The sequence below is a fragment of the Coffea arabica genome, chromosome 3c (assembly GCF_036785885.1).
Source record: "Coffea arabica cultivar ET-39 chromosome 3c, Coffea Arabica ET-39 HiFi, whole genome shotgun sequence".
Classification (NCBI taxonomy): domain Eukaryota; kingdom Viridiplantae; phylum Streptophyta; class Magnoliopsida; order Gentianales; family Rubiaceae; genus Coffea; species Coffea arabica.
This window is the reverse complement of record NC_092314.1, coordinates 7407709-7551887: the sequence shown is the minus strand read 5'-3', so window position 1 is coordinate 7551887 and position 144179 is coordinate 7407709. Positions and strand designations below refer to the sequence as shown.

The window sequence follows — 144179 nt, the reverse complement described above, 5'->3', positions numbered from 1 at the left end:
ATTAAGTTGTAAAACTAATTTAACATTCACATGACTACAACATTGAAACTAAATATGAACGAGTAATAGCTCTTAAAAGGTATATAAACCAAGAATTTTTTCAACAATATTTATATCTAATTCGTTTAAAGTATATAGAAAATAGTAATAAAATATGTGATCGTAAACCAATATATTTTCAAATATTGGAACTTCTTCTTAGCCTTGTGACTTGAATCCAAACATGCCAACACAAAAAGAAATCAATCAATATTATGTCAACGTAAAAATTTACTCAGCGAATAAAAAAAAATTTCTCAGCAAAAATATTATATAATTGGATATAGAATTGGATATTGATTTGATTAATTGTATATAATATAATACCAAAACATAAATATTATATATAATACCTATATATATAATTATAAAACCAAAATATAAATATTATAAATATTACCTATATTATATTATATTAATATATTATATATATAGGGCCAGGCCTGTATTGAAGTTGAGTCTAGTTAAACCCAAGTTCGGCTTATATTTAATGTGAGCCTAGTTTTGAGGCCCAATCTCAGCCCGACTCATTGATATTGTAGCCTAGGCTCATCGGGTTTTTTATTAGATCGAACAGGTCGAATAGATCGGGCTCGGATTGGTCCGATCCTATTGACAGTCTTAATTTCAAGTTGGTGAGGTTTATGTAGAGTTCAGTTTCGGCAGAAGTCTACACTCATCCATTTCGACTAATTTCATTTAACAAATTAATAGATTAACCAATACACTGTCACTTCTAATTGCAAGGGTATAGTTTGCATTCTTTTATTCTCGGTAAACAAATTGTAGTTTATCTTTATTGGTGGCAGGGCACACTAATTTGACATAATTATTTGGGTTAATTGCAAAATGTGCCCTAAACTATGCTTAATTACGACTTGCCTAATATTAATGATTATTGCAATCTATTACCTCACTGTATGCACTTGTGCCAGATTGTTCCAATTAGATTTGTTTAATAACTTTACACTAATTAGAAAAAAGAGATACCCAAATTTCTCAATTGTGTCATCTTTCCTTCTCAAACCCCACCCCTTTCTCTACTGTCTATCTCACTCCATTCATAGTTTCTCAAATTGTCCGATTTAACTCAGACTATTTACAACCAGATCAGGTCATATCAATATGAAACCAAACCGAATGATCTAATTCATTCATCACATCAGAAACTCGTCCAAATTCCATTGATATTGCTCGAGTTGACTCAAAAAATGTAAAAAAAAAAAAAAAAAAAAATTAGTAAACCTTGCTCGAGTCTAACTAAATCGACTAAGAAATCAATTGGAAGAAAGTAGTAGAGACCATAAGTACCCAACCAACTAAATACAAAAAAGTGGATTGATTTTTTCACCAAAATCATCTTCTTAATCTATCTGATATAGAGATAGCAACAAGACGATTTTGGAGCTGGGAAAGGTCTCGTTCTACAAAAACTCCCTCGCCCCCTATCCCTCACTCACTTAACCTCCCATCTCTGCTCCGCCCCACTATCACATATAAAAACTTACATATATATATTAATGGGGGTGGGGCGAATTTTTCTCCTTTCCCATGTTACGTTTGATGAGGGGGAGAAAAATTCCCCCCACCCCACCCCCCTGAGGTGGGTACCAAAAACCCTCTCAATGGCTTCCAAACTTCCCATTCTTTTTTTTTTTCTAAATTTTTGTATTTATTTTAATACATAAAATATAATTAAAAACTCTAAAATAATGGGTTATAACTAATCTTATCACTAGTCAAATTTAAAATTTAAAACTTTCCCATTATCTCCATCATAAACTGTTTATAGTTTGTTATTCATACTTTAAGTCCTTTTTACTCCTTAATTAAATAAAATACATTTGTCAAGCCAAAATTCTCAAGGATAATTGATTAGTCTCATTTTAAAATTATTCACCCTATTATATCTTTATTACTTTAGCCCATTTTATTCCTTCATTAAAGGGGATTAATTTATCTAGCCACATCCTCGAGATAGTGTGATTAGTCCTATTTTTTAGTTGTTCACCCAATTATTTCTTTATCATTTTCCTTCTTGATAAGTGACTAATTTACGTAATAATTGTATGACATTTTATATTATTTTTAGTCACTTTGGTTATATTATTGGAAGAAAATAAATCATTTTAGCTATAATTGGTGTAAAATGCTTTTGCTCAATTAAATGAGGTTTTTATCACTTTTTACTTGAATTTTGTATATTTTGACAGTTTTGATACATTTTTGTATTTCGACTATAACTTGAGCTACGGTGATCAGATTAAGATGATTCTTGAACCAATTTGAAGATAAGAGATAGATCTGTGAAGACATCTGAATTCAGTTTGAAGGTTTTCAAAGTAAAAAAGCCGAAACAGTAGCCAATTTCTATTGGTCAAAACTAAAATAGGGCAATAAGTAGTCAAGAGTATTTTGGTCATTTCTCAACCTACACAGATCCAAATGAGGTGATTCTTGATTTATTGGAAAGCTAACACAAAAGGCTACAAGTTTCATGCTTTGGTCAAGAGCTAAATCAGCTTTTATCATTACGAAAAGTTCAGTTGAAGTTGACGCAAAATAGGACCAGAGCTGGAAATTGAACAAAAGTGCACCATAATGTCACTGTAGCAATCCGGCCAGAACTTGGCCGGATTGTGGTCAGAGAAGGCTGCTCTTTACGCAGAAAACTCAATTTCACCTCCACTAAGTCACATGTAATGCTAGACATGTGCGAAACATTACCAGCTGTAAGGAAAAAAGTGTAGGCCTCATTTCTTGACCATTTTCATTTTTATATAGCCAAAACTTGCAAGAGACTAGAGAGACATACGGGAGAAGTTTGGAGTGCAGAAATGTTGTTCTTACAACTTCTGAGTGTTAGATTAGTTTCAGTGTAGACTAGTATAGTTCATCCATTCTTATATTGGTTAGATTAGGATGAAGATGGAGATGAAGAAGGAGGAGTTGAAGCTCAAGTGATATGGGTTATCTCTTCTCCAACTCTTTATCTTTCGTATCAGATTCTTAAGTATAGTTAATATGCAAGTTCTGGATTTTGTGTTCCTTATGTATCTTTAAAGTTTATGCCTTGGGTTTGGTTGAACTTCCTATAATTGTTAATGTTTATTATTTGGCTATTTGATTGCTATGTTTTGAGCAAGTTATTTAGCACTTTAGCTCTTTAAATCATGATTAATCTGGTACCATTGATTGTGATTATCCAAGGTGTTGTTTCTGCAATAAAAATTGAGATTTAACACTAGTTCAAGAAGTGCTAAACATAGGGAGTACACTCATGAGAGTAGAGGTGCACCTATGTGGTTTTAAGTGATTCATTTCATGTAATTTCATTGAAGAAATGAACTTGTAGCTAATTTCATAACCATGAGAACATGTATGGATTAGTTATGAGTAGATTCACTACGAAAGTAGGATTCATATGCATAAGAAAATTACACCATAACTAGCCTAGATGGTAGTATTCAATGATCCAAAAATGGCATTTGCATGAGTAGTTAGGGATACCACAACCTAAGGAGCTTTCATTTGCCATTTTGCATAAGTTCAGTAGGTTTCATTTCTTATAATTCATTGATAGTCTAAATAATAGAGAAAATTCAGTAGTACCGGTAATTGTTCACTCTTTCTCGTGGGATCGACCCGATATATACCATAAACTACTAGTTGACCTGTATACTTGCAGTACAACAGGTGTATTTCAAATTTTTTAACTTGTACATATAGCAGAAACCCGTCACTTCTCGGTACAATAATCATTTGTCAAAATCTTCTATTGATATACTCGATTACTCTTATTTTTTAATAATTTATGTTACAATTACTAAATCAATTTTCTAGCCGTCTTAAACTTATCCTTTTTTTGTATTCAGCAAGCTTAGGGCACTGTAATACGTTTGCTTTTTATAATTTTTATGTTGAATTTTATTCAGTAGGTTTGTTTTTTTAAAGTTTTAAAATTTGAATGTTGAAATTATACTCTTAACATTAAATTGGAGTATCTAAATAACAATTATGACATTTTATTTGCACTTAGAATAAACTCAATATTAATATCGTGCAAGCATCTAGATGACTTTTCATTTAACACATGTACACCAAAAAGTGCATGTAAAGAAAAATTTATGTATGAATTTTAAATTAATAAAAGTGTATTTAGAAGGTTGTTTTTTGTGGTATTTTAGCAAAATTTTGATAAAAAAGGTTGTATTTCACCAAATTTACATCCGACAGTTTACTTTTTCTTGATGATTGCAATTCTAGCTTTTTATTTGATTAAAAACACTTAAAAATGAGGTAGCAACTTGGAAAAATAATTCTAACTTTTTATATGTCCAAAAACACTTAAAAAGAGAGATAATGAACCCTAAATAGTGAAAGAATTAGAAAGATAGGATTGCAGGGTTAGGGAAGGTAAAAATTAGGGGAGAGTTATCAAATTAGATGATTCATGTGAGTTTGGCCAATTTATAATTAGGTTAACCTATATATTCCTACTTGGTTAATGGTTCAAAATAGACAAGTCGTCAATAAATTGTAGTTTGTCTTTATTGGTGAGTTCACTAATTTGATATAATTAATTGGGTTAATTGCAAAATGCGCCCTAAACTATGCTTAATTGCGGCTTGCCTAACATTAAAGATTATTACAATCTATTACCTTACCGTATGCACTTGTGCTAGATTGTTCCAATTAGATTTATTTGATAACTTTACCCTAACTAGAAAAAAGAGATACCAAAAATTTCGAATTTTGTCATCTGTCCTTCTCGAACCACACTCCTTTTTCTGTTGCCTATCCCACTCCATTCATAGTTTATCAAATCGTCCGAGTTTGAGTTAACTCAAATAATTTACAATCGGATCAGGTCCTATCAATATGAAACTAAACTGAATAATGTAATTCATTCATCACGTTAGAAACTTGTCCAAATTCGATTGATATTGCTCGAGTTGGCTAAAAAAAAAAAATCAGTGAAACTCGCTTGAGTCATACGAAATCGACTCAGAAATGAATCGGAAGAAAGTAGTAGAGACCATAAGTATCAAGCCAACTAAATACAAAAAATTGGATTGATTTTTTCACCAAAATCATCTTCTTCATCTATCTAATATAGAGATAGCAACGAGGCGTTTTTGGCGTAGGGAAGAGTCCCATTCTACTAAACTCTTCCGTCTCCCGTCTCCTGCTCTCTTAACCCCCTACCCACTCCGCCTCACTATAACCATGGGTGTATCCACCCTACCCCACTATCATTATTATTTGTTATTTGATTTAACTTTTTAATTTACATAGATATAATAAAAGTTTTATTAATCATTCTTTTGAAATTTTAGCAAAAAATTACATCGTTGTATCATAACAATATAACATATTATTTATTTCATAGAATATATTTATATAATAACAATAACATAGCATTTATTTCATATTATACATATAAAAACATACATATGTATTAACGGGGATGGGGGTAATTTTTCTCCCTCCCCTCGCTACATTTGATGAGGGGGGAGAAAAATTCCACCCACCCGCCCCCTGAGACAGGCACTAGGCAACCCCTCCTGTTACCATCGCTAATCTTATATTCGGTGAAAGTTGTTGTAAAAAAAAGAATATTTGTTCAAAATATTTTCCGTTCCCTTGTAGATTTAGTGGTGGAACATTTCAATAGACAGTAGTATGCAAAAATGTGAGTTGGATGTAGATAGACAAAGCCATGTAAGAAGATAAACATGTTAATAGATAAAGTCCTATACGACAGATGATAGAATTTGAATATGATTCATTAACGTGGGTGCCTTGAGGTCGTTTCTAGTGCATTATCTGTGGAGAAAGTCGTGCATTGATAGACCTGAAGCCTCTACATGTGAATTTTGTCCTGTTGACATAATTTTTGCATTATCTAGTATAAATTCATACAAATTTGGTATCATAGTGTAACAAAACTGTATAAGCTCACCCATATTGAGTGATAAAACTAGACATAACTTAACTAGGAAGGCCCTTGACGAGATTATGAGGGCCTTAGGTTTTCAATAGTTACTTTTAGAGTTTCAAAATGAAACGAAATGTAAATCAAAATTATGTACATGATATATGCATTCTAAATCATTCATCTAACAGAATCACCAAGAAATACCGCATTCTAGCACAAGACTATCCTTTAGCCTAAAGATTAGTATTTACAATTGAATAATAATAAACGGTTTATATTTCAAAAACTTCTAAAAGAAGATGAGAATTTTAATTCTATTATATCTTTATTCAACAACTATGATACAAAAATTTAAACAACGTCTACATATAGTGCAAACCAACCAATGTTCTTGGACAGTTTGCAACTTGTTTCTTGACGGAAAAGAAACTACAAAAATTAAAATGAGTTTGCTTTACTGGGGGCAACAATGCAAATGAGAAAAACGCATCAAATGCAGTGTAAATGATCATTAAGATGCGGGTTATATTGTTCTTTTAGTTGTGCCACATAAGATCAAATGACTTTATCTGAAAAATTCAGTTAGAGGAAAAACAATTTCACTAAAATAAAATTTGATTTGTTTTTCAAGATCTAAAAAAGGCAAAGTTTGGTATATGTTAATATTGATATTTTGTAGTACCAATATCTGGGGCAGCAAAACTTGTAAATAGAGGTGACATCAATACAAGCTTTATATGGATATCTTAAAGTAACCTTTTTAAAATATTATTACCTAATTTCAGCAGCAAACAGCTGACAATAGTGTGATGATCGTAACTTATGTTTCATATTTTTACATTATCTTGTCATATTTTCTTTTCTTTAATGATCATCATAAAAAAACTAAAACTAAAATTGAAAATGAATTTGAATGAAGGATAAACTACACAAAAAATTTAATATGCATAATCTTGGTTATTATTGTATAATGAGATGATATAAAATACATTCATTTCACCACTTATTGATCAGATGCAAATCACTTGGTTGTGGATTATCTGTAGCAGAAAGATAGAAACCATCTTCTTTCACCAACCAGTAGCATATGTTTAAAACCTCAATGCTTGAACCACAATACCTATCTGCCAAATTTGCATTGAAGACATCACAGGATCTAATTTTTTGTCCCCATGTAAAGCTACAATAGAATCTAGTGGTTGCAAAAGCGTTCATGCCAAACTCCCAATTGAAAGATTGATCTGGATTGAGGGTATGATGTCCAATATCATCATCCTTAGATTGACAATGAGCTGTCAATGGAGGGGAGCCACTAGGAAGACCATTAGCTATGATAGTTCTATATTCTTCTTTAGCATGCACTTGGGTGGCTTGCAGAAGGCAAAATAATAGAATAGCTAACGAGAAAAAGGTTTTTATGAAACTGCTAGTTATCTTGTTTGTCTAGTGATCCGTTTTAAGTTCTTGATGCTGCATTTATATAGTAGTTACCAAGAGGAGTCACTTGAAATATTATTCTAGGATATTGCTCCATATATATAGCATCAAAGGAAAGTAATTATTAAGGTATAAATTTTTCTTCTAAGGAAAGAAATTATTCAGGTAGAAGACCTGGGGAGCTCTTAAACTATTGTTGTTGTCTACTTTTAGTCCCTCATCTAAATTTTGTTTCCTATTGGCCCTAAAACAATTAAATCTACACACTTTATGGATTTCAGTGACTTTAGACAAAAATTTGGCCTGATCTAAAGGGCATTTTTGTCCAATCATAACTAAAGCATCGAGACCAATATCAAAAACCTGAAAAAAAAGGTAACCCTTCAATTTCATAAGCACACCGTTAGATTTTTTTTCACAAATCCTCTAAAAATCGAGTTTTACCCATAAGAAAAAAGCTTTGCACCATGCGTCCCATGTGGTGTTTTTCTAGTCATTTAAAAGCTTCAGCTTTGCACCATGTTAGGGTTTTTGATACTGGTTCCGAAACTTCAATTAAGAACGGACAAATATGCCCTTTAAATCTAGTCAAACTTATGCCTAAAGTTACCGGAAGTCCTTAAAGTATACAATTTTAATTGTTCAAGGGCCAATCGGAAACCAAGTTTAGATTAGGGACCAAAAGTAAACAACGGCAATAGTTCAAGGGCTCCTCAAGTTTTTTACTCTAATTATTGAGGTATAAATGCTTCTTCAAAGGAAAGTAATAATTAAGGTATATATTCCATACTAATATGGTAGATATTCAAATAAAAATCTACTCAAATTCAAAATAATAAGATAGCTATTCAAGTTCTATATCTTTATCTTTTAATTACACTGGCAATATAATTTTGCAAGTAAGAGTGGGCAAAAATTTTGGTTAAAATCAAGGGTTATTATCACTTTGCCTCCATAAATTATATCACTACTATCAATTTACCTTCAACGTTATCTTTTAGTTACTTCACCCTCATAGATAATTCAATTCAACATGTTAACAAATTTTGGACAAAAATACCCTTTTATTTTATAACATTACCACATTATTATTATCACTTTGTCCCTTTCAATTATAGTGATACAATTGCTTTACTCTTTAATATTATTTTCTAGGCATTTTAGACCATTGTTAACCTAACTAGTATATTCAAAAAAATTTTAATATTTTTACCCTTTTTATATATAATTAAAAATAAAAAAGTTGGAATGGTTATTCTTCCTTTTTTTTCACTCTAAAGAGTTCCAAAAACATAAAAATAAAAGGATATTTTCAAATTTCTTTTTTTCACACTTATAAATATTAGGAAAAGAAAAAGAAATAGAAGAGAAGGCAAAGGAAAATTAAATTTTCCAAGAAAGAAAACAAGAAAGAATCTAATATTATTGTATTACTTTAATGTCTTCTAGATTAAGATTGAATTTGGGTGGTAAAATGAAAAGTAAAATAATTTTAAAATGGTAAAAATATTGAATTCTGTCTTATTTATATTTAAAAAAAAAGAATTGAGTCCTCTCTCTCCCTCTCCCCCCCTCTCATTCCCTACCTTTTTTAATATTAATAAGATTGCCAAAAAGAAAAAGATTAATGTTCTGATTTTTTCCATGATACTAAAAAAGAGAAGAGTCATTTTAAATTTTTTATTGTTTTTATTATACAAAGAGGATGGTATTTCTTTCTAAAATTTTTTAACTTGCTAAGTTGGTTTAATGGTGGGATAAATTTTCTAAAAAATAACTCTAGCAATAAATTGATAATAAAGCTATAATTTATGGGGATAAAGTGATAATAATTTTAAGCATTAAACATGTCTTTTCACTTGAATTAACAAACTTCATTTACTTTGACCGTTAGTTTTAGGGAAAAATGACAAAAAGTAACGTTAATGGGAAATTTGATAGTGGTACCAAACATGAAGAGGGAAAAATGATAATAACCCTAAAATCAAAATTCTAATTGGTAATTCAATTCAGTGACGGTTTCATATTTTCTATTTTGGTGTTACTCGACAAACAATTGCTTTTTTTTTTGGTTGAAAAAATTCTCATTCTTTTTCTTATATCTGTGTCACAATTTATTCTTTTAGCTTAGCAATTCAGCTATAAAGTGCTAACAAATGATTAATGTATTGTGAGGACTCGCAAAATTTACTTATTTAATCTCCTATTTCTAGCTTATTTAATTATTTATTTGGCATTTTATTCCGAATATTATTTTCTAAACTCTTGAGACCTAATTACATGGAAATATAGTTTCATTATATTTTTAAAGTGACTTGTTTCAAAAATTAATTTTCGGAAGCTCGTTTAGTGAAAATAGTGAACACGTCTTTAGAAATCTTGACCGATTGAGAGTACAATAAGTTTGGAATATTGGAGACATGTACAATGGATCTAAATTAGGTATTTTAATGTTTAAATACTCAAGTGATAGTTATTACTACTGTCGTTATAAGAATTTCTCGGAAGTTTCGCGTTATCGCGCCTAAATTGGAAATACGCATTTTCACACGCGCGATTTAATTTAGGAACTTTAGACCCTTATTTTGGGACAATTGAGAATGAATAATATTTATATGAATATAAGTGTATTAGAGGTTTAGTGCATTAGTGAAACAAATTCGAGAGGAATCGAACATGAAACGCGCGGGAAAAAGAGTTCCTTGGATTTTTTTTTTCACAAATAAACCAGATTTGGGTTGGTTGCTTTGGACAAAATATTTAAAAAGGAAAGAAGAGCTAAAAGACAGTTTTACCTTGGAAAAATTTCTTGAATTTTGATGGTTTAGTTAACTACCTTCCGTGTGAATTTTCAAATGAAATTTGATAGAAGAGTAATCCTCATATGGAGGTTTAATTGTACAAAATTTGGTAATATTCTAAGACCATTTTGATATGCAAATGATGTCACAAAATTCGCTCATCGAATCTGGAAAACTTTTGTTTTCTCTTAGCCAAATGGCCAAATCTGATTTGGGGAGTTTTATTTCGAAAATTTGGATGTCAATGGTTTTTAAATTGCTAAGTGGATGTTTATGAACTCTTGGTTTCAATAATGGAGAGATTTGGAACTGATTTCATGGTACAAAAAGTTTGTAAACAAAAGAAAAGTGAGAAGGTAGTTTAGCCTTGAAACTCTTCATAAACTTTGGTTGTTTTAATGACTGCCTTACCGTGAGAGTTTTTGTATGAAACTTGGTAGAAATGTTGTTCACACATGGAAGATTTAGTGTACCAAGTTTGATGTATTTCCAATGCCAACTCGATGACCAAATGATACTTCAAATCTAGTCTTCAAACCTGGAAAATAGCCCAACAGTCTTAACTTTTTCAGCAACTTGAGGCTACTATATCTTGGTGCTCGAAACTCCGTTTCTCGTTCCGCTTGTTTTGTTATACTCTTGGATTGCAACACTAATTGATTTCCAAATTTCAAAGGTTAGTTCAAAACAAGTGAATTTTACCGAATTTCTAAAGTTGGCCAAAAACCAACTTAAATCTGTCTTGGTAATTTAAGTTACCAACTTTGAGCCAAAATTTGAGTGCCTTTCATTTACATTCGTGGAAAAGTATCTTCTAAGAACTTTTAGTACTTTCAAAGAGGTTTTCAATGGTACTAAGCTTTCCAATTTTTGACATGTAGAATGTGAGATACGATTTTTCAAATTATCGTATCAAATCTGAAAATTTTCCGAATTCCAAGGGGAGGGAGTTTTCAAATACTCCTTATTCCTTCGATATTACTTGAACATTTTATACTTGATTTTCAAAATGAAAACTCGATTGCTCATGTACTTTAAGAAACTCCTCTTGAACCTCGATTTACAAGTAATTGAGATTCATTTTCATAAGATTTCCTTAGATTGTAGTAGCTTACCATCTTCCTCGATAATTAGAGATGTGTAGTGATATTGAGTGGTAGTTGATTATTGTTTGCTCAGGCACTCGAGAAAATCTCCAAGAGGAACTCGGAGCGGACGCCTAAATTCTTTTTGAGAACCACTCGCTTGTTTTGACTAGGTGAGTGTTCCATATAGGAATACGTAATTGAATAAGTCTAGGACATACTTATTTCATGATTATTCAGTGTTAGGTGCTATGTGTTAAGTATTTACCATACTCATGCCTATTTAAGAAATGTATACTTGCATTGTATATCTACATGAATTGGTTAAACGATTAACCATATCAAATGACCATATGAATTCGATACATGCTTAACTTGCTAGATTGCTTGCTTAGCCTACTCGGTTTTGAAAAATGGAGTCGAGTGCGTATTTTATCGCACTCGTTTTCTTTTGAGATTAATAACTCATGCTTGGAAATGTTCGAATAACATGACTTGGTATGCTATGGTTGCATACGTCGTTGGAGTGAATCTCCCCGACTCTCACATGGTAAAAATGGGATAACGGCCAATGATGGCCTATTCATATGACAAATGCCTGTCAATTAACCGTCACTACTCAACCGTCAACCGTCAACCGTTAACCGTTAACCGTGAACCGTTTACCAACCCACATGACTACCTGATTACTTGATTATTTGCTCACATGATTTTCAATATGCATGACTATTTGATATCCGTGAATTACATGCTCCCATGAAATCAACTTGTATTGCTTACGTGCTTACGTGCTAAGTATCCACTTGATTATTTGATTATCATGAATCACATGTTATATGAAGCTGTCCATCATTGTTAGGCGAGTGTGTACTTTACCTCACTCGACCTATTCAAATGATGAATTTTACCTTTTGTCGAATTACTTGGTTACCTGTGCATGTTGTAAGCTCTAAGCTGAACTTGAGCCCTACCCTTGGTTACTGACCTACTCGAGCCAGGACTGGGCTCGGTCGGGTAGGTTGGAACCCTGGGCCACCGTTTCGGTATACTCGAGTATTACCACTGGAGGGATAAGGTGATGGCCAGTCAAATCGAGGGGATCCGGAAGTCATAAGATGCAGATGACCGACAGAGTTCCACTGAAACACCGTATCCTACAGTATATGTTTACCTTGTGTCATGATAATTGTTTCATGCTAAAATGCCAACATGAAATCCTGAGCCATGCCTGTGTTATGCTCCATACCTGTTACCTATATAATGTACTCATATCATGATACCTGTTTCATGTTAATGCTCCATACCTGTAACATGCTTAATTACTCACACCTATAATAAGCTCCAATCACTCGTGAACTATACATGTCAATGTCTTGAACTATGATAACTGTCTCATGATAAATGTCTCATATCATGATACATGTCTCAAATTACCCGTACAATGATTATCACCTCATGATAACACACCATTGTGTAACATTGAACCATGCATATGATATGCCCAACTTACTTGATTTATTTGAACTGTTAGAGTGTTTTGGAACCTCACTGGGCTGTGTAGCTCATCCCACGTTGTGGTTTTCTTTTACAGGGTTCGAGACCAAGGGTGCTCGTGAGTAGTACTAGAATGTTTTCTTTTGAAGACTTTAAGTTATATTATAACGGATGGCTATTGTACTCTTTTCCGTTGGGTTGTATTTAAGCTTGAAAGTTACATAATTGTAAATGTGAGATATTTGAAGTACTTTAATTATGTATTGAAATTACTTAAAGTATTTCGAGCTTTTGAATGATGGATTATAGTGAGTCCTGGCGAGAATTGGGCAGGCGTCCCGCGGATACCCTTTGGTTCGCCTTAGGGAGAAGTGGGGGCGTCACATGTATAGGCTTCAAGCAAGTTCAAAGTTAGTCATCACGCTGCTTCTTCAAAGGATTTCCGCGTGCAAGATTAGTTGGAGTGAAAGTTGAGGGTGCATCGGTGGATAGTGAGGTAGGTGTATTAGCTTCCGAAGAATTCGAACCAATTTCAGGAGTCACAGTTCCAAACACCAAGGCTCTCTTTGCTGTGGTCATTGGAGGTGGCATTTTGGTTGCAGTAGCTGAAGATTCAGCAATGGTATCAAGCAGTTTTTGGTTGATGGACTGAAAAATTCATTCTTCTTAGCAGACAGCTGGACAGTATCATGAAGGTTTAGGATTTTTTCATTCGTTTCTGCAGTTGCGATTGCCATTGGAACATGAGCTAATTCCTCTGTAGTGTATGCCTTGACAATACTATACTTGCCTTTCTTCTGGCCTTGATAATCTGCCTCATAGTAGTATATGAAACACACAATCGAATGTTTTTCAATTGCAGATGCTAGTTTAGGAGAAAAGTTAAGCTCCTACAATTTTTTATTTTAAAGTATAAATAATTATTAAGCATATCCGGAAATAGTAGCTATTTGTTTGGAAGTAGAAGTTCTTGTTGTATATTCTAATTGGGAAAAGACTTGGACAATGATATGCAAATTGTGAATAATTTCATATTGTGCAAAAATAATTGGATCCCAATCATAAGTTATGGAGGGAAAAAAAGTGCAATGGTCCAATGTTGAGCATTCATTCTATTTGTCCTGGTCCCAAAAAAAATAGTATAAGACAAATGACACAACTCTAAAACAAAGATAAACCCAAATAGATATATTGTTTGATTAAAGTTGGGGAATAAACTAGGTCATAAAGATCAGCGAAGAACTTTCTTTTTTTGAAAAAAAAAATCTTCAACTAAACACACAATATACTACTAATTTCAAGCACAAACAAATCATTAATATTTTTTGTACTTGACCCTTTTTTATTTTATACATAGTCATTCTCATGATTATAGTCACTATACTTTTACATAGTGAGAGCAGTATTTATACCCAAGTAAAGGTGCATAAAAACCAGAATATTAGTTAGTTGTTACTTGGTCTAATACTCAAACAATGATATAAGAATAGATACTCATAGTTTATTGATAAAGTTAGTCCCGGCCTAGCTTTTAGTTTGTTACTTGGTCATTATTAGCTAAATGCAATAAACCTATTAGTTGTGGTTATTTCTTGTTTAACAATATTCATGAAGACTGGAGTTCGGCAACACAAGTATTTCAAACAAGAATGGATGAAGTCTATGAAGCAAAAAAAAAAAAAAGAATCGATGAGATTAAGCAAGACGTATTAAACTGGTAGTTCTATCATCATGCAAGAGCTAAACTTGTAGTAGTAATTTTCGTTGGCATGATTGTTAGCTTACCTCATTACGAGCTTCCCAGAATTGAAGAGCTGTAAATGGTATAACGCTCTCAGCATCAAGCCCAAAGATTATAGTTTTTATGGAGCTTGTACCATCATCCACAGCAATTCCAATTTGGGTCCTAATACACATTGAGAATAAAACATTATATTCTAATTTTTTATTATAGGAGAGTGAAACTTAATTCGGTAATTACCTTGCTACAACTTTGCTCTCTTCTTTGCAAGATGGGCATCTCACAACCCATCCCACATCAATATTGCTAGCCTTTTGGTAGCTCTCACATGCATTAAACCAGAATTTTTGCAGCTCAGGGTCAACTTGGTTTTCCCTGTTATCCAAGCTGTTTTGACCTAATAGATTTTTTTGAACAGAAAGAAGAATGCCTAAGTTTTGCATTGTTTTGGATAGCTAAAATATATAAATAGGTGGATTTTGGTGGTCAAAAGCAAACGGCCAAAGGTGTGTGCTTAGGACAAAGTAGAAATTATCAAAGCAACATAACAATCAGCAAAAAGATGGCAAAAAAACCTAGAAAATGGGAAATAATTAACAAACCCCTAATATCCTAACATGATCTAGGACTCTTAAGCTTTTAGCAAAGAAGAAGCAAGTATAGAGCTTCTATGTGACATGTAATTTGTGACTGAGCTCTTTTTCTTAAAAAAAATGAGTTTGGTACAAACTTCCCATTATCTTTTTCCTTTCCTTTTTTTTATAGATGGACTACAATTAACTGTTATTTGGTGCTTGATGACCATCTAAACCCATTAACTTGTAGTAGTGGATGGTGAAGTTTTGGGGATCTGGTCTCATACTTTACATTAAAGTGTTACAAAGTGTTTTCGATGAGTGGCAATACTGATAATGTACTGGTGTTGCTCCTAGAGTACTCTACTTTTAATCACTTACATGTTAGTTTACCTGTTCCATGGTATTAAATGCTAGATGTTTTCTTGAAGAAGACTTTTACTACAACATGTGATACCAAGTCTACTTAGGGTGATTTCTGAGTTGGTGATATTTCGTTTACTTTCTGTATATGCTTTTGGTTATCCCGAAACAAGTTTCTGCACCCTTTCTTAGTCCCCCATAAGATGGTTTTATAGAATTAGGAAAGGACATATGCTATAGAAGGTTTAGACTAGGGGTGCAATCAAGTCAAGCCGCTTGCGAGTAGCTTGCGAGCGGCTTGGTCAAAAGCAAACCGAGTTTGAGCTCGAGTTCGAGCTACTCGTTACATTCAACGAGTCGAGTTCGGGCTCCAAAAATAAATACTCAAGTGCTCGACGAGTTTAATCGAGTTTTCATATTATATTTATATTATATATTTTGAAAAAATATTTATAGGTTTAGTTCAAAACTCGAGCTCGAGTAAATCGGGCTTGATATTTACTTGAGTTCAAACGAGTCGAACTCGAGTTTAATTTTATTTTATTGAGTCGAGCTTGAGTCCAAATTTATATACTCGTTCGAGCTCGAGTAACACTGATTGTGATCGAGTTCGAGCTCGAATATGGTGCTACTCGAGCTCGACTCAGCTCAATAGCACCCCTACTTTAGACCATTGAAAATTGCCAAGGATCTTCTATTTGATGTTTTGTTTAGGACATCAAAACTTTGCACTTTGTATTATCAATCTATTTTTCGTTGTTTAGCAGAAACATTAATATTCAATTTAGCACAACCACTGAAGACCCACGATTAGCTGCTCAAATGGACATTAATTTGTTTCACAAAGGATCACACAAAACAAATAGCAGCAGTAAACTTAAATGGATTTGTATGAGTAATAAACTAAAGTTGTGAAATAGAATATACTAAAATGAAAATTGTCAAAATTTTAGAACTATTAATAAATAATCAAACCAAGACAAATAATGGAAATAAGTGAATGTAATTGGAGTTGAGAACATGATTTTTGAGAATTAAAAAAGGAAAGCTATTAGTTGATTGATAAAAAAAAATGTACTTTGAGTAAAAAAGTGAAAAAAGACTATAATTAATTGTTACCAAAAAAAGAATAAATCGACCAAGAAACATAAGCAAATAATTTTTTTGTAAAAACGTGACAAAGATAGAGTATCCACTTGGTAGAATATAGAAATAGCTAATTCAAGAACCTACCATAACAAAAACAGTATAACAAACTATGCACACACATATATAGATATATTAAATTATATTAGATTCCATAAGTTAGTTGGGCGAATGGGGTTGTAAACGAAGTAAGATAGTCATTGACCTTTTTTCTTTCAAAATCAATTTTTTGTAACAGATTGAGAGGCTAATGAAGTGGATTTGGTTCCTCTCCCATGGATTCTCTCTCCATTTTCCAAAGTGCACATGTGAATGGATGTATGACACGTCACTTTATTTATCAATTAAGATTAGGATCAATTGAACTTAAAATGATCATACTCCTATACCATAATGCATATCTAGATACATGACACGTGTCTTTATTTTTATTATCAATAAGAATTAGAATTAATCAAATTTAAAATGATCATACTCCTATACATCTCATGCATCCAAATGCACACCGTAAGAAACGAAGAGGAGGTCCACCAAAGAGAAGTCAAATCCTAATGAAGTTAGATAGTTCTTGCAATTTTCTTTTCAGAATTAAGACTTTTCAAATGCTTGTCTAATAGGCATTCGTTGTTACATTTAATATATTTGCACCATTTTTATTATTTAAATGCACAATTTTGCATTTATAAACTTTACTTTATTTTTTCCAAAAATATAACACTTGAGACCCACTTTTCCCCCCTCTTGAGACCCACTTAATGAGGCAAACCTTCAAAATCGACATATTACCTTGATTTTCTTATATACCGCAATTGTGCAATTATATATTAATCATTACGCAATGCCTAGGTCTTTTTGGCATTATAAGTTGTAAGATGATTAAGTATAACTATGGCATCAATCCAAACTTGTGCGTACAAATGAATTTCATCATCATTCCAGGCTCCAAAAAAAAAAGGATCATTACTTCTGGTAATCATTTTTCTGTAGCATTGGATTTGAAAAAAATGCAGAGTAACAGGTATTGCATCCCTAAACATTAGGTGGAGCATTGCTGGCCCTCTTCATGCATCAAGATCAACAGTTGTTGGATGCCTAAACATCAGGTGCCGCATTTCTGGTGTTCGTCATGCATCAAGATTCAAGTCCAGATGCTTCCAGCTTCGTGCGGGCAATTTGATCAAGGCGCTCCTCCATCTCTGCTGTTAGATAATTCTTTGAATCCCCAGTGACACCAAGCCTGAAATAGCCACTATTAGCCAACCAATTCCATGTATTTACCCCATGCTTGTTAACCGCCAAGTTATTGAGTCTCTCCAGGCAACAACACCTCCACAGAATTTTGTCCACTTTTTCCGTTGCCCCTTTGGGTCCTTCTTTAGCTCAACATTTTTCATGAACAATATCTTCTGAGGCATCTTTGAGCTTTCTTTATGATACTCCAAGGCATGATCAAAAATAGGTCCATAAAGGTAAGTTCCATTGCAGAAGGACTCAAATGCTTTCTCCAAAGAAATTTGTTGTTTGATACCAATCACTAGTGGTCTTTCTGTACCACATGTGTCAACTTTGGTGCTATTGAAATAGTGCCAAAATGAGATAAAAGTGTCTTTAGGATTTCGAGTAAGGTAAACAATTTTGCAACCTGAGTTCCTAATTGAATTAGGAAGAAGAATATAAGGCAAATGTGTGTGAAGGAGTCTAGGAGAAGCCATACCAGAAAGCACAGAAGCTGAGTTAGGAACAAAGACCATAGACTCAATAGTTGGAACAAATAGATGTGGACTGCCCTTCGTGAGAATATCTTCATTTTCTTGATCCACACCATTATTGATGCTCAAACAAAGGGCCTTAAGCCATGTAGTCCCAACTTTGAGAGATGAAGCTAATATGATATCATCGTTACGCGGGATTCAGTTGATAAAGCTATGGTGGATTGAAGAATGAAAGGATGAAACCGAATACCTTTCCATTGATAGATTTCAAAGCTCTCCCAGAAGTTTTCTTTGGGAAGAGATTCAAGAAAAGCTTGAAAGGAATTACATTCAATTGATTTAGAATTCATGTTGAGCAATGAGGCTGCAGATATATTGCATATACGAAAAAGCGGGCTGGGCAATAAACTGAGCTGGTGGAGTTTATATATGTAAAGAAAAATGGCAAAGTGGTAGACTGAAGTATTTGGGTTGCCCACGCCACATTTTTTGACTAAGTATTGTGAGGCTTTGTACCATGTATTTATGGCTAGTTAGAAGTAGCAAACTCAGCCTGCTTAACCAGAGGAAACGTTTTCCTGATTCGAGAGTGGACCTTACCATAATTTCAGGCAATGGAGCATTAAATCAAGCAGGAGCCGTCCTGTTACCAAAGGAAGAGGATAGCAGCGAATTATCTTACTAATAAACGGGGGGAGGGGGTGGGGGCGAAGAAGGTAACAGGAGGAAAAAAAATTGTGCAACCTCCAACCTCCAACATGCTTCTCAGACACAAAACAGAAGAAAGAAAAGACGAGCTCGGAGTATATACTGTTGGAGCAAGTAAATAACAAGGTCAAGCATGGTGCTTTTAGAGGGATTTGGAGCCTCACAATGTTCAAAACCCACTATGTATCTCTAATAATATTGGGTAGGTGTAATCAAGTTATAAACACAAGTTTTACATCAAAATTGTACCAATTTATATTAATTGTTATAAAAATTATACAGTCTATTAAAACTCCACGACAACTCAACTTATGAGATTCCGGATCTACATTTTAGAGTGGCTACAAGGCAACTTAGATACATCCACATGCACTGCAACCTTTCAAAGGTTGGTAGAAACCTTCCGGTTGTAAAAATTGAGAGATACTTCAAAAGAAAAAGTCTGATAAGGCTACAAAGCCACCGTTTGGGTACAACTTTTTCCTAGAAGGGAGAAAAATTATTTGCAAGTGTTCCTAAAAAGTTGATGGCCATGATTTAGCTCGAAAAAAAAAATGTAAGGTTCAAATCTCATCTTGTATATCAATTTCAACATTATGTGTAAGACTCACAAAATTCTGTTCTATAATTACAAGTTGTTAAAATTGAATTACATTTTGAACAAATGAGATTTTATCCTATTGAATTGGACAAAAATTGTTCCGAACGGCTTTTTTGATGGCTGCTCGGCCCTCTCGATACTCCAAGGAAACTGTGCATGTACTTCTTTTTTCCTTTTCGTTTTGGTGGTGCGAAACTATGCAAGTACACGGCCTAGCTCCTCTTTGTGGACAAAGAGCTCTGGGGGTTTGTGTATGTGTGTGTGTGTGGTGCGCGGGGGCGGGGGGGGGGGGGGTTACTGTGAGTCTATGACCGGCATTGAGGTTCGCTTGTTCAATAGTGAACTTCTTGAATTTGGGTAGGTGCACTATGGCTGGCATGTATTTGGATGGTGGATTTTTGGAAATACTGGGAGTATTTGGATACAAAGTTTATCTCAAATAATATTTCGCTTGCATCATAAACATATTTTTCAATCCATCTTTTTATATTTCCAACCATCTTTTTATCTCACATACATCACATCATAAAAAGTGCTACAGTAATTATTTCAAATAATATCCTATGTTTTTTTTTAAAAAAAATTATTGTAATATCTTTTTTATGTAATGCACGCAGGATAAAAGATGATTAAAAATTGTGAATTTGCCTATTTAATGGCGAATTTTTGAATTTTGGTAATGTTCATTGAAACTAAAAAAGAAAAAAAAAATTGGTGTTGACATTAGCGCCGGCACCTTGTGAAATTGGCAGCTCCCAATAGGCGAAGCCCTCTTTTATATTTATAATAAAAGGTGTTGACTAGCGCCGAACATTTTAGAAATTGGCACCCAGGCACCGGCGCCGCGCGAGATGCTAATCTAGGGATGGCAACGGGGCGGGATTGGGGCGGGGGACGCCCCTTTGCCTATTAATTTCCCCCCGACCCTCACCTCCCATTCCCCCCGCCCCGTCCCGCTTTCCCTGCGGGGTTAATAAAATTTTTTTCATGGGATTAATAAAATTTTATTATAGCTAAATTTTAATAAATAATCAAGTACTAAAATATCAACACATCATCAAGTTATTATTCATTGTAATTTTACAATTGAAACTCATAAAAACAATTAAACAAAAGTTATTTGAATACAATTCAACATGATGAAATAAATACAACTAAAATAGTTAAGTTTTCACTTTTGGTACAAATACAATTACTAATTCATTATTGTGTTTGCGCTTTTTTTTGAGAAAAAAGTGTTATTCTATTAAGTGTAATTAGAAATTTAGTATAACTAATTAATAAATTCTATTAGTAGACATGTCTAATTATTCGTATAATTGATAATATCAATTATATTACATACACTAATATACATTAAATAATACATCTAACTAATAATATCATTATCATAAGTTTTTAACTAATTAAATTACATATTATATATAATTATATATATATTTTTTGCGGGTAGCGGGGCGGGGGTATACTCCCCCACCCCCCTCTCCGTTTCTAAACGGGGGGTCCCCCCCATCCCTATACTAATCTGCGAAGCCCTCTGGCCTGGCGTTGTCTAGCGCCGAATTTTTCTGCACTCAGCGCCGCCTAATGAAAATAGGAGCTAAGCTCTCTTCCGTTCATGGAACGGCGCCGAATTTTTTTTTTTTTTAAATTTGAGCCGCCAAATGATAATAGGAGCTAAGCTCTCTTCCATTTATGGATTTTTTTTAAGCCTGCTCAACGGGTGCCTATTGGATATTCGCGCTAAAATATACTTCAAGTGCTGAAATTTTTAAAAAGGTAAGATTAATTAGATAAAGTGTAATAAATGCAAGGAGGACTGAATTTTTAAAAAGGTAGAATTAATTAAAAAATATGTATAAATATAAAAAATAATTATTATTATTAGCATGTGTATATATATAACAGATCAGGTGAAATTTATGCGTGTTTATACTTAATAGGTACCCATTAGAAAAATCTATTTTTTTTAACCTGTATTCTTGGGATATTTGTTATAACTAGAACACTCTTAACTTATTATATAAATACACTTGAAATCTTGACACGTCAGTTTGTTAAAACCCTTTACTTGACTAGCACGGCAGTTTGCAAGAATGTTAAATTTTTATAGATTCTTGACCGATCAAATAGTGAAATCAAGCAATCCTTGTAAAACCAAACTAGCTAGTATTCCTAGCAATTTCACAATTAGATTTTGATTCAATTTATTTGATAATAAGGATTGCATAGAATTGCCTATCACATTTCGTAATTGTTGTACCTGATGATTTGCAATTTCTTTAAGGGATAACTTCAGAACCTCCCACGAAACTTTCAACAATTTCACTTCAAGCTCCTCTAATTTTAAATATCACACCTACCTCTCTTCTTGACTTAGAATTTATACAATAACCTTCCCAAAAGAATGACAATCATCCTCTGCAAAAATAGTGGCCAATTTATTTTTTCAAAACGGAAAAATTGTAGTAAAAAAATCAAATGGCTATCCAAACTTAAAAAACTCACTACCAAGCATTTCCCTTCACTAAATAGTTTTATCATCACCACTACCATTTATTCTCCAAATTAATCCATTTCTTTTGTATATCCAAGTTTTTTATCCTTTACCATAATCACAATCTTCATATCAGACATATTTCAGTTTCTGTCATGCCCCTAAATTTTCCCATCTTTCATTCTTCTAATTTATTCTCTTTTTCTCTCCCACCAAAGTTCAATAAAACAATTGCAAATTCAAGCATGCAATAGTAAATTTGGCTAAATGAATAAGGAGAAAATGATTTAGACCTTAGACAACGCCAAATATTTGGGACTTGGAGGAAAAAAAATTAATGATATTGATTAAAGAATTTGATTAGAACCAAAATAGAAATCCTTAAGAGCAATTTGAGATATGTATAAGGTTTTTCTTACACATATCAAAGCGACTATTGAAGTGAGGGATGTATAATTTTTAAACATCAAGGGTGCTAACTCTAATTTTCATAAATATCAGGGGAGGTTTGTGTAATTATCTCTTGCTTTAAATAGATTTTACACACTTAAAAGAAGTTATTCAGCTAAGGAATATTACAATTTACATTTTTACGAGATTTTGAAAATCATAATCACTTCTAAAATTGTATTACTTTAGTCATTAAGAGAGAGCTTATATTTTTGTTTAGTAAATTCTTTTAATTTAGATGCTTCGTTTTGAACTATGATTCGCTACTGCCTGTTTACGAATAGTTTGATAATTTTTCTTTCATTTTTGCTCAATAAGAACCATCAGCTAACAGCAAGCTTTCAAAACATGATAGAATATGGACTGAGGAAATAATGAAGCGAAATGGTTCTTGATATTTTCTTTTCAAAATTAACCTAAAACCTCGATTTTTCTTATGTAATGAAATTGTGCATGTTAGTAACTTGAAAGAGTACGAGTTTTATTACAACAATGGCATTATTCCGGGCCAGTTTGCACAAATAAACTTCACTTGTACTGTGTAAAAGATCTACTTTTGTGACACATTCCAGTATTTTTCTGTCGTATGGAATTGTACAGAAGAGAAGGAACATATATTGCATGCCTAAACATCAGGTGCCGCATTTCTGCTGTTTGTCATGCATCAAGATCAAGTCCAGATGCTTCCAGCTTCGTTCGGGCAATTTGATCAAGACGCTCCTCCATCTCTGCTGTTAGATAATTCTTTGAATCCCCAGTGACACCAAGCCTGAAATAGCTACTATTAGCCAACCAATTCCATGGATTTACCCCATTCTTGTTAACCTCCAAGTTCTTGAGTCTCTCCAGGCTACACCTCCACAGAATTTTGTCCACTTTTTCCTCCTCAGTAAATGGTTTCCCGAGGAATGAAGCAAGTTTTTTCAGTTGCCCTTTTGGGTCCTTCTTTAGCTCTTCATACTTCATGAACAATATCTTCTGAGGCATCTTTGAGCTTTCTTTATGATACTCCAAGGCATGATCAAAAATAGGTCCATAAAGGTAAGTTCCATTGCAGAAGGACTCAAATGCTTTCTCCAAAGAAATTTGTTGTTTGATACCAATTACTAGTGGTCTTTCTGTACCACATGTGTCAACTTTGGTGCTATTGAAATAGTGCCAAAATGAGATAAAAGTGTCTTTAGGATTTCGAGTAAGGTAAACAATTTTGCAGCCTGAGTTCTTAATTGAATCAGGAAGAAGACTATAAGGCAAATGTGTGTGAAGAAGTCTAGGAGAAGCCATACCAGAAAGCACAGAATCTGAGTTAGGAACAAAGACCATAGACTCAATAGTTGGAACAAATAAATGTGGACTGCCCTTCGTGAGAATATCTTCATTTTCTTGATCCGCACCATTGTTGATGCTCAAACAAAGGGCCTTAAGCCATGTAGTCCCAACTTTGAGAGATGAAGCTAATATGATATCATCGTCACGCGGGACAAATTTAGTTGATAAAGCTATGGTGGATTGAAGAATGGAAGGATGAAACCAAAAACCTTTCCATTGATAGATATCAAAGCTCTCCCAAAAAATCTCTTTGGGAAGAGATTCAAGAAAATCTTGAAAGCAGTTAGATTCAAATGACTTAGAAGTCATGTTGAGCATGCGAATGGAGAAATAGTACTAAATAACCAAAAAGAGAGCCGGGCAATGAACTTATCTCGTAAAGTGTATATAAATAAGCCTGAAATGTTAGCCCTTTAGGTTAGTTTTTTTTTTTTTTTTTTCCTCTAGCGGCAACAGCTAGCCTAGCCTAGCCTACTCCTACTCCTAGGAGGGGACTTACTTTTTTAAGGGAAGCGACTCTAGGGAGTGGGCCAATTGAGTCAGGGGAACCAGACGGGAACTTAACCACCATTTGGTCGCACCACTCACCCGCATGGATTTAGAACACTCCTCATATTGAGGCACATTGATGGGAGACAAGATTTGAACCTTTGACCTTCCACCCCACTATATTTAGTGGTGGCCAACTCCTCTATTGGGAGTTGGTTAGCCCTTTAGGTTAGTTCAAGTTCCTAAATACCGAAAAGAAGTTTACTTACTTGGCCTGACCATAATTCTAGTCTTCTTCCAAAGCTGAGAAACTCAGACTTTTACGTAAATAAACCTTAAATCCCCGAACAACCTTCAAAAGCCGGTAACTTTTGAAGGCGTCCAGGGGACTTATCTACCCACACTGACCATAATTCTAGTCAGTGTGGAGATATCATGGCTAAATCAGCAGGTAACGTATCCCATACGTTAGGCAATCAAGCTGCAATAAATGAATAAAATATTTACATACCAATGGTCAAAGCCATTGGGTAAAAATTAGGATAAATTATCTTTTACTCCCTTGTGGTTTGGTACTTTATCACATGACCCTCTATTATTTAAAAACTCATATATCACTCTCTTATGATTTGGTTTAAAGTGTTAATGTTAGTTTTAGCATTCGTTAAAACTTACGATCAATAGTAAAAAGTCAAAATTAAACTAATAAATTGATAAATTTACTCTTTCATTAATTTTTTTCCCTCCAAACATAAAAAAGAAGAAATTGAATAAAAAATAGATAAATAAGAACTACAAAATATCATTAAAGATTTAGTATAAAAACTATAATGATATTTGTAGTAAAAAAGATTTAGTATTTTTTATTTCTTAGTTATTTGTTCTATATTTCCCTTCCATCTTTTTTGTTTCTTATTTATTTAATTTTTAATTTCCTTCCATCTCTTTTATATTTGAAGAAAATTGAGATTTGTAAGCCAATGTATAGGTTTTTAAAATCATCTCTTCTCTTTCCAAAAAAAAAAGAGAGAAAGATAAGGAAAAAAAAAAAGAATAGTGAAAGTGTGAATTTGTCAATTTATTAGGTTGACTTTGATATTTTAATATTGATTGTTAATTTTAATAGAAAGACTAATCGTGACACTTTAATTCAAACTATGAAAGAGTTATATATATATATAAACCATAAGGGTTTATATAGTAAAGCACCAAACTAAAGGGGGCTAAAGATAATTTATCTAACATTATATATCTTTAGGTAGAGATCAAGTAATCAATACAACCGAAATCAATTTATATGAATATGTGTTTGGTGGGAGATAATATTGTTATTTTTTGGTGTCACACCCTCAATTTTAGATTCACAATTGGATTTTTTGTTTTGACTTTTGGATTTTAATATATTCAATCATTTATAATGTAAACAACTATCACACCTCGAATAATGTAGCAATCACTGAATAAATAAAAATTGAAGGAATGGTTTCTTAAAGGGACTATAGAATTTTTCATTGTGTTGCTATAGAATCTAAACACACATAATATTTAGGTTTCTGAATTTAGCTGCAAAATACAGGTCTATTATAAAAGTCGAATTTTCTTGTATGCCTGATCCACCAAGAAAGTATGGATAGTGTCGTTGTATGATATAAGATACTGTTACAACTACGAACACTTATTTTTATGTGATGTGCACTTAAATATGACCCTAAGTGTTTGGAGTGTAGTCATGACTCTAAATTGCGCAGAAAGTAACGTTAAGCACATAACATTATGATTAAAAGGGCAATGAGTAAATCTTATATACTGACAGGTTGTCGAAGCCTGTGCAATAATAAAACCTGCTCAAACTAAAAGTGATTTCTGTAGATAGCAGTAAGCAGGGTCGAATCCACAGGGACTGGGAGTACTTATTTCTTCTCAAGTTCACAGTGACAAGGGGGTGTTTTTATGCAGAAGATGACAAACAAAGAAAATCTAAGAAGCTACTAAAAATTAAATAACAATCTACTAAAATCAAATGAGTGATAATTAAGGATCTAGCCAAGAAATAATTTCAGCAATGGTTCACCTAATTGATCATCGATAAGCAAAGGCAATTCCAATTATTTACTAATAAATAGGTTATAACTGCCAAACAAGCGATGACAGTCAACCCCTCCTTACTGTGTCGATGATTAAGGTACGCCCGTTAATCACTGCTCTAATTGAGAAATAATCCTAGGTACGCCCATAGAATTTAATTCCCCAATTGCCTTACGTATTAGAGGAGCCCTATTCTAATCAAATAACGCACTACCAGGGTTATTTTAGATTAGCCCGCGTATTCACCTGACACAAACCTAATCATGCCAGTTGCCACTATTTTAGAGCAATTAAACAATTACGGATTTAATGCCCTAATTGACAATAGATTATCCAATCAACTAATTATCTGGATCCAAGACAATCAATTAATTAAATAACCATAAGCATAGCAACCAAGAAATATGCGGATACCAATAAATAAAAGGAAAAGATTAAATTAAAACAATCTCACAATTTTTAGGCGAACCAAAACCTTCGTTGCTCCTTGACCAGAGAAAATGGCTTTAGCTCATTGTTGATGGGAAAACCCCATACAAAATTGCAAAGGAAATCGTGGCCATCGTCCGGCTAAATTTGGAAAGTCCAATTCGTCCGAATACTGAATACATAGAAAAGCTACAAAAGGCCATTCACGGCTTCCACTCCGTTCCACGCACAAAGGAAAAGAAAAACTACTAAAAGTAACTAAAGAAGGAAAAAGTCAAAGCCAAGGATGGCTAAGCTACTGACATTCGTATGTTTCTTAAGCCAAAGAGAATAAATCCAAGGGAAAAGTCAACAATTGCGGCTAAGAAAAACTAGAGACCAAAAGCTCTTTCTGTTGTGCGGCGGCTCCCCTTCCGGAGAGGAAGAAGAAGCTCTCTTTTTTCCTGCGCAATTTTCCTTTATAAAGTAGTGCCCCTTGCGACGGCTCCTGTGCGGAAAAATGAAGACTTCGGCCCAATTTGCCCAACAAGGGCTCATGTTTTGTTGTTCCAAAAATGCCCCTAGGACAAGCTCTATCATCTGGACTCTTTTTCTGCCAAATTAGCACCTGTTATTATATTTTCGTTCTACTCCCTGAAATATATGTAAAATACTAAAGGTGAGTAGAATCCCACAATTAATCCAGATTGGGTCAGGTAATAGGAGAAATTAATAATAAAATAAATGATAAAATCGCAAACTATCAATTTCCCCCACACCTAAACCATGCTTGTCCTCAAGCATGAGAAAAGTACACAGACACCAAAATTTGATAATGGCCATTGCTCTATCCAACAAATTGCCAAGGTACCAAGAAAAATAATAATCAAGCATCAATGGTCAAGTCCAAGAAACATCACTCCGGTTAGTTTCTAAACCACAAACTCCTCTAATTTTAAGTTAACTAATCTAAGAAAAAGGAATAACGCATAACATTTATCAGCAAATGGTCCAACTATTAACCAAAATCTCAACATTAAATCCATAATTGGGCAAGCTGACTTTTATTACACACTAACACAACCTTCACTTTTTTCACAATTTTTTTCCACTTTTCTCTCTTTTTTTTTTTTTTTTTTTTGATACTTTTTTTTTCAATAGTAACAAGAGACTTAGTCGCTAGCCATTTGAGCCTTTTGACGCGAACTCCAACATTGGCCAGATGAAGGAGCCCGGTTACTCAGCTTCTATCGCCACGTGACCACGTACTCATAAGAATTACTACCTTTTGACGCGAGAATCAACACTTTTAGGTGCAGATCCCCGGTTACTCAGTAATAACTAATAGCGGAATACAGTCAAGTTTATGCATAGCTAAAAATCATAAAAACTCAATATAACACAAGAACCAAAAGAAAACTTGCATCAGCTAGCCTCATTTTCAAACATGGAGAACTAAAGTTAATAACCGGATCAATTCACATGAAAATGCCAATAATCATTCCCTATGCCTAGGAAAGTTAACCAAAAATTATAAGAGTAAAACAATCATTGATATTCACCAAAGAGATGTTTTTGGATTCAACCACATTAACTTGATACCCTTTTATTAGTAAAATTGGCAATAGTAGAAATAGAGACAATATTCCAACATCAAACCGTGGCATGCACTTACGAGTCAATCACTAAAAAGAAAAAAAAATGAATGAAAAGACACTAGCACCATAACTGCTCCCCCCACACCTAAATCCTACATTGTCCTCAATGTAGTAGATAAACATCAAAAGTAAGAGAGAGAGCAACAAAACTCCCCTGAGATCGGATCAAAGTAGTGGGCGAGATGGGACTTGGGGTGAAAAACCTCGCTTACTGAATAAATGCCGCCAAACTCCGTGCCATGGCAGCCACGTCGGGGCAAAGTGAGATTGAGATGCCCTAGACCTAGAAGCTGATTTCGGTCTCACCATGTCCGCTAACAGCCAACCCAATCAACCAGAGATAGAGACTCCAACAATTATAGAGACTAGCAGATGCTATTAGCAAAAGAAACCCAGCAAAAACCAAATCACAGGCAAAATCGCAATTGAGTTGATCATTAATTTAAATCAGTAACCAGAGTGTTCTCAACAAATCAATCGAATGCTACAAATCTCAACAAGTAATTCAAACAGAATAGTGCCCAGCAATTCACAACGAGTCAACCAATTTCCACAAGCAACGTGAGGTTCAAAGTCTCCTCCGAAGTTAACAAACAATCACTGCAATTCAGCTCACTCAAAATCTCAATAAACGGCTCCAGTTGGCCAAGAAAAGTCGCAACTCAAAATCAGCAATTTGAAAGATAACAAAATAACCATTGAGCCAACCAAATAGAAATACCCAATCGAAGTCCAATTATCCCACCAGTACCACTGGTGGAGTAGACAATGGAAGAGAACACACTGCCAACACCAACTAGAGCTAAACCAGATGGCTCCAATCACAACTGAAAAATCTGGGAGTAAGAGTGAAATACCTCCTCCGCCAATACCTTCGCAGTCGGCGGACAGGGTAGAGCTACGGACAGCAAGAGGAAAATGAGAGCTCGCACGAGGATGAGGGGTCTCGGCTGGCAGCAACTCGCGGCGCACAAATGGAGGTCGGCAGCGGCGCGCTGGCGAAGCGGGCGGCGCGCGCGAGGAACATGCTGCGGCAGGGGAAAGGAGGGAGAGCTCGCGCGAGATGGAGGTCTGCGCTAGGTAGAGGTCTGCGGCTTCGGTGGCGGTTGGAGTGGTGGTGCAGCGGTGCCGGTGGTGGAGCAAAGAGAGAGAGAGAGAGCAGGGGGGCTGGTGGCGGCGCGCTGGCTGCCAGTTTCGGGCGGCCGCGATGTGCGCGAGGTGGACGGCGGAGGTCGTGGGTGAGATGGGCGGCAGTGGCGTTTGGATTTCAGACAACAGAGAGGGCGCAGGGGAGAAGGAGGGCAGCGGGGGAGCAAGAAAGAACAGAGGAAGAAAGAAGAAGAAGAAAGAAAGAAAAAGAAAGAAAAGAGAAGAAATAAAAAAAAATATTTTTTTTTGTTTGTTTTTTTTTTGTTTTTTTTTTGAATTTCGAATTTTGGAAACTAAAGCTACAGTGATAAGAAAATTTTTTTTTTATTTTCTTTTTCATTTTGAATCCTTACCTTTCCCGCGAACTTGACGCGGGCACGTCAAGAGGTCAAGAGAGCTCCCAGAAATTTCAGAAATTTCTGATCGTGAGCATCCTGCACGTCACCACGCGGGCACGTCATGAGGCCAAGAGAGCTCCCAGAAGTTTCAGAATTTCTGATCGTGAGCATCCTGCACGTCACCACGCGGGCGCGTCATAACTGAAGGGCACCTATAAATCAGCAAAAACGAAAACTGAAACCCAAAATCAGTCGAATTCAAGGAAAAACATATTTAAACTAACAAATAAAATCAAACAAACAGCTAAAAGAAATTGGGTTGGCTCCCAATGAGCGCCTTTCTTTAATGTCTTTGGCTAGACATTATCACGTTTTGCTCATGGCGGATAAAATCTTGTAGCTCGTCTTAATGCTTCATCCTCTATATAGTCCTGATAACCCTCGTAGATGGAGTAATTCTTGGGCACACGAGTTACGGGCTTCCATGGACTAATAAATGGCGCTAAACAAGTCAACAATGATCTGCATTCTCCACTCACTCCTCCATCACACGCATTCATTGGTTCAAGATATTTTGCCATCTCCACTCTTAACTTATTCCTGTCATGAAATATTAAATTTTCTGGTATAATAAAATCAATTTCAGTAACAGGAGTTGAAGAGTAAGAGTCAGGAGAATATTGATGAAGGAGTGGAGGAGATGTCACCGCATTTGGAGATTGTTCACTGGATTCTTTCACGTGAATGAGTTGCGGTTGGGGTTCCATTTCTTCCTTTTTGGCTTCTTTTTCAACTGCATCTGTAGATTTCTCATTTTGACACTCTTGCATCTCCTCATCACTAGTCAAGCAAATTGCACTCTCATTTTCTTCTAGATCAACAATGGTTTCCGAGGGCAATTCTTCCATTTGAGAAGCCAATCGATTCATTCTGGATGTCAATAGACATAGTTGATCTGCCAGATAACTCATTGGATCCTTCATCATCTCATTCTCCATTAGTGTCTCCTGTTGGAATTGATATGTGTTAGTAGCTATTGGTTCAATTATTTCTTCAAGAGACATACCTGACATAGATGCCGATTCTTGAGACTCATACTGCTGAAAATTCATTGGCCCCGTTGGATAATTATAATTGGAGTTATCCCACCCTCCTTGATCATACCCATATGGATTAGGGTCATACCACGTTTGAGACCAGGGTGAAAAATCTCCGTAATTATTGAATGGGACACTCTGATTATCTTGATATTCGGGGCACATACCTGTTGAATGATCCCTGGCATAACAAATTTTACAGGTTGCAGCAGCCATTCTTTTTCTAATAGAATTTACTGCCTCTGCATATGCAGACTCAGCAATAAAACTAGTCACATCGCATTTTCCGGAAAGAAAATCCAGTATTTCACCAAAATACGAAGTGTTAGAAGCCATAAAAAAAATAAGAGAAAAAAAAAAGAAAAAAAAAATAAATTAAAAATGAAAACAAGGTGAACTCAAAAAGAAACAAACTAATCTGACACCAGTCCCCGGCAACGGCGCCAAAAATTGACAGGTTGTCGAAGCCTGTGCAATAATAAAACCTGCTCAAACTAAAAGTGATTTCTGTAGATAGCAGTAAGCAGGGTCGAATCCACAGGGACTGGGAGTACTTATTTCTTCTCAAGTTCACAGTGACAAGGGGGTGTTTTTATGCAGAAGATGGCAAACAAAGAAAATCTAAGAAGCTACTAAAAATTAAATAACAATCTACTAAAATCAAATGAGTGATAATTAAGGATCTAGCCAAGAAATAATTTCAGCAATGGTTCACCTAATTGATCATCGATAAGCAAAGGCAATTCCAATTATTTACTAATAAATAGGTTATAACTGCCAAACAAGCGATGACAGTCAACCCCTCCTTACTGTGTCAATGATTAAGGTACGCCCGTTAATCACTGCTCTAATTGAGAAATAATCCTAGGTACGCCCATAGAATTTAATTCCCCAATTGTCTTACGTATTAGAGGAGCCCTATTCTAATCAAATAACGCACTACCAGGGTTATTTTAGATTAGCCCGCGTATTCCCCTGACACAAACCTAATCATGCCAGTTGCCACTATTTTAGAGCAATTAAACAATTACGGATTTAATGCCCTAATTGACAATAGATTATCCAATCAACTAATTATCTGGATCCAAGACAATCAATTAATTAAATAACCATAAGCATAGCAACCAAGAAATATGCGGATACCAATAAATAAAAGGAAAAGATTAAATTAAAACAATCTCACAATTTTTAGGCGAACCAAAACCTTCGTTGCTCCTTGACCAGAGAAAATGGCTTTAGCTCATTGTTGATGGGAAAACCCCATACAAAATTGCAAAGGAAATCGTGGCCATCGTCCGGCTAAATTTGGAAAGTCCAATTCGTCCGAATACTGAATACATAGAAAAGCTACAAAAGGCCATTCACGGCTTCCACTCCGTTCCACGCACAAAGGAAAAGAAAAACTACTAAAAGTAACTAAAGAAGGAAAAAGTCAAAGCCAAGGATGGCTAAGCTACTGACATTCGTATGTTTCTTAAGCCAAAGAGAATAAATCCAAGGGAAAAGTCAACAATTGCGGCTAAGAAAAACTAGAGACCAAAAGCTCTTTCTGTTGTGCGGCGGCTCCCCTTCCGGAGAGGAAGAAGAAGCTCTCTTTTTTCCTGCGCAATTTTCCTTTATAAAGTAGTGCCCCTTGCGACGGCTCCTGTGCGGAAAAATGAAGACTTCGGCCCAATTTGCCCAACAAGGGCTCATGTTTTGTTGTTCCAAAAATGCCCCTAGGACAAGCTCTATCATCTGGACTCTTTTTCTGCCAAATTAGTACCTGTTATTATATTTTCGTTCTACTCCCTGAAATATATGTAAAATACTAAAGGTGAGTAGAATCCCACAATTAATCCAGATTGGGTCAGGTAATAGGAGAAATTAATAATAAAATAAATGATAAAATCGCAAACTATCATATACACTGATAGTGTATACATTATCACCGTTTAATTCATGATATGTGTGCAAAAGTTGAATTTCAAATTCAAATTTTGTCTAGTTGTTATTCATCTAATGCTGATAGTGTATATACTGTCAATGTCAGTGTAGGAAAAATTAATCCAAAGGCAATTATACAACTTTCACAAATGTAGTTAATTTTTCTACTAAGCTCCCCATATCCCTACGCATTGGATGAAAAATACAATGAATCTCATGGTGTAATATGAGTACCCAAATTATCAATACACTTTCAATATCACTTGAATTAAAAAAAATTAATAAGAAAGAAGTGAAATTTAAGAAATTAGGAGGAGGAAGGATGATTAGAACCCAGGACCTCTAAGACCCTTAAAGGATGTGAGATTTTTTTTTATTGATGTTCTTTCAATATTACTTGAATTTAGCATTTTTGCCCTTAGGATTTCAAGCTATTGATACTCCATATAGACCTGAACCGGGTATGTAAAGTTATTTTGATCATGCACTGCTTTCCTTATTGGAATTAAAACAGTCATTTTAATTTGCAAAAATAAATGTAATGGAACTCTTTCACTTGTGAGAAAATGAAAGATTCTACCTGTGAGGAAAATGGGAACGATTTGCTTCGTGTACTCCGAATGTCTCCCACTATGGTGCTTCACATTTAGCTCTTTTTATTTAACATGGTTGGGAGGAAAATTTTATTTTATTTTTCCCTTCATCAGTGAGTACAGGTTGTTGTTCTCCACTTGGTCAATTTGTTAATCACATGGAATGTCAATGGCTTGCTCTCTCTTCTTTGTTCTATACATAAATTATTCTCACCAAAATTATGTATTATGTCAGCCTTATATCTTTTTTTTTTTTTGAAACATGTCAGCCTTTATATCTAGAACATAATTAAAATCAAACTAAAGCTAGGATTTGGTAGAGGAGGTTGGCACACAAATAAAAGAGCATTTTCGAGCTTTGGGCTTTCAGATTTCGAGTTCAAATTAAAAGGTTCGAGTTCAACTCACCTTTTTATACGAGTTTCAGCTCAAATCGGGTTCGACCCAAACTCATAATTGAACATATAATTATATACAATATATATTTGATAATCATGAATTACAATAAATTTATATGTAAATTATTAACATTTTATGTTATTAACATTTTATGTTATTAACATTCTATGTATAATTGTAAAGATTATATATTATTGTATATATTATATATGTATAATTATACTTGTATACGGGCTATGCCTTAATCGCGTCTAAGTCTAATATGACCCAAGTTCAGTTCATTTTTAATTTGGGCTTAATGTTTAGATCCAAACTCTACCTAATTCAACTAAAGATTAAGCTCATTAGACTTTTTTCGAGTCGAATAGGCTTGGCTCAGACTAGGCCGATCCATTGACAATCCTACTTAAGTCACTAGAAAGTATAAGAAGTGTGATCAAATGTAGAATCAGAATGGCACACACCTATAGGTACGTGCTTGAGCCATTTTATTTCAATGAATTCATGCTAAAGTATTAGGAATACTTGAAATTTATTAATCTGTAAAATTGGAAGAACTAGACAAATGCTGACTATTAATTTCTTAGTAAAAGTATATAAATATTAGAATGTTCTTGCTCTGTATTTGACAATTTGAAATTTTTATATAAGTATTACCTGATTCTTGGATAAGCGTAGTAAAGTGTTTTCTGAAAAGCTAGCATGAATTTTAAAGATAAAAAATATGACTACGGCTAATGCTTTAATTTTATGTACCTTACAAACATACAAGGATAGTACAACTTTTTGTGATGGAGTAAAGAGTTGGACTGTAGCTAAAAATGAGCAATAAGTAGGAAGTCGGAGAAGACGTGATTCCAGCAGCTGAAGGCGTGAAATATACTAGGCAGGCTATTGACAAGGTGCGCACATAGAACCACGCCTTTGCTAGGTTTCCACTGATTCTACCTGAGCTGAAGACCACTGCAACTATTGAGTCTAGATGGACACGTGTTAGGAGCCGGTTGATCCGTTTAAGAGTTTGTTGGGATAGGAAGTGATACTAGGAGGTTTTCAGCCCTATAATCTATTGTCATATTTTTTTTTAATAAGATAAGATTAATAGTAATGTTTGTAATGTTTGTGAAATATCATTCTTAAAATCATAAATTACTGATCAAACATGTGGCTAATAATATAAGACTAAACAAAATCAGAAAACCATCAACATTACAAAAGATAAGACAAGATGACAAAAGATTGGCAAGTAGTTTTACAAATAGCTTGATATCTTCAAGTGCAAGTTTGTCTTACAGAAACGGGAAAAGACATGCTAAATACTTAATATAAAGTATGATAAGCTGCAATTACAAAATATCAAATATTGAGATCCATTAAGTTACACAAAAGAACAATTTCTTAATGGATGTCAATATTGTGTCAAAAGATGTAACATTAGCAATTCAGCTGTAAAGTGCTTCAAGATTAGCAAGATTAGCAATTCAAAAGGCTTCAAGCAAGTTCAGAGTTCATTATCATGCTGCTTCTTCAAGGGACTTCCAGGTGCAAGATTAGTTGGAGCGAAAGCTGAGAGTGCATTGGTGGGCAGTGAGGCAGGTGTAATAGCTTCAGCTGAATTTGATCCAATTTCAGGAGGTACAATTCCAAAAACCAAGGCTCTCTTTGCTGTGGTCACTGGAGGTGGCACTTTGTTTGCAGTAGCAGAAGTTTCAGCGATGGTATCAAGCAGTTTTTTGATTGATAGACTGAAAAATTCATTTTTGTTAGCAGACTGCAGCGCAGTAACATGAAGGTCTGGAATTTTTTCATTCGTTTCTACAGCCGTGATCGCTATTGGAATGTAAGCTGATTCCTTAGTAGTGTATGCCTTGACAATATTATACTTGCCGTCCTTCTGGCCTTAAAAAAATTCTTGAGGAGTTAAAAATTATTACTTAGCTCCTCTGCTGATATATATGAGTAGGTCTATACAGTATGCCGATATATATATATATATATATATATATATATATATGAGCTCTTTGTCTATTTTAATAACATTTGACCACTACTAACTTCATCAAACAGACCATCTATTGAATTTGAGTGTTGGCTTGTCTTTCTTTTTCGCATTCCACAGCATAGCACAGAGGTCTGACTAATGATTAACTAACACAATAGCAACTAAAAGTGCATACACAGTCAGTTTTAACCTGAGCCCAACATATCATGTATAGATACCAAGATAATAACCAAGAACTCAAGCACATACAATAAACAAAACTTACTATCAGATTTTAGGGAGAAGACCATATTTTATGTTTCTTAATGGTTATTAATGTTAATAAAAGCTAAAACTTTCCAACAGAAACACATGCGGCCTCTAATTTAATCAGTAACATAACAGTTTCAAAACTCTAAATACATAAAAAAAGGTGCAAATCAAAAGCATAAAGTTTAAATTTGATCTTGAGTTTTTTAGACAAACCACGTAGCAACGTATACAGACTTGCAAGTACAACGCACAAATAGCCTACAACAGAGGCAACTTCAATTTAAAAGAAAATTTTGGTTTTGCAATTAAAACAAAAAAAAAAACAAAATTCAATGCAGATAAAGAGGGAAAAGTTCAAAATTTTAAAAAAATATTAATAAATCATTATAAATAAGCAAGAGAGAAAGGGTAATTTATTGTTTTTTACCAGGTGAAAGATGAAAAAAAATAGCAAAAAAATAAGCCATACCATGTGGGGAAAGTGAAGCAACAAGAGCAAAACACCAATTGTTTTTTTTCTTATACTTCTTAAACCAAATAAATGATCATGATTACTTGTGAAAAAGGCTTAAAGGAAGCATCAAATCTATCAATGATGTCTAGGTTGATCAATGGTTTAAAATTGTGAAGGTACAATAAAGGTTAGAGAAAGATGGTGTTTTCTCTAAAAGCTTTTCATGCCTTAGACAAGTCTAGACTAAAACGAAACAACAAACAAGGCACACACTAAGTTGCTTAATCAATAGTCAGTTAGATGACTAAACAAGTTTTGCCAATAACAGCCTTTCTGCATTGACCTTAAAATTCTCTGAAAAATAGTTAATCATTCCTATTCCTCATTTAGAACAACAACAGGTCACATATCTCATCTGAGATATTATAACTATCATTCATTCTAAGAAAAACTATCTTAGGTTCTGTATAACTTCTTATTTTTATGTGTTACCAAATTATCCATTGTGATTAAAGAGAAAAGCACCAGTAGCAAGAGGTTGAAATTAGTTAAAAAGGAACTTGTCATGTAATAATAACTTGAGCATAGCAGCCACAGCCCCAAAATCAGCACAAGCAAAAGTTTGCCTCACAAAATATATTGTGCTAATGACTTTGGCTCACAAAATCTGTTATTGATGTCCATTACTACAATTTTTTTTCTAGTGTATATAGCAATTTGACTGTTTGATAGTACATTGATTATATACAAACCAGTTGGCCAGAATCACATCAGCAAATGGATCTCTCCTTTTTGTAGGTATACCACTCATAATATATTGGGAGCTGAATTGGTATCTTTACTTTTGACTTGTTTTTTTAGGTGAATGGATAGCTGAATGGGTTGCAATAAGACATAAAAGAAGATTACCAAAGGGCTGCAGCAGCAAAATTCCAAATGTATGGGTGAGCAACATTTGGACGGGATTACTGGACTCTTAAAAATGTCATCAACCACTGGAGTTTGGAGTGGATGATCAAGAATGTTTACATCAAGCTTTAAGGTTTTACCAATTTTTTCCTTTATTTGTTGTGCTTTATTTGCAAAAACAGTATGACTGTCAATATTAACACAATCAGCTACTCAAATAAACAACCATTTGTTTCACAAAGGATCACACAAAACAAATAGCACCAGTAAACTTAAAATAGATGAAGCAGAAACTAAAGAAAAACTACTAAAAAGAAAAGGGAAAGGTGAAATTTTACTTATGAAAATCTAGTCACGGAAACAAAGAAAAGCTGCTCATAGATTCAAGAAAGACAACAAACTGACCTTCAAGTTTAAGGATTCCTTGACTGATGATATGAACCACAGTAAAAGGAACCTATCAATTGAAGCATATGTGTATATTAGAATTTGTTAATCTGTCTATTATTCATATGTGGAAATTTTGACAAAAAAAGGGAAAGATTTTTTTCTCACCAAAGAGACTCCAAAGAAGAAGGTGTAAAGACCAGGATGCTTCTCCTTGCAGTTCATTAGGCAGAGGAGCCAGCAGAATGCACTGATAAATACCTCTATTACACTTTTTTGATTTTATAATTCATTGGAAAAACTACAACCTAAATGAATAGGAAACCTATTTCTCATCATAACTGTAAGGGAAAAATCATATCTAAAAAGATATTTCTTATCATTATCGTACGGCTGATAAGAATTGAATAGAAAGCATGATTTGAGCAGAAAATTGAATGGCAAAGCTGATGAGAATAGAATGCCATACCTAATCTAACAAAAAGTTTCGAATTTACCTCCTTTGAAGTACAATTATCACGTGAGTGCCCAGCAATTCTTGTAACATGAAATCAATATAGAAATAGTTAATTTGATATTAGAGGAAGAGGAAAACGGCAAGCGTAAGCAAGAGTAGTTCACCTGCTCGCAATTTTCTTCCTTTGAAGTACAAACACCATGTGAGTGACCAGCAATCCCTGCAACATGAAATGAAGTGTCTGCAGGAGTAGCAGTTGACCTACTGGTCACAAATCTTCATCAAAAACCCATCTCCCAAATCATGTAAAAATCCAAACTTTTTGGTCAAAGTAAACGTTTCGAACTGGGTTTGGTATAATAGGCACTTGGAATTGGATTTGGTCAGAAAGGAATTGGAATTGGGTTTGGTAGAACAGGTGCTTGGAATTGGATTTTTGCTCAGAATAGCTATTCGGTAGAGAGAAAGGAAGAAAAAGCTTCAGCGACAACTTGAGAAAGAAACAGTTCAATTGGATTTGTTGAGAAAGGAATTGGAATTGGGTTTGGTACAATAGGTGCTTGAACTTGGATTTTGCTCAGAATAGCCATTCAGTAGAGAGAGGAAGAAAAAGCTTCAACGGCAACTTGAGAGAAATGGTTCAATGGCAAAAGAAAGAAAAGGATTCGGACACTTGTCAAATAATTAAGAGCCACATGGCAAAAGAAAGAATAGCCATTCGGTAGAGAGAAAGCAAGAAAAAGCTTCAACGGCAACTTGAGAGAAACGGTTTAGTGGCAAATGAAAGAAAAGGCTTGGGACACTTGTCAAACAATTAAAAAGCCACGTGGCAAAAGGAAAGGAAAGCACTAAACCTTTCTCTTTTCTTATATACAAGGTAGATAAGCAAAGGTATCTTTTGTAATCAACAACTTTTTGTCATTATCCGACATTTGATTTGTAAGAGATTTGGGTTGCCAATCTCATTTCCCCTTCCCCAAGCTTCCTGCAATTTTCATTCCCCTTCTTACCTGAATCTGTACTTTTTGCTCTTATAACTTGTTAAACCTTCAATAATGAAAGTTGAGTTCATCTTTTAAGTTCTCAAATTCACTGTTTCATTGATTGCTGTTGAAGTTAAGTTCATAGGGGAGGATTGGGTTGGGTGGTATAGGGGGAGGGAGTGTAAGCAAGAGGTCTTGAGTTCCAATCCTCCCGCTTGCACTAAAAAAGAAAAAAAAAAAGTTAAGTTCATAATACTTCTATGATATTTCCACCATTGCTAACAACTTTTGTTCCGTGCCACAACACTTTTATGTCAAGTATATATCTGTTTCGATTTCGACACCCGAGTCACAAGAGATTTCAAATCCATCATATTAGCAGTTTCACCAGGTTGCCCAATTTAGTATGCGGACATACTACTCCACTACAATTTAGTAAACACTTAATTATGAATTAAAGGGTTTTACTAATTACTGAAGAGGCTTACCTCCATAAACTACATGTTTAAGAATTCATCCCTTGCAAAGTTTACTAATAATCAACATCCTTCTGCACAAATTACTATTTTTATAATTTTAAAATTGGGCAGGGCATCTTACATTTCCATCGCACGAAGCGCGTTTATGCTTCCTAGTCCAAGGAAAAGTTGGTGACGAGAACGGAAAGAGTATGCAAATTCAATGTTTACCCCAAAAGTTTACCACATATAAAGTATAAAGTAGGAGAAAAGTGCCCTTCGCATTTACGGCAAGTGTAATTGCTATTATAAAGTCTTAGCCTTCGACCAAAGTTAATTAAGGGCATAGGTTAAAGACTTGCAAAGATAACGCTGATTTGATAGATAAACAAACTCCCATCCAGGGCTTTCTATGTATTGGCTTGGACTCGGTGCATCCATTGAGTAGGTAATAGCGTGTAACAAAAGTCAAGAAGGCAAGAAAGAGCGAGATGGAGTAGGTTATACCCACTAGCCCCCTATTACAACCTCCTTAGACTCCCCCTCCCTCCTAGATTAAGATAGAATAGGTTATACAAATGTATCATTACTGACAAAAAAAAAAAGAAAGAGCGAGGTGGAGGGTACCCTTTATTTATTTACTTTTAATTCAATCTTGCCATTTTCTTTCCTGTTAGGTTTGGAACATGTACAATTAGCCTTTAATACAATTGATACATACAGTTGTTATATATATATATAGTAAATCTTATATATATTAACGATATACACATTATTACGATTTGATATACGACACAAATGAGTGAGTTTGTGTCTTCATGGTTATGTCTATTTTTTTCCCTTTCTATTTCTCTAATCGGGGTGTCATTTAACCATTTTATTCAAGTTGAAATGTGATTCATATTAGTTAATTAAGAACACAATGAAATGTGATTCAAGTTGAAATGTGATTAACCACAATGAAAGTAATTTCAAAACCAAATAGTGATTTATTTTTTGTGGCAAACCCCATGGAGGAAAAAGGATGCCAACCCTATGTTTTATTAATAAACTTAAAACTAGGAGGCAGGGGGGATAATATTAAATATTGCAACTTCAAATAAATATTGATACTTTTATTAATGGACCTAAAATTCAGATATCCATTTAACCACTTCAAGATATATATCCAAGAAATTTCGATAATATTTGATTGAAGTCCATATCAAGGAAAGGGACCCTTAAACCGGTCTCTTGGATTTCACTTAACTCATAAACTGCCAGTCATGGCATTCCTCCATTGGACCAAATTGCATAAAGTCTTATTTCTTGGCTTACTTTCGTGTTCAATCAACTTCTATAACTTGGAGACCATGTTAACTAGTTTTTAGTGCATCTTTTCTTGACAAAAACAAACATCCCCAGGCTTATTACCAAGAGGAACATTAAACTGGCATTACCTATGGCAATGCAACAATCACTTTGCCCTATCGTGTGTGTCTCTGATTCTTGATTTTGTAGTATAGTGTCCGTGTCTATTGAACTCATGTATCCGAGTTTGCGTAACATATATCCCGTTTGACAAGTGAATTTTTTTGGTGTTTGTCTAAAATTTTACTGTAAAAGTTTTTAAAAAAAATTTTTGATGTGTATTTTTTTTGAATATTTTAAAGTGTATAGTTTACAATTTTTGAGAAATTTTTTTAAGTTAGTGTAACTAAAGGTTTTAAAAAACTCGTAGCAGATAAACTTGACTACCAAACAAGACATATAGTTTAACAAGACGCATAGTATTTAGCTTTTTATAAATGAATTTCTGTTTATATTTTATAAGATAGGCTAAAAATTTTTATACTTATTTAATTTTGTTTACAAATGTGAGCTATTTGCATAAATAACCCTTGTGCCAATCTTATATTTAATTGGGATAATTTCAGAAACCTCCCCTGAGGTTTCTGACACTTTCACTGACATCCCCTGAGGTTCTCAAAATTTCACTTACCTCCCTTGCTTTTGATTTTGTGGTAACAATCCAGTCCAAATCAGATTAAAATATTATTTTCATGTGTGAGAAGGTATTTTTATTCCATAGCTACCCTTTGCAGAAGTTGTATTAGTAGAAGATTCAAAGAAGAATAAATGATTTGGACTAATTAGTAAAGTTGAGGGGGGGTAAGTGCAATACAAAAAATTGCATGCACCAGATGTGCCATGCAACAGTTATTTGGCAGATTTTGCAACGGCTAGCTGCAAATTGCAACGGCCAGAAGGTTTGCTGTTTCAGTAGCAATAGCATATAAAGCAAAGCAACTTAACTACCTCTGAGGTTTCAAGCTATTAACATTCTTTGCTACTAATTTGGAGTGATAACAAGTGCATTTGCTGTGCTACAATTAGAGCTCTGAGTAAAAAGTTTTAGCTGCAACCATGGCCTCTTCAAGCCATAGGGGAGAATCATGGAATTCACCTACATCTTTCTCCATTAAAAACAGGTTTTGCCGCTGTAATCGCAAAGCAACCGTAATGATATCAGAGAGTGAAAGGAATCCAGACAAGTTGTATTTCTATTGAGAAATTTCCAACTTTGTGATGAATTTTAAAAAAATTCTACAAAAGGGGTGATTTTGGGTTTAATTTCCGTCAGGGGGGTCTTCGCATTTGTGAATTTCACAAATGCGAGCTTACAAGAGCTCGCATTCGTGGAATGCGAGCTCACGAATGCGAGCTCTTCTCAATTTTTTTTTTCCTTTTTTAAGAGCTAGGGAATTATTTCTAGGAAGCAAATGCGAGCTCTTATCTTTTTTATTTTGGTATTTTTTGAGAGGTAGGGAATTATTTGCAGAAAGCTTCTAATTTTTGTTTTAAAAAATGTTGCAAATATTTAAAATTTTGCAAATAGCTCGCATTTGTTAAATTTGACCTGCAAAAATTGTATTTAACTTTTTTGTTAGATTTCGCATTTATAAGTATGACTTGTAGAAAATTAGATTCAAATTTAGATGTATTAGGGTTTTAAAAATATTATATAAGTGATAAAAATTTTATAAATTGTAAAAATAAAATCAAACTGCTTGGATAATTAAATGTTATATTTGCATAAGAAATAATACAATAATCATAATAATGATAATACAATAATATTGGTGTAATAAAACTGCCATTAATTTAAATATTTACTTATAATGCCCAAAGAGCCTAATTACCAATTTTTTCTTCTCGCGCTCAAATATAACATTAACCCGCATGCGAGTTAACCTTGAAATAGAAAAAACACAGAATCCCGCTTGCGGGTTTCAGGAGTATTCGGATATTCTCATATGCACCTATGCAAATCGAACCAACCGGATATCTTATCCGTATCCCATTTTTTTAAATAAAAATCTTATAAATTTGAAAAATAAAATCAAATTTAGATGTATTAGGGTTTTAAAAATATTATATAAATCAAGTTTCTATTATTGTTGTTAAGCTTAATTAATCATATCAGATGCCATTATGTAACTAAATGGTAGTAATTAACCCCAACTACTTGGGATATATCTGTAATTTTGGCCCTGATGACGTCAGAAAAGGGGCCCAATTTTTTATCAAGGGAGGTAAGTGAAATTTTGAGAACCTCAGGGGATGTCAGTGAAAGTGTCAGAAACCTCAGGGGAGGTTTCTGAAATTATCCCTATTTAATTTGATTTATTGTTGAGTGCCTGAAGTTTTGATGATATCTTCTCCTTTACCCATATGATTAGATTAGATCTCTCAGCCCCTCCGACAAATCCATTCTCTCCACATTCTCAGTCAAAAACTCCATTCCCCGGACAAATTTTCCCTCTCTCACGCATAAACACGCACTTCTCTCTGATTATCACCGCCAATGAGAAGGTAAATTCAGCATTTCTCTGTAGATATCTGTTGATTAAGCTCAGTTATTTGATTCGGATCTGAGAATTTTCTGTGTAAAAATTTGCAGGCATGGACATCGGTACCAACATCTTCTCAAGCAATCGAATGGAGGAGTTAAGGGGATGTTTGGCAAGCTGGCAATTGCGGCTGTTGTACTAGTCATCTGTATGGTGTCGCTTGTTTCCACTTTGAAGAGTTCGAGTTCTTCTCCTTCGCGATCGGAGGTAATTCTTTCCATTTTTCTGGGAAAAAGTTATTTTGGCATCATCTGTACTTAATGTAGTTAGTTAACTGTAGTTCAGTGATTAAAAGTTGGTTACTTTTATGAATTCTAGTATTTCGCTGATTTAATTAGCTGAAATAGTTAGTTGATCTTGGGATTCTTTGTGTGTCTATGTGTATGTGTTTTTCTTTTTTTAAGCTTTACATTAGTAAGCTGTAATATGCAGTTGGTAAAGGTTTATATCTTTTTTTTTTAAGTTCCAATGTTTACTCGAAGATAGAAGAGATTTTTGTGTATTCCGATTATTTAGTGTTGCTATATGAGTTTGTTTTTAGCTAATGAGAGAGTGCGTATGCGGGCAATGAAAATTCCAGAGTTTAGGTGCTCATATTTGATCAATTTGGTATGACCTTTGCTTATAGGGTGGGTAAAAAACAGTGAAAGGAAATTGAGGTTTGCAGGTGATGAAGTTCTAGCTTTTAAATAGAGTATTTCAGTTACTTTTGATGTGGAACAGTAGATCTTCTGGCATGTTCTCATCTTTACCATATACACAGATTAATGTAGATACTCTCTGGGAAAATGTTCCCTCTGGTGGTTGGAGAGCATCATCTGCCCCACGTTCTGATTGGCCCAGTATGTGTTTTCACATAGTTTTTGTGGATAAGTATGGTTTTCTTGTTGAATATCTAGAATCATGTATAGCTTAGGATGCTAACCCCCCCCCCCTTTCTCTCTGCAGCTCCTTCTAAACAAAACAATGGTTATTTGCGTGTTAGGTGCAATGGCGGTCTGAATCAGCAAAGAAGTGCGGTATGTATGCAAGTTCAGTTGGTGCAGTAGTAGCTTTCATATGTTTTCATTTGAAGCTTGTCCTCTAAAGTTCTGGTTTCCTTCTAGACTGGACTTGCATTATTCAAGATCGGCCTAAGCCTTTAAATTCTGTGAAGCTTTGGGAAATACCTTCTGCATGGAAAGATCAATAGGCTTTTAATAACTTTCTGCCTATAAAATTTATATACACCCTTCTACTCACTGAAACATAGGAAAAAGAAAAATCGAAAATTTGTAGTTTCTAAGTGCAAGACTATAACAATTACATTATCTTGTTTGTAGGTTAACTTATAAGGCTTTCACTCTTCTAGAGATCCTTTGTTGATGATCCATTTAGCTTGCTTAAATGAGATTTGTGCTGTTTTTCATAACATGTTGCCTATTATAGTTTCTTACCTGCGGTGAATAAATATGAGGGAAACGACTATACTTTGGACAAAAGGGTCAGAACTCATTGATAGGAAAGGAGAAAATGACAAATCATTGTTTTCATCATAAATAGTTAGATATTGAGAGGTTAGGTGTGCAAAGCACTTAGATCGCTTTGGGATAAGATATATATGCAAATGAGGATGCAATATATAGAAGAAAATGAAAGAAAGACTTTTACTTTTGAATTTTACCATGCACATAATAAACTTTTACAAGTCGTGTATTTCTTTCTCTCATAGAAAGTCCGCATAACAACCAATGATGTCTGGGCTTCTTATAATTGATTCCCCCTTTGCATTACTGTTTATTGAGGCTGTTACACTTCCCCTTATAATCCAGCATACCTCAAGTAGCATGTAGAAGTCCTACTGTTCAGATGCTTTCAATCTTCTTTGTCCTTCATACAACATCTGCAAGGAGTCATGTACTTATATTTTGCTGTTCAGGAGTATTAATCTTTTTTCTGATTTATAAAGACATGTTTAAGAGTTTGTAGTGAACTGTTTTACCTGAGTTGAAAGTTGGGTCTACATCCTTTTGATTGCGTTAATTAACTTAACAACTTGTAACTTAGATTTGTAATGCTGTTCTTGCTGCGCGGATAATGAATGCTACTCTAGTGCTGCCAGAGTTGGATGCAAACTCATTTTGGCATGATGACAGGTACTTTTTTTCAGGAAGACTACCTTAGCCCTTAGTTTTTCAAATGCTTCCATTCTCTTGCTGAGTTTGCATCTCAGTTTTTTGGACTATAGTTCTAGATAAATCCGAAGAATCCTGTTAGAATCTGTCACTGAATTCAATTCTCAAAAGAGCCTGTTAATGTGTAAACTTCTAAAGACTCATAATTGAATCCTATTTTGAACTTTTTTTTCTGGCTTTATTCATCTGAGATGTTTGACATTAGGGTGAATGGTTTAGCCTTCAGGGCGCTTGGTCCAAAAGTGGTAAGTTTAAAATTTTTAGTGCAGTTTTCAGGTTTTAAACAGAAAAATTCATATTAACTATTGAAGTAGCCTCTTAATCTTTTTTTTTTTTGTGTTTTTTTTTTGGACACCTTTGGCTCCTTGGTGGCTTAACTTGTGTACTTCTGGATCCTTATTGTAGGATTATGTATATTTATAAGTTTATGTGTTGTGAAGTTAATAATTTCAAGACAGTTTGTGAGCCTCATGCTGTAGCCCTACATACTTCCCATGGCAAAAAACACTCTTAAGAAAGATCACTTCAATTTTACTTGTTTATTAAAAACTTATGGAGGATATAAAAGAGGGAAACTGTGAAGATAAATAGGAGATACATTTGGTGAAAAGGAGCTCAGAGAATTAGTATATCCAAAACTGTTGCTTATGTCTTTTTCTCTATCTTGTTGATAATTGTAATAAAATCCTTGGACACAGCAAGTCAGCAGGATAATTATTTTTTTTTGGGTGCTAGTATGTTTTAAGTAAATATCACCTCTTGAACTTTCCTGATAAATATTCTTTTACTTAATAAGTCCGCATTTTTCTGTAGTGGTTTCCAAGGAATCTATGATGTTGAGCACTTCATCAGGACATTGAAGTATGATGTCAATATTGTGGAAAGAATTCCTGAAATCTCGAAAAATGGGAAAACGAGGAAGCTGAAAGCTTTTAAGGTACAGTTTACCAGAAAGTGGATCTCAAACAAGCAGTTTAATTTTTTTTTTTTTTTTGTCAATTGTTGAATCTGAATGTCTTTCAATCTCAGCTTGAGCCTCCTCGAGATGCTCCTATCAGTTGGTATACATCCAAAGCGTTGGAGAAGATGAAGGAACATGGTGCTATTTATCTCACTCCGTTTTCCCATCGTTTGGCAGAAGAAATTGACAAGCCTGAGTACCAAAGGTTGAGGTGCCGGGTTAACTATCATGCCCTTAGATTTAAGCCGCATATTATGGAATTGAGCAAATCAATAGTAGACAGACTTCGTGCACAAGGTCACTTCATGGCTATTCATCTTCGTTTTGAGATGGATATGCTGGCATTTGCTGGGTAAGATTGATAGTTCCATGTCATTAGAAATTCTGTCCCTCTGGAAATAAGTGGTTTTCGTTGCTAGCAAAACTAAATCCTCTGTCCCTTTGTCCTACATCCTTATAAATTTCAGTATGAGAAGATAAAAATGCTTCTGAAGTAATCTTCGGTATGAAATCTGTTCAGGTGCTATGATATATTTACACCTAAAGAACAAGAAATTTTAAAGAAGTATCGAAAGGAAAACTTTGCAGAGAAGAAACTTATATATGAACAAAGAAGGGCTATTGGTAAATGTCCCCTGACACCAGAAGAGGTAACCTATAATACTCACTCTTTACTATTTTCTTGTTAAACTCTCTATATGTTATAATCTTGCAACTACATGCTTGGCTTGTCTTATAGTTTGCTCTTCATCAACATCAGAAATGTTGTAGATGTTTAACGTGCAAGAGGTTTCTTCTTCATTGTAGTGAAATGATCCCTTTCCCGGCCCTTTCCCTGCCCCTTCATGGCAGTAAAAACCAAAAAGTAGTCCACAAAAAATGATGGCACAGGTAGGCTAAAGACAATAATGATCAGCATAATCCAACCTTTTCTTATGTTATTGTAAAAGTTATCTTACAAAACTGAAGCCTAATGGTACCAAGATATGGTGACATTCGTTTTCATTTGAAAGAAAGGAATTTGCTTTTTGCTTTCAGTCTCTCACATGATTTGATATTCCTCTGGCAGATCAAATGCTTCCTGTCCAAAGTACCACCCAGGATAATATTATAAGCACCAGGAAAAAATTTTTTTTTTACTGTGACTGTTGCAGAAATAGTTCTTTTCCACCGCTCTGGAGTATGCTGTTTTGCCAGCTAATTTTTGTTACAAACATTACTGAATGTTATTCCTTGAATCTACAGGTGGGTCTCATCCTACGTGCAATGGGATTCAATAATACCACTAGAATATACATTGCATCTGGTGAACTTTTTGGTGGTGAACGATTCATGGGACCTTTCCAGTCCATGTTCCCTCGCCTTGAGAATCATAGTACAATAGACACTACTGGTGAGCTAGCTAAGAACACAAGGGGCTTGGTGGGTTCTGCTGTGGATTACATGGTCTGTCTTCTTGCTGATATTTTTATGCCAACATATGATGGACCGAGCAACTTTGCCAACAATCTCATGGGCCACCGACTCTCCTATAATTTTCGCACTACAATTTGGCCCGACCGAAAGGCTCTTACTCCTGTGTTCATTGCTCGGGAAAATGGGCATACAGCAGGTTTTGAGGAAGCGATTAGGCGTGTGATGCTAAATACTAACTTTGGTGGACCTCACAAGCGGATATCACCTGAGTCTTTCTATACCAATTCCTGGCCTGAATGTTTCTGTCAAACACCGGCACAGAATCCAGCGGATGGATGCCCGCCAAAAAATATTTCAGATATCTTGGAGAGTCAGTTGCTGAGTAGTGGAGTTACTGATGATGGACTTGTCGGGTCAGATGTGGCTTCTGTAACTGATAAGTAGGAATTTGAGTTTAACTGAAAGGATTATTCCACGAAATTTTAAGTGATGCAAACCTCCAATGCCAAACTTGTGACATGATATATTGACAAACTTTACAGGTATCTTCTATCTCTTGTTCACTGTTTTCCTGTTTTCTAGTCTTTAGTCAATATTAGACTGGGGGAAACTGAAGTTGGTTTCTGGCAGTGTAAAGTACTTTAAACTACTAGTGTCGTATTGTGAAAATTGTTTCTTGGCTTTTCTGTGTTCCCATCTTCTAATTGGATTTTGATGTTTTTCATCAGTTCACATCGTCGTCCTTGTGTTACCAGTCTAGAGATGAAATTTTCAAGCAATTGGATTTCCGATAGAGGGAGAGTTTGGAAGAAAAGAGGTATAATTAGTAATGCATTTGAAGAACGTACAGTAGATATAATCAGGTATTGTAGCAATTTATTTGTTTATAGGGCCATTGTTTCTTCCCACAAAATTTACTGTACACATTCTTATTGCTTGAGCAAAAACCGGACAAGGCTAACATGTTGCCGTTAGTTAAAAAGGTGTCTACCTTTTCGGGGTAGCATAGCGGAATGTACCATTTCTCCATCGATTTCATCATATTTCAGTTGTGCGATCTTGTGACCTGCCAATTAACTTTGATTATTCATGGAGTAACACCCTTCTTATATCTAAATCTTTATGTGCTCAATTAATTTCCAATCCTTGGTGCCAAGCTAAAAATTCCAGGTTATACCCACAGGATCTCGAGTAATTTTGGCGATTGATCACTGGTTGAAAATACAGGATTGTAACAACTGTTATTTATGCACTGAATGGTGCGATTATTTGGGAGAGCAATAAGACAAGTGAAATTATACAATATATGTACAAATTGAATGATCATAAATGAGCTACAAACGATGTTATCTTTTCTCAGAAGTTCAGGTTGGCAACGTCTCATCTTTTTATGTCGACTCTCACAGCGCCTAGTACCAGAATATTTAAGTTGAGATTGCACCTGAGGCAGAGATATAACAATGACAAGGACAGTACTCTTAACTAGTGATGTTTTACAGTGTCAAGGGGTAAATCTTTTCGGCAAAAATCCAAAAGGATGATATGGCTTTTGTACTATTGACCATTGTTGTTCCCAAAAATGCGATTAAGATTGAAGGAACAAAATTCTTTGCTCATATCCAAAGTCATGGAAGTAAAGCACGAGGAGGCGAAAATACATACACCGTGGCTTAATAATGATGGTACCAAAACTTAGAATTGCTTTGAGCTAAAAGATCAAAGAAAGAATCCTTACACAATCAATGCAACACTCGGGAACGTGATAATTTGGTGCTAAGCAATTATTTTCAACAAATATTTACATCTAGCAATGTTACAGACCTTAATATTTAAAATAAAAATTTTGAGGGGGAGAAGGGGGGGGGGGGGTAAGGTAAACGGAAACAACAGAAACAGGTAATCCAATGATATTTTTTGGTTACCAAAGCTAGCCAGCCGGATGAGTACGCAATTTATTTGCAACGTATAGTAGGTGGCTAATATTTGTGGGTGGGTAATGTTGGAGTAGCTTCAGATTGGCAGTGAAATCGCCAGCAAGCAAACGCCTCCTGATTATTATCAGCATGGCACAACAGACTCGGAGTAGCGTCTCCTGCAATGAAGCGAGTTTAATTAAGCATTACATTACTTCCACCAACATCATAGCAATAAACTTATCACGTTTTCTGGGGCCAAAGTCTTGAGTCAAATGCAGGCATCCACAGAAGTCTATTGATCAATTGAAGCTGCTCATAATGAAACTTCCCAGCTGAAATAAATTTAATTTAAATCTTTTTCTTTTGACAGAAATAAACAACCTTCAGCAATCCACCAATACTTGTAATCTTTTTAAGTGCCATCAAATTAAAGGGCATGCTCCTCGTAACCACATATGAAGGCATTCTCAAGTTATCTTTAAAGTACATGGAATAACCATGAGATGGGCCTGTGACAACTTTTAAACCTACTTCTGCTTCTAGAATCTTATTCTCCACCACCCTGCAAAGCTCTTGTACAATCATGAACCCATCATGTTATGAATATGCTAAATGCTTCTCCTGGTAAAATGTTAGCAAAAAGAGATTTCACACTACCAGAACATGCACAACAGTCTTAGAATTGGGAAAAAAAGTAAACAAGTTTTAGCGTCCATAAGAATATGGACCAGAATGAACGAGATATTAAATTGATGCAATGTGGCCAACAATGCCAATAGACGCAGGTAAAAGAATATGCTTGGTTTAATGCAACCATTCAGATGTATAATAGAAGAATTGTCGACAATGAGATTCTACAGTTTTGTGGGAATGTTTAAATTTTCATTTCTGACCTATTCTGTCTTGAATTATGTTTTAAAGTGTCCACCTTTGAAATTGAAATTCTTGCCCCAACCAATGAAAAATCTTTTTACTTAAACTTGAGCCCTACGTCATCAATAACCAAATTCAATTTCTGTAACCGAAGTAAAAAATTTGTACACAACATTTAACTTGGCATGGAGATGGTTATATTTGTATTTTCTGTTTCTAATTGAAGTCATTAACATCAATGGTTTAAAAACTTTGCATCACATAGATTGCAGCAATCTATTGGGATAACATGTATCAAAGGAAAACATTATTTGATATACTTACTTGAGGACCTTCCGGGTCACTTAATAATGTGTCCCAAATGAAAAGACTGTCCGCAAAATTGAACTCTTGAGTCAAGAGAAGAGTTATCCATCTGAATGCATAAAACTGGGGATTCACCTGTTTTTCCAAAATGAAGAAAGAGCAAAAAGTTTATAAGAGTATCACATAATTGGTGAAAGGACTTCTTTATGCATATCATTATCTCCACCAATTTGCAGAACATCATCAAAAACTGTTAGCATGAGTCAGCAAAATCTGTTCCAGAAACCTTTTAAGCTCCCCTTTGTATACCAACACATGCACAAACATGACTAAATCAAGTATCTAGCCATATTAAACAAATATATGTCTGACTTTTGAGTACAGCAACTTCATGAGACAAAGAAGCTACACTCATGTGCTAGAAGTCTAACTTTTCTCAGGTGTTCCAATCTGGAGTTATTGAGAGACAAATACTTATTCTCCTTAGATAACTATAACTGTTCCAAATCAAGCTATCAGATCCTTGCTGACTCATTATACCTGAACCACCAAGCTAAAATATATATAGGTCCACTTAATACATCTATTCCAGTAGGCAGCAATCATTATCATCTCTGCCAGCTAGAGATGAGACAAGTACTCTCAACTACTAACATAACTGGTGTTATGATGAGGTGTTTATTTGTGACAGAAGTTGGAAGTGCAGAGGTGAGCTTCCTTTCAGACTTGGGATGTTGTGATTCTAAGCGAGAAATCAATCTACTTGAATACATAAACAAGTTACAACTCATCAACTTGTACTGGAGAAAGCGACAAGCATGATACAGTAGTCTTACCTTAGTAGTCATCTCAAGATGACGCCAGAGCTCTTCATCATGCTCTTTCAGAAGCAGTGACAGCCTTGTGATTGTTGAACGGATTCCCACAACACTATTGTCAAGTTGCTGGCAAAAATGATCTCGAAATCCACTTAACAATTCCACGAAACAGAAGAAAGTGTCTGCTTCTGCAGAGACCTATGGAATTTTGGAAATAATAAAGAAAAAATAATTACAGCCAAAGCAACTAGAAGTAGAATTACGGCAATTATATTTTGGCCTTAAAAATTAGTACCACTCTCAATTTAGCCCCTCAAGTTTCACTTTCAACATATTTTGTCCATCAAACTTTGGTTGTACCTTACTGTTCAGCATCATTTATCATTTAATTTGTCATATCTTATATATGTTGAAAGCATACAAAATTTCAAACTAGAAAGACATAAGGGCCCAAACTGGTCAAATTCAAATCATAAGGGACTAAATTCAGATGAATGCAGAACATAAGAAATTAAATTATATGTGATAAAACTGAAGCATAAAACACTGCATGAATGGTCCAAAATAAAAGAGCCCAAAACTGCAAACAAAAGTTTAAAAAAGGAAACTTAGTCTACAAGGGCTGGTAGGGAATGTAAATTATGTCCCCAATCCAATAGTTGGAATCTGTTTTATAGCAGACATCACCTGAGATTTTTTGCCATGTAACATTGCATAGAAGCTTTGCTGCTAAATATCAGTCTAAAGTCAGTTAGCCAGTAACTCTTGGTTTTACCGGTAAACATACAATAAGGTGATAGGATTCAAACCTCAATATATCAAATACTCATCTAAATATATCTTAAACTCCCACCTACCAAATGTCCATCTCAATTTCTTAAACCAGAAATCTTAAGCAATCATACCTACAATTAGCTGAATCAAATCACCTCACTACACATGCAAGTTGGAAATACGGCTTTCTAATTCCTAGTTAACATAAATAGTTACTTCCTAACTGGGTAATGCTTCAGATTCAAAGACATGCAGGCATAGAAAAAGGAAAAATCAGTTTCTCCTGAATTGATATTATATGGAATTCCAAGCTTCTAGTGGCATAATTACAGTGGATGGAAGCAAGACACAAAATAGTCTATGGATAACGACACAAATACTTACAGCATTTTCCTCATTGGGGTCACTTCTAAATATGTAAAAGAGTGGCGCCAAGATTTCATTCATGCCTTGTACATATCTTATACCAGGATTTAACTTCGCAAATACAATTAAGATGTTCCTCAGGGAATCCTGAAAACAAATGATATAATCAGATCAGCACAAGTACATCGAATTCTCACTGATTATCACACTAAAAACAGAACATTTTACCTGATTGGATTTTGCAAAAGACGAGTCCCCTGAAAAAAAGTTCATATCTGGATGAGTACGGTTGACATCTCGATCTATTTGCTCAATTACCTCTGTGTCCTGCACATCAAAGGCGTCAAGAAGGTTAATAAGCTAATTTCAACTCTTGACAGAAACTGGGTATAAAATGCTGCAAGCTGCCATCAACTCATATTTCTAAAAGCCAACATATGCTAAAAGTACAATATCTGACATCAAGGTGAAAAGCATAATATAATTGCTAAACTTGATAAGAACATCCCTTAACATGCTTTAATTAAAATATCACAACAAAAGAAGCAGCTGTATGTTGCACGAGTATTTTTGTTACCTAAAACAATATATCAGACGATAGAACATATTAAAAGAGGCAAGAGAAAACATAGCATATGCAAGTTATAATCCCCTAACTGTCTCATAAACTAGGTTTACGTCAGACCTTTAGACATCTTAACCCTGCCGTGGAGAAGGTTGAATCCAGGATGATCCCATGTCAGCTGTCTAACTCAATTTCAAGGCAGAAGCCCCCTTAAATGGACTAAACTAGTTGTGTTTTCAAATGCTACTCACAACATTTCTTTGAATGATAATTGTTCCATGAAATCAAAAGAGAGGCCCAGTCAGAAAAGCAATAAAAGTTAAGAAAAAGACTTTTTACCTGAAAAAATTGATTCCATATGCTCGTCTTGCCAAGACTCAAAGGATGCTCATCATGAGTTATTTCTGATCTTGAGAGAAAGCCCTTGTCCTCACCATCCAATTCATCATTCTTAAGACTTGACTTTTCTAACCTCCTGGTGATTTCTGACTGACTAGCCGCAAAAACATTCAGAAATACAAGAATTTGAAGCAATGCAATGCAAAATTGAATGCACTCCTGACTAGAGTATAAGATATCTACTGGGTTAATGGGATGTGCCATATGTTAAGCAGGCTAACAAATTTGAATAATATATTTATATATCACAAACTTTAGTGGCGTCAACTATGAGGTGATGAAGATATGTCAAATTCCACTAATTAGAAACAAGTCTATGTTTCAGAACATTTAGGGTAACAATGGTAGGCAGTGGTAATGCAGCAAGCTTACTAAACTCCAAAATACTCTATTGTCCAGATATTTAGTTTCTTGTAGGTTTTATGAGAGCCTTAATTATACAGGTCTGCTATACAAGTTTAGCATTTCCAGTGTAGCAGACTATATCAATAAAGCTGAGACTCCATCAAGATTCAGATTAGAAGATTTTTTACTTTATTTTAGAACCATTAATCTTCTTCATTTCCCTTTCTTTGTACTTATGTTGCTAGTCAGCTTTCTTAATCTCAAAGGACTCTTCAGCTTTTAAGTGATAGAACCAGGCAAAAAAATGTATCAGAACTCATAAAGAGTAAAAAAGAGGAAAACTTGATCAATCAAGTTTAAATTGAAAACTACAATACAAAAGTAAGATCCTAATTCCAATCGTACTCCAAAAAGGAAAAAGAGAAGTTGAACCACAGACAATCAAGTAATGATTACATTCTCCACTTTTCAGAGTCAAAAATAAAAACCTCTCAATTAGACATTATCAGCCATCTATTTAAAGTTGCAAGCTAGTACTTACAGGATTCATTAAAAGCTCCTCTTTAAAATGCTCATATTGAGACCTCTTTTTTGCCAATTCTGAAGACCAAAGTGATCGATCACATGGCAGATACCCCAACAGGAGCTGCAAATTTCAAGCGCACAAAAGATTCATGTTAAGGACATAGCAAAAGTAAAATCAGATCATACCAAATTCTCTGAGGACCAATTACGCATTAAAATCTTTTCTAGCCAACAAAAAGTTATCTTGAATGTGGAGGAGTGACAAAATTGTAAAAGAAAGCTTAATTAGTTCTCCAACTAACTGAACACTATTAAGGGATAGATACATTTTAAAGAAGAGTACAAGGCAAAAGACAAGTCATGCTAGAAGTTGCATTTTTCTTGAATTAACTTTCAAAGAATGACTGACTGATTGAAAATAGGGGAAAAAAGGGGGTCCAGTTAATTTCACAAGATAACTACATACCTTCCAAACTGTGGCACGAATGCCAGCTCCATCTGGTATACCTTGTGATGCTAGCCTCCGCAATTCCCCCATATTTATAACCTTCCTCGATAGCTAAAATAAGTACATAACAAAGGTAAAAACAGTTCCAAACCAAAACATAAAAAGATGCACTTAATTGACAACAAAACACCCATGTGGAGAATGTTACAGCTGCAAACAAACAAAAATGGAGTTCATGCTAGCCTAAAAGCACATACTTGGGTAGAATGACCACCACCTTTACAACCATCAAACAAGGGTAACATGGGGTGACAAACTTAGTTCTTTTACTATGGCGTACACACAGTGAATGCCTCATTGCTGCTGTGACCGCCAATGTTCTTCTTCCTTTGTTAGACCACCATCATGACATTCATGGTTTGACATTCTAATTCCAATTGCCTAACTTCATGATCCTACATTAACCTATGCTATCCTAAATCACCATCCAAACGCCCCAATATGACCAAGATATCCTAGCCGGACCAAATGAAGCATCACATTGCCACGAATTTCATCATCCACCAAACTCAAGCCTCACATTATCAATTTAAACGTATATGTACCTACACACAGAACACCTATAAGTGTGTGCACAGACATATTCCCTTAAAAGTCACATCTTTACAAATTTCATATTCTTTATACTACTACATAAGCATAATTTTAGGTAAATTGCAAGGACAGAGAGAAATATAAAGATAAATACCTCTTGCAATAGCTGAGCCTGCCGCGAAATATCCTCGGCAGCAGAACTCGCCGGCCGAGCGGCCGATACAGGTGAGCTCACCTTCACCGCTGCACTCGCTTCAGAAGCCGTGTCTGCAACCGCATCAACATTGCTCCGAGCTCCATCCTCCTTGCTACTATAATACCTCCCCTGACTACCCAACGGATCCTGAGCTTCCACTTTCGGCGCCTCTGCTCTTACAACAACCGCTGGCGGAGCCGTAACGGCGACCTTCGGCGGAGCTGGCGCCGGCGGCTCATACTTAGACTCCTCCGCCTCTTGAACCGAAGACTTGGCGGAGGTCACAGGAGTGGATTTAACACCGCGATCAGCAACGACGTCGTTGGGAGAAGATTTAGGAGACGGAGACGCAGGCGGTGGCGGCGGAGAAGAAGACCAGAGCGAGCTGTTCAACCAATCGGGAACGCGCTTTTTATTATTACCGCTGGTAGAATTAAACATTTTTTTAAGAATATTTATTTGTGAAAATAGAGGATTTTTTTAGTTTTATATTTCTCTAAATTAAAATGAGGGTTCTTGTGGCCGTGGAGGTGGCGGTGAGAGGCGTCGCCGCCGTGGTCGGCGTCGGGGTAATCATTCGACGGGAAGAAATTAGAGAGGGGAAGAGAGGGGAGAGGAAGTGAAGTGGAGTTGGCAGGTGGATTAGAAGATACCACGAGTTGGTCACGTGGAAAATGGGCCATCGCCTTTTCTTCTGCCTGAGTCGATTGCAACGTAGGCGAACCCAGGTGTTTTGTTCGTGGCTAATTGGATATGTTATTATTATTATTATTATTATTTATCGACACTATAAAATTTTTTTTTATTCTATGCCTACTTCAACTTTATAATAAGGGATGAATTTAAATGGGCCAAGAGAGAATTTAAAGGAGACTGAATTATCATTGAATTAAATGAGTGCCTTTGCACTCGCTGGTAAAATATTTAGAAAATTTTAAAGATAAATATAAGTCAAGGAATTTCTAGAGACCAATTCTTAATCTGCACCTAAGGAAAGTCTTAAGACTCCCCTTGGTGACCAATTACTCTAAGGGTCTGTTTGGTTGGAAGTAAAATGTTTTCCTTGGGAAAATATTTTCCGTGGAAGTAATTTTCTATGAAAATCATTTTTCTTTCATCATTTTCAGGTGTTTGGTTAGCTTATTGAAAATATTTTATTACTTCATTTTTCTGGTGTTTGTTTAACTTTTGAAATATTTTTACTTTTATCTCTATCTTTACTTTCTACACATTATAACTACATACTTCTTTCCATGCAAAATAAGAAAATTTATCTCATTGTTTAACTTTAAAAAATCTTGGAGAAATGTATATATGAATAAAAAATATCTCCTTAAGCAATAAACAAATTGCTGGCCATTTAGTGGCAAATATCAATCATTTGCAATGCTTATTGTGACATATATCTTGCACTCTTACTGCTGAAAGTTCTCTAGAAAAGAATGTCCCTATTATACATAATTAATTACTAGCATAGGATGAGCAGGATGAGGTTTTTTTTTTATTTTAAATATACTAGGGGGAGGGTTGGGTTGGGTTGGGTTGGGTGGTATGGGGGAGGGAGTGTAAGGAAGAGGTCTTGAATTTGAGTTCTCCTGTTTACATTTTTAAAAAAAAAAGGAACATACTACAAGATATTTTCAGTAAGTTTGGAACATACTATAGGCGAGATGCATGTATTTTGGAAAATAACTTCAGTGAGTTTGGAAGGGAAGTTGTTTTCCATAAGATGAGTGAAAATATTTTACATAGGAAAATGTTTTCAGTAACTTTTGTGCAACCAAACACGGGAAATTAGGAAAATATTTTCCTGGAAAACATTTTCACCCGAAACAAACGGACCCTAAAGGTAATTGGTTATCATTAAGCTATCTAAAATGGCATAATTTGAAGGAAATGGTCTATGTAACGGAACCAAGGAAATGTCAAGAATATCCTTGATTAAAAATAAAAATGGATGAAATGGTCAAATTATATAAACTTAATATGTACGATACTTTAACCCTTTATAGTTTTATGTTTTACGACATAACTCTCTTATAATTTAGTGCTCTGTTATAGTTTTCAAAAAATATATACAATTCCCCTGTGATCATTAATAATTTTCAATTTCACAAAGGGATACCATTGACATTTTAGTTGACTCTGTTACGGAGTGTAAATTCCGTGATTTTGATACTTTAGTCTAAATTATAAGGGAGTTATATATAGTTTTTCAAATCACAAGAGAGTTATACGAGAAAGCGCTAAACTAAAGGAGGTAAAGTGTATTTTTCCTAAGCCATAATCATAAGCCAATGTGTAGTGTACTTGACCAGACAAGGAGAAACACCTCTCAATTCATTCGTTCCTTTAATTCCAAAAGAAAATTAAGCAGTAAACTTAATTTGACGAAAACAAAATTAAGGAATCAAATTTAAATCATTTTTGCAAAAATGACAAGTTTTATTGGGATTCATGATTGGAGTTGGAAATAGCCCCACATCTCTTGTTATGGTCCGATCTGGTCATTTCCTTTTCTCTGTTGTTACAATCTATCTATTTCCTTCTTCTAATTGAAAGCTAATGAAATCTGCCAATTGGAGAAATGCAAATTAGCAAACGCCAAGAGAAACTGTCAAATCGCAAACGTTTGTTTGGATAAGAATATAACACTTTTTGTGATGTGATGTATGTGAGATAAAAATGTGATTGGGAATTGTGTGTATGATGCAAGCAAAACAAAATCTGAAATTTTTATTCCAAATTCTTGTTGTCCAAACAAATGCCTGTGTGCTACATGTTTTGGTGAACCACCCAATTGCTACACGGCACTGATAGCTCTGTTACCGTGTTGGTTACTATTTAGTGTATTTTTCATTTCAAATTTACCCTTTTCTTGTGATTTCTTAATTGTCATAATACACCAAATTTATTGCTTAACTTTCGTAAATTGATCAATGTAGTTCTTTAATGAAAATTTAAGAGTTGATAACAAGATTAAAAAAAAAACTCTTTAACAATTTTTGTATCATTGGCTCGGACAAAAAAAAGTTTAAATTACTTAAAATTATGATTGATTTATAGTGCTTTTAAAAATAACTTGCAATAATTTGTAACCATGAGAATACCTTTTTGGGCTAACTTAAAAATAATACAGACAAGTTTATTTATATATAAATTTTAGCATGCTGTATCTTTTTATTTGTCAAGCCATCGATTTAGATAAAAAAAAATAAAAAATTCAAAAATGTGTAAATGATTTATAAATTAACTCAAAACACTTTATAGTAAAGAAAATATTATCTTTGTAACTTGCAAAACTTCGATAAACTTTCAAATATATACTCTTGGCATTTTAAAAAAAACACTACTATATTTTGTCACATCAAAATAAATCATTATACTTTTTTTCATTTGTTATTAATATACTCACGTTTTGGTAATAAAACAACAAAAGGACAAATTTGGAATGAAATTATATTTACTCTCTCAAAATAAATTTTTAATATATTTTAGAATAGGTTGTAAATGATATAAAAAGGTTAAAGTAAGGGAGGCAACCGAAATTTTATGAAGTTCGAGAGTGCCAAGTGAAACTGTCAAAAACTTCGAGGAAGGTTTCTGAAATTATCCCATTTTTCATTTAGTTGGTTTAAACCAATATTTGGTATACAAATTACGCCAAATATTGATTTACTGCAACCGAGTAGAAAAATACATAAAATATTACAAGATTATAGTGTATTAGGGGTGTAATACATAAATATATAATAGAAGATAATCCATTGATGAGGTATATTTTTGATTGAGTATTTCTTGTGATTCTAGTTGGATTTGCTAAACAACAGTTAAAAGAAGGGTTAATTCCACTTTGTCCCCCCAAACTTTAGGCGATTATCCACTTAAGTCCCTAAACTTCAAAATGGGACACTTAAGTCCCAAAACTTATAAATACCTCCCACTTAAGTCCCTGAACTTATAAAATGGAACACTTAAATCCCTAAACCCTTATAAAATGGGACACTTCGACCACCAACGGCATTCAGGATTTGTTAACAATTTTTCTTAAGTGGGAGGTATTTATAAGTTTAGAAATTTAAGTGTCCCATTTTGAAGTTTAGGGACTTAAGTGGGTAATCGTCTAAAGTTTGGGGGGACAAAGTGGAATTAACCCGTTAAAAGAATATAGTAGATTTTTTGACAATGCTCTCTTTTTTTTTTTTTTTTTTTTTTTTTGTGCGTGTTAGCGTATATACAATTGTACGTTAAAAAAAAAATCGTATGTAATTCATAGACATTACTGTCCCATATTGACATTTATACTATACTGGTCGCTGATCTTGTTATAATCAGGCTTTTTGCAGCAACTGTGGATAAAGTTTATTGCAGAAATGAACAACTTGATGCGAATTTGATGTTCAAAGATCATACCAATACTTGATTTCGTGATATAAGTACTCCGAAATGAGTTTTGTTCTTCACCCATTGACAATGGAATCCGAGTATAACAAAGTTCAGATTCTTTTAGCCACTTCCATGGCTCCTTTCGAACATTTCTTCTCACTTCTTTATCACTACAAAGATTTGCCACAAATCCATGACAGTCTCTCTCCAACAAAGTGCAAAAGACAAGCCGCACCGGATCTTCATCTAACAATCAACAGCAAATGCAGAAGAATTCTCAATTCTGCATCCATAGTTGTGTATAAATTAACTTCCTCATTATCATTCCTAGCCCTTGTAAGCTAAGCTCGCGCGCGCGCGCGCGCACGCGCACACTTACACTTATATATTCCTCAGTTTTGGGTACATGTAAACTTGTAAAATGGCCAAGATGACTAATGCATTACCGGCAAGTTGGCGTTGGCAGATGATTCAGATTCATGAGGCTTCCATGCAAATGGCAACGAGCAGCAGCTGGTGGCAGCAAAATGCTGGAACACTAACCTTCGACGACCTCCCATTTGATCATCATCGTTTGCTTGATAATAATGAGGTCATTGCCCACAACTAGGGACGCAGACTGTTCTGCGAACTCACTGATTGCCTCCTCATCGTCTGCTTTTTTTGCAGCGACAGCACTGCTTCATCATCAAGTGCGATTAGTAATGTTGAAGCGATGAAGCACTAAACACTCCATTTGAATACCTATCTCATCGATTGCCAATCTCTCTCCCATTTTCATGTGTTTTTCCTGTTTGGCGGTTGCTTTTTAATAAATCAGAATCATATGATTCTGCCTTGAATGTTGATCTCCATAGTGGAACTATCCTAGCAATTGCTTAGTTCTTCCATGCTGTTAGTTCCCGAAATTGAAATGATAGATCTTTATGCTGTCATGCAGTTGTAGACCATCTCGTTTTAACCACTCTGCTTCAACAAATGTCGTATCTAAAGTGACAAATATACCTTCGTATCAGCAGACCCATCATCCTTTCTTTTTTTTTTTTTCGCTTATTATGTTGACTTAGAGCACCAAATAAATAGAAAAAACCAACAAATCTCTGCTCATTACACCAACAATCTGTGTTATCTTTCACTCTTGAAGTCGCCGATTTTGGGAAAATTATTCCTGTCTCCAGCTTCCTTGCAGTAAATAACGTATTTAAAGCATGTAACAGTACAATACAACTTAAACAGTCATGGCACCTCAAGAAATGCCCGTACCTTCACATTGAACTTCCTGACCAAACAATCAGAAAAAAGGAAAATAATCCCCACTTTTTTCACTGAGCCTTTAACCACAAACATCAAAACCAATTCTCCAGAAGTTGCACTTCAATCTGATTTTGAAAAACTTCAGGTCCTTGGCTTTGGCAGCACAGGTATTATTTACAAAGCACGTGACAAGCAAACATCAATAATCTATGCTCTAAAAATCGTCCGGGTGGTCATCCTGATAAAGAATATGAAATCTATCGTTCAATCAGCTCTCCTTCTGTTGTTTGTTGCCAGGGCATCTTTGAGGAAACCATAGGTGAGGTTGGGATTCTTTTTGAGTACATGGATGCTGGCTCACTGGATAATCTTTTCAAAACCAATGGTTCACTCACTGAAGACATTATCGGCAGCATAGCTTTCCAAGCACTCACTGGACTTGATCATCTACATGCAAGAAAATTTGTTCATTGTGACATCAAGCCAGTAAACATTCTACTTGATAAACAGATGAATGCAAGATTACAGATACTGTAGTTAGTAGTGAAGTTACTGGCTCAGATGATTCATGCAAAACCTACGCATGTCCTTGTGCTTATATCAGCCCACAAAGGTTTGATCCCTATCCCCATGGTTGCAATCCCTGTGCAGTCTTGTAAGGAGCTTGGGTTTGATGCCAGCAGGGCTGTATATTTGATAATCCGTACTTGAAGCCTGGACAGAAAGCAGAATCAACAGCCCTCATGTCTGAGATAAGCATGGAAGAACCTCCAAGCTTATTAGATCATGCATCATAAAGTTTTCAAGACTTAATCCAATGTGCTTGCAGAAGGAATTAAATAAGAGATGGCGTGTTTCCCAGTTATTAGCTCATCCCTTTGTATTGAGCAGAAGATCCAAGTCATCAATCTGATGAAGCTCATACAAACATTAGCAAATTTTTTTCCTTTTTTTTTGGTTAACTAGACTTTATTTTAAATGTATTTGGCTTTGTATTGAACTGAATCTACCTAACTCTTTTTCTGCCATATCAGCATGTCAATATACTCTAAAGGCATACCTTTGTTGCTTTGTAGTTGCACTCAGGACCACAGCTATCTGTACGGATTTCTATTATGTATTAATGCTGTTGTTCAACACAGGTATGATAAATGATTGAAACAGTTCATATACAACACAAAGCACCAAACAAATTAGTTTGAACCCTATTTCACTCTCAAGAAACTAGAAGTTCCATGGAGCCATCACGACACCTGCAAGAAGATCAATCTACTCAGAGTAAGAAAAATATAGATATTAAACTGGTTCCAAATTTTACATTCTCATACCAATCTTCTCAATTCAAAAGCAAAAGATTAAAAACAAAAAACAGATTCTCCTTCTAGGGTTACGTAATCAGCATTATTGCATATAATAGCAACTCACAACTAAATTTTAGATGCTATAATGCTACCACCAATAAATGCAGACTTTAAATTATTAGAAGTAGCTGATAAATATTATTGTAACTTAATCATGTGCAAAAATAAAGCTAGCAGCCTAGATAGCCATTGCCACCATGTATCCTTCTCTATGATTAAGGGGCACAAAGGGACTTTTACCTGTGCATCCTCTATCAACTAACTAAGAAAGACAATATTACAGTTACACTTTGGTGATTAGTAATTTTTTGTTTTATTTTCAGCTGATAGCTCAGCTGCACCAATGGAAAGTTGGCAAATCAAAAGAAATTCTTTGAAGTATCCATGTGTACAAGAGATGAATTCATGGAAGTGGCCAAAACAAAGGCAAAAGTAATATTGACAAACTCAAGGTAAACTATATGACAGAGCTATACCTTAGATTGCTTGTTAATTCCTGAGTATACTGAAAAAAAAAATAGAAACAACAGAGATAAACTAACTTAAACAAACACACAGATGGTGCATTAAACAGTTAAATTATTTAAAGCCTTGTACATGAACAGAATCACCTGGAAGCACGTTCTTGTGTTCTTACCATGTTACCAATAATCTTGGCATGAGCAAATTCCATCCTTGAAGTGATGGAAACGCTTTATATCTCTTACCACAATCTCTCTTTGACTCAATTTACTCACATGTTTCATCAGAGAATGGCAATCCCCACATGTTCTCAGGTTCTTCACAATCCTAAGCACCACCCCAGGACCTGTGCTAATGAGCCCAAAAGCAAGTGCCAGCTTCTCACTATGGGTTCCTAATGCATCTTCCTTCTCTTCCTCTTCAATATTGTGAAGTACCCACTCAGTCTCTGGAATGTAACCATGTTCCCTAGCACGATTTATCATTTCTTCCAATTTTGAGTATATCTCTTTTGTGTGCATATGAGCTTGATCACCAGCAACAAAGCTATGTAGTTTTCCATGCACCTCCACATGACTCAATCCCGTATCTTTAGCTGCACCTTTATCTTTCATTGAAGTTCTCACTCTTTCCACTTCTTCCCATATCCCTACCCCTGCGTAAATGTTTGACATAAATACATAACTGCCTGAATGTTTTGGCTCAAGCTGCAGGAGTTTCTCCGAAACATATTTTGCCATTTCAATGTTTTTATGAGCTCGACAGGCAGAAAAGAGGGCGCCCCAAATTACAAAATCTGGAGTCAATGCCATGCATTGAATAAATCTTAAAGCTTCATCGAGTTGGCCAGCCCGGCCATATAAATCAACTATTACAGCACAATGTTTCATGGTAGGCTCAATGGAGTAGTCAAGTTTCATGCTATCAAAGAACTTAAGCCCTTCATCTACTAGCCCAGCATGAGAACATGCAGTTAAAACTGCAAGAAAAGCTACTTCATCGGGCTCTATCCCTGCAAAGAGTAAAATATGCACTTCAGTTCTCAAATAAAACAGTCAAAAGGATTAACCACATCCAAAATTCAATAAGAAAATCGTCACTGAACCTGTTAGCTTCATCTTTTCAAAGCATTGCAGAGCTTGCTCAACAGATCCATGAATTGCCCAACCCCATATCATCACGCTCCAAGTACGGACATCCTTTTCTTTTGTGTCATGGAAAACCTGACTTGCAGATTGAATTTGCCCACATTTGGCATACATGTCTATCAAAGCAGTTCCGACAGCTGCATTCAACCGAAACTTGTTGCCCAAAATATATTTATGAATCTTTATCCCAGCCTCAAGTGCCCCAGTTTTTGCACAAGCAGAAAGCACGGAAACAAGTGTTAAATCATTGGCCCTCACACCCTCCTCCTCGATCATATTGAAGAACATTTCCAACGCTTTTTCATGCATCCCATTCAGCGACAATCCATGAACCATTGTGGTCCAAGAAACCACATTCTTTTCAACCATCCCCTCGAAAAGCTCCACTGCCTTATCCACCTTGCCATTCCTAATCAGCCCATTAATTAAACTATTCCAAGACCCCAAATTTCTCTCTGGCATCGCCTCAAACAACTCCACAGCCTTCTCCAAGATCCCGTTTTTACAACACCCATTGATCACCACATTCCACAGAAGCACACTATCAAGCTTATTTCTCTCAGGACTTTCATCGAACAACTGCAACGCAAGACTTAACAACTCCATTTTCGCATACATATCAACCAAAGAAACTCTGACAAAACCATCGAACTCAAGTCCCATTTTCAAGATTCCACCATGAACCATCCCACCAAGCCATTTATCACCCAACCCCACAACTGATTTCAGCACAAATGGAAATGTCAGCCTAGATGGTCTAACATCAAGCCTCGACATAAGCTTAAAAAATTCAACCGTTTTCCTAAACCAAGAATTTTCGGTCAGGCCTCTAATTAATGCATTAAACATATAAACATTTGGGTCAGTAAAAGAATTAAAGATGTGCAAAGCATAGTCAATTGATCTCTGTGAAGAGGAGGAAGAAACTAGTTGAGTGATGATCTTACTGTTGGAAGACATTGCTTGCAAAATGAGTTGGGAATGAATTTGTTGGAGTTGGAGGATGGTTTTGGAGGCATGAATGAGAGTTACGAAATGGGTTTCAGCTTGATTTGGATTCTGAGGAATGATTTTGCTGTAAGATTGGTGAGGATTAGGGGGTGGAGAAGAAATGGGGTTTTTCTTTTTGGAGGGAAGAGCACTTTTTGGTGCCAGAACTCTCATGGCCTTTTTCATACTTTTTTACCTAAAGTTGCAAGTGTCATTTTTGCTGGATAAAGATTAAAGAGTTGCTATTCTTCATATTCAATAAAGGGGCCTAATCACACTAAAGTCCCTGTATCTTTTGCACTTTGCCCCATGGGTTCTTTTTATTGGCACTAGTCCCATACCAAAAATAGCCAAAGTTAAGAATTTTTTTCAATTCAAAAAGATGTACTGCTTCTTAGTTTCTATCATTGATTCATCATGAGCCCAGAAATGAAAATTTTTATGTTCTGCTTACTACTAAAGACATACTTAATCTAGTAATTCTGCGATTAAGCACATATTTAATATAGTGATTATTCAATCAAACACAAATGGACAAGGTAGTGTATTTTTTAAGGAATAAATGCTCGGACAAATATGGAAGCGGAAGCCTCGGCATTACTGGAGGGTATGTTGCTCTCCACAGATTTCCACTCTCTGCAGGTTGAAATGGACTCTCAGGTTCTGATGGCTATGGTGAATGGCAATGGAAGAATACCTTGGACGTTGTGGACGACTATCTCACGCATCCAAACCCTAGCGCTGGGCCGCTAGGTCACATTCTCTCACATCTATCGGGAGGCAAACGGGGTTGCCGACGCCCTGGCGAATCTAGCAAGTTCCACAGGTTTCTGTCAAAGCTTTGGTGCTTCCACACTCCCGGTCTATATACAGGGGCTAGCTCGCCTAGATAAGATGCGAGTGCCTTATGTACGTTTGGTTTAGCCCTACTGGCAAACGTTTCAGGACATCTCTTGTATGCAGTGTGTTCAGTGAATAAATTGCGGAGTGGCGTCCCCCCTCGCGTGCGAGGTTAGCCAAAAAAAAAAAAAAATGCTTGGACGAAAAAAGCAAAATCAGAGAATGCATTTTGTGAATGCAACGTTTGAGAAAACATTTGTTTGGATAAGTATTATTTGGAATAATTACTGTAACACATTTTGTAATATGATATATGTGAGATAAAAAGTTGGTTGGGAATATAAAAAGGTAGATTGAAAAGCACCTTGCGATGATTAAGCAGTTCACAAGAAACTGAACTGAATGTGAAGTTTTATGCATCAAGTAATTAAAAAAGTAACAGCAACTCAGGAATTGGTAGAAAACGTTAGAGGTTCAAAATATTATTGATCAAGAATGCATTGTACATTATTAGAGTAACCTCAGCAATACAAAAATAGACACCTTGACATCCACAACTAACATTTACAAAATTGAAACAAATCATCAAACTTAATTAAAAGAAAAAAAGCTCTGCAAAATAAAGAAAAAAAAAATCTATGATTAAACCCCCGCTCCAAAGCTATCCTCCAATTCATATGAACCCTGTTTACTCCCCAAGCATTAGTCAAATGTTTAACCTCCTTCATAATGCTATTAACCTTCTCAATCACATTCTATGTAAGTAATATACTGTGATAGGTTGACCAATTTCGACATTATTCCTACAAAACCTGTTCGAGCAGCAAAATAAATTAGCCTTGAGTCAGAATATCGTGCTATGTCCTCTGCATGTTCCGAGATCATTTGGCTTTGAGGCCTCTTAGGTGAGTTTGGATTTCCCCCCTTCATGCCGATAATACTAGCGCTATTCACATTGATGCTAATCCTGTATTTCATGAGCGTACAAAACATATTAAAGTTGATTGTCACTCTATCCACGAAGCATATAATGATCATGTTATCTCTCTTCCTCATATCACCACTGATCTTCAAACTGCTGATATACTTACTAAAGCTCTCTCTCGTCATAGACACAATTTTCTGGTTGACAAATTGATGCTTTTTGATTGACCAGCATCAATTTGAGGGGGGATATCAAGGGCAATGGGATCTAGTCTACTAATTACAAAAGTCAAGATCAGCTGATTATGGTCTACTAAATTCAAAATCAAGGATAGCTGATTATGGGATCTGGTCTACTAAATGCAAAAGTCAAAGGACAGCTGATTATGGGATCTAGTCTACTGATTATGGTCTATTAATTGCACTAATCAAGGGCAGCTGATTATGGTCTACTATATTAGCTGTATATTAGCATATCTGTAATTAATATATTAGATAGGTAGATATATTCTGACCAGAAGAGAAGGTACAAAGTTTTTCTATTTAAATGGAAAAGATGCACAAAAGACGGCATTCAGTCTTTGATCTAGAAAACTTGTCATCTTGTAGTTCAGCTTTGTTCACTTAATTGAGGATTGACCTACATTCGTTTCAATTTCGAGATATGCCTTCAAAACCTGACCAGCTTGTGCATATTAAGTGTCTTCTAGTTTAACAAATATTGATGTAGGCATGTTGAAGATCATTTTGGAATCTGGAAAAAAAGATCATTTTGATATCTTATTTTTAAAAATTTCGTCCCTTATATAGTACTGTATACTAATTTAGTCCCTCAACTTTATAAAACAAAGCCAATGTAGGATCTCTAACTAAAAATTAGAAAAATTGGTCACGTGCAGGACATGTGGACCTTGAAAACAACATGCACGGTCTCTTATCTTCAAGGTTGTATCCAATTTGGTCCCTTATATGTCATTACCTATTAATTTAAACCCTCATTTCTACAAAATAAAGTTGATGTAAGACTTTTAATAAGAAATTAAAGAACGCTAATGGATTGAGCTGGTCCAATGCATGGCATATGCACCATTAAACCAAGAAGAGTAGAATAAAAAAATTCTTAAGTGTTATTCTGTTGATTTCCCTTTTCCAATTCCCCAAATCCTTAATTAGAGCCCTTAATTTATAAATCTTCATCTTTTACTGGTAATATAAAGATTATGTATGTTGTAATTATGGAACTAAAGGAGCAACCGATTTTTGTCCACCACTTTATTTTTACAATTTGGGCATCTATAATGTTGGCATTTGACAGAAGTTAAGAATATTAAGAGCTCTTATTAGGGATTTAGGGAAAATAGGAGAGGAAAATCAATGGAATTGCAATTGGGCTAGTTTTTCTTTTCTTTTTTGTTGTTTAATTCTGGTCATTTCTTAATCATGGGTACACATACCATGTAATGCGACCAGCTTTATTATGGTTCTCTAATTTCTCATTAAAAGTCTTATACTTCATTTTGCAGAAATAAAGACACATATTGGTTGGTATTAACATCTAAGAGACCAGATTAGACATGACCTAGAAGATAAGAGACAAAAATGATGTTTTCAAAGGTACACATGTTTGCCACTCATTGTGTTAGGATTTTTTAATTTTCTGTTAGAGTTCATACATTAGTTTTGTTTGAAAAAAATAAGGGACAAAATTAGTATGTAGTAACATATAAGAGACTAAATTATTGAAGACCCTAAAGATAAGAAATCAAAATGGTCGATTTCAACTTGAACTGTTCCATAATATTTGGAGATGAACTTCTTCATTCATGACTTCTTTTCTAAGCCAATGCTTACATTAGTTTTGAATAAGATGATTTGCATAGTTTACTACTTTACGCTTTTGATTTCCATATGGTTCGAGATTGGACGGTCGTGGTTTTTGGTGGATCTGGAGCATTTTTAATAAATTTCATTTCATTTCATTTCATTTAGGTTTTATACCACTGCGTTGTTGTGTGTACTGTGTACTACAGTATCGTACTGTAGTTGTTGTGTTTGGCCAAATGGGTCGATCCTCAAAAAAAAGATGATTCTTATTGTAGATCGCTTTCAATTCTTGGGCCTATCATTTCATTTAGGTTTGGACTGAAGATTTTTGGAAGAAATTTTTTGAGATAGTACTGTAGCAATTTTGTTTAGGATATAAAATTGCTACAATAATGTACATGACTTAGAATGGTGGTTGAAAAAACAGAAAAGGTGATTACGAAATGTTTTTCTAATACACTGAATAAAAAATTTTTCAAAAAATTCATAGCATTTGTTTTCACCTAAGTGATCTATTTTATGAACTTGAATTTTCCGATATAAGTCAGATTGTTGCCTTGACGTATACAGGAAATCTGTTTTTTGAGTAAAAATTTAAGTTAAAGCTAAAACGGAATGTTTGACTACTTTTTGCTCTGCTGTCTCAATCCAAGAATCAAGATACTAGGACACAGTTTATTTACACTTTGACAATTGTGGCAGACAAAATTCTACCCCCAAAAAAAATTGGAAGGAGGAAATAGTCTTGGCTTCTGTTTTCCTTTCCATAGTATGGACACCATCTTTTACTCAAGTTGGACTTGTTTTCTTAGCCATCAGAATCATGTCCCCAGGAAGTTGTAGCTTTTCCGCAGTAATAGAATAGTGAAAGAGATAGACTCCAGATTTAGTAAATTAAAGGAACCAAAATAAACTTCTAACATCATTCGAATAAATTAAGCATTAAGGAGCCACGTTCAATGATCTTCCGAAAGAATCCTGTCAATGAATTCTCTCGCTTTGCAATTCGCCTCCAATGGCTCTGCTTTATGTGTGGTGATCCCTATTCCTTCAGCCAAATCAACCTCCTTTGGACCAACCCTTTGCCACTCAAAACATTGTATCAATGATCCTAAGGCCACACCAACCACGCGGTGTGCCAGGCCTGCACCAGGGCAAGACCTTCTTCCCATTCCAAAGGGCATCAGCTTGCTTGGTTCCACTTGTAGACCTTCAAATCTCTCCGGCTTGAAGCTTGTGGGATCATCCCAAACGTCGGGATCCCTGTGGATTTCCCATGCATTTACCAGCAACATCGTCCCACTTGGCAAGTCATATCCCCCAACTGTGCAATCGGCAGAAGCCTCGTGGGGTACAAGGAGAGGTACTGGAGGGATTAAACGAAAAGTCTCCATGATGATGTTGTGAAGGTAAGGCAACTTTGGTAAATCTTGTTCATGAATTAAGCGATCCTTTCCAAGATGAGTATCGAGTTCAGTTCTTGCCTTCTCCAATACGTTGGGATGGTTAAGTAGAAGAGACATTGCCCATTCCATTGTCACTGCTGATGTATCTGTTGCAGCAAATAACAGGGCCTGCATTCATAAACTATTTAGTTCTGAGATTTGCATGGATAAGTATATGGTTTAATTCCCTTTTTGATGATGAAAACCTCTAGTATAGTAATCGGAGGAATCGAAAGTTCATTTCCATGTCCAGAAGTTTATATCCATTATAGGGAGATTAATGCAAAATTTTCTAAGAAATTTGTGTGGGAACCAACAAGCTTAATTCTATAGAGGACTTTTTCGAAATAACTCAAGCTTTTTGGGGGTCCAATTCATTTTTATTGGGTTAATTATAATTTGCCCCTTGAAAGTAAGGTTTACTGATACTTTGCCCAATGAATGAAAAGAATCTACACATTGCTCCACGGATAGGGATATAAGAAAAGCATGCATTACTCTTTGAGTTGTGGGTCATTCGACTAACACACCCTTGGATGTTAAGAAAAAAATGAAAGAAAAATAGAAAGAACTAATTTTGTTCCCATTTACACCCCGGCCAGATCCCCAAGTTGGACGAAAATATCACCTATTAATTGAGTCATTAGTTCTAGGAAATAATGTAACCAGAAAAAATGAAAAGAATTCAGCATAAATGAAGTGAAAAAATTTATCATTTACTAAAAAAAAACCTAAATTTCAAAATTTTTCTACTCTAAGATGGTCCCCGACATTCGCAATTTTTCCACCATAAAACCAAGGATAAAATATTTCTTTCTGTCCAATGTGTGGATTATTATCATTCAGGTTGACAAAGTTTCAATGGACCCCATTTTTAGGGGGGCAAAGTGCAATTAATCCTTTTGTTGAAACCACACATTGTATATCTCTTGCCGATGGTGGTCCATGTCTAAACTATGTCTCGAGGGTGTATCTGAAATGCAATCTGGTTTCATATTATTCACGATCCAACAGAATGGTATGATCCCAACAACAAAAGAATGTAACATGAAATCTGAATTGAGTGTAATTAATCTTACCAAGATATTTGCTTTGATGACTTCATCGTCGTAGCATTCTGGCTGTGATTCTTGCAAGGTCAGCAAATGATCAATCATGGTATTCTTGCTCCTGTCACAACGGTGTTCTTCAATCAGACCTTGGAAAAATACATCTATCTCCTTACCTATCCTCGCCAAACTCTTTTCAAAATTCTTGTAATCTACCCATCTCAATAATGGCAAGAAATCTCCAGGATTTGATGCACCAGCGCTTTCAAAGACTTTGCGAATAAGGCCCCGAAATTTCTTAGCCTCCTCAGTGTCCTCACCTTCACCAAAATATCGCTTCCCAGTAACCATCCTCATGATTACATTTAAAGAAAGCACCGAAAACTTGGATTGCAGCTCGACTTTTGCGAAATTATTGTCAGAGATTTCATACAATTTTCGAAGCAAACGCATGATTTCATCTTGTCGAATGGAGAGGAACATGCTGAGACGAGCAGGAGAAAGTATTTCATTTGTAAATAGCTTGCGAAGGTTGCGCCAATGGTCACCATAGGGCACATCAATAATATCAGAGTAGTTGTAGCCTACATACTTGCCTAGGATTAAACGGGGCCGGTTCGCCAGCACGATGTCATTCTTGGTGAAACATTCCTCCACCATGGATGGCGATGACACCACCACCACAAGCCGGGTGCCAAACCATAAAGAAAATATCGGGCCACATTTTTGAGACAATTTGTGCAGGGTGCGGTGGAGAGGTTGTTTTATGAGGTGAAGATGGCCTATTATCGGGAGAGCTGGTGCCGGACTTGGGGGGATATTTTGGCTTCTTCTTTGCCAAAACTTGAAAACTAAAGCCAAGAGTAAAACACAGAATACTGCTGTGCTTAACAAAGTAGTTTCTTCCATGCTTTGCTCAGTCTGCTGGGAACTTGTATGAAATTCTATAGAGAATCCGTGTGTACGAAAATAAGTATTTATACGAGGTTGCAGGGCTGATGCGGTTGGAATACTTGTACCATGATGCAGGGTTAGTATGATTGCAGGTGTAATCGTACCATAATTTCACGTCTAGATTGGACCAAATGCTCGGTCCAATTTGGATGGATACGGGGCAGGAACGGTCCCCTCACAAACACAACCGTGAGGACTAGAAATAACCACGTCGATTAGTTTTGGGAAGGTAAAAAAATGACATCACATAAATTAGTAATGGAAAAAAACTTTGACGCTTCTGACGGACCTCGTCATGAAACATTAGCTCCGTTCCACAAAATCCCGCTCAAATGAATCATCAAACAAAAAGTTCATTTGCTTTCCCTCCTCAATAATTGCCATTTTTCATTTATCCATAACACCAGAAAATGGAAGCAAACAGAGAATACAAGAAAGTGGCTAGAGGCAAAATAAGAAAGTGGTTGAAGGCAGACTAGGTATAAGGGAAAGCAGGGAAAATACAATTGCACTAAGGTATATTACAACAAGAAAAATGAAGAAGTAGCGACAGAAGAGTTGAGTTTCGCTTCCGGAGAAGAGATAAAGCAGGAAACATCCAGGTAACAAAACAACAATGGTATCACATAACTTTCAAAATTTGACAAGGTCATGGAGCGATGTGAGTAGTTGTCATTGTTGGACACTGTTGTGAATGAATAGGTCAATTGATTTTTAATGGTTTTGGTGGAATAGACTGTTCACTAGTCTTGAGTAGAAGAACGTAGGTATTTTGGTGGCCAACATAGGGGAGGATAGGTGAGGAAAATTTAGTGCGCCAAGTGTTTGTAAAATCGTGTGAATGGGATGGAAAATTGCTTGGGTAATAATATAACAAGGGTACTGATTGTTTTTATGAATTTCTTATAGATTTTGTTGATTAGTAGTGCCTGCGTGCAGATTATACGTTATGTGGTTTCTACATACTATTCATGGCAACATACAAAGCGAAAGAAAAAGCATTACAAAGATAATTTCCTTAACAATGCCTCTTACAGTATGTTATATAAGAGACATTTCACATGAATAAATAATGACGCGGAGTAAAATTATTATGCGGAATAAAATAACATGATACTCAGATTGGTAGATGCATTGCAGAGAAAAAAGTTATAAGTTTTTTTAGCTAGTGGGGTTGGACACCATGTTGAATAACTGTTACATGCAGTTAGTCAACAGTTACAGTAGAAGAACTGATATGTAATATTGCGTGAGCATACTGTAAAATTGCTACCTATTATTTGTTAATTAACTCGTATTTGCATAATCACAGGATAAATAGAAGAAAAGGTTAATTGTTTGAAACTTGATAGTTAGGGCAGCAGACGACAATCTGAACAGGGTAGGCAAAATGAATAACTTAGTTTTTAACTTGGCACACTCAATGTGGAAAAGGTTACAAGTTTTACTTTGCTAGTGTGTGTGGACATGAAGTTGAATAACTGTAACATACAGTGAGTTATCAATTACAATATAAGAACTGCTTTGTAAAATTTCGTGAATATAACTATGAAATTGGTACCTCCTGATTGTTACATTAACTCATATTTATACAGTAGGACAAGAAATAGAAGAAGAAGTTAATCCCATCAAACTTGATAAATGAGTGAGAGTAAATTGTAAGTGGAATTGGTGAGACAGAATAATTAACCTACTGTTAATTTTGACAAACAGAGTGTGAAAAATAAGTTACAAGTTTTCATAACTATTGTTACTAAGATTTGAAAGTGATATATTATTTATCTTAGTACTTTGTAATGCATTAAGAATAAATGGGGAAAGCATAATGGAACTGAAGTGCAATTGTCTGTGTCAAGTTTAAATGAACAGATGCTCTGATCTCTGAAAGGGATGCATTGAAGATTAAGAATCTTGGGGCTTATGGAAAAGGAAAGTTGGTAACATGTTATTTATTGTTTACCTCATTTCATATAAAAAGTATTGGTGTATGTATTACGTGGCTTTGCTATTGAAATGGTTGGTTTAATTTGATGTTAAAGGTTGGACGACATGATCCGGACAAGAATAATATGGTGCGTGGCGTACTAAACTACCCCCTGATTTGGTAGGGATGATGATGAATAGCGGGCATGCTGATATCGGTGTAAATGGGCCTGTTCCATGGTTAACGAAATTTATTGTTTGGTTTGACGTAATTACTGCATATTATTGTCAACATTATGGGTCATTGATAGGTTTATCAACTTGTAACTACATACAGTTACAGTTAATATATGAAACCAATCCCAATATTACATTGAACAAATAAGTTATCTTGAATTAAATCACACGCATGTAAATACATAAATGTAGTAATCTTTTGGATAATCATATTATAAATAAATGAAAATTCAGTTTTCGCGGTGACCATTTTATTTATTGCCATAGAACTTACAGTTAAAGAACCTATGCCAACAGTACCAATGTTAAATTTATAACTTTCACTTAGATGTATTATTGTATATGCGTGTATTATATTCCATTCTGGAGAGTATGTGGCTCATTTATGGATTGGTAATGTCTTCATGTAACTGCAGGCTGAGCTAAATGAGTTGTATAACATTGTTGTTAGTAGGCATACTGTCATAATACACCATGTCAGCTGCATATGAAGCGAACCTGACAAACTGAATTGAGTATAATAATTAAGTGTGACTTTATTCAAGTTACATCCAGATAAGCCTAATGTCATGTTAAGCCAATTGGAAAGTTTCAGTGTGTTTGAAAAATTGTTAGTTACATTGTGTTTAAAAACTATTATAAAATAGTTATTGAAAAGTTACAGTATGTTTGAAAACTGTTACCAAAAAAATTATTTGGGAAGTTACAGATTAAAAATTAATACAAAACTCCATATTTGACTATTTGTTGACAATGTGTTTGTAGGTTGTTACAAAATAGTTATTAGAAAGATACAGTGTGTTCGAAAACTATTACAAAATAGTTATCTGAGATGTTACAGTTTGAAAATTAATATAAAACTCCATATTTGAAAATTGTTAGTTACAAAGTGCTTGTAAGTTGTTACAAAATAGTTATTGAAAAGTTGAATGTTATTGAAGACTGTTACAAAATACTTAATTGGGAAGTTAGAGATTGAAAATTAATACAAAACTCCATATTTGATGATTACATGTTACAGTGTGTCTGTATGTTGTTACAAAATAGTTATTAAAAAGTCACAGTGTATTTGAAAATTGTTACAAATAGTTATTTTAGCAGTTACAGTGTGATCCATACAACAGAACACAACAGACCACATATAAATTTGGACCCAGTATGGGGTCCATACATGTCACGTTTGGACCCAAGAATAGCTTTCGTAGTTCAAAATTTGTTACTCAGAGCACATATAAAGTTCGTACACATGCATTGTTATACAACATCGATCTGAACATGTCGACTAACAAACATAGCTCTATAAAATTTGTTTGCATTATTATCATAGTAGAAATCAAAACATATGCGGCCTTAGTTACGCTGGCATTTCTGTATCTTTAACAACAAAATCGACTGGGATTTCATACATACTCATTTTCATAGGCAATATTAGTTGCTAGTTTACATCTTCTAACGCCGCATATTACCACTCAAGAAAATAGAGTGGCCATGAATGAATGGCCATGATTTGTTATAAAAAAGTCCATGACTACTTTTTAATGCAAACTGAGTAATTATAGTTGTTATTTGTTTCTAAATTGACCTTTTATCATGACCATTACCCTAAACGTTGAAGCCAATTAAGTTGAATGTTTGGTGAATATTTACAATTACGTGGTAACTCCGTCCAAAATTTAAGTTTAGATTTTAGGACACTTACTCTTTTAATACAACAACTTTCTTTACATAATATTTGTTTCTAAATATTACTTTTATTACGAACGCATACCCTTTTTTTGTTGAAGCAAGCAGGACCATTTTGTGATATATCACGAGCACATATATCACGACATATCACGATAGTCATTTGTTGTGATATTCTATGAAAAATACCATAATCATAAAGAAGCACGTTCAATGGTATTGTAAAAATGTTAATTTTCAGTCAACTTTATAATTTCTTAACAACTTTATACAACCCATTACAGAACAATTGATGACTACTAATACTAGATATGATTACAATTGTAACCCACTTGTCTAAATTTGAATAGTGTGAAACATTGAAAGTGCATGTCCATGCACATGAATAACTTGTAATAACTTATTAACTGCTTGTAACGTAGATATGCAGCATTCTCAATCAGGCCGACATGGAGGTCCAATAACAAATGTTCTTCGAAAAACACTGCAAATCTCGTTCAAGATAACTAATGTATAAAAATTAAAAAAAAATCTAGTCAGTTATAATCAACATGCACTAATTCATTTCAACATTGTAGATTAAAAGAAACTGATAATAGGAAAGCAATTGAAACTGAACAATATCTTCAACAGAGAAGTACTTACATCAATAAATGAGGTCAACTTGGTGAATGGATAATCGAAACTAAATACACGTAATGGAACATACGGTTAATAATATACGATATCCAAGACATCCAATTAACAATACTACATAAATATGTGATGTAATGATAAAAGTTTGTTACCCGCGGTGATGGTGAAAATACATGATATGCATCAATATCATAGCATGTTGAAATTGTCGCATGCTCCTCCTACATTATATAATATAACTGTTCAACTGTTAATAAATCATTACTAGCGCCTATATTGCTCACTTCAAAAGCTAAATTAGACTAAACATTATTAAAAAAAATTATATATCAAACCATTAAGATATCTCTGACGGAGTTATGTTTGAAAAAAATAGAAAATTTGGGTGCATCTATTCTGTACGGACTATCGCAGGAGGCTCCTGATTAACCAAACGGTGGACCTTCGGATAATACAAAATAATATGTCATAGAAGCGAGTATACGTTAACTATATAATATACATGCGTTGAAGTGTTCAGGTGTCCACCATTACAATAATCAGAAAAGTAGTTTTACGATACAAACATCTTTATTTTTTCAACTAAATGTATGCATACCATTTCATTTTTTTTTATTTCGAGAGCAACGGCGTTTGGAGGATCATTCACTGATTGGCTCCTTGAATGCGTTTACGAGTTTTGAATGGCTCCTACATTTTATAAGAAAGACCAAATAGGTATGTCAGGCGTAACGAAATTATCACATAATGTAACATCCATGTAACTAATTATACCGTTAGAAACATTTAAATAAAAGCTAAAGCCATGGCCATCACCTCTTAACATATTCAGAAAGAATTGTCTTTATGCCCACAGTATCAAATACCTTCAACGCGTGCCTATACAAAATTCCTTCATTCCCATATTTTTTGCAACTACAGCGTATATTTAGATCATTCCGATTGAATACCACTATTCTTTCGGGTCCTCCATCATACCTCATGACCGCAAACTCCTCAAACATCCCTGCATCTTGTTGTCTTAATATAATTATAGTTGTTGACTCGCCGTATTCATTTTGGAATGCATCAAATACTGTTAGTGAATACGTCTCTGCTGCATGTACAAGTATATGTGTTTATCTCAACCCAATCATGGACAGTTTTTGCCTTATTTCATATTCTGCGATGAGTTCATTATGTCTCTTATCATCAACCACTCGATTGAAATGTTTAAACAACTACACAAGGTTGTGATCCAGTTTCAATGTGCAACTCATGGTTATGCTGTAACACAAGGTCATGCACATGGTACTGCATTGTCCCTCTAAACAATACGATAACCATTTTAACTCCATACCCTGTTTTCGTCTACGCTCGTGCCCTCTTTGGCATCATATCACCTTCGTACTTGCGTTTCACACCTTTCTTGCAGCAACTATATCTCCTAGACGTGGCCACTCCGTCTTTGTCTTTATTTAAATAGTTTTTGCGTACACTAAAATCCATTTTAGAGGCATATTTATTATAAAACTTGTACGCATCCTCTTCACCGTTGAACTCTATTCCTAACTCAAGGGTCCTATCTTCTGTCAATTTGCTGCAATCCATTACTTCTGCTCCTACCAATTATGCATCAAATATCCTAATTTGCAATACTTCATGAATAGTATGTACATAAACAACAATATAAATGTATATTACTGTTTATAATGTGTTATAAATCACACATTACTCGTATACCAAATCCTATTATTATGCTTATGAATATGATTAATGATTCACATCACTTTACTTTAACTCTAAGACAACGGCATTATTTATGTACAAATACAACTCCATGTACACTAAGTTATATGGACTGTAATATGTTGGTCACACGATGTAAGTCTTTTTTAACTGTATGTACATCTACTCTGGTGATTATATTTAGATTCTAGGTTCCTTAACTCACTGAACCTTATGTCATTCGTTAATTATATAAGTTTAAGCCAACTTCGCATTTTATAATATTTCTACATTTTGAGGGCCAAACAAGTATTTTCTACTCATTGTAATATATTTCTTACATCATGTAATTTATTTACAACATTAGGTACACCCATTTGTTATTCACATCTATTTGCCTTTTTTTCTCTGTTTCACCTCATTCAACTCTATACCTCTATTTTATACACACTGCATGGTCCGGAGAAAGGCAAACTAAGATTGTATAATGAGCATGGACCAACTATTAGATGCACAATGATTCATACCAATTGTAATATGGTGGCTATAACCTGTAACTTATTTACAACAAAATGTACATTCATTCACTTGTTACATGTGATTTTGTTTCTCTCATCTTTCCTCAATTCCGCTTGATGTTTTACTTCAATATATACTCCTGGATTTTCGGATAACTACTATCTTATTATAGTTCATCACTGAAAAGCTGAATGCTCACACGCACACACATATGGTGCAAATTCACTATTCTTCACAACCAATATTATGTTTTTAGTGGATCTAATTTCATCCTTAAACCCTAAACCGATGTGCATTGGGTGACAAATGATTGGCCACAGTTGAAGACGATGGTTCAGTCACGTTACCTTGGTATGCTAATACGCTTTATGTTTCACCGAATTCGGAGAGCGCAGTTACTTCTGCTATTAAGTTGCATGACTGAACCAAGTTTGTCAGATGATGAATTTCCTCTGTTTGCTTCTACCTTCACTTTGCTTCCTGTTTGCATCTAATAGCTTGTTTCAGTTTGCTTCATAATACTTTGCTTCACGACCTTCAGATTGCTTCATAATAGTTTGCTTCACGACCTTCACTTTCAACCAAGTTTGCTTCAGTTTCCTCTCCCTTTGCTTCCTCTATTAGAAAACAGTTCAGTTGGGCAACCACTCTCCAGTCGTTTGCTTCCTTGGTTCAGTCGTTTGCTTATGCTATTAGGGACTCAAAGAGCACCCTTTTCGGTCGATTTTGTTTTGTGCGGTTATTTCAAATTTTCAATTTTCAAAATTTCAACTCTTCCGTTTGCTCCGTCTGTTACCGTTTGGGTTAGTGCAATTTTTTTCTTTTAAGCACCCATCATTTTTTAGCCTTTCTGACGTGGTTATTTCTAATCCTCAAAGTTGTGTTTGTGAGGGGACCGTTCAGGGACGGTCATTCTGATGACCGTCCCTGCCCCGTATCCAATTTGGATCATTCACTTCAAAGTTATAAAAAGTTGTGATAAACAACACAAACAGAACCAAGCTGTTACACTTACACCAGTAACTGTAAAGGCAGCAAATTTTCTCTGAATATTGCCCAAATTAAATGTCAAAAAAATAAGGAAAGTGGGGAGTTTTTTTTTTTTTTTTTCAAATGTAAGTGGGAGGTCTCAAACCTGAAACCTCTCACTTATACTCCCTTCTTCCCGGACTACCTAACTCATTCCTCCCTCCAAGTGAGGAAGGGTTTGTCTTTCTAGACTTGTGCAAAAAAAAAAAATTAAAACATGGCTGAGCTGGCCAAAAATTGCTTTCAAGTCCCTGCTGCATCTATTGTGCATATATATTGTTTTTAAAAAAGTTGATATTTATATGTCCATACGTGTTTAATAAATATAACTCCCCTTATATTTTATTAGAAACTTCACATATGTAATGTCAAAATAATGGTAGAAATTGAATCATATTTTATTTTGATGTTCTCTACAAATTTCTATAACTTAATAAGTTTAAAGTTTGAGTGGCAGAATTTTTGCTAGGAATGTTTTATAAATATCCTTGTATCCCTTGCAAATTTCAATAAAAAAAATCCAATTTAAATTTAAGTAGAAAACTTTTTTATTTTTCCGTTCATACATATTTCATATATTCTATTCCAAATAGGGGGTTTGGGTAAAATTTCATGCGATTCAATAAAGAGAACATAAATTCCATCGTTGCTAGATCATTTATATAATTCAGCGAAGAATAAACGAATACTGGGATTTTTTAATAAATGAAAATTTAAAAATGCTAGGGAACGTCGCAACCAATAATTTTTGTTAAAGTATCACAACTGCCAATTTTTTTTCAATTAATAAGTCTAAAGCAGTTTTTAAATTAAATGTGTTACCTAATTTAAGTAAAAGTTGTATAATTAAAAGTACTAACTAATTTAAATTGGAGCTGTGGATAAGAAATAAAAATGTTGTTTAATTGTAACTGAAATGATACACTAATTTATTATATGAATTAGCCAAAAAAGATAGCAAGCTAATATTATTTTATTGGCCTGGTAGTTGAACAATTCAATTCGTCATTTTTCACCTATGGAAAGTGTAGAAAATAGGCCACAGAGTATAATGCGTCTACAGAGTAGTGTCTCCCATCACAAAATATATATATAAATATATATATATATATATATGACAAATATCTAGAACATGTTCTAGAAATCGATGTTTAATCCAATTGGAAAATGATGTCCCATGTGTGGGTACAGGATATTAGTTATTAATTCAAGAAATTGAAGACACGTTTTTTCCGTCCAAATTGAACAATTTATAATTTTTGGACTAAATGTGATCAAAATTTATTAATTCATATACTAAATATATTATGTCTAAAAATTTGAGAACGAAATATGCTCCTAGATCGGAGTTTAATGGAGAAAAGTGAATTTTTTCCTTTTCTTAATAGTTGGTACTTTTGTGGGGAGGCTTGAAGGAAACATTTGTGAATCATGTGCCAACTACAAGGCACGTAAATTATTAATCTACAGTGTCCCTTACACCAGTGACCCAGTCGGAGATGTTAATGAATTATGAATGAATCAAACTGATGAAAGAGGCAGCCATCGGTCATTCCGTCATTATTGACAGTCCACTTGGAGAGAGTCAGAAAGTCACTAAGGAGAGTAAAAGGGAGAAGTAATTAGAAGCTTCTTTCTTACAACTTTTCCCTGGCATTTTGAAGATAATATATAGCAATCAGAAGCAAAATTGCACACACCATATGTTTCCCCAGAAAAAAGGGAAAAAAAATCAAACAAGAAGGAGAAAACAAGAAGAAAACAGGAAAATTAAAAACAAAACTAAACAGAATAATTTCTCAATCTCTCACTGTTGTCCCTCTGTCTGCTTTAGAGCAGGGGTGCAAACGAGTCGAATCAATTTCGAGTAGAGTTTGAGTTTGAGTTCGAGTTGATCTTGATATAGCACTATGTGAAATTGAGTTTGACTCGATTGATTTTGAAATTCTACAGATCGAGCTCGATTCACTAATATTTCTCATATACTTGAGTTCAACTTGTTTGGGTTCGAGCAAACTTAAGTCCGGTCAAGTTTGAATTCAAATTCGATATATTGAGCTCCATTAGAAAAAATAGGTGTTTTGAAAATTTACAAGAACTTAATACATGTATATATAATTCAATGTACACTCATATACTATATAACATGTACTGCTCGATAAGGCTCGATGAATTATCGAGTTTAACTAAAATGATCGATACTGATTCGTTTGACTAAATGAGCCGCTTGAGATTGGCTCGAACTCTGTTAATGCCAAGTCGAGTCGATCATTTGACCAATCAACTTGTGATTAGTTGGCGAGCCGCTCAATTCATTTGCACCCCTATTCTAGCGAAGTCACGGGCCTGATCGGAAATTCTTGCACAGAAGCATGCATGCATTGGACTTGGCTTATTCCGGGCATTTTTGCAATCGAATTAAGGGCATAAAAAAGGAGTGAATCTCTTCTATGAGATTTGAATGTAATCAAATTTTAATGCAACCTTTCTTTCTCCAACAGTAATATACAAAATTTTAGATTAGTTCACTTCTTCGAATAACATAATAATATTTTGTCCCTATTTATTAAGTAATATAACCCTAATTTTTCATGCAGAAGACAGGAAGATCTTAAGTTTCAATCCAGAAGGGTAGAGCAAATGAAGAATTCCCTTCGAAGACTTGAAACTAGTGTTGCATTGATAAGAGAGAGCTTATGAAGAATTATAATGAAGATGATAAAACTTCAACACACTTCCTCCTACTATTTCTTCGTCTATATATTTGTTACAAAAGATCCACCGACTTAGCTAACTAATGCTGCCAGTTCAGCATAACCAACTAACTAACTCTAACTAACTAAATTGCCAGCTCAGCATAACCAACTAATTGACTACTGCTTCTTGATCATCAAACAACAGTTAAAGCTATGGCCTATTTGTGAATATCATATAACTTTGACACTAAAAGTCAAAGACTTCCAGCAAATCAAACGCTCCTTACTAACATAGAATTAGTAACGTTATGTACATAACTCCAATTGCGTAAGCACTTAACAAGTATACTATCAATATTACATATACAAACTTTCTTTTCAACAAATACCTATTATCAGCATAAGAATTTTTTTTAGTGTAAGTAAGAGATTTGGAATCCGAAATCTTCCGTTTATACTCACTCCCCAGTACAAGAACTTCATATTAATTTATTTACAGCTACTTTGATTAGCAAGCTTGTTTAAACCACTTATACTCCAGCATAGCAATTTCTCAAAAAACTATTGCTGTCTTTTCTAACTTGTAGTGTCATGTTTCTGCTAGGCAATCTTTTCATATTTCTCTGTTTTAGCGAACGTAAGGATGGCAACGCGGCCACCCGTCCCGCGGGGGCCGGGGGGCAAGGATACACGGGAGAGTGTACCCCCGCCCCACTACCTACTTAAAAAATATATATATATATATAATTATATAAATATAATATTTAATTTAATTAGTTACAAATTTATGATAATGATATTATTAGTTATATGTAAGGTTATTATCACTTTACCCTATTAAAGTATATCACTACTATCAGTTTACCTTCTAACGTTATCTTTTAGTCACTTCACCCTCATAAGTAATTCAACTCAACATGTTAAGAAATTTTGGATAAAAATACCCTTTTATTCTATAGCATTACTACACTGTTATTATTACTTTATTCCTTTAAATTTTAGTGATATAATCAATTTAATTCCTAACATTATTTTTTTGGCATTTTACTTCATCGTTAATCTAACTACTATGGTCAAAATTTTAAAATATATTTACCCTTATATATATAATAAAAATTTAAAAAAATTAGAATGATTATTCCTCTTTTTTTCACTTTAAGAGATCCAAAAATATAAAAATAAAAGGGTTTTCTCAAATTTTTTTCACACTTATTAATACTATGAAAAGAAAAATAAATAGGAAAAAAGGAGATACAAAATTAGATTTTGCAAAGAAAAAAAAAGTCGAGCATTATCGTATTAATTTAAGATTGTTGGAATTAGAATTGAAATCTAAAGATAAACAGTAAAATGAAATAATTTTAAAATAATAAAAATATTTAATTTTTTCTTATTTGTATTTTCTAAAAAAAAAAGAATTGAACTCTCTCTCTCTCTCTCCCCCTCTTCCTCCCCCTTCCGATCTTTCTATTTTTTTTAATATTAATAAGATTGTCAAAAAGAAAGAAATTAATACTTTAATTTTTTCTTGATACTAAAGAGGAGAAGAGTCACTCTAAATTTTTTATTGTTTTTATTAAACAAAAAGGAGAGTACTTTCTTCTAAAGTTTTTTAACTTGCTAAGTTGGTTTAATGGTGGGATAAATTGCCTAAAAAATAACTCCATGGGGTAAATTGATAATGAGACTATAGTTTATGGGGGCAAAACAACAATAATTTTAAGGGTTATACTTGTCTTTTTACTTTAATTAACAAACTCCGTTAAGTTTGACCGTTAATCTTGGGGGTAAAGTGACCAAAAAATAACGTTAAGGGAGAAATTGATAGTAGCACCGAACGTTAAGGAAGTAAAGTGATAATAGCCCTTATATGTATTAAATAATGTATATTAGTATATGTAATATAATTGATATTATCAATTATACTAATAATTATATATGTCCACTAATAGAAATTATTAATTAGTTATACTAAATTTACTAATACATTTATACTAAATCCCTAATTACACTTAATACAATAACATTTTTTTCTCAAAAAAAAAAAAGCATAAACACAATAATGAATTAGTGATTGTATTTGTGCCAAAAGTGAAAACTTAACTACTTTAGTTGTATTTATTTCATTATATTGGATTGTATTCAAATAACTTTTGTTTGATTGTTTTTATAAGTTTCAATTGCGAAATTACAATGAATAATAATTTGGTGATATGTTGATATTTTAGTACTTGATTATTTGCTAAAATTTAATTATAATAAAATTATGTAATAAATTTTTATTAGCCGGCGGGAAGCGGGGCGGGTCCCCCCATTGCCATCCTTAAGCGAACGGTTTTTTTAACCTGGACTAGACCAGCGAGTTTGATAGTTAGAATCAAGAATCTAATGACTTCCAGGTCTAAGCTAATCAGTAAAACTAGATAATCATACACTCATTTATTTTTCACATTTGAAAATTGTAATTTAAATGTAAGTACTATATATTTATGACATGATACCAATGTCATATGGTTTTTAAAATTTTTTTTTTTTAGTACCATTCTAATGGGTCAAAACTCTTCACTTTTGAACGATTTGATACCCAGTCTGCGTTTCAAGACACTGGCATTAGCTTCTAGCTAGTTAATTCCATTAGTTCCTCATAGATGAGAAAAGTGAAACGAATCCAAACTATTTCAGCTAGTATGCTAAATGGGTATTAACAAGAAAAGAACAGAACAGAATGTTGAAGAAAGCATTCATTTTGGCAAGCTCATATCCTAGCAAGTCCTCGAGGCTCAAACTTTAGTATCTCTACTGTCCAAGACATGCTAAATTGCTAACCAGACTTCATTACCAGTAATGACACGAACAGCAACAAACTTCAAAATAAATCAAATAACTAACCACAAACGAGCCAAACTATAGAAAACTCAATCAGCTTCTAAAACAATCTCGTGAACGAAATTTCGCTCTTTGCATTTGGCCTCTAATGGTGTAGCTTTAGGCATTATGCTAATCCCTTCTCCTTCAGCCAAATCAACCATCTCTGGACCTACCCTTTGGCACTCAAAACATTGTATCAACGTGTTGTGCAAGACCAGCACCAGGGCAAGACTTTCTTCCCATTCCAAAGGGCACTTTTATACTTTCAAATCTCTCAGGCTTGAAGCTTGTGGGGTCATCCCAAACTTTGGGATCCCTGTGGATTTCCCATGCATTTACTAGCAACATTGTCCCACCGGGCAAGTCAAATCCCCCAACTTTGCAATCAGCAGAGGCCTCATGTGGTACCAAGAGTGGAGCTGCAGGGAATAAACAAAAGATCTCCAATATGATGTTGTGAAGGTAAGGCAGCTTTGACAAATCTTTTTCTTCGATTAAGCGATCCATTCCAACATCAGCATCAAGTTCAGCTCTTGCTTTCTCCAAAACTTCGGGGTGATTGAGTAAAAGAGACATTGCGCATTCCACTGTCGCTGATGATGTGTCTGTTCCAGCACTTAGTAAGATCTGCATTTACAAATCAATTGCGCTGAGATTGGTATGTACATGTACCTTCTTTTAATGATGAAAGCTCTAGCACATGGAATTGATAGGGAGTAAGACTAATAAATCTTACCATAATCATTGCTTTGATGACTTCATCCTTGGTAGTATTCTGGCTGCGATTCTTGCAACCTCAGCAAATGATCAATCATGGTATTCTTGCTCTTGCCACGAAGGTGCTCTTCAATTAGCCCTTGCAAAAATACATCCATATCTTTACTTATCCTTGCCAAACTCTTCTCAAAATTATTTTAATCTACCCATCTCAACAACAGCAGAAAATCTCCAGGATTTGATGCACCAGAGCGTTCAAAAACTTTGCGAATAAGGCCCTGAAATTTCTTAGCCTCCTCACTCTTCATCTTCACCAAAATATCGCTTTCCAGTAACCATCCTCATGATAACGTTAAAGGAAAGCTCCGAAAACTTTGGATTTCAGCTCAACTTTGGCAAAACCATTGTGTGAACTGAAATACCAAGCAATTTTGAAGTACAAGCATGATTTCATCTTCTCGAATGGATAGGAACATGTTAAGACGTGAAGGTGAGAATATTTCATTTGCACCAAGCTTGCGAAGATTGCGCCAGTGGTCGCCATAAGGGGCATCGACATTCAACAATGCTGCTGTATTCGTAGCCTATGTACTTGCCTATGATGCACCGAGGCCGGTTCGCCAGCACAATGTCATTCTTGGTGAAGCATTCCTCCACCAGGGTTGGTGATGACACCACCACCACAAGGCGGCTGCCAGACCGGCGAGAAAATATTGGACCCCATTTTTGAGAGAATTTGTGTAGAGTCCGATGAAGTGGTTGTTGTATGAAGTGAAGATGGCCTGTGATGGGAAGTGCTGGTGTTGCACTTCGTGGGAGATTTTGGCTTCTCCTCTTCAAAGTCTTGAAAGCAAACACCAAGATGGCTAGGGAGAATAATGTGCATAAAAAAAGTTGTTGCTTCCATGGTTTTATCTTCCTTTGAAGTTAAGAACTGCTGGATATGAAAATGTATAGAGAATCCATTAATTTGCAATCGTGGATCTTTGCACTTCGAATGGATGGTCATAGTCCCGTATTGATTACTAGAAGGGTTCAATTTATATAACAGTAATCATTTTGTTCGGATCATGTGGTGGGCAAGGCACTGTCAATGACTACATAAATAACAGATTCTACAACTGAGAATAACTGCGACAAATGGCTTCGTAAAATATCTCCCATACTAATTCCCCTTTCTCAACGGCAAGAAGCAAATGCTCATTTTAATGCAAACAACAACCAACCAAGACTCTTATCCTCCAAGAACAGGTCAATCATTAAAAATTTTAAATGGGTTTTTCCACCAGAAAACATTTGAACGACTTCTTGTATTCTCAGTAAACTAGGGGAGAATAAAAACAAAACGGTTGTAAGAGTACTCCCATCCTTTACACTGCAGCTTCAAATCTGAGATGTAACTTAAAGAACCCCAAAAAATGGATTATTAATTGCACTGTTCAACTCGCTTCCAGCTGTATTAAGCACGGCGATATCCACCTTTTCTCGAGGAAGAAACAAGAACTCACCACCGTCGAGTTTCTCAAATCCACAAAGCTCCAGAAATTCAATGCCTCCTTTGAGTTTTCCTACTCTGTCCTGCTCACCAAAACAACAGCGTGACAAGCAGCAAATAACATGTCAGTATAGCTACAGCCTAATCAAAGACCACTGATGGCCAAACAATAAACTGCCTCACATCAAATGTGGTAGTATCTACATTGGCCAGCAAATACTTGAATTTCAAAGCAGACTGAAGTAGGACCAACAACTTATACTAATGATCTCCAAGACTAGCTCAGAATCAACAACCACATTGCTCTATCCAACACATCATCAACTGGGTGCTATGAATCTTTAACACGATCTCAAAATCAATAGATAGATATCTCAACCTTCCACTTTTATAGCAAGGGGAACCCGAGTTCTAGAAAAGGGTCTGGTATAGAAATTGGGAGCTTTTGCAGTTTAAAAAGTATAAAATAAGGCATGAAGACCAGGAAAAAGAAAAATTTCCACCTTATGGGTCTTTTTAGTAAAAAGAAAATAAATTTAAAAAATAAATAAATGTGATTTAGATGAATATTAATTGACGACAAATAGAAACTTTATTAATGTATCAAATAGCTAATCTCACCTGAAAGGCAGCATTGGTAAGTCGAATTTTTCGAAATTTCTCCTCATTCGGATTAGTTGCCACATTCTTTGCAAATGTTAAAAGTGTATTAAAAGCAGTCTTCACTTTCGCATCATCATCCTAGTAAATCAACAGCAAACAGGTTAGCTTTGTGAGATGTACACTATAATATTCCACATCTCCATGGGAATTAAGATATTTTTGAGCTTTAAGCCTGGTAAAAGTTACCTTGTGATTTTGTTTGAGGGACCGCAGGCATTCTCTCATTTGCTCTGCTTTTGTAGCTGGTCTCACTGGTAATGAGCTCTGCAATTTGAATGATGTGCAGAATATATCTCTGAGTTTTGCAAAAGCTTTCCCAGAAAACATCAACATGACAAATAATCACCAGAAAATATCAAACCTTCTTTTCCTCCACAACAGGTGCAGAACGTTTTACAGTCGTAGTAGGATCCTCTGGAGGCAAACCAAGTTTCCGTCTTCTTTCTGCCTGAAAGACACCAAACCAAGAGAATGGTTTGATATGCAAACAAAGAAATAATGTCCATTCATGATAACAAAAGGTAATAAAATTTTTTTTTATTTCTTCTTCACTCAATCCTCTTTCTTAACAAAAAGCTTGGAAAATGTTTCCCAAAAGGAATTAATAAGACCTTATTGCATATAAAGCAAACTATTATGAATCATAGTTTACAAGCATAAGATTTTGACCTTCAATCCTTCAGCCATTCAGAAAATTTAAGACTCCCATAAGTGTATCAGAATATCTTAAGAACAAAAAGTCAACACATTTCTTGCCCTCATAGTATAACTAAAATCATTTCCTATTAACTGGAAGAAAGCTTCCGCAAATAGAATACATCTTTCTATCTCTTTTCCTAAATCCCTCCTTTTCATCCAAAAATAGTTGCTCCTATTTTAAATTTCTGGTTTCTCTCTCTATCAAAAGGGTCAACTTTCTAGAGGATGTCCAAAGGGCCAACATCAAATCATTCAAGAACAATAAGATAGGGATCAACCACAAGTCTTTTAGATTTTAAATGTTTACTTGAGAATGTGGTTAACAGATCAAGAGAGGAAATAGTAGCCTTCGACTGAAGAGCAGAGGCACACAAGACAGAATCACAGAGAGAGAGATAGAGAGGGAGAGACCAGTCAGACTTGATGATTTTGTAATAGTGAGGCTCTAAAGTACCACATGGAAGACTCAACATTTTCCTAAACATAGAAAATAACATTTGTTTCCAGCAACACAGTTTATATACAAGCTTTCAGCATTTCAAAACAACATTAGGACATAGTTCCATATGAAGAAAGATGCAGTTTACAGAGAAATGTTTCAGCACTGCTCACACTTATGCTGGTATTACAGGCTTTTGAATCATGCACATGTCTAGTTCAGTTCCTGCTCGACGTTTGAAAAGAAGAAGAAAGGTAATGAAGAAGTAGGCAGGGGGGATAAACTCGTTGAGAAGAATGTCAAAACCAAGAAACAAAAGACTAACTCCTTGCATCTTCAGACGACACCATTAAGAAGAAAACTATCATAAAAATGTCAACCAAATTCACTGCAGGACACATTTGCATGACTATGCTTTGGAAGCAACAATTTTTTGCTTGTTATTGAACTTTCAAATAAAAAATCAAAGACAAGTTGCAGTAAGCAAGATCTACAACATAAAAACCATCCATCAGCAAATTGTAATTAGAGAAGAGTTGCAATCCAAACTTGGATCAGCAAATTGGTTTCCTTGGAATATTATAATCTCTACTAGGCCATTTACGATCCAAATGCCCATTTTTAAGTCAAAGCCTAGTTTAGACTACCGTCAACAATTTTTTTTTTTTTTAAAAAAAAGGGGAATGCTCCAAACCTTGTCTTCCTCCATTTTCTGACGAACCTTTTCCAAAGCTTTTCTTTCTTCATCTTTCTCCGCTTTTCGCAATAGAAGCAAACTGTTAAAGTAGGAGCAAAATTAGTCTAAAAGATAAACAATATAATGATACTTCAAATGTAAATAAGGACTTAAAACATGAAGGCAAACCGTTTTCTTTCATTTTCTTCCTCAATTCTCTTTGCTTCAAGCAATTCTTTACCCACTCGTATTCTTTCCTGGAGTAAATAATTAAAGCTCTGTCACTAATATCTTAAATTACCCACAGTGATTAGTTAGAAGAAACTGATGCATCCTGAAAAAGAAGTTTACATCAGTAGGGAGGAAAGTCAGAAATAAAAACAACCAAGGACAGTGCAATGTAAATTGCCTGATTATAAGATCATCTACAAACTAAGCTTTGGGCATGACACAAATTCTGAAGCACCATTGCAAACATAAAAAAAGGCTATGAGATAAAAGGACAAGGACCTTTTCTCTTTCTCTTTCCTTTATTTTCTCTTCCTCTTCTTTCTTCTTACGAGCCCTTTCCCTGGAAACAAACAAATGCTACGTGTAAATTATTCAAGTACAAAAGTAGCAAGAACAAGCAAAACTGATTATCTAAGCTCAGAATCTATAATCAGCTAAACTAATTAATCGAGAACAAGCCTTAGTTTCTGCATTGCACTCAAATTCTTGGAATTCCTACAGTATCGTCATGAAGTTGATTGAGTTAGAAAATGATAAAAGATCCAGAAGTATGCCCCTGACAAGATTAATACTTGGAAATTACTGCACAACCAAGTTCAATTTAGTAAGAATTTTCCTGGCAGAAGTGGTTCAGAAACTCTTCCACCTCAAGTTTGCAGGAATTACTAAAATCTGCAAGATCTAAATGATGCTTTCTTTTACACCTGCTGCAAGTTAGCCTACCATACTAAATTAGGCAGCCAGTATGCACAACAGTTTCCATCTTCACTTGATCAGTAGTGAAGTTCTATATGCTACTTGTAGAGCATCAGAATGCGTTGATACTGATTTTTTATCGGAACCATAACAGTATAATCCATTTAGCTTTTGGAATTACAAAAAAATCCCATGTATTCTCCAATTTCTGTATGTCTGGTTTTAGACAATAGACAAATCAGACAATTCAACCCCAAGTCCTCTACCTACACTCCCATAATATGCCCAGATCTGTGTAGCATATGCTTCATTTTGCTCAGAGATCAAATGAAAACCTTCAGCAAGGAATCAATGAAGAATTAGCTATAAACTCAATCTAATGATGTTTGAAATTATACCTCAGCTCCTGCTGCTTTTTCTTTATCTCTTCTGGAGTAAGAGAAGGTTTTGAAGCCTCGGATTTCTTGGCGCTGGCAGGCACCTTAGACGCAAAACAAGAATATATTACCTTTTGTCCCAGGCATTTATATCAGGAAAACTTCAAAAAACCAACGTTACAGCAGCATAGCGGGTACATAGCAGACTAGTTTTAAGAAAAAGCTGGGATGATGAATTGAAATGGCAACACACATATATATACATATATATCTCGTGGTTGGGCGTTTATATGTGTCTCTTAGTGCATACAACATACATCCATCTCTCTCCATATGCATATCAACAAGGTACAGTAGAGAAGGTGGAAAGGGTTTACATTACACTGCACACAAGACCAATGTTTCATACCAATGGCATTTCATCAATATCCGGATCATTCTCATGTTCAACTACCCAATTTGCCGCAGCTTCAAGACTAGCATTTCCTGCACAAGGTTTCAAATTTTCATAAAGCGCATGAAAATAGTCAAGAAAGTAATGGAAAAGAAACGCAGGCATATGATAAGCTACTCTAGACAAAGGAAACAAATTATACAAGTTCTCAAGTCGCTCATCACTACAAAAAGGATTTCAATGAAAAGGATACCACATCTTAGATTCAACTTTCCAAAAATGTCCACCCACTTTTAAACATTTTGCTACATAGCACATGGGAATGATTTCACAAGTAGGATTCAGAATTGGAAAGGAAAATGTCCAAGGTGATTAAACAAGTAGACATGTTCCAAGCTGGGGAGATCAAACAATTTATAACACAAGAAATTCACAATCATTCGAAATGGCCAACCCGCAACCAGGTAAGTCAAACATAACTTGTACAAAGAACACAAACCAGTGCAAGTTGAAAATCATTACTTGTAGAAGCAATGGATAATAGGAAACATTTTTTCGATGCAAACTTAATCAAGGTACATGATTTCAACAAGATATTGTGGATCAGTTGCTGCCCAAATCTGTAGACTGCTATGCAAACATACAATTGTTTCCTTGTACCACCACGAAAGTTCTATAACACCTCATTTGTGCCTTTGATACAGAATTTCTATCACGTAATATCCATGCCCATTAGACCCAGCAGCCACAAAGTATTCAAGTGAAAAGAGATTTAGAAACAACATGAAATTCATAGAACTTTTTACAAATGCAAACCCCTGACTCTCTACAATTCAAAAGCTAAATGATTCAAAGATGCTCCAAATCAAAATTTGCGACAAAAATAGAGTTTTCAAGTGACAACATCAGCAAAGAGGATCATAAATGGTTGAAAATTGTGAGGACATTCGAACAACCAAAGCTCCAAAAATGCCTAACTTCCAACTTTGCACAGTCCTTACCAGAATAATGGAGTGCTCGAGTAGCCCTTCCTTTAGGAAACCCCATTGCTTCAAGTTCTTCAAGCAACTTTTGGTCAACTTCAGGAACCACCATCTCTAAGAAAGAAAAAGAAAATGACCCACTGTACAATAAATGTGTAAAACACTCGAGTCACATGTAGCTATGCTAATACACTCTAAAAATCCATGATGTTGTAAACTCAATAAGATGACTTCCACCATCATGATTACATATTAAATGCAATGCAGATTCTTGTTATCAAATTTCAACCTCGGTGTCCTATATTCACCAAAGTTTAACCAAATTTTTCATCATGGGATACTGAGTTTGCACAGACTAACTTACCAATCAGAGGTGAGAATCTCTCTTTCCCTTTAGACACCTTAACTGTATATCTTTTACATCTAGATCTATAGATTTGTTAATAAACTATGTTGTTCAGTTTTCAAATGAAAAATTTTGCAAAATTTTCTATTTGGGCAATAGAAACCAAGTATAATTTGAACTGGGATGAGCAAACTGAAAATGTCCAATATTAACTATTCGAACCCAACAAAAAGCCACAAGCACAAACATTTGTGGCCTAAAAAGGGGAAAAAAAAAAAGAAAACAGAACCAATTTAATAAGGAGTACTAGTTCAAACAGTAAACTCAATTAGATCATTAACAAACACATACAGCAATCAGTACCTTCTTGCTGACCACTACTACTGCTGTCACCTGCCTCCCCCATTGCTACATCATCACTGACTTTTGGAGCCTCCAAACTTATTGGTGCTGTTGCCTCTGATGTCTTATCCACAAACTCTGCATGTCCTGTCCTCTTTGTGTGCAAATCGCTCTCCTACGCAGCATGTCTTAAATGTCAGCGAATGAAAAACAAAAAAGAAACTCTGCATGAACATCAGTTCGCGTAGCAGATACACTAGGTTTTCATGCACAGAGATACTAATGTGTATAGTACTAGAATAAGGTAAAGGTTTCTTCTTTTTAAGTTTCTTAGTGTATAATTAAAGATAATAATTTGTTTAAGTGTTAAGAGATTGTGAATCTTTCAGGAACAGGCATAAAAAAGAAGTAAAACATTACTATGCAATAAATAAACTACGCTAAAAAGCATCAACCTCGAAGGCGCAATCCCTCATCTAAACTCACATCCTCAGGTAAAACATTACTATGCAATAAATAAACTACGCTAAAAAGCATCAACCTCGAAGGCGCAATCCCTCATCTAAACTCACATCCTCAGCGGCCCCTTCCCTTCCCCGGATAGGATCCTTACTAAACTCCCACAAGATTAAACTCCCAAAACTATGATATCAAAAAAGTATACTAACAAAGTAGCTGAAAAATCTCCAATGTATACCAATTACAATTGCGACTCACACCAAAACTCAATTTGTTGTACATCACGTTTAAAAGCTTGTACATTTAGTTGCTCCTCAGAGTAATCTATTTTGTCATACAATTCAATCCAAACAAACCGAAATTAACGACATAATCTTCAATTATAACTAACAAATGCCGGCAAATTTCACATTAAAAAACTTATAAATTCAACAAACCACGAGGAGTAGAATTGTAATTACAGTTTTGGAGCGGCAGGGTTTGCCGCAGGAGGTGCAGACGAGGTTGAGAACCGGCTCTGTGGATTCGGAGAAATTGGTGTGTTTGGTGAGTTCGGCGTGCTCTTGAGCTTCTTCTACTGATTTCAATAGCGTCCCACAGTCGCCGCACTGCAGCGATACGCCTGCCATCTCGCCGGTGATTGTTCTTTTTTCTTTTTCTCGGGATTCTGATTGATCGGACGCCGGTGCCGGGAAGGTTTTTTTTTTTTTTTTCCCAATTGGGTTTGGCGTGCACATATATGTATGTGTGTGTGTATATATATATATATATATATATGTCTGGAAAAGGGGGCAAGTTGAAACTGTGATGAAAATATAGGGGATAATGTGTAATTTAACCTTTCTAAAATTATTTGCAGAGGTTCCCCTTTTACGGTGTTTGTGTTGAGTATCACCCCCATCCCAAAACTTACTTCAACTTGAGTTCGACCTCAAATTCGAATCAATCAATCTCGAACTCGAATTTGAGTTTAAAAAAAAATAAAAATAATAATTATTTTATTGTTTAAAAAATAAATAAAGTAGTAAATTTTCTTAATCAATAATAAAATATTAAATATATATATAATTTTACTATTAAAATTAAAAATACTGTACATGCATATATATATATATATATATATATATATAAAATCAAATTGGCTCTCGAGTTAATGAGTTGAGTATCTTTGAACTCGACTTGGTTAGCTCGACCTCAATGTTTATCGAGTTAGAATCAAAATTTGACTCAACCTGCTTGCGATCGGTGCGCAAGTAATTCGACTCGTATGCAACCCAACTCAAAACCAAAGTTGGGAACAACCACCTTTTGGGAATTGGAATTAAACTCCTTGTCAAATGGTTTCTGTTCTTGTACTGCTAAAATTCCAATTTGAATTTCCGAAATTTGGAATAGGGAAAAGTTTCTTCAAGGACGTATATGAGTATCTCATATTGCGTTTGCTTGCTTTATCTCCAACTAGGGGAACTAGAAGGCGCATCTTGTATATGTACAAATTGCAAGTAATTTGATGAGAAAATAAATAAAGATTATCAGTATTATGTCTTAAAAAATCTCAAAAAAAAAGAGAGAAATGCTATTTAATATAAATGTGAGCCTACGGTGTTTTTAGATATGACAATAATATTATATATATTTTTATTTTGACGACCAAAGAATGAGTTAAAAATGGCATAAAAATTAACATCAAACCAAGTCTCCTCCCTTGTCTTTATATGTACCCTTGTTTTCCTTTTTTAAAGTGTTCAAAATATTTTAAAGTGTGTTTGTAATTACCAATAGGTCCATCTAAAAATTTTTAGTTGATTAAATTGTCAACATATTTCCCACTCAAAAAAATTTGTTAACATATTAGTTTTGTACTTTTTTTGCATATTTTTTTGTCAAAATGTAAGATGCTTATTTTCATGAAAATTGTATTTATAGATATCCTATTAATTGCATATATGAGGTGTACACTTTGCTAATTCCAACAAATCATGGTGATATTGTGTGAAACCAAAATCCTTATACTATATAAGAATGGATTGTGATAAAAAAAGGTTTTGAATTTCAACCGAATGGATATGGACTTTTTGGAAATGTGGAATGTCGTGTAGTTATTTAAAAATTTTTGGTATGATTGAGGGCAACATGGGTTTGGATATGTTTACCGAAATGTCCTCATTTTGATACATTTAAAACTTTGATTTATGGAGATAACTGGGTATTTGTGGATTGTGTAATTATTTTGCAACCGTTTTTGTATAGAGTACAACTCATATAAGCTTATGTGTTTGTGTAATTACTGAAATGGTGTTGTAGATGCACTTAATTAAAGTGTGGCTTCTAAGACAAAGATAATGGTTTGAGAATATTTCTTTGTTTGAAACAACTTATGTTTGATCACTTGCACAACTACCAGCAATATTAAAGCTCAGGTCGGAAATAACCCACTTCTCTGCCATTTACATCTTAATTTAACAACTATAAACGTGGGTATGTTAATGAATTGATGTTTGAGTATCAATTATGGTTGTTCCAATGACTCCTCTTTCACATTCTTGGTTTCTCCCCTTTCGGCTTCCGGGATTATTTTCTTTTTCATGCCTTTATACTCAGCATTCAAGAATAGTTTTCAGTCGTAACTATTCATTGTGGTTCAGTTTGAGGTGAGTTTTGTTCCTTAATTTTGTTGTTTATGTTGGTGGTTCTTCTGGTGTGTAGTGGCGGTGTCAACTCATATCCTTAAATTTGATACTTTGGTTGTTCATAAATATTCTCCTCTTTGTGGGTGTCTTAATTTTGTTCCTTTTGGTTTATAAAGGCACCACTCCACTGCTATAGAGTCTCAAATTGCCTATAGTAGAAACATTTGAATGCATCAAACCTAAACTCAAAATCCACCGAACCTAAGCATTTAATCTGCTGTATTACTATTTGGTTTTGTTTGAGCACATCTCCTTTCTTTTGTTTCTAATGGAACTTGACTTGCTATGTTTAGCAGTTGCCATGGTGAAGAGAAGGATCAGAGGATGGAATGATACTGCAAATGAACTTGGACAAAGGCAAGAAGAACGGTGAGGGTAACCACATGGCTTTAGGATTTGATGGTTCTACGAAGTTTATTGATTGGCAAGAATCTCACCCCACGACTACTTATTTTACTCTTTGTATTTCTTCTTAATTTCATAGATTGGGAGGCTATTATTAGTTGAACAAGAAAAGAGGAAAAAAATACTGTAAACTACATATGTTAGGAAAGGTGGAATTCAATTATTTGGTGAACTGTTAAGCTGTTGAAACATATAGGAAAATAAAGGGTTTTGTTGGATTTGTCGCGCTTTCATTAAAGAAGGAGACTTTTATGGGTGTCCCAAATTCCTTAGTATTTCTTCATACTTTATTCTTCTAACCTCTAGGACTTCATAAGTGCAATGCGGGGACAAAGACTCGTATTATAGGCTGGTGTTGAACACGCTATACATAAACTATCATACTCTAACTTCTTTAGAGTTGGACAATGAATTCCAAACTTGTTTTGTCATATTTGATGACTGTTTCTTTTTAGAATATATTATTATTTGTCTAATGAAAATTTTTTTTAACCATAGGCACTAAGCACTTGCACGATGACCGGTAGGGATGGGCAAAAAAATCCTAAAAACCCGATGAACCTGATCCGATCCGATCCGAAAAATAGGATATTCAATCCATTTTTTTAGCGGGGTAGATGAGGGTCGGGTACCTGCAAAAATCGGATACAGATACGGATCAAGAAAATAAAAACCCGCGAGTACCAGACCCGCAGGGTATATTATATAAATATTAAAAAATTAGGGATCATTTTATAATTTTTAATCCTAAGTGTAAGTGAAGTGGCTCACAGTCTCATATTCTAATTCCATATGATCCGCTTCTCCTCATCTTGTTTGAAGAAAGCGAATATTCTCGGTGAAACATGAACCAAATGAAAAAAATGAAAAAAAATTTGTGAAACTCTGTCATAAAAATTGTTCATCCATTTCATCCTTTTTATTTTTATTTTACCTTCATCGATCTTTCCTACAAATATTTCATCAATTCAATCAAAGATTTGTGTTTGGAGCTTCAATTTTTTGTTAGTTAGATAATTAAAATATTTGTGTCTTTCATTTATTTATTTATTTGATTTATTTTATTGCAATTATGTCTCTTAAGTTTGTCTCTTTTATTTAGTGTAAGAAATTTATTTTTCTTCTTCATCACCTTTAATACCATAAGGTCTATTTCAAAGATATAGGGAAGTTGGTGAAGATTTTCAAAATTATTTTGGTTATACTTTTTCCAAAAAATAATTAGCTCTGTTCAATTCTTTTTCGGACTTGATTTGACAGTCGACTTATTTGGAATGCAGTCATGTACCATAACATCCTTAAGGAAATTGGGGAAGTTGCCAAATACTTATTATCCTTATGTTTGTTGTGTTATAAAAGAATGAAATGTGTGAGAATAGTGATGTATTCAAAATTATCATGAAACTTCATTTTGTTTATTAGATATTATAATTCTAATATGTATTAAATTTATGAGATCCGTTTGATTGTTCGATGAAATGTGTGAGAATGGTGATGTATAGACTTTAATTACAATATCTCTACCAATATTAATTGGAAAACATATTTTTTTATTGAAAAATATGTTGATATTAAGTGGAAAGCAATTTTTTTATTGAAAAATAGTTTTTTTTGAGGGACAGGTACCCTATGACCCGCCCCTCTTTTCGGGCACTCGAATAGTGGGTCCTCGAAGACATTAGGAGAGGGTTAGGATAGCAAAATGGCTGATTCGATATATTAGAATCGAATAAGCCAAATCATGTTAGGGGCGGGTACCCAACTCGTGCCCACCCCTAACGAGCGGACACTCCCTCTAGTCATCATATATCATATATATATATATATATATATATATAATAAAGTCGTATTCTCATCCTTATCCTTTTATTTTGTCTCTTTCCTACGTGGATTAACGACAGGGTAAGTAGGTGCAATGCGTTTTATGAGTTAACCCCCTAATAACCTACACTATTCCATTCCTCTTTTTTCTCTTGCCTTTACAATTCTAGATAATCCTTCCATAATTATCTCTTCCATTCTTTCACCTTTTTTTTTTTCCTTAACTCTAATCGTCAAACCTAAATTTTCCGGTGATTAGTATAAATAATTTTGAATTATATTTTTAACTCTCTTTCATCTTCAACTCAAAAGTTTGAAATATCAATTCAAATATTAGATTATCTTTATCAGATTATCGTTATCGCAGATACTCTACATTTTTATTCATATATATATAGTTTTCGATCTATTACTCATCACTTTATTAAGTAGTGAAAATGTTTACACTTTTCCACCAATTTTTTTGGAAAGTTTTTTTTTTTAACTTCAATGCAAGGACCAGATTTGGAACTTCGTTTTTATTTCCTTCAATGCAAGGACTGCATTTGGACTTTGTTTATGCTCACTGTATATAGTCTGTAATTTCCTATACCTTCTTCATAGTTAGGTCATTAAATTTGAATTTTCTAAGTAAGTCTTCAAAAGTTACAGTTTGATTTTTATTTCTGGCAAGATTTTTGTAATTAATTTGTTATTTCAATTTATGGATTCACTTTTCAATTCAAGTAGAACACATATTGCTTTTGGTTAGTGATTTAAAAGTGATCTTTTAAACTATGTGTTTTCAGAAGATTTTTTAATTGCCTTTGACAATTTATTAATTGTCTTCAACAATGTACTATTTTTTTTTTTATTTTCTAGGTTTCTGGGGTTAAAAAAAATTTGTGCAATTTCAATGTGTTTTTTAGACTTTGATAGAAAGTTTCTAAAGAATAAGAAGGTGTCACTGATTACATAATTGGCAAGGCATCAAGTTCATTGTCATACAGCAGTTCACGTCATGTAATATTCCTCAGACTATTTAGATTTTTTATGTTTTTGACTTAAAAGCAAATTACATCTTATGTTTTGGTTTTGCTTCTATTAGCCGTGAACAGATTTAGAAGGTTGCTGTGTTCCTATGACTTGATTGATTTTGAATTCTGATCTTTTATTAATATTTCATTCGGCTTCTTTTCTTTTTACATTAACTTTTAAGCCATTTATATTAAATACCAAAATTGATGTTTTGGTAACGGATTGGCCATTCTTTCGTTTACAGAAGATCAACTAAGATTGATCTTGCTTATTTTCAAGTTTTTGAATGTTATCATATCGTCGAATTTTTTTTTTTTTTTTTGCAATTTTGAATTATTAATCATTGAATTAGATGTTTAAATTTACATTATAAGACTATTTTTGAATAACAATGTACACATAGTAATATATTTAAGAAATGTTATAATAGATTATACAATAAGTTTATATTTTATGTAAATATTTTTATGAACTACATTAAATAATTTATTATTTTTAAATAATTCCCATTCATGGAACGGGTACAAAGCTAGTTCAATAAGAAAAAAGACCAAGAAAAGAATAAAGAGAGAGAGAGACAGAATTGAAAAAGTCCACGCTTGTCATTCTCCATTTAGTAGTTTGTTCTTCACCAACCATTCCTCTTTCCTCTCCTTCCGATTAAAGAAAAATTACTCATTTCAATAAAAAATTCCACCCAAAAATCCCCTCCTATATATTCTCCCACTCCACATAAATTTTCAAATTTTATAATTATATCCCAATTCCCAAACCCCAAAAATCCAATGAGGCTGTCAAAACCCTAATTCCCAAAATTCTCAGCTATGGTGTTGAAGAAGAGGTGCCAAGAAATTTACCATGATCCCTGTTTTCATCATCATCTTCCCCAATATCTGCTGATCAAATCGAATAGTGTTAAAATTGAATGGATTCGAAGAAGAAGATGCCGAATTCAGTAGCCGAAGAGGAGAAAGAAAAAGATAAAGAAGTGAAAATTGACGAGGGAAATGCGAAATTAATTGAATGGGAAGATTACCAGCAAGAATTAGCGCGATTCTGTAGCCTTACCTCTGCTCTCAACGAAGCTAAGCAGAAAAAACTTGTACTTCAACAGAAGCTTCAGTCCCTCATACAGGTATTTTCTTGATGTCATTTTCTTTTTTTTGCAAGCATTTGTTCGTTAAATAAAGATTATTGCTTTTTTTTTTTTGTTTAATTGAGCTTTGCTGGGTAAAATACCGAAATGATCAGTGTAGCAAAATTCGGCTTCAAGTTACTAATGATAGTGTAACTAGTTGGAAAAGAAAGTCAAGTTTGTAGTTTTCTTTTCTGGTTTTAATTTAATTCTGTTGTAATGAAGCTTTGAAAATTTGGATCATCTGAATGTGGGGGTATTAAGTTAGGGGGAATATAGTTATTGGCACGAGAAGGAAAAATGAAGATACAGAAAAGACTAACGAGACTACTAAGTTGGTTTTTTGGAATCTTGGTTTGTGTTTTATTGTGAGAGAGAGAGAGAGAGAGAGAGAGAGAGCGACGATATGGGTCAATATTGAATCTGGCTTCTCCTATATGTAGGATGGGAACATATTCTTCTTGGGATATTTTACTACTATCGGGGATGAATAGCTAGAGGAAAGATAGTTTCAAGCAAAAGATAAAAATTTTGTTCAATCTATTGAATAAGGAAAAAAATGAGAATTTTAACATCAAAATGCTGTCTTTTACATGATTCTGATTGGATGAAAGTTGAATTTCCTTTAGTTTGATGTTTGTTGATTGAGGAGACTGGAGAGGAGGGGAGAACTAAGCCTACATGTAGATGAACTAAATGAAGGTTTGAGCATGCTTGAGTTTAACCTAATTCTATATGATCTACGGATGTGCAGATGAACAGATATAATCTGAGTTGATAGAAGGGTACCTTTACATGCTGCAACATAATGGCAGCAATTGTTTAGCCCTTTGGTTTGTTGGCTGGAAATAGAAATTTCAATTTTGATTGTGTTTAATGAGAAAATGCAAGGAGTGAAACAGAGGATAAGTGATTTAGAAGGGCATTTGAAAAGTGAAGGTTAACATGTGCATTTGTTGTGCTGTTCTTTAATTTAAAGCTGTGAAGTAATAATTAAATGATATATCTATGAATTAACTTGTCCTTTTTGGTCAAAGCATTTGGTGTGATGGAGTCATAAGCTTTTCTGATTATTATGTGCTCTACTCATATGTTGGTGGAGAAATGCTGAATTGTTATCTGGAAAAAGGTAAAACAAATGGAGCCAAAAAAAATTCAGCGTTTCAAATGGCCAATATCCAGATGGCAATCATGGAATTTTTTTTTGGGTTTTTTTTTAGTGGGGATGAGGAAGGAGTTGTGGATGAATTACAAAATATTTGTCTCTAAGAATACAACTCATCAATCCTATTGGAAAGAGCAATAGCTTCAATTGGTGTTTTCTATTCCTACCAGCAAAGACACAGTGTTTCAGGAATTCGTATGATATTTATGATGTAAGCGAAATATATTAAATTTCCACTGTGGAGTTCTGGACTCAGCAACCAGTAAATTGGTGGGAACTGGGACATGCTATTTGCATCTTTTCCTGGTCTGGTGCTTGGGGGCTTTAATCTTCATCCTTTATGAAATGTGGACCGTAAAACTGAGCTTTAAGTTGTTTTTTGTAGTGCTTGTTAATTGAATGAGCAAAAGAGCGTTAGTTCTCTTCTTTCCGTATCTGCTTTGTGCTTTGTTGTTTACTTTCAATCTTCTGGCCTTGAATTGATTAGCCTGGTTTGCAGGTAGAAGCTGAGTCATTAAATCGGTCAAATGAGCTTGATGAGATGCGTGAAAAATTGGAATCTCGAAAATTGGTGATGGGAAACATGTCAATGCATTCAAAAGTTGCGGAAGAGAAAGTTAAAAAGCAAGAAGAACAACTTAGTAGTGAGATTAGATCCCTGTTACTAGCTGGAACAGCTCTTTCTGTGGCTAGCAAGCAGTTGCAAGTAAGTTTTAAGTGTCTGGACAATCATGCATGCTTGTCTTTCTAGATTTTGGTGAACTAGATGGACTTACTAGTTGGATTTAATGCTGCCTTGTTCATTTTTGGCCTTTTATCCCAGTTGTTCCATTGTGCTGCTCCAGTACTCCTGTCAGTTCTGAATTTTAATTACTTTGTGGCAAGTCAAGCTTGATCAAGAGTTGAACTTTAATTGACTCACGTGCATACTTCTGTTTCTGACTGCTTTCTTGAAGTTCCTTTTTATCCCAATTAACTTATGAGTCACTTTAGTTCACAAATCATCTTTAACAGACCATCGCTGGAATAGATAAAAAGGGAAATTGCTTTCTCTTGTTTGGCATTTGTTCCTCAATTTTCCTTCTGTTCCAATTGGGTGAAATATGAATTTGGGATTAGTTCTTAATTTATTTTAACCTGGAGAATTGGATATTCTGTCAAATGCAGGAAGCTAATGGATCCCTTGCTGGAGAGAGAGGTTATCTTCATCTCAAAACCTTGCAAAAATCATTAAGAGTGAGACAGCAATATATGGTATCGCAAGTTTCTTTGCTGTACCCTGTGAAGTTTGTAATTGGGCATCGACATGAACAAGAACTGGAATCATTTACCAGCAGTATTAAATCTGGTAATGGCTCTTATGATGCTTCTATAGTAAGTCTTGTGGTAGTCCTGCGAGCTCAGTTTTTATGTATATAGTATCTATTGGTACATTCTTGCTGCAGATGTGGATAAGTCTAGATGCAAATAGGAGTTCTCTGGGTATTAAGTAATATTTCAAACTGGAATTCTCTTTCTGATTTCAGAATGAGGTAATATCAAGAGTATGTTTGATGAAGCTAGCATCCAATCTCCATATATAAGTCAACCTGGTTTTGACTAGGTGCTTCATAAATTTTGAAATGGTAGATGGTCTGTTGAGTTAGCCTCTTTTCTTGGGAAGGAGTTGTAACAATATCTTGAAAGATTAAGAAGCATTTAGTTGCGGATTCGAAAATAGTTTGGTTAATACTTTGCTCCTTGTTGATATTTTAGTAGAAATTGGTAATTTTTGACAATAATGATTAGAAATTGATGAACAATTCTGGTCAACGTCTTGATGATTGTGTTCTCCATGTTGCCAGTAAAGAAAGTTAACATGCTTTATTTTTCATATGTGTACATGATTAGTCTTGTATAAGTCTGGCATGTCAAATTCCAATGTCCTATACTTGCTCTTTTTCCTTACGCTGTTTAATTATCATTCATACGTATGTGTACACCTGATATTTTCAATATGTGTCAGAGGACTTTGGCATGAATAATGCTGAGAAATAGCTTTGTTTCTTTATATTTGTTCAGGTGTTACTGCTGGATCTAAACCTCTTGATCAAGGGTCCTTGACTATTTCAGGTCTCCATCTCACTGTGATTCCTTTTACAAAGATGAGTTTTTTCACTGATAAAAAGGAAGTTCAACAATCTTCAACGGCCCTCGGATACATAGCACATGTGTGTTCTTTCTCTTTTCTTGATTACACTTAATCGATTCTTTTTTCTGTGTCTTTTTCACTGTCAGTATAATCAGCATAACACATATTTATTTGTACAATCATGTATCAAACATATTTATATTGCTACCTCTTGTGCATTAGGCATCTAATATTCCGGTGCACAATTTGCTAATGAAGTAGTTGTTTGATAATTTAATTTATCTTGCTGATACATTTTGCAGGCTGTCTTACTTATTGCTTCATATTTGCAAGTTCCTTTGCGTTATCCTTTGCGTTTGGGAGGTTCTCGGTCATATATTCGCGACTATGCACCTTCCATTGAGCCAGTGTCATCTGATTCAACTTCAAATTCATTAGTTTTGACAAATGCAAAGCCTGTAGAGTTTCCTCTCTTTTTAGAAGGGCAAGACTCAACAAGAGCAGCTTATGCAGTATTCTTACTCAATAAGGTTTGCTTATGTTTCATTGTCTTGTGTTTTGATTATACGCAAAGTGAAAAGTGAATTAGGTCCAAGTAGCTAAGTATGTAGGACATGATAATTATTTCTAGCTCTATAAGTATATATCACTCAGCAAACTGAGCTATTCTAAAATATGGAGCAAAACATTTCCTGCTTCTTTTGTATACACCATTTCAATATATACATGCTGAATTCCTGGTATTGGTATTGGCTTTTTGCTAAATTAGATATATTTTGGCAAATATCTCTCCCTAAAATTTGAAAAAAGAAAAAAATTTAGTATTTTTCCCTATTTAATAAAATTATTCTTTTACAAACTAAATAGTATCTTGTTTAACTAAAGAAAGATACCATGATTGACAATTTGTTTCAAGAATATGAATGGATGCTATTCGTGATTATTGTACTGGAAGGTGCTCGTGTACTTGTAGCCAGAAGATTAATTGTGGTGTGAATTGAACATTGATCAAGAGATTGAAGAGAAAAAGTAGGGATGGATTGACTTTACATTTTCTTTTTCTAGAGTTTTGTTATGCTTATATCCTTTAACGAATTTGGCTTATGGAAATTGTTTATACTTTTGCATTTTCTTTGCCTTCTAACTATGGAGCTGTCGTTTCTAGGGATAAAGCCCTTTTAATTATCTAAATACTAAAACTACCATATATCATAATGTTGGTGAAAGTGTTTCTTTTTTTTTGAGAAGTTTGTTAATGCGGTTTGCTTTTAAAAGTTTGTAGGCTTAAGTTGATAGCACGTTTCCTAATTGTTCTCCTATTGTGTGAGTGGCCCTAACTGTGTTCTTGATCTATGTGTAGGACTTAGAGCAACTTTTGAATTATATTGGCGTCAAGAGTTTAGGGCCACGCCATGTTTTGGCCAATCTGAAAGAGCTTCTGAAAACCATTCTTTCTCCAGAGTATATAGACACATGAGCAAGCCTGCATTAGTGTTTTGGTTTGTGTAAATCAAAGATTTGTATTCTTAGTTGGGTGCCCAATTTTTCAAAGGAGCACCTTACAACAGATTGTAATCAATTTTTAGGCAGAGAATTGCAAATTATGCATGATAGAAATTCTTATCTGTTTACTTTTACCAACTTGTCTAGTATAGGTCTTTGATCTTTTTAGGATCATGTAACTTGAATTAAGTGTTGCTGCCTATATTTCCTCTGGAAAGGGAAAAAGAATATGACAAGATTTTCGCTTGAATTAAGTGTTGCTGCCTATATTTCCTTAGGAAAAGGAAAAAGAATATGACAAGATTTTCGCAAACTAATTTGAACATCCACATAGCTATTGAGGGTGTATTGAATTTCTATATCTGTGAAATAAGAGAATAGAATAGAAGGCTTTAACGGTCAAGCGCAATGGTGCACATGAGATTTGCTTTGATACATAATGCAATTGAGAACGTTTAAGTCAATTTTATTGACAGCATATTTTTGATAATGTTGTTTCCGATTTCTACAGCTATTGGAATGGCTTCAAAAATCACCAGTTTGCAAGCATGTTTATGCATTCCTGTTTTTATGGGAAATGCATGCAATCCAGAAATGTTATGCATTTCCTCAACTGTTTCCTCCCCTTCTCAATAACAGCTGCAAGTTATATTTTATTTTCCTGTTTCAGAGTTATATCATTAAGCGGAACGATTTGATGTAGGCCTTTTGAGGAAGTGTTTAATATTATGCTTCATGTTGTAAGGATTTGATGCAAGCATTTTGAAAAAGTTTTTAATATTATGCTTCATATTGATATTGCAAAGCCATTTTCTATCATAAATCTTCCTGTAGTTGAGCTGACTTTTCCAGCAAATTTTCACATTTCTCCCGTTGCAGCATGTGCTGATTTCATGGTATAGTTGCCTGTTTGGGAATGAGGCGAATAAAGTTTGTCACTTCTACATGCATACTAAGGGAAATTTTGATTGTCTTCTCAGGATTCTTCCTGCTGAAAACCTGAGAAATGATGTCCTTTTTATACAGGGAATTTTCTAATAGCTTACAGACATTCTATACAGTACATGTCAGAGGCTTCTTGAATTTACACTTCCATTGGCGGGGTTTAGAATCCATCCATCAGTCCTAACATTAATATTCCTGTAATTTTCTGCTCTCTTCAATAGGCCTGTATTTAGTTGATTCTTTGCTCTTCTTCCACATCGGATGCGTACTTTTGGGATTCGCAGTCCAATAGATTGGTTTTCTAGAAGTATTTAGCCTTCAGCAACTAATAACCAGCTAGCTAAGATGACTACAAATGTTTAGCATTGTTTTGCAAGTCTGTTCCTAAATACCAATCCTTGACCTTTAGCATCAATAATCTTCTTTTAAATCAACCAATACATCTTCCATGATCACCAATGCCCCACCAAAAGCTGGCAAATCTCCTCTTGACATATTTACATAGGCTCTTGGACTTCCAGAAGCAAGACATTGTGTAAGAGGATACAACCATAAATGAAGCAACACAAAGTTTCCTAATGGGCATGTTCAACTCATATGAAGAGGGCTTGGCAGATTTCTAAACAGCAAGTTGGATTGATATAGAATTTTTTGCTAAAATATTCAAGCAGAACTGAACACTAGTTCTTGCACTGTATTCATAATTTGAGATAGATAATGATAGTCAGTTAGAAATTTTGTGAACTACCATAAACATAATCACCAAAATACAGAAAATGCATATGGTTTAGAATCTAGTTGACCCCTTATATTTTAAGAGTAAATCTTATATACACTAACAGTGTATACACTATCACCGTTTGATTCATGATATGTGTGCAAAAGTTAAATTTCAAATTTAAATTTTATATAGTTGATATTCATCCAACGCTGATAATGTATACACTGTCAGTGTAGGAAAGATTAATCCATATTTTTAATGGTTAATTTGTAGGACTTTAAGGTAGAAGTTTAAAATTCAGATTCTACATCACCACTTATAAAAATTTATCTCGATTGTCTGGTTTATTGCTAGCAAAAATATCCAAAATCTAACAATCTGCCCACTAATTTGAGAGATTGGGTTGGATCAATTAGGTGTTGGATTAATTGGGTGTTGGGTGAAAAAGACTCGAATGAGTTTTGGGCGATTTGGATTTTTACTGGGTACTCATTAATCCAAATACTAATATCCACTAACTTAAGATGCAATTCATCTTATATTTCACCTCATATAAAATGACATTAGCCCTGTCTATCATCTAGTTTTTTTTTTTTTTTTTTGGATTTTCCAACATCTCCGGGTCTTTCCTAGGGGTGGCAATTTCTGACACGACTCGAAAACACGACACGAACCTAACACGAAATTAATGGGTTTGGGTTGAGGTTTCGGGAGTTCGGGTCAGAATCGGGTCGAACCCGAAAAGAAAACAGGTCAATTTCCGGTCAATCCGTGGTGACTTGATATGACCCGATGTGACCCGTTTACGAATTAAAACTAATTTAATAAACATAAAAATTATTTTATCTAACTAAACTAAATCATTCTTTTTTTCCAAAGGCATTAATTACTTAATCCTAAATGAATTTATTTAACTTGTGTGAAGTTAAAATTATTATATTTGGACAAATAATATATTATGTTATTTTTTACTTTTATGCTGTTTTAATTTATTTTATATTTGGTTTGGGATAAAACACTTTTATGGTGTTTAATTTATTTTAGATTTGGTTTGAAATTATTTATTTAAAATTTTATTACTTGATGATGTAATTAATTTTGTGAAAAATTGATTTTATTAGAAATTACAGTGATAAATTAATAAATTAAAATTAAGTTTCGGGTCATTTCGGATCGACCCGCCAACCCGAAATTTTCGGGTTCGTGTCAAGTACCCTGACCCGTTTCGGGTTGGCGGGTCGGGTTCGGGTCAGCAGATTCTTTGTTATACCTAGGCTTCAACCCGACCCGATTGCCACCCCTAGTACTCTCTTTCCTATTATTGAGTGTGAATATATATCCTTCCCTAGATAGAAGTAAGACAATAGGCTTAACAGAAATACAATAGTTTGAATGGCCATCTGAGTCACTGTCCGGAAAGAGCATGGCCACGTTAATGTTAAAAAAATTTGTAATGCATGGTTATGCTTGAAAACGTGCTATTATGCTTGAAAACACAAATGTAAATATAGCAACACGGACGCAAACAAAGAGAGCCAGCTAGGACAACACCTTTCAATCAAGCAAGATAGAATATTTTAGGATATACCATTGAAACAAGAAAGATATCATTTACATAATTGTTATTGCATTTAGTGTTCCATTATTTGCATGCAAGCTTACGAAGAATGGCAACCCAAGTTTTTTCAGGAACTTGCATTCAAGGATCTGTGTAGAGTTGACAACAAGCGTTACGAGTCGGACAGAGTTATATTCAGAATTAGTTTGAAGATTAAAATGAATGTTTGAATTTGGCTTGTGTTTGAAATTTTTTTTAAAGAAACTAATCGAGTTTGACTTGAAATTTGGCTTGTGTATGTATGAAAGTTTTTTGTATTCTAGGTAATAGTATGTAGAAAAGTATGTTAGTGTGTGTTTTAGTTTATCCATGTGCATAAAAATGCTGTGTTTCTATTCGAAGAGGTTAAAAAGTGAGTATGTGTTTGTACGTGTGAAAGTGTTTAGTGGGTGAAAATATATTTATGTATGTGCAAAAAACTTTTTGTGTGCGTACAATGTCTGTGAGAGAGTATTATATATCAAAATATATGAAATAAATACGTTGATTCATATTTGGACCATGGCCATGGCTTTGACTTGACCAATATGATCCAACCTAATATCAATCCAATAGTTAGGCAGATTAGATATAACTCATTTAAATAAAAATTTAACATCAACCCATTCAAAAATAGCCTAACCTGTCCAATTGCCAAGTCTAGTCTGGTTTAATCTTCGTCGACTTTAATGGCACCTGGACAATCTTTCTTCATCAATTTTATATCTAATCCCATGTCACGTCTAATCTTTGACCAATGTTTTGTCAACCCAGCCATCAGAAAAGCTTCAAAAAATCGTGGTCATTCAAGTCTAACTAGGGAAGCCCATTTATCACTAGGACCGTTGGTAAGGAATGTTCTTGCACCTCTTGTTTCTTAAAGTCAATTTACACTTATTTATAGCTGCTATTAAAGTGTGCAAGTTCAACTGGGCCATTAGGATCCAAAAAGTGCTAAATCATCTTCAAACAAGATGGGTGCATAGTGCACTCGCTAAATCTAAATCCTACAAAAGCCACATGAGTGATAAGTATCCGAGACAAGGATTGAATCCCTAGTCTCTCACCCACAATGCACTTGAGTTTTGAGTCTTTCAAACATCAAATGCATGCATCTACAGTAGCAAGCTATATTGCCATTTGTTCTCTGTCCACCATAATGATAAAGCCACGTATTGTGGTAGAAGCTGATGAAATGATGGAGAAGCGGGAGAACCCTTTACAAGTCTTGAAGGCTAGGGTTCTAGTAAGCCCTTCTTTAGTGCTACTACTCCCTCAAAAGTAAATGCCACCTCCGCCTCCGAAAAAAATATTACTAATGTCTAGAGTTTGAATGTGTATGCCACAATCTTTTAGATACTTGTGCATTATTTGTAACCTTTTCCCATGGTGAATTTGTATTTCATCTTGCGTATCACTATCATATACATAAATTTTTTGGATATGAATTTCGAAGATCAGACTATACATTACTGTCATACGTGTGTTTGTGTGTATATTATCTATGATTCAGACTATAGATTTGGAATGTGAAATTAACATAAGTATAATCCTACAAAATCGAGAAACAAACATAAAGCTATAAATTAGGAAATGTTTCTATTGAACCTGTTGCTTTATTTATTTATTTTTACTATCGACTAGAATTTAACATTTCCTCATATGTAACATATGCTAATCCATTTTAAGAGCAATGATGTACTGCTTTTACATCAACTGAGTAATTGTTCTACTTTTATTTGATACAACTTTTGTATTGTTTTAACTTAACATTTTGTCCACATGAAAAGGAATTCTAATAGCTATGCATGAAGTTATTTCTAAAAATAATCAACTTTGACCTCATTCTTAAGAGGTTTTGTGGTTTTATTTATTTATTTGTGGTAGTTTACAAAAACGCCTTTTTCATTCTCTTCTAGAAAAAAGCAACTTTATTTTTGACATATGCTTTCATCCTTGCCATACCATGCTTTATGTCTTACTAAATTTTATGGTTTTAGTGGACGACAAAAAAGTTGATTAATTTGTTCTTAAAAGACTTATTTTATAGCACTGTTCTGACAATAAACTAAGAAAAAAATTATGAAATCTAATTTTGAAGTTATAATAAGTTGTACAAAACTAATGACAATATTGTAAATATTAATAAAAGAAATAACAGATTGGAGTTTGACAAGAATTCTCAATATGAAAGTTTGGATTCCGATTTGAAAACGTAGCAATTACCTTGATAAAACTACCTTAACATTATTGTGACATAGTAAATGTAAGGAAATTATCAATGTTCCCGATAAATGAACATTGTAGTTTATTATGTTTATATCTTGAAAGTCAAATAAAGATGGAAATAATAAAATTAATGTAAACTCATTACAACTGATAAGATATTCAATTACAAAATTTTTACACAAAGTTAAACAAAAAATAAAGAAAAAAGTTTCATAAAAGTTTAGTTTGCTTGTTTTTATCCTAAAGGAAAGGAACAAAAGTGATGAACTAGTTTTTTATCTCTATCCTGCATTTGACTCCAAGATAAATTTATTTGAAAAATAATTTTTTAATTGTATAAAAGTTACATGTGTTTAACAATCATTGGTTCATTGACTAAAAAAAGTTGGCTTTGACTATATCTTTTTTTTTAAATGGTTGTTACAAATGCAATAACCTTATATGGAAAAGAAATAAATGTAAAACAGATTTCTATCAATGCCTACTAAGCAATTTAATGGTTCATTGATATTCAAGTCAAATTTCCACGGTCTATCTAGGCACCGCACTGCCTTAGTACAGCGTAAAAGCAGCTTTTCTTGCTCTATTCTTTGATCCAAATTCTCCCAAAGAAAAACAGACAAAAAAGAGAGAGAAGAAAGTATTTTCTGAAAATGATGGAAGATATCTTTTACCATTTTCTAGAAACAAAAGAGAAAGAGGAAGAAAATAGAAGAAGTGGTTTTCAACTTGGCCGTGCCCTATGGGAACTTGTGGAGAGAAACAATCATTCTCCACAACTCCTATACCTATTCCCATGGGAAATCAAGAAAGTGAACTCTGCCCATGATCTAGAGTGTCAAATTGGGCTGGAATTAAATCCTAAACAAGTGAAAGAATTCCTCCTTGTGCACTGGGATAGTGAAACCAAAAATCTTATGATCAATGGAGAAAAATCCCTTTTTAAATGCTTGATTTGGGCAGTAAAACTGAGTACCCGATGTTCTTTACAAAAGTGGCCAAACAGAGACATGTATTTGATCCTAGGAAGTTGGTTTAGGGAGTTTGTGGCTAGCAGAAACTTGACTTCTGGAATGACCATTGGACTGTATTGGGATAAGAAATCTAGGGCCATTTGTGTATCGGTTTTGGACAAGTTCATTTGAATATTGGAAGTGAAATATCAATTGGTGTTTCTTTCTTTCTTTTTTCTTTTTGTTTTTGGGTTTGGAAAGGAAAAGGGGGAGTAAAAGTCTAAATGTTGTTTTTCTTTTTTCTTTTTTCTGTTCAGGGTTGAGGAGTGGTGTTGGCAAAATGTTATATTGTAATGATATATTTTTTGGCTTTGCATTTCAACAAAGTTTCTATTGAAACCATTTAAGTTCATATATCTGTTTAGAGAGTTTTGTTTCTTCTATATATTCTAAACCAAAAAGCTGAAGACTTGCCCAAATTACAGTATTCTATGTCAACATTACTATGAGTTTAAGCCATTAAAAATCACTAAAACTGATTTTTGTAAAAACTTTTACAAGAATTCTATTGCCCTAATATGTTCATTTTATTTTTGATGTTTGACTATCTACATATTTATAATGAAAATATAAATTCGTATTCGAAAATTTTATAAAACAACAAATAGAAAAAAAAAGATCCTAGGTGAGAGTAATTAATCTTCTAGTACCTAAAAGTCAAAATTTTGATAGCAATAGAACTTTCAGGTCAGAAAAATATGACGAATGTTGAAGTATTAGCACAATTTCATCTTAGTTTTGATTCAAAATTTAACCCACTAATTATGACGCATTAGGTTTAGGGTTTTGTCCTCTGTTGGCATATTAGACAATTATTCTAAAAAATTAGGTTCACTGCATTGTACATGTCAAAGTTGAGTACTGAGAAAGCCAATAAATCATAGAGCCATGATTTCAAGAAACTATCTGTTTTTCTTTATAGCTTGTATGATCCATGTCAAGTAAAAATTTGGTGATTAATTAGCTACTTCAATAGACCTTGTTCAATCTCATCTTACAATGAATGATTCACAATTGCTTTCATGATTGTATTTGTTAGTTATGTGAGAAGAGTGACTTTTGAAGAGATATTCATTGTGTATGGCTATGTGGGAATGTAACTGTGTTGCTGTGTTTGTGGCTGAAAATTTTGTTAAAGATGCAAAGGAATTAATGTTTGGTTAGAGATGGTTTTAATATCTCATAGAAGCTTCAAACCTCTATGCAGCGGTAAAAAATTCCCATCAATAGGTTGCTGCACAATTAAGAGATTAGTTGCTAAATTGTGGATTTTCTTCCTTGATAAGGGTTCTTTCCTTGTGTACTTGATAAGGGTTCTTTCAGTCACATTTGTTTGATAATTTTGAAATATAAAGAAAAGAAAAAGAAAAATCCCATTTGTAAATCAAACAATTAATTACAAATTACCTTATAAATCGTTTGAGTTGTGAGTTTAACCATCCATGGGTGGCAAAAACTTTTAGTTAATCATTAGGGAATCATTTTTTTTTGAAATAAATAAGGAAAATTAGGGGGAAGGACTTACTTATGTTATGCAAATAAATAAGAACTTTTTAAATTTTTTGAATGACTTTTTCTTTGCGAGAAAGAACCCATTTGAGAATCTAGTTAGGAAGTTCTTGAATAAGACAAGTATCTTACAATTTGAGTATCGATATACACTAATACATATATTACATTTTAGATTTGTGTATATTCATTAAGAAAAATAAAAAGATTACAAATTGCATCTACCATCCAAAAGTAAATTGGGACAAAATATTTCTTTACAGTTCTAAAAGAAAACATCAAATACTAGATTTCAAGAATGAGTATGGTGGGATTTGAGAAGGCATACATAAGGTAAAATCAATGCTTCACTGCGATAACTGAAAACAATCTCCACTTGACCATCATAGATATTTTTTCGCCTGCAAGGAAAAAAATTAGTTTGCCTTTTTTACAAAAGCAACAAAAGTTAATTTTTAGAAATATAAGTATTTCTTATTATATGAAAAACAAACACTGACATTTATATTCAAAAATAAGTTGAACACGCTCATAAAAACAATGGTTTAATTTCTAGAGATGATGAACATGTTGATCATATTTAGTTATGTAGTTCAACTAATAGTTATTTTTTTAATCAAAGGCTATGAATATTGAATAAGGTTTTTTATTAAATATTAATAATAACTATCTAGATGTATGACTCACGAAGTAATTTTACTCAAGTTAGTACTTTTTCACGTGATGTAAAATAAATTTTGGATTTAGGAAGCACTATTTGTGACAAGAGATGAAGACAAAATTTTTATTTATGACTTTGATGATATTATTTTGTAAATTTTGTAAATATGAAATTATAGTCTTTATGATTTAAACACATATATGATAAATATAAAGACACAAGCTACTGTTAATGTTTGACTGTCAAACAACTTCGGGAAAAGGTTAAAAAAAACCTTTGGAAGAAGCTTTTAGATTTACATGTGACCATCTTTGAATTCAAACTTGATTTTCAAATACAATCAATTCAAGAAAAATGAAAAGCACAAAATTATTTTAAGAAAAGTTGACAATTTTGGAAATAATTTTAGTACCTAAAAGTTGTTAGATTTGGGAATCATATTCACATGCAAATCACACCACTTTAATAAAGAAATTCAAAAAAATAATAATAATATAAAAATGTCACAAGATTTGCTTGTGTTTACCCTAAAGGAAAGGCGTAAAATGATGAATCACATGTTATTCTATCTTTCCATTTAACTTGCAGATCTACTTAACTTAATTAGTTTGCTGGAAATTAGCCTGCTTCTCTCCCCACTGAAACTTCTCAGTGTTTGTCATCAACCAACTTTCCCACTGTACAATTCATGGCTGCCCTTCAGCCTTCGGCTGAGGGGCAAGATTCACCTATAGGAAAAAAGTCTTTCTCACAACTTTTCTCACAACCAGCAACATCTCCTATCCACATTAGGCAAGCGTCTGTGTACAAGGGTGAAGCAGCGGTAGTTTTTTCTAAAGCAGATGCGGACAAACTTGCAGCGCCTTTTCAATGGGCTTTAGTGGGAAAATTTTCTCACGGGAGACCGTCCTTGGAAGATATTCGAAAGTTTTTTGCTTTGTTAAACCTGAAAGATCACGTTTCTATTGGATTGATGGACTACAGGCATGTTCTCATTAAGTGCACGACTGAAGCTGACTTTAACAGGATCTGGATGAGAGGGATTTGGCAGTTGGGCAAATATCCGATGCGGGTGTTTCGATGGACAAGGGAGTTTCATGTTCTCAAAGAATCATCTTTGGTTCCGGTCTGGGTAGATCTTCCAGCTTTGCCTATTCATTATTTTGACAAACATTCATTGTTTTCCATAATTTCTCCTGTAGGAAGACCTTTGTTTATAGATTCGGCAACGGCTGCTGGAACCCGTCCTAGTTTGGCAAGGGTTTGCGTGGAGCTAGATGCAGCGAAGGTTGTGATACCAAGAGTATGGGTGGCTGTTGAAGGGGAGTCTGGATTTTGGCAACGTATTGTGCCAGAAAACATGCCACCATACTGCTCATATTGCTCTCGCTTGGGGCACTCACATGAGCAATGCAAGAAGAATGCAACTGAAAATGAACCTCGGTATCAATATAAGCAAACAACGAGAGCCAAGCATGATCCGCAGAAAGAAATAAAGAATGCTCAGGTGTCTAATTTAGACAAGGTGCAAAATCCAGATGCTAACTCCAAAAAGACAACAGAGGTGCTGACTATTTCTGCTATGGTCACTTCAGATGATACTCCAAACGCAGCGCAATGCACAGATACGGTTGATAATGAAGGTAAGCCAAAAGGAGTAATAGAGGAAGAAGTCAGGACTGCCAAGCAAGCTGAGAACGACGTCGTACCAGTTCACCAAGATGACAAATCTACCGCTATTATTGGAGATCAGGATGCTGCAATAGGAGATGATACCAGTCCGTCACCTTCTGCTGTGCATGGGTATTCCGATTCTGATCATACCAGGAAGGATGCATTGGATAGGGAACAAGGAGAAATGGAAAACCAGCTGGAGAAGGCCCATGAAAATGAGTATGAAGGGACCCATTCTGATTTGAATAAACACTTTAGAGAGGAACATCAACGCATGGCCGACAGAAATTCTTTGCAGCACCTCTATGTGGAATTGTGTGGGCCGCAGAATACATTTCCTAAAGAGCATGGGATCGATGTAAATCAATTGCCAATTAGTGCAGCAAATTTGTCTCCCACTTTAGCGGATCCACAAGAAACTTTGCCGGGCTCTTCAAGTCAATCTTTAAAGATTGATCAATCAGGGGTGGCAGACCGAAATTCCAAACAAAAAAGGACGAAAGGTGCGCGGGTAAATGTCCCAACCGACAGACAGCTTCGGTCAAAGACATCAAACAATAACTCATTCCAGGTTCTCTCTCATGATTAGTGGTATTTTTTGGAATATTAGAGGGGTAGCTAAAGCTCCAAATTTAAGAAGATTGATTAAACTAGTACGGTCTCATCATGTTCATTTTGTTGCCATTTGTGAGCCAAAGTTAGACGTAGCTAAAATTGAGTCCATTCGATTACGTCTATTATTTGATTATGTATGTGTTAATTGTTCGAGTGATATTTGGGTTTTCTTTAGTAGTCCGTTTGTTTGCTCGATTGTGGGTAATTCAGATCAGCATATTTCTCTAGAAGTTCAAAGTCCGCAACTCCCTACTCCAATAATTATATCCTTTGTTCATGCAAAATGCTCAGTTGATGAGCGCCGCAATTTATGGAGTTCATTGTTAGCAGATAAGCCTAGCTTACTTCCTTGGTGTATTGGGGGTGATTTTAATGTTGTTTTGGCACCTCATGAAAAATGTGGAGGACGTCCGTTTGTTATAGCAGAAGGGGTGGATTTTATGTCTTTCATGGAGGAAGTTGGGGTATTTGATGTAGGATTTTCAGGAGCCAGATTCACATGGTCCAACAATCGACGGAGTAGAGCTCGCATTTCTAAGAGGTTAGACCGATTTTTAGTCAATGGGGCTTGTCTGGATTTCTCTGATGCCATTTCTGTCCTTCACTTGGCTAGACATCCGTCCGACCATTCACCTTTAAAGATTTCTTTTGTGGCTCGGTCCAATAATAAACCTCGGCCTTTTCGATTCTTGAATGTTTGGACAACCAAACCTGAATTCTTGGAGGTTATTCGCCAGGCTTGGAATCAAGATATCAGTGGGTCTCCGTTGCGTGTCTTATGTTCTAAATTATTGGCAACGAGGAGAGCTATTCAAGCATGGAACAAGCAACACTTTGGGAATGTGTTTGACGCTGTGAGATCTGCAGAAATGGCGGTACAAAGGGCTGAGGAAAGTGTAGATAACAATGCCTCGGAGGAGTGTCAGATTGAGCTCAACAAGGCTCAGGCGGAGCTAAGGCATGCACTATCAATTGAAGAGCAATTTTGGAGACAAAAAGCCAGGGTGAAATGGCTTTGCCAAGGAGACAGCAATTCAAAGTACTTTCATGCAATAGTAAGACAGAGACGGTCTCAAGGAATGATACATCGTATCAAAAATTCTGACGGCGTTTGGGTGGATAATGAGGATGATATAGCTAGTGCGGCAATAACTTATTTCCACGATCTCTTCAACGATTCTTTGGCATCATCTTCAGATATGCTAAGCCTTATTCCGCCTAAGGTCTCGGGGGAGGATAATGCAAAGTTGGAAGAAGTCCCATCAATTGAAGAGGTACACCGAGTCTTGAGGTCAATGGATGAAGAAAGTGCTGCTGGCCCAGACGGTTTCACAGGGAAATTCTTTACTTTTGCATGGCAAGTGATCGCTCAAGACGTCTACAAAGCGGTACTCAGTTTTTTTTGTGGAGCGGAGTTACCTCGGTTCATTACCTCTACTTCAATTGTACTAATTCCAAAGGTGCAAAATCCTCAAGATTTTTCTCAATTCAGACCCATCAGTCTTTGCAATTTTTTCAACAAACTTTTATCCCGGATCTTGGCAGATAGAGTGGCGGATATTTTGCCAAAAATCATTTCCCCCCATCAGACGGGATTTGTTAAGGGCCGTAATATAACGGAAAATTTTCTGCTAGCTCAAGAGGTGATATCGGGTATGGCGAAAAAGAATAGAGGAGGCAATGTGGTTATGAAGCTAGACATGTCTAAGGCATATGACAGAGTGGCATGGAGTCATATTATCAATGTTCTGAGGAGGTATGGCTTTGGTGAAAGATTCATCGATATGGTTTGGCGGTTGATTTCAAATGCCTGGTTTTCAATCATTATCAATGGATCCTCATACGGTTTTTTTAAATCTTCAAGAGGACTCCGGCAGGGTGATCCATTATCACCAGCATTATTCATTATAGGGGCTGAGGCATTATCTAGAGCATTAAATAACCTTACCCGAAAACCAGGTTTTGTGGGATTTAAAGTTCCGTACGGATGCCCGCCTATTACTCATTTGGCTTTTGCGGATGATATTCTCATATTTGCAAATGGATCCTCATTTTCCCTGAAGGCTATCATGCAAGTGTTAGAGGCTTATCAAAGATGTTCGGGGCAGCTGATAAATGTACAAAAAAGTTGTTACTTAATCCATCCATCGATGCCATCGGCGAGACGACGGGTGATTGATCGTATCACTAGGTTTGCCTGGCAATCATTTCCGATACGCTATTTAGGATTTCCGCTCTATTTTGGAAGATGTAAATCATCTTATTTTGGAGAAGTGTGTCAATCGATTCTAGCAAGGATTTTGTCTTGGAAATCAAGGCTACTCTCCTTTGGAGGTAAGATAATTCTAATCAAGCATGTATTATCATCAATACCAGTTCATCTGATGTCAGCAGCGGTAATCCCGAGTAAGGTGTTTAAAACTATAGAAAAGGCATGCTCGACATTCCTGTGGAGATCATCACCCGACGAGTCGAAGTTTCACTGGATACGTTGGTCCCAGTTGTGTTATCCGATTGAGGAATGAGGAGTTGGTTTCCGGAGACTCCGTGATGTATACACAGCTTTTTCCTGCAAGTTGTGGTGGAACTTCCGAACAGGATCATCGTTGTGGTCGACATTCATGAAAGCAAAATATTGCAAAGGTCTTCACCCTTGTCAGGTTGAACTTAGGAAAACTGATTCGTCAATGTGGCGAAGGATGGTAAACGTGAGCCGACAAGTGGAGCTGTCGATGTTATGGGTGGCCAAACATGGGGCGTGTCATTTTGGTACGATAACTGGTTGGGAAGTGGTGCTTTATTTCTACAAGTTCCGGTTATCCCACATTTATCATTCAGAAATTTCACACTCAATGGTCACTGGGATTTGAATCTTTTATACCAGACATTGCCAAGGGAGAATGTTTTTTCCATTTTAGAGCAAATGGTCCCGGAAGAAGGAAATGAAGTTGAAGTCATTTGGATGCCCACAACATCCGGAAAATTCTCCCTAAAGTCCGCTTTCGGGGATATTAGGCAGGCTCGCCCCACGTCTATGGTATTTGCCTCTATTTGGCATTCCCGCATTCCTGTAAAAGTTTCATTTTTCATGTTGAGATTACTTCTGGGAAGGATTCCGATACCAGATCAGTTATGCAAACTGGGTTTCCATTTACCTTCCAAATGCTTTTGTTGTTCTGCGGCATCTGAGGAGTCTATTGAGCATTTATTTTCCAATGGCCACATAGCGACGGTAATATGGAATTATTTTGGAGGTCTATGTGGATTGAATTTTTCAGGATCTTACTTACGAGCTCGCATAGTAGGTTGGTGGTTGCGATCACATGACTATGAGCTACGACGGTTTATTGACCGCATTCTTCCAAGTGTAGTTTGTTGGCAGATTTGGAAGGCGAGGAATAAAGCAATGTTTGAGGGTATCCAGATGAGATCGTCGGCCATTTGCCAAGCCATCTTCGCAGAAATCCGTACTATGGTGGGAATACAGTTCAAAAAAGTTATTCGACTGCAATCATTCAGTCAGTTGTATGATTGGAAGATTCCTTCTGGTGGCAGGGTTGCATATAAAGTTATCCGTTGGGAGACAAAGGAGACAGGAAGGTATATACTTAATACGGATGGCTGTGCTAAAGGTAATCCAAGAGTGGGTGGAGGTGGTGGGGTTCTTCGGGATTCAACTGGCTTACCATTGATTGCCTTCTCGGCCTACTTGGGAGAAACTACAAGTCTCCGCGCAGAGGCTCGAGCTCTTCTAATTGGCCTTCAAACGTGTATACAAAAGGGCTTCGAAGACATATGTGTACAATCAGATTCATTAGTTTTGATTGGGATCATTCAGCGTCGTACTCAGTATCCGTGGCAAATTCGAAGAGAAGTTAACCAGATTTGGAAGCTAGTAGAAGATCCTGCTAGATTCTCACATTGCTATCGGGAAGCTAATACAGTTGCTGATGCTTTGTCTAATGTGGGAATATCTCATCCACAGCAACAAATCAAGGTTTACGATACCTTTAGTATGTTCCCAAGACTGGCTCGTGGAGCAATCTGTTTGGACAGATTAGGAATGCCTTCACTTCGAAAAATCACAAATATGTAAGAGGAATATTTTTTTTCCCATGAATAAATAAAAACATATTTCCAAAAAAAAAAAAACTTGCAGATCTACTTATGTGAAAATTAGTCTGCTAAACACGTATAGAGTCCTTGTTTTTAACAATTAATGCTTACTTTTGATCCTTTTTTTTTTGAAATAGTTGTCAAGGTAATAGGCTTATATGGAAAAGAAATAAAAAGCAAAAAAAAAAAATTCCATTTGCACCTAAACGAAATTAATGGCTTATTGATTTTAGAGTCATATTATTACAATCTCTTAATGGATTTTACTATCCTAGTACAATATAAAAGGAGCAGACTTACTTCAATTTTTTGTCCGTAAACAAAATTCAGCCCAAAGAAGAAAAAAGTAATATATCCATCCTCTATTTTCAAACGATGGGGAAAGATGTCTATTACCATTTTCTAGAAACAAAAGAGTGAGGGGATGAAAACAATAGGTATCATAGTCTTGACTTTCACCTTTATGAATTTGAAGTTGTTGAAGAAAATGATCGTACCTCACAACTCTTGTATTTATTTCCAAAGGAAATTACAAAAGCAATCACACCCCAAAACCTGGAATCTCAATTTGGCATTGAATTAAACGCCGGACAAGTTAAAGAGCACCTTCTAACACACTAGAATTTTGAGACTAAATAACGTATATTTCATGGAGAACAAGTTCCTCTTCTGATCCTTGATTTGGACACGAAAATTGAGTATCCACTATTTTTCAAGAAATAGTCTGATCGTGCAAAATACATGATACGTGGTGATGGGTTAATGGAGTTTTATGGCCAATAGAAATTTAACTGTGGGTATGATCATTGGAATATATTAGCATAATAAGTCAAGAATTCTTGGTCTATCGATCTTGGATAACTAATTGATATTGAAAGTGTGACGCCAAATAGTATTTTATTAATCTATAAATTTGCCCAAACAATATTTGACCATAAACTAATATGCAAATGACAAATGTATTATTCTGTAATAAAATATCTCATGAGTTGTATGCAAAAAGTTGTAAAACATCTAAATTTTTGTTTCTATATCCATTTATTTGTCATGATACTGCTAATAAATGTTAGCTAGAAAGCCATAGATTTGCTTGAGTCACAATATTCACAAACAACATTATTATTAGTTTGAACTTTTAAGAATGCTCATTGACCTTTCAAGTATTCTTACCATATATGCTCTATAGTGACGGAAAGCTTATTAATCTATTATGGTGTAAACTGTCGATATTTGCTACATGAAGTAATTTGAGTTGTGTTCATCGTACTTTAGTTCACCAAGAATCTACTTAGTGATGCAAAATTTCTTATCATTTTATAAAGGATAGCTATTCTTGTTCTAAACTTTGTTATGCAAAAATAAAATGATGACATGTAGTCTTATTCTAATGTTTATTAACCATAAAGGGAAAAACTTAAAGTAATTATAGATCTCAATCATCTTGTGGTATCAAAACTTTAATAAACTGATGACAGTAAATAATTTTGAGTTTGGGATGAACTTTATTAACATTCTATAATGTGCAATAATTTTGAAAGATTAAGCAATGAATCATTGTAATATGGCATAAATAGAATGTTTGCATTTAAGAACTTGTTCACCATAGAGGTTTATTGAAGTAAAAAAATTATACAAATTAAATAAAAGGTTTCATTATCGTAGGAGTATGCAGGTAAAGATGAGATAGTCCCCTATAGATATCAAATTAGTTTTAACATTACATTGACCCAAAAAAAAAAAAAAGAATTTGATGATAGTTACTATATGTATTAGTGGTAAAATGGCAAGCAATGCATTCTCAATAACTCATAAAAGGAAACAACACATTTGAGAAAATTTGAAAAGATGGAATGTTTAGTTTTTGAACGAATTTCCTGTAAATACTTACGTGATATTTTCTTTTTTTTGTTTCACATAAAGATTAAATAATTGGATTCAAATACTAAACTCAAGCGTTTTTATTGATAGTTCGAGTGAACACAATTTAATAAAGGTTAAATTAACCAAGTCCAAATGTACCTTAAGGTTAATTTTAGGTTGCCTACAACATTGAAAATAGATGTAGTGGAGTTTCTTTTTTTCTACTTAATAACTAAAATTTATAAAGTATAGTGGTAAATTAAGGATAAAATTATCTTTGGCAAAAAAAAGGGACTATATACATTAAAAAAATCCACTAAAAAGGTATGACATTGTTTAAAGGTCAATCATATAATAAAATGTTGATATCAATATGTAAGGTGAATAATGCCTTAATAATAATATTTTAGTTCCTTCACAATGAAAAGTTATCTGGAAAATTAGTAAGAAGGCGTTCTTGATAATTAAATTAATGAAGAGAGTACAAGTTTGAATTATTATAAATATCATCTTAATAATTTTTATACAATATGTTATGTTCAATGTGCAGAAAAGTCAAGCAAATGAAATTTATATTAAATAATCCAAAATTATACTCTTTCATAATTATATATCTAAGAAAGTCTAGTTTACAAATTTTCAGAGCGAGAAACTATAATTTTCAGAGTGAAGAACTATAATTGAAAAGTTCATATCATAATATTTTCTCTTTGCTATCTTTGATACTTGAGAAAAGATGACTAATTAGGAAATATATCATCGATCCAACACCATCTGCAATCTTTTAGGTACTTGTACATTATTTGTAGACTTTCCCCATAGTGAATTTGCATTTCATCTTGTGTATATACATATTTTTCAGGATATGAATTTCAAAGATCATATTATAGATTACTATCTTATGCATGTTTGTGTGTATACTATTTATGACTTAGGCTAAAACCAAATTTGGAATGTGAACTTAATATAAGTATAATCCTACAAAATCAAGAAACATGCCTAAAGCTAGAAATCCGGAAAATGTTTCTATTGGAGTTGTTGCTTTGATTGAAAAACAATGATGTACTATTATTGCATCAAGTAATTGCTCTACTTTTATTTGATACAACTTCTATAATGTTTTAATTTAACATTTCATCCACATGAAGAAGAATTCTATAGTTATGCATGTACTTATTTCTAAGAATAGCAAACTTTAGCCTCATCCTTAAGAGGTTTTGTGGTTTTTTTGTGGTAGTTAGTTTGTAGAAAACCTTTTCATTCTTTTTTAGAGAAAAACTACTTCATTTTTTACATGCACTTCCATCCTTGTGATACCATGCTTTATCTCTTACTAAATTGTATGGTTTTAGTGAACGATGAAGAAGTTCATTAATTTGTGTTTAAAATTCTTATTTTGTAGCACTATTCTGACAATCAATAAAGAACAAGAATTGTGAAACCTAATAAGTTGTACAAAACTAATGACAATCTTTTAAATATTAATAACAGAAATAGCCAATTGGATTATGACATAAATTCTCAATATGAAAGTTTGGATTTTGATTTGAAAACATAGCAATTACCCTAGTGTTTTGAAAGTTATAATATTAGGATAAAACTACCTTAACATTATCGTGACATAGTAAATATAAGGAAATTATCAATGCACTCGATAGATGAACATTGTAGTTTATTATGTTCATATCTTGAAAGTCAAATAAAGATGAAAATAATAGAACTAAAGTAAACTTGTAGCGCCTAATATGGTATTCAATTAAAAAAAAAAGAAGGTTGCATAAAGTTAAACAAAATATAAAGAAAAAGTATCATAAAAGTTTAGTTTGCTTGTTTTTATCCTAAAGGAAGGAAAAAAGTGATGAACCAGTTTTTCATCTCTATCTTGCAATTGACTTAAAGAAAAATTTATTTGAAAAATAACTTGTTAATCATGTAAAAATAACACATGTTTAACAATCAATGGTTCTTTGACTAGAAAAAAGTTTCTTTGGCTATATCTCTTTTACAAATGGTTGTTATAAATGCAATAGGCTTATATGGAAAAGAAATAAATGTAAAACAAATTTCCATCAATGGTTGTTACAAATGCAATACCCCTATATGGAAAAAAAATAAATGTTAAATGGATTTTCATCAATGCCTACCAAACAGTTTAATGGTTCATTGATGTTTGAGTCAAATTTTCAAAGTCTATCAAGGCATCACACCCCTTACTACGGCATAAAAGTAGCTATCCTTACTCTATTATTTGCTCCAAATCTTCCCAAAGCAAAAAGAAAATAAAAAGAAAAATTTGAGAGAAGAAATTATTTTCTGAAAATGGTGAAAGATATATTTTACCATTTTATGGAAACAAAAGAGAAGGTGGAAGAAAATTGAAGAAGTGGTCCTCAACTTGGCCATGCCCAATGGGAACATCTGGAGAGAAACAACTATTCTCTACAATTCCTATACCTATTCCCATTGAGAATCAAAAAAGCAATCACAACCCACGAACTAGAGTGCCAAATTGGATTGGAGTTAAATCCTAAACAAGTGAAAGAATTCCTTCCCGTGCACCAGGATAGTGAAACCAAAAACCATATGATCAATGGATTAAAAAATCCCTATCCAAATGGTTGATTTGGACACTAGAACTGATACCAAGCGGTCTTCACAAAGTGGCTAAACCGTGACATATATTTGATCATAGGAAGTTGGTTTAAATAGTTTGTCACTAACAAAAACTTGATTTTTGGAATAACCATTGGACTGTATTGGGATAAGAAATCCTAAACCTTTCGTGTATCGATTTTGGAGAAGTTGATTTGAGTAGTGGAAAGTGAAAGACTAACTGGTGTTTCTTTCTTTCTTTCTTTTTCTTTTGTTCTTGGGTTTGGAAAGGAAAATGAGGAGTCAAAGTCTAAATGTTGTTTCCCTTTTTTTTTTTCTTTGATCTTTTTTCTTTTCAGGGGTAGGGAGTGGTGTAGGCAAAATGTTATGTTGTAATGAAATATCTGTTGACTTTGCATCTGAACAAAGTTTTTACTGAAACCACTTAGGTTTTTGTATCTATTTATGTAATTCTGATTCTTCTATTTATACTAAGTCAAAAAGCCAAAGCCCTGCGCAAGTCACAGTATTTGATGTCGATCTTACAACTAATTTAAGCCATTAAGAATTATTAAACTTAGTTTTTGTAAAAACTTTTACAATAATTCTGTTGGGCTAATATGTCATCTTATTTTTGATGATCGACTATTTACATATTTATAATGAACATATAAATTCCTATTGTAAAATTTTATAAAAAAAAATGAAAAAAAGGAAGAAAAACCTAGGTGGGAGGAGTAATTAATCTTCTATTATGTAAAAGTCAAAATTTTGACAGCAATAGAACTTTCAAGTTGGAAAAGTATGATGAATGTTGAAGTATTAGCACAATTTCTTCTTAGTCTTCATTCAAAATTTAACCATCTAATCATGATGCATTAGGCTTAAGGTCTTGTCCTCTATTGGCATTTTAGATAGTTATAATAAAAAATTAGGTTTACTATATTGTGTATTTCAGAATTGAGTATTGAAATTTCAATAAATCATAGAGTTGTAATTTCAAGAAACTATCTATTTTTCTTTATAGTTTCTGTGATCCATGCCAAGTAAAAACTTGGTGATTCACAATAGATGATTCACAATTGCTCTCATGATTCTGTTTGTTAGTTATGTGAGAAGAATGACTTTAAAAGAGATATTCATCATGTATGGCTATGTGGGAATATAAGTGTATACCTGTATTTGTGGCTGACCAAATTGTTAAAGATGCAAGGGGGATTAATGTCTAGTTAGTAGGGGTTTTAAAATCTCACGAGACGGTTCAAACTTTTATGCAACACTAAAATATTCCCAAAAATACTGTCAATAGGTTATTGCTCAATTAGGAGATTAGTTGCTGAATTGTTGATTTCCTTCCTAATCTTGTGTACTTGATGGGGTTCTTTCCTTCACATTTGTTTGATTATTTTGAGATATAATGAAAAGAAAAGGAAAAACCATTTGTAAATCAAACAACTAATTACAAATTACCTTATAAATTATTTGAGTTGTGAGTTTAACCATCTATGGGTGGCAAAAACTTTTAGTTAAATATTGAAGAATCAACTAACAAGAGCACAAGATGTAATTCTTTTTCCTAAATAAATGATGAAAACTATGGGGAAGGACTTACTTATGTTATGCAAATAAATAAGATTTTTTTTTTCAATTTTTTCCATGAAGTTCTTGAATAAGAAAATTCTCTTACAACTCGAGTATCGATATACACTAATACTTATATAACATTTTAGATTTGTTTATCTTTGTTAAGAAAAATAAAAAGATTACAAATTGCATCTACCATTCAAAAGTAAATTGGGACAAAATATTTCTTTACAGTTCTGAAAGAAAACATCAAATACTAGATTTAAAAAATGAGTATGGTGGGATTTGAGAAGGCACACGTAAGTAAAAATCAATGCTTTCCCTACATAATTGAAAACAATCTCAATTTGACTATTATAGACCTTGAAGGAAAAAACATTTGTTTGCCTTTTTTTACAAAAACAAAAAATTTTTTATATGAAAAACAAATATTGACATTTATATTCAAAAAATTAGTAGGTTGAACATGCTTACAAAACAACGATTTAAATTCTAAAGACGATGAACTTGTTGTTCATATATAGTTATGTAGTTCAACTATTAGTTTGTTTTTGAATCAAAGACTATGAATATTGAATAAGGTTTTTTTGAAAATATTAATAATAACTATCTAGATGTATGAGTCATTAAGTAATTTTACTCAAGCTAGTATTTTTCCACATGATATAAAATAAATTTTGGATCCAATTGTGATGTGGGGAAAAGATAGAATTTTTATATATGACTTTGATAACATTATTTTGTAACTAAGAAATTATAGTCTTTATTATTGAAGCATATATATGATAAATATAAGGACACAAGCTAGTGTTAGTGTTTGACTGTCAAACAGATTTGCATGTTACCGTCTTTGAATTTAAACTTGATTTTCAAGTACAAGTGATTGAAGAAAAATAAAAGCACAAAATTATTTTAACAAAAGTAGTACAGCTGATTAGAAATCATAAGGAATAACATTATGATAAAACAATCTTAACAATTGTTCAATACAATATAAGGAAGCATCTAGCTAGATAGATGTGTAATTTACATTTTTTGCTCCATTTATATGGTGAAATGGGTATATTTATAGAAATAGTGCAGCTTAAGTTAACTTGGTTTGCTTTTGAAAATGGTTACACATAAAAGTCTAAAGAAAGGAATTGAAATAAATAATATAAAAATGTCACAAGATTTAATTGTGTTTGCCTCAAAGAAAAGGCGTACAAATGATGAACCACCTACTATTCTATCTTTCCATTTAACTTGAAGATCCACATAGTTAAAGATTAGTCTATTAAAGACACTATTAAAGACATAAAGACTCCTTATTCTCTACAATCAATGCTTATTTGATTTTGATCATTTTCTTCTTTGAAATGGTTGTTAAGGTGATAGGCTTATATGGGAAAGAAATAAAAGCGAAATAGAATTTCATTTGTGCCTATACAAAATTAATGGCTTATTTATTTTGGAGTCATATTATCACAATCTTAATGGACTTCATCACTCTAATACATTATAAAAGCAACATACTTCTTTCAATTTTCTCTGCATACACAAAATTCAGTCCTAAGAGGAAAAAGTAGTATTTCCATCCTCCATTTTCAGATGACAGGGAAAGATGTTTATTATCATTTTTTGGAAACAAAAGAGCGAGAGGATGAAAGCAATAGGCATCATAATCTCGACTTTCGCCTTTATGAATTTGAAGTTGTGGAGAAAAATGATTGTAGCCCACAACTCCTGTATTTATTCCCATGGGAAATTATAAAAGAGATCACACCCCAAGATCTGGAACTTCAATTTGGCATTGAATTAAATGCTATGCAAGTGAGAGAGCACCTTCTTATGCACTGGAATTTCGAGGATAAGCAGCGTATAGTTCGTGGGGAGCAGGTTCCTCTTCTGATGCTTGATATGGATACTCAAACTGAGTATCCACTATTTTTCAAGAAATGGTCTGATCGTGAAAGATATATGATACATGGTTATGCATTACTGGAGTTTGTGGCCAATAGAAATTTAACCGTGGGTATGACCATCGGAATGTATTGGCACAATAAGTCAAGAATCCTTCGTTTATCGATCTTGGACAACTAATTGATATTGAAAGTGTGATACCAAATAGTGTTTTTATCAGTTAATAGATCTGCCTAAACAATGTTTTGATCATAGGCTAATATCCAAGTAGCAGATATATTATTTTGTAATGAAATATCTCATGAGTTGTATGAAAAAAGTTGTGAAATGTCTAAATTCTTGTTTCTATTTCCATTTATTTGTCATGAAACTACTAATGAATGTTAGATAGAAAGTCATAGATTTGCTTGAATGACAATATTCACATTCAAAATTATTATTAGTTTGACCTTTTAAGAATGCTCATTGATCCTTCAAGTATTCTTACCATGTATGCTCTATAGTGATGGAAAACTTATTAATCTACTATAGCGTAAATTGTCGATATTTGCCACATGAAAAAATTTGAGTTGTGTCCATTGTACTTTAGTTCATAAACGACCTGCCTAGTGATGAAATTTTCTTATCACTTTATAAAAGATAGATATTATTGTTCTAAACTTTGTTAAACAAAAATAAAGTGATGACACATAGTCATATTCTAACATCTATTAACCAAAAAAACGGAAAACTTGAAATAATTATAAATCTTAATCATCTTATGGTATCAAAAGTTTAACAAACTGATGGCACTAATTTCAAGTTTGGGATGAATTTCATTAACATTTGAAGCTTGCAATGTGCAATAATATCGAAGGACTAAGCACTGAATCGTTGTAATATGGCATATATAGTAAGTTTGCATTTAATTGAGCATTTATGTAATAAAATATTGATATCAGTATATAAGATGAATAACACCTTAATAATGTTTTAGTTCCTTCATAAAAAAAGTCATCTGGAAAATTAGTGAGAAAACATTCTTGGTTATCAAATTAATGAAGAGAATATTAGTTTGGAATATTATAAACGTCATCTTAATAATTTTTGTACAATATGTTATGTTTAACATGTAGAAAATTTAAGCAAATGAAATTTATATTAAAAAATATAAAATTACACTCTTTCATAAAATATATATATATATATGTGTGTGTGTGTGTGTGTGTGTAAGAAAGCCCAATTTTCAAATTTTCAAATCGAAGAACTACAATTGAAAAGTGTAAATCGTAATATTTTCTTTTTGCTATTCTTGATACTTGAAAAGAGATGACTAATTAGGAAATGCGTCATGAATCCAACACCATTTTCCATACCCTAACTTTTTAAAGCAATGACTCATTAGCAAAATTAAACTAATATTTCACAAAATTAGATAAACTAGATTTTAGTTTTTCTTTTCAATCTTGTTTTCCTTGCGGTTGAATTAAAGATGCAACCATGTATTTAATGTCAAATTCATATATTGGAAAGTGGATAGCCATAACGAATGATCATGATCAGTTGTTTCCCATTTTCACATATAGTTAGAAAAGTAATAAATATACCTAGATAATACAAGTAAAATGAAGTCAAAAGTAACATAAGAATAAAATAAATAACAAGTCATCGAATCTTCGTTTTTCCATTTTGGACAGTGACTAGGTTCAAATATGTAAATTTTAACTCTTCTTTGACTTTCGAAATATCTGTAATTAGGCTAAAAAGCAACCATATTAACTTTCTCCCTTCTCCTAGATGTCATCCAGCTTCCTTGTTGTACCTCAGTTACTTATTAATAAAAGAACGGGGCAAAATTTTCTTTTATTTAACCTTTATGCATGTATTTAAGGTTCTTCAAATCCTCATATTATACGAGTTGTTTAACTTGATTATTTGACTATCATGGAAGTCAGTGCCTATGATGATCATAGTGACACAAGGTATATGATCTAGTCTTTAGTTTGAATGTTAAAAGGTTAAAAAGAATAGAATAAAGTTTATGCGTGTATGAGTAATATAATGAGAATGAACTATATTACGTCTGCTCTATTAGTTACTATGGAAACTTATGTAATTCAACCTATTTGATCAATGTAAGTAGTAGAATTCTAAGGATAAGTCTCAACGAATATAAATTTTGCAAATTTACTAGTCCTCTAAAACTGTTAGTCATATATGACATATCATTGGAGAAGTGATTAGAGTAGAAGGGAAATGGACAAATAAAAGGTGCTCAAATTCAAAGTTCTTAACCATACAATAAATTGCTCTTTATCTCCTAAACTCTAAATTTTTATTGTTATCTAGATGCCCTAGGATAAACATACACCCTATACCCTATCACAACTGTTCTTCCCATTAAATATGTTAGTTCGAATAAAAAATTTTACGCATAAACATAAAAGTTTCTAAAGAGTTCACATAATACTCTACGATACTTATATGGAGCAAGACCTAGTCTTGAAGTGGGTATTAAATTCATATATTTGAAAACATGTTGGCCTTCAAAAATTATGACAAGATGACATCTAAGAGAAGGCAAAATAATTGGAATGTACTGGGATAAAATCTCATCAGCCCTTCAATTTTGTATTTTCAGTTACATATTGGACCTTATTTTTTCATTGGATCTAGATAAATTATATCAAATATGCATAACATGATTTTTATCAATTTATGAACTTTAGCCTTCTAAAGGCGGTTTGTAGTTGTGGGTTGCAGACAAGTTTCTTACATTCCCCTTAGATGATAACCTCTTTTTTGATGTCTATATTCATCTTTGTCATAACATGCTTTCTCTCTTCTATAGTTGCATAGTTTTTTGTGGATAGACGAGTAAGAAGTTCAACTTAGCACTGAACTAACTTATTTTGTTAAATGCATACAATAAGAAACTAGAAAATAGATTGTTAACCTATTGTTAACTAAATTCATTTATACCAAATTAATCACAAAATCTTAAATACTACATGAAAAATCACATGATAGAGTTTGATATGAACTTATCAGTGTCAATATATGCATGGAATAGTATGAAAAAGTAGCCATTGCTATGATACTTTGAAAGTTAAAAAGAAAATAAGATTTACAAGGACAATTCGTGCCTACTAGAATGATACGATCCCTCCGTTACCCCAGAATGAAAGCGGTGATCTTGTAGTTCTTGGTCTGTGAAGATGTCTATCATATTAATGCTCATTTAAAATACTATTAAAAAAATGGATGATCTACAAAGTAAATTGTCAGTATACATAGTTATAGATTACACATACAAAGAAAAATATATCTACACATTCTAATGCAATAGCTCAATGGCTGCATGTTGAACTATTGGATTTGAATTTTGCATCTAAATTTTACTATTCTGGTACCATTAGTATAGCGGATGCAAATTAAGAACAAAAATAGTATTCCAATTTTCAAATTTATTGGTGTAACTGAGATAAATATGCTATATTTTTTAATAAATGTTAACATTTTAAGAGTATGAAAGTGAAGTATTAACAAGTTATGTAGTAAAACGAATATAGTTTACTATAACTAAAAAGAATATATTCTTATTATATGTAAGTTGTTCTTAGGTATTCGTGATAGAGAAATAGAGTTTATAACTTATGTATAATTACAAAATTTAGATCATAATTTTCACTCTTTTAAAGTATCTAAGTAATTATAACCAGTGAACTATTTATAATTTTTTTAAAAAAAGTTTAATCTGTTAAATTTGCATACTCACTAAGGTTTAATATGCTAGGCTCCCTAATAATTTGAAGTTCTACCAATTGATGTGAAGACATGTTTATAAAAAAATTAACCAGTTAAGCTCCAATATGATGAAGTATTAGTAGGCCAAAAAACTATTAGCAGGTAACTCTAATGTTATTAAAGTTATTAATTTTCATAATACGGTTTGCACTCACAGGATAATATTTGTTTAAAGCAAACTAACATTTAGGATTACAAGGAAAAGCCAACAATATTTTAGGTCAATTTAAGAAAGTTGGAACATTAGTTTATATTTTCAATGATGAGCAATAAATTTTCTCTTTTTTTTTTCATTATTTACATAAGTTACATAGGCGTGTCAAAGAGAAAAAAAAGTTTCATTATTGGCAGCAACATGTTTAAGGAAATTTTTGAAAATAGGAAGTTTAGTTTCTGAATTAATTAAAGTTTCCTGCAAATAGTTAGGTGGTTTTTCCTTTTTGTCTCACATATACAGTTTAAATGACTAGATTTCAATATAGGCTCTCGACCTACAATTCTAATAGCTATATTGTAAAACTCAAAATTTTTTATTGACAGGTGTAGTAAAAATAGTTTAATAAAGGTTATATTAACCTGGGCCAAATGTACCTTAAGATCAATTTAGACTGGCTACAACATTTTGGAATTAGAAGTGGAGTTTTTCTATCTACTTAATAAATCAAAATTGTAAAATATCGCAGTAAATTAAAGATAAAATTATCTTTAGCCAAAAAAAGATGGACTAAATATATCATAAAAATCACTAGAATAGTACGACATTCTTAAAAGGCCAATTATATAATAAAATGTTGATATTGATACGTACGTAGGGTGAATACTATCTTAATAATATTTTAGTTCTTTCATGATAAAATGTCATCAAGAAAATTAGTAAGAAGCCATTTTGTATTATTAAATTTATATAAATAGTACAAATTTGAAATTATTTTAAATATCATCTTAATAAATTTTGCACAAAATGTTCTATTCAACGTGCAAAAAAGAAGGTATATATTGCAGAAAAGTTAAGCATGTGAACTTTATATTGAATAATCCAAAATTATACTTTTTTCCTAAATTATATATATCCAAAAAAATCTTAGTTCACAAATTTTCAAAGCGAAGAACTATACTTTTCAAATCATAATATTTTCTATTTATTATCTTTGACACTTGAAAAAAGAGACTAATTAGAAAATATGTAATGGATCCAATACTATCCATCACATCCTGACTTTTTAAAGAAATGACTCAATAACAAACTCAAATTAATATTTCAAAAACTTAGATAAACAAGACTTTGTTTTTTCCAATCTTATTTTCCTTGCAACTGAATTATTAATGCAACGACATATTCAATGTCAAATTCATTTATTGGAAAGTGGTTATCTATGATGAATAATTCTTGATTACTTGTTTCCCATTTCACTTATAGTTACAAAAATAATAAATGTACCCAGATAATACAAGTAAAAGGAAGTCAAAGTCTAAAATAACATAACAATAAAATGAATAACTCTTCGTCTTTTTAGATTCCAAACTTGTATCCTTATCCAACTCTCCCTAGTGTAAAATCCACTTCTAGTCTTCTTACTTGCATTTGTATCAATTCTAATTATTAGATTAATTTTGACCACAGAGAAAAGAGGAGAGATGGAGGAATAAAGAAGAAAAGAGAAGAGCATATTCGATCAATTTAATTAAGAATCGGTAAGGTTGTTATCCAAGGGCAAGGAATAATTAATCTTTTGTATTTATCAACGATAAGATATATGAGACAGCATTTATGTGACTTTTTCAAAGCGCTGGTTGAACCAAGAACCAATGAAAACCAACAAAAGATGGTTGTGTAAACTTTTCTTTTTACTTTTTCCAATGTTAGTTATATATATATATATTTTTTACAATTTTCAACATCTTTGCAATATATGATATGCATTATAGATGCAGCTTAATTAAAGATGCAATGATTTATTCAATATCAAATTAATATATTGGAAGGTGGATAGGTATGATGAATAATTCTTAATTAATTGTTTTCTATCTTCACATATAGTTAAAAATGTAATAAATATACCTGGATAATATAAGGAAAAAGAAGTCAAAACTAACATAAGAATAACTATTTGTCTTTTTACACTCCAAACATGTAACCTTATCGAATTCTTTGTAATATAAAACTGATTTCCAAGCCTCTTACTCGTATTTGTACTAATTTTTTGAAACACATTTCCAATGTTTTCCTACAAATTTCTTTTAGAAGATACAAGCAAAATGATGTCAAAAGTAATATGGTAATAGATATTGTCTTTTTAGGATCCAAACCTATATCCTTATCCAACTCTCCCTAGCATAAAAGAAACTTGCAGAATTCTTACTCACATCTATATCAATTTTTCGAAACATTTTTCCTACCATTTTCTACAGATTTCTCTTAGGAAGTTGTATCATAGAACAAGCTCTTTTCTACCATTTCCTCAAAACGAAAGAGGAAGAGGAGGAAAATGGATAACCAAAATTCTAGTGAGGTGATTGAGAAAAGATCAGACACCAAAACTTTTAGAATTGTTCCCATGGGAGACCAAAAAAGTCCTTAAAGCCGGTGATTTGAGTCCTAATGAAAGCCTGGAGTTAAGTTTTATTGAGACTTAGGATTATATAGTCCAACATTTGGACAATTTGGTTGCTACAAATATGATCAACTATGGAGAACAAATTTCTATCAAGATATGTGACATGGGCACTAATATGGAGCATAACGTATCTTTGAGAAAGACAATAAACTCGAATAAGTACTACATTCAAGGTCGTTGGTTCCTAGAATTTGTGTCAAGGTGAAATCTGAGAGAAGGCACAATGATTGGCATGTCTCGGGATTACAAGTCATCAAATCTCCATTTCTTTGTTTTGGATAGTGACTAGGTTTATGTAAATTTTAACTCTTCTTTGACTTCAGTATTATCTATAATTAGGCTAAAAAGCAACCATATTAACCATCTTCCTTCTTCTAGATGTAATCCAGTTTCATTGTACCTAGATTACTTATTAATAAAACGAATGGGCAAAATATTCTTTTATTTAAGATTTATGCATATATTTAAGGTTCTTCAAATGCTCATATTATACGAGTTGTTTAACTTGATTTTTTGACTATCATGGAAGCCTGTGCCTGTGATGATAATAGTGATACAAGGTATATGATCTAGTCTTTAGTTTTAATATTCAAAAATTAAAATGAAAATAACAAAGTTTATGCATGTATGAGTAATATAATGAGAACCAACTATATTGCGGCTGCTCTATTAGTTATTTTGGAAACTTATGTAATTCAATCTATTTGATCAATGTAAGTAGTACAATTCTAAAGATAAGTTTCAATGAATACAAATTTTACAAATTTACTAGTCCTCTAAAACTGTTAGTCATTTATGACATATGGTTAGAGAAGTAATTAGAGTAGAATGGAAATGGACAAACAAAAGGAGCTTAAATTCATAGTTCTTAACCATACAATAAATTGTTCTTTATCTTCTAGACTCTAAATTTTTATTGTTATCTAGTTGTTCTAGGATAAACATGCACCCCATACCTTATCTCTACTGTTATTCCCATTAACAATGTTGGTTCGAATAAAAATTTTACACATAAACATAAAAATTCGTAAGGAATTCACATAATACTCTATCATACTTATACGGAGCATGACCTAGTCTTGAAATGGGTAATAAATTCATATATTTGGAAATATGCTAGCTCTCAGAAATTATGGCAGGACGACATTTAAGAGAAGGCAAAGTAATTTGAATGTATTGGGATAAAATCTCATCAACCCTTCAATTTTGTATTTTCAACCATAGCTAGTACTAAATTGTGTGATCAAGCTTTAGTTTCTAGTTTGACTTTCAATAGATTCTATAATATATCAAGCGTGCAAGTATATAATTTTGTGATATTTTTTTTTTCATACTTTGCATTACTAGTGTGTCCAATTAAACCTCCAACAATACTCCAATAATACAATTCAATTATCTTCAATATATGACAAAGCAATTAATCTAAATATTAATAATATTCTTATATATTGTCACATTAAAACATATTCATCTTTCTAGGTAGATCAAACAATTTGGGATATTCTATTACAAGTTAGGAGAAGGGCTAGATTTCTTATTTTTAGTCTATTTAAAAAAAATAAATAGTAATAAATAAAAAGTTTTATATGCAATGGTGGTAGATACTCTCAAGTAGGGCTACATATAAAAGCCTAAAGATAGAAATTGAAAAAAATAATATAAAAGTGTCACAAGATTTACTTTTGTTTACCTCAAATGAAAGGGGTAAAACTGATGAACCACCTATTATTCTATCTTTCCATTTAACTTGAGAATCTACTCACTTAAAAATTAATCTATTAGATACATATATACAAGGGGATCCATTATTACCCTACTTATTCTTGATTTGCGCCGAGGGCTTTTCTTGTTTATTGCAGGAAGCTGAACGTTGCGGAAGCATCTCAGGTTTCTGGATAGGCTCATGTGGACCGAAACTATCTCACTTATTATTTGCAGATGACACCTTATTATTCGGAAAGATGTCATTGCAGGAAGCTCAGCACATACAGACAATCCTTGACCTTTATAAAGTAGCTTCAGGTCAGGAGGTTAATTTTGATAAATCAGCACTGGTCTTCAGTAAAAACACAGACCCCACAGTTCGTCAAAGCATCACACAACTCCTTAACATTATGGAGGTTCCCACTCATGACAAATACCTGGGCCTTCCTACTGTTGTTGGTCGTTCTAAGTCTGAAGTTTTCTCATCTGTAAAGGAGAGGATCTAGCAGAAGATACATGGATGGAATGAACAACGTCTCTCACAGGCAGGTAAGGAAATCATGATCAAGGCTGTTGTCCAGGCTAGTCCAATATACTCAATGTCCTGTTTCAAGTACCCGGACTCCTTACTTTCCGATATTCAATCTATGATCAGTAACTTTTGGTGGGGTGATGGTGCTAAGCGGAAACCAATTCATTGGGTAAGTTGGGATAGAATGTGTTTGTCCAAAAATGATGGTGGCATGGGTTTCAGACAGCTCAAGGCTTTCAATTTAGCTTTACTGGTTAAACAGGCATGGCGCATCGCAACCCAACCATCTACTCTTCTTCATCGGGTTTTTAAAGCTAAATATTTTCCAACAAAGCACTTCTTTCAAGACGAGTCTACGTCCAGGCCTTCCTTCACTTGGAGGGGTTTGTGCGCTGTTCGCAGATATCTACTCTCTGGTAGCAGATGGCGTGTTGGAAATGGGTTACATATCAAAATTTGGAAAGATAGGTGGATTCCATGCCCTTCTACTTTCAAAATTGTATCACGTTCCGATGCGCTGCCGGAAGACTCCACTGTGGATTGTCTAATTGATGGAAATAGCAGGAAATGGAAATTTGAGTTGCTTCAGGAGCTTTTTTGGCAGGATGAGATTGAGATGGTTATGGGTATTCCATTGGGTGATAGTCGAAATCAAGACAAGCTCATCTGGCATTACTCTAACAATGGCTCCTTCATAGTGAAAAGTGCCTACCACCTTATCAAAACACAATCTACAAACTGGCAAGATGTAGCTTCAGGGAGTAATGGCTCTGCGAATGATACTTGGCCTCACTTGTGGAAGCTCAACATACCAAGTAAAGTTAAGATATTCTTGTGGAATATTTGCAAAGGTATTCTACCTACATTTTCCATGTTGCATAGCCGTGGTGTCTATCTTGACCCTACCTGCCTTTTATGTAAGGCCCTGGTTGAAGATGTTAATCACCTTTTCCTGTGCTGTCCGGTAGCAATTCAAGCTTAGGCCCTCAGCTTTCTTACGCTAAAGATAAGGTTAGACTCCGCCATTCAAGTTTCAACTTGGTTGCCTGGCCTTCTTCGTCTCTTGAACAAGTGGGACATGGAATTGGTAGCCATAATTCTTTGGAACCTATGGTTTAACCGAAATGGTGCTCTATTCGATGGTTCATATCGTGATCCGCTCAGTCTAGTCTCCCTCTCTATCAATTACTTACAGAGGTACCAGGAAGCCACCACATCTCCAAACACTCCAATCCACGCTGCCACTGCTCAATTTCACTGGAAGAAGCCCCTGCAGGTTTCCTTAAGGCCAACTTTGATGGTGAAGTTTTCTCCGAATATGGCTGCTCCGGTGTTGGAGTTGTTGTGAGGGATGAGTGGGGCAATTTTGTTGCAGGTACCTCTCACAAATTCTTCGGTATCTTTTCCCCTGAGGTCATTGAAGCCTATGCTGCAAAGACTGCAATTTCCTTACTGCTTCAGGGGGAAGTGCCCAGGATTATTTTGGAGGGCGACTCTTTGAAGATCATTAACATGATTAAGCTTATGGAATCTGATGACTTGACCTACGGGGTGCTGTTAGATGGTATCCTTATTAGTTTACAGAATTTCGCCGCATGGGAGGCTAATTGGGTCCCTAGGCAGGCAAATATGCCTGCACACTTATTAGCTAGGAATGCTAGGTCTATTTCAGATATTTGTAGTTGGAGTTCTTCTCCACCACCTTTTCTTTCTTCCGCAATTTCGGCGGACTTATCCTCACCTTAATGAATTTCTCTAGTTTTCTATCAAAAAAAAAACACATATAAGCCTAAAGATAGGAATTCAAAAAAATAATATACAAGTGTCACAAGATTTACTTGTGTTTACCTCAAATGAAAGGGGTAAAAATGATGAACCACCTGTTATTCTATCTTTTCATTTAACTTGAAAATCTACTTATTTAAAGAATAATCTGTTAGATACATATAGACTCCTTGTTCTTAACAAATCAATGCTTCTTGGACTTTAGTTTTTTTTTTTTTTGAAACAGTTGTTCAAGTAATAGGTTTGTATGGAAAAGAAATAAAAGCAAAATAGAATTTCATTTGTATCTGCATAAAATTAATGGCTTATTTATTTTAGAGTCATATTATCACAATTTCTTAATGGAATTGACCACCCTAATACAACATAAAAGCAGCATAATTGTTTTGATTTTTTTTCTCCATAAAAAAATTTCACCCAAAGGAAAAAAATGGTATTTCCATCCTCTAATTTCAAACAATGGGGAAAGGTGTCTACTACCATTTCCGGGAAACAAAAGAGTGAGAGGATGAAACAATAGGCATCATAGTCTATACTTTTGCCTGCATGAATTTGAAGTTATAGAGAAAAATTATCATAGCCCACAACTTTTGCATTTATTTGCCTGGGAAATTTTAAAAGTGATCAGAGCCCAAGACCTAGAACCTCAATTTGGCATTGAATTAAATGCCAGACAAATGAAAGAGCACCTTCTCACACATTGGAATTTTAATACTAAACAGATTTGTTGCTTTTCAAGAGATGGTCTGATCATGAAAGATATATGATATAGGATTATGGGTTAATGGATTTTGTGCCCAATAAAAATTTAACTATGGGTAATGAACATTGGAATGTATTAGTACAACAACTTGAGAATTCTTCATTTATCGGTTTTGGACAACTAGTTGATATTGAAAGTGTGACGCAAATAGTTTTTTTATCAATCAATAGATTTACCTAAACTATGTTTTGACCATAGGCTAACATGCAACTAGCAGAAATATTATTCTATAATGAATTATCTAATGAGTTGTATGAAAAAATTGTGAAATGTCTAAGTTCCTATTTTTATATTCATTTATTTGTCATGAAACTGCTACTGAATGTTAACTAGAAAACCATAGATTTGCTTGAACCACAATATTCATAGTCAACATTATTATTAGCTTGAGCTTTTAAGAATTCTCATTGATTCTTCAAGTATTGTTACCATATGTGCTCTCTGGTGACAAAAAGCTTATTAATCTACTATAGTATAAATTGTCAATATTTGCTGCATGAAACAATTTGAGTTGTATTCGTTGTACTTTAGTTCATTGACCATCTACCTAGTAATGCAAAAATTTTTATCACTTACAAAAGATAGATATTCTTGTCCCAAATTTTATTAAGCCAAAAAAAAAAAGTGACAACATATAGAATGGAATAGAAATGTTAACTTAGTCTGCTTTTGAATTATTTGAAATATCATCATAATAATTTTTGTACAATATATTCTACTCAAAGGGCAAAAAAGAGGGTATCTATTGTAGAAAAGTCAAGCAAATGAATTTTAAATTGAATAATCCAAAATTATAATCTTTTCCTAAATTATATAGGTATACACACACAGATATATATATATATATATGTATATATATTCAAGAAAACCCAATTCATAAATTTTTAAAACGAAGAACTATAATTTATAAATCATAATGTTTTCTATCTATTATCTTTGATACTTGGAAAAAGACGACTAATTAGGAAATATGTCATGGATCTAGCATTGTCTATCATATCCTAACTTTTCAAAGAGATGACTCATTAGCAAAATTAAGCTAATATTTCAAAAAATTAGATGAACAAGATTTTGTTTTTCCCAATCTTATTTTCCTTGCAATTGAATTAAAGATGCACTGATGTAATCAATTTCAAATTCATATATTGAAAAATGGTTAGCTATGATGAAAAATCCTTGATTAATTGTTTTCCATTTCATACAAAGTTAGAAATGTAATGTATGTCCCCAGATGACACAAGCAAAAGGATGTCACAGTCAAAAGTAATATAACAATAAAATGAATAGCTCTTTATCTTTTTAGATTCCAAACTTATTTTCTTGTCCAACTCTCTCTAGTATAAAACTCACTTCCGGTCTTCTTACTTGCATTTGTATAAATTCTAATTATTGGTTTAATTTTGGCCGTAGAGGATAAAGGTGGGAAATGGAGAATGAAAGGAGAAAAGGGAAGAACGTGGTGGGAAGTGTTATTAAACTTTGGATAGTTTGACTTATTTGACCAATTTAATCAACAATTGACAAGGCTACTATCTGAGTTAATACTGGAACAAGGCAAGGAATATGTTAATCTTTTGTATTGATCAAGGGTAAGATATATAAGATCACATTCACATGATTTGATCAAAACCCTGGTTGAACCAAGAACTGATGAAAATAGCAAAAGATGGTTATATAGACTTTTCTTTTACTTTTTTTAATGTTAATTATATATATATTTTTGTGATTTTTACCACCTTGCCGACATATGATTTGTGATAAGTGAATATTTAACGTACATTTTGTATGAATTTGGCATTAATTTTTGGTATGTTCTGAGAAGATTAAGCCATATTTGAACTCTTTTGGTGATAATTGCTTAAATATTGATTAAGGTTTCAAAAATTGATAAATGAGTGAATTAATGCGTTAATCTTGTGAATTTGTGAAGGTAATTGATGTATGAAATTCATGCACAAGTTCAAAGAAATGTAAGGGTCATCCAGAGGACAAAGTACACAAGAAATTGGGAGCAAAAATGTAGAAAAAGAGAAGAAGTGAAAAACTGGAAATTGGTCAACACAGATCCGAGCTCGGATCCGTGTGCACAAGATAGATCCGAACCCTCGTCTGTACTTCTGGCGGAGAGCATCCGAGGTCAGGACGATCCGACCTCGGATCCATTATGAAATCCCTCGGATCCTGAAGATCCGAGCTCGGATCCATTTTCATTCCTCGGATCCGAGGCTCGGATCTGTCTCTCTCCTCAGCAAGTGCAACAGCCGTTTTTCTTTACCTTTTTCACAACTTTCCAGCTATTTTGAGGGACAGAAATCGGTGGCACATGCTTCTGCAACAAAAGAGAAGACCAAATGAGTATGGACAAAAGGAAATATCATATCTTTGACTTCTTTTTACAAAATCTGAGTGGAGGAAATTATGAAGTGAGAGGAATGGAATTTCTTCCACCTTTTATGCAGAAACACAGAGGAGAAGCCTGGATTACCATATGTAGCTAGTTTTCTTTCTTGTATCTAGTTTTCTCTCTAGATAGGAGTTCTTGGAGAAGTACTTGGAGAGTTTCACTTATAATCATATTGTGCAAGAACATAGTAGGAATTGGAGAGCTTCACCTTCAATTGGCTAAGCTTTCTTTTATCTTTCTTATACTTGTACTTTATGAGGTTTTGCATTAATAAACTTGTGAGTTGGATTGTTAAATCATTCATGAGTAGTTAAACTCCTTCATCTAGGGAGTAGATGAAACTTATGGCTAAATAGTATAAATTGAATGTGATTTACACTTGTTATATCTTGTATTAACTTGTCTACTTGTGTAGCTGCGATTACTTGCTATTGATTGATCACCAATAGTTTGGTTATAGTTGTTATTGTTCAATGAGAATTGGTAATAACAATGGAAACACATGAGTAGAGCTTGAGTTGTATGTTCATGAAAATAGAGATACACTTAGGTGGATTATTGAGCATTTCATGAAATAAAACGGAGTAGTAGTAGTATTTCACCATGAAAATAGGGAAATCTATATTGTTCTAGGCCATTTCATCATGAATATGAGACTTGGTAATCTTGGAAATGAATCTCTGGTTAAATAAGAATAATAGCAAGAAGTAAATATATTCAT

At 34.1% G+C, this 144179-nt stretch overlaps 10 protein-coding genes and 1 pseudogene across 21 annotated transcripts; 3 read left to right on the top strand and 8 right to left on the bottom strand.

The window, feature by feature from the left end:
- Window positions 1-17753: 17753 nt before the first annotated feature.
- On the bottom strand, window positions 17754-18373 carry LOC113735492 (cytosolic sulfotransferase 5-like). The gene is made up of 2 exons (XM_027262493.1): window positions 17901-18373; window positions 17754-17859 (listed from the first exon to the last, which is right to left on the bottom strand). The coding sequence occupies exons 1-2, from the start codon at window positions 18371-18373 to the stop codon at window positions 17754-17756; spliced, it is 579 nt and encodes a 192-aa protein (XP_027118294.1).
- A 4874-nt stretch (window positions 18374-23247) lies between these two features.
- Window positions 23248-24228, bottom strand: LOC113735491 (cytosolic sulfotransferase 5-like). The gene has a single exon (XM_027262492.2). It carries the CDS (start codon window positions 24226-24228, stop codon window positions 23248-23250), a length of 981 nt encoding a protein of 326 aa, XP_027118293.1.
- Window positions 24229-35290: 11062 nt separating this feature from the next.
- Window positions 35291-39290, bottom strand: LOC140004379 (uncharacterized). Of its 4 annotated transcripts, none has more exons than XR_011841543.1 (5): window positions 38687-39287; window positions 38535-38602; window positions 38234-38315; window positions 38084-38135; window positions 35291-35955 (listed from the first exon to the last, which is right to left on the bottom strand). XR_011841543.1 is itself a non-coding variant. In XM_072082152.1 (5 exons), exons 3-5 carry the CDS (start codon window positions 38288-38290, stop codon window positions 35563-35565), a joined length of 507 nt encoding a protein of 168 aa, XP_071938253.1. In that variant the 5' UTR covers window positions 38291-38315; window positions 38563-38602; window positions 38687-39290; the 3' UTR covers window positions 35291-35562. The 4 variants fall into 4 exon arrangements, 2 of the variants coding, with proteins under 2 accessions (XP_071938253.1, XP_071938252.1); XR_003459142.2 differs by having other exon boundaries at window positions 35291-35806; window positions 38687-39286; XM_072082152.1 differs by having other exon boundaries at window positions 35291-35960; window positions 38563-38602; window positions 38687-39290.
- Window positions 39291-43678: 4388 nt separating this feature from the next.
- Window positions 43679-49524, top strand: LOC113734465 (O-fucosyltransferase 1). The gene is made up of 10 exons (XM_027261027.2): window positions 43679-43818; window positions 43907-44063; window positions 44620-44698; window positions 44805-44875; window positions 45903-45991; window positions 46844-46967; window positions 47060-47343; window positions 47512-47641; window positions 48237-48949; window positions 49136-49524. The coding sequence occupies exons 1-9, from the start codon at window positions 43811-43813 to the stop codon at window positions 48849-48851; spliced, it is 1557 nt and encodes a 518-aa protein (XP_027116828.2). The 5' UTR covers window positions 43679-43810; the 3' UTR covers window positions 48852-48949; window positions 49136-49524.
- A 553-nt stretch (window positions 49525-50077) lies between these two features.
- On the bottom strand, window positions 50078-57193 carry LOC113734464 (uncharacterized). The gene is made up of 9 exons (XM_027261025.2): window positions 56491-57193; window positions 55761-55853; window positions 55311-55415; window positions 54365-54514; window positions 53689-53787; window positions 53479-53607; window positions 52339-52518; window positions 51521-51637; window positions 50078-50499 (listed from the first exon to the last, which is right to left on the bottom strand). Exons 1-9 carry the CDS (start codon window positions 56971-56973, stop codon window positions 50335-50337), a joined length of 1521 nt encoding a protein of 506 aa, XP_027116826.2. The 5' UTR covers window positions 56974-57193; the 3' UTR covers window positions 50078-50334.
- Window positions 57194-62146: 4953 nt separating this feature from the next.
- On the bottom strand, window positions 62147-66386 carry LOC113734462 (pentatricopeptide repeat-containing protein At1g04840). Of its 7 annotated transcripts, none has more exons than XM_027261018.2 (4): window positions 65101-66386; window positions 64171-65007; window positions 62726-63441; window positions 62147-62619 (listed from the first exon to the last, which is right to left on the bottom strand). In XM_027261018.2, the coding sequence occupies exons 1-2, from the start codon at window positions 66317-66319 to the stop codon at window positions 64175-64177; spliced, it is 2052 nt and encodes a 683-aa protein (XP_027116819.1). In that variant the 5' UTR covers window positions 66320-66386; the 3' UTR covers window positions 62147-62619; window positions 62726-63441; window positions 64171-64174. The 7 variants fall into 7 exon arrangements, with proteins under 7 accessions (XP_027116819.1, XP_027116821.1, XP_027116823.1 ...); XM_027261020.2 differs by having other exon boundaries at window positions 62726-63425; XM_027261022.2 differs by having other exon boundaries at window positions 62726-62886.
- Window positions 66387-70547: 4161 nt separating this feature from the next.
- On the bottom strand, window positions 70548-73250 carry LOC113734697 (cytochrome P450 81Q32). Its single transcript, XM_027261342.2, has 2 exons — window positions 72246-73250; window positions 70548-71295 (listed from the first exon to the last, which is right to left on the bottom strand). The coding sequence occupies exons 1-2, from the start codon at window positions 73122-73124 to the stop codon at window positions 70678-70680; spliced, it is 1497 nt and encodes a 498-aa protein (XP_027117143.1). The 5' UTR covers window positions 73125-73250; the 3' UTR covers window positions 70548-70677.
- A 13075-nt stretch (window positions 73251-86325) lies between these two features.
- Window positions 86326-88108, bottom strand: LOC113735490 (cytochrome P450 81Q32-like; annotated as a pseudogene).
- A 221-nt stretch (window positions 88109-88329) lies between these two features.
- LOC113734461 (uncharacterized) lies at window positions 88330-95718 on the bottom strand. The gene is made up of 12 exons (XM_027261015.2): window positions 95446-95718; window positions 94547-94700; window positions 93856-93951; window positions 92870-92946; window positions 92482-92564; window positions 91667-91727; window positions 91346-91413; window positions 91175-91256; window positions 89704-89790; window positions 89529-89606; window positions 89301-89420; window positions 88330-88762 (listed from the first exon to the last, which is right to left on the bottom strand). The coding sequence occupies exons 1-12, from the start codon at window positions 95611-95613 to the stop codon at window positions 88586-88588; spliced, it is 1251 nt and encodes a 416-aa protein (XP_027116816.2). The 5' UTR covers window positions 95614-95718; the 3' UTR covers window positions 88330-88585.
- Window positions 95719-101486: 5768 nt separating this feature from the next.
- LOC113734460 (vacuolar protein sorting 38-like) lies at window positions 101487-107656 on the top strand. 3 transcript variants are annotated; one of them, XM_027261011.2, is made up of 6 exons: window positions 101487-102052; window positions 103717-103923; window positions 104385-104565; window positions 105330-105427; window positions 105651-105878; window positions 107363-107656. In XM_027261011.2, the coding sequence occupies exons 1-6, from the start codon at window positions 101843-101845 to the stop codon at window positions 107552-107554; spliced, it is 1116 nt and encodes a 371-aa protein (XP_027116812.1). In that variant the 5' UTR covers window positions 101487-101842; the 3' UTR covers window positions 107555-107656. The 3 variants fall into 3 exon arrangements, with proteins under 3 accessions (XP_027116812.1, XP_027116811.1, XP_027116814.1); XM_027261010.2 differs by having other exon boundaries at window positions 105279-105427; XM_027261013.2 differs by lacking the exon at window positions 107363-107656 and adding an exon at window positions 106709-107101 and having other exon boundaries at window positions 105279-105427.
- Window positions 107657-116214: 8558 nt separating this feature from the next.
- LOC113735488 (uncharacterized) lies at window positions 116215-121911 on the top strand. Its single transcript, XM_027262491.2, has 4 exons — window positions 116215-117703; window positions 118026-120149; window positions 120378-120517; window positions 120700-121911. Exons 1-4 carry the CDS (start codon window positions 116215-116217, stop codon window positions 121909-121911), a joined length of 4965 nt encoding a protein of 1654 aa, XP_027118292.2.
- Window positions 121912-144179: the final 22268 nt, after the last annotated feature.

What these genes read in the sequence shown, in the direction of transcription:
- LOC140004379 (XM_072082152.1), bottom strand. Translation starts at nt 38,290, where the DNA reads ATGAACTGCAAGGAGAAGCATCCTGGTCTTTACACCTTCTTCTTTGGA. An exon ending in TCTTCTTTGGAGTCTCTTTG is followed by an intron (nt 38,136 to 38,233) that starts GTGAGAAAAAAA and finishes TTCAATTGATAG; the next exon opens with GTTCCTTTTACTGTGGTTCA. An exon ending in AGGAATCCTTAAACTTGAAG is followed by an intron (nt 35,961 to 38,083) that starts GTCAGTTTGTTG and finishes AATTTTTTTAAG; the next exon opens with GCCAGAAGGACGGCAAGTAT.
- LOC113734461 (XM_027261015.2), bottom strand. Translation starts at nt 95,613, where the DNA reads ATGGCAGGCGTATCGCTGCAGTGCGGCGACTGTGGGACGCTATTGAAA. An exon ending in AGAAAATGGAGGAAGACAAG is followed by an intron (nt 89,791 to 91,174) that starts GTTTGGAGCATT and finishes GGTGTCTTTCAG; the next exon opens with GCAGAAAGAAGACGGAAACT. An exon ending in TTACCAATGCTGCCTTTCAG is followed by an intron (nt 88,763 to 89,300) that starts GTGAGATTAGCT and finishes TTTGGTGAGCAG; the next exon opens with GACAGAGTAGGAAAACTCAA.
- LOC113734465 (XM_027261027.2), top strand. An exon ending in CTTCTCCTTCGCGATCGGAG is followed by an intron (nt 44,064 to 44,619) that starts GTAATTCTTTCC and finishes CCATATACACAG; the next exon opens with ATTAATGTAGATACTCTCTG. An exon ending in GATATGCTGGCATTTGCTGG is followed by an intron (nt 47,344 to 47,511) that starts GTAAGATTGATA and finishes AAATCTGTTCAG; the next exon opens with GTGCTATGATATATTTACAC.
- LOC113735492 (XM_027262493.1), bottom strand. Translation starts at nt 18,373, where the DNA reads ATGGTCTTTGTTCCTAACTCAGCTTCTGTGCTTTCTGGTATGGCTTCT. An exon ending in TGGCGGTTAACAAGCATGGG is followed by an intron (nt 17,860 to 17,900) that starts GTAAATACATGG and finishes TGGCTATTTCAG; the next exon opens with GCTTGGTGTCACTGGGGATT.
- LOC113734460 (XM_027261010.2), top strand. Translation starts at nt 101,843, where the DNA reads ATGGATTCGAAGAAGAAGATGCCGAATTCAGTAGCCGAAGAGGAGAAA. An exon ending in AGCTTCAGTCCCTCATACAG is followed by an intron (nt 102,053 to 103,716) that starts GTATTTTCTTGA and finishes CCTGGTTTGCAG; the next exon opens with GTAGAAGCTGAGTCATTAAA. An exon ending in TACCAGCAGTATTAAATCTG is followed by an intron (nt 104,566 to 105,278) that starts GTAATGGCTCTT and finishes ATATTTGTTCAG; the next exon opens with GTGTTACTGCTGGATCTAAA.
- LOC113734697 (XM_027261342.2), bottom strand. Translation starts at nt 73,124, where the DNA reads ATGGAAGAAACTACTTTGTTAAGCACAGCAGTATTCTGTGTTTTACTC. An exon ending in TCATCAAAGCAAATATCTTG is followed by an intron (nt 71,296 to 72,245) that starts GTAAGATTAATT and finishes TTATGAATGCAG; the next exon opens with GCCCTGTTATTTGCTGCAAC.
- LOC113734462 (XM_027261018.2), bottom strand. Translation starts at nt 66,319, where the DNA reads ATGAAAAAGGCCATGAGAGTTCTGGCACCAAAAAGTGCTCTTCCCTCC. An exon ending in TGAAAAGATGAAGCTAACAG is followed by an intron (nt 65,008 to 65,100) that starts GTTCAGTGACGA and finishes TACTCTTTGCAG; the next exon opens with GGATAGAGCCCGATGAAGTA.
- LOC113734464 (XM_027261025.2), bottom strand. Translation starts at nt 56,973, where the DNA reads ATGTTTAATTCTACCAGCGGTAATAATAAAAAGCGCGTTCCCGATTGG. An exon ending in AGGCTCAGCTATTGCAAGAG is followed by an intron (nt 55,854 to 56,490) that starts GTATTTATCTTT and finishes TACTTATTTTAG; the next exon opens with CTATCGAGGAAGGTTATAAA. An exon ending in TATGGAATCAATTTTTTCAG is followed by an intron (nt 53,788 to 54,364) that starts GTAAAAAGTCTT and finishes TTTGATGTGCAG; the next exon opens with GACACAGAGGTAATTGAGCA.
- LOC113735488 (XM_027262491.2), top strand. Translation starts at nt 116,215, where the DNA reads ATGGCTGCCCTTCAGCCTTCGGCTGAGGGGCAAGATTCACCTATAGGA. An exon ending in CAAACAAAAAAGGACGAAAG is followed by an intron (nt 117,704 to 118,025) that starts GTGCGCGGGTAA and finishes TGGGTAATTCAG; the next exon opens with ATCAGCATATTTCTCTAGAA. An exon ending in CGTCAATGTGGCGAAGGATG is followed by an intron (nt 120,518 to 120,699) that starts GTAAACGTGAGC and finishes CTTTTATACCAG; the next exon opens with ACATTGCCAAGGGAGAATGT.
- LOC113735491 (XM_027262492.2), bottom strand. Translation starts at nt 24,228, where the DNA reads ATGACTTCTAAGTCATTTGAATCTAACTGCTTTCAAGATTTTCTTGAA.